Source organism: Chlorocebus sabaeus, chromosome 25 (assembly GCF_047675955.1).
Source record: "Chlorocebus sabaeus isolate Y175 chromosome 25, mChlSab1.0.hap1, whole genome shotgun sequence".
Taxonomy (NCBI): Eukaryota; Metazoa; Chordata; class Mammalia; order Primates; family Cercopithecidae; genus Chlorocebus; species Chlorocebus sabaeus.
The window spans coordinates 61,324,073-61,458,282 of record NC_132928.1 but is presented as its reverse complement, the minus strand read 5'-3'; the positions used below and the strand labels follow the sequence as shown (position 1 = coordinate 61,458,282).

At 42.0% G+C, this 134,210-nt stretch overlaps 3 protein-coding genes, 1 long non-coding RNA gene and 2 pseudogenes across 7 annotated transcripts; 3 read left to right on the top strand and 3 right to left on the bottom strand.

Moving 5' to 3' along the window:
- Positions 1–6,977: 6,977 nt before the first annotated feature.
- LOC103230643 (large ribosomal subunit protein eL34-like) lies at positions 6,978–7,286 on the top strand. The gene has a single exon (XM_037986243.2). It carries the CDS (start codon positions 6,978–6,980, stop codon positions 7,284–7,286), a length of 309 nt encoding a protein of 102 aa, XP_037842171.1.
- Positions 7,287–22,082: 14,796 nt separating this feature from the next.
- On the top strand, positions 22,083–49,394 carry SFT2D2 (SFT2 domain containing 2). Of its 2 annotated transcripts, XM_007989611.3 has the most exons (8): positions 22,242–22,455; positions 27,726–27,812; positions 28,047–28,132; positions 31,315–31,396; positions 32,812–32,847; positions 32,935–32,993; positions 35,284–35,313; positions 38,780–49,394. In XM_007989611.3, the coding sequence occupies exons 1-8, from the start codon at positions 22,393–22,395 to the stop codon at positions 38,817–38,819; spliced, it is 483 nt and encodes a 160-aa protein (XP_007987802.2). In that variant the 5' UTR covers positions 22,242–22,392; the 3' UTR covers positions 38,820–49,394. The 2 variants fall into 2 exon arrangements, with proteins under 2 accessions (XP_007987803.2, XP_007987802.2); XM_007989612.3 differs by lacking the exon at positions 32,812–32,847 and having other exon boundaries at positions 22,083–22,455.
- On the top strand, positions 38,847–110,734 carry TBX19 (T-box transcription factor 19). Of its 3 annotated transcripts, none has more exons than XM_007989615.3 (8): positions 38,847–39,350; positions 88,268–88,532; positions 89,935–90,069; positions 94,648–94,709; positions 97,242–97,303; positions 101,439–101,627; positions 105,208–105,343; positions 109,192–110,734. In XM_007989615.3, exons 2-8 carry the CDS (start codon positions 88,272–88,274, stop codon positions 109,484–109,486), a joined length of 1,140 nt encoding a protein of 379 aa, XP_007987806.2. In that variant the 5' UTR covers positions 38,847–39,350; positions 88,268–88,271; the 3' UTR covers positions 109,487–110,734. The 3 variants fall into 3 exon arrangements, with proteins under 3 accessions (XP_007987806.2, XP_007987805.2, XP_007987807.2); XM_007989614.3 differs by lacking the exon at positions 38,847–39,350 and adding an exon at positions 77,894–78,378; XM_007989616.3 differs by lacking the exon at positions 38,847–39,350 and adding an exon at positions 78,716–78,893.
- LOC103230641 (ankyrin repeat domain-containing protein 36B-like) lies at positions 42,155–43,338 on the bottom strand (annotated as a pseudogene).
- LOC119619809 (U6 spliceosomal RNA) lies at positions 59,965–60,065 on the bottom strand (annotated as a pseudogene).
- Positions 110,735–117,413: 6,679 nt separating the features above from the next.
- On the bottom strand, positions 117,414–120,740 carry LOC140710290 (uncharacterized). The gene is made up of 2 exons (XR_012091298.1): positions 119,461–120,740; positions 117,414–119,148 (listed from the first exon to the last, which is right to left on the bottom strand). It is a non-coding gene; the product is annotated as an uncharacterized lncRNA (long non-coding RNA).
- Positions 120,741–134,210: the final 13,470 nt, after the last annotated feature.

Genomic DNA, 134,210 nt, shown 5'->3' with positions numbered 1-134,210 from the left:
TTTTTAATGTATTTTCTGTATGTTGGGTTAATGTTTTTCGTTTTTGAAAATATGAATACCTGTCATATGTATTAGTTTTGAGTACTGTATGTACAATTACGGTGCTAGGTATAATGGATTACAACAATAAAGCAATGTAGTATAGTTTCTGTGGGGTTAAAGTCTAATGGAAGAGACAAAGTAAAAAAATCACTAGTTTTAATATGTGCAGTGATGGAAATGATACTGACTTAACAGAGTAACAGAAAATCAACTAACTTTAATAGAGGTAGTCAGAGCTCTGCTTCTGAAGAAGATGTGGAAAACCTCAAGAGACTGTCATTCCCATTTTAACAAGGAGAAAAGCCTGGGTCATCTGTAAAATTAAAACTTTTTTTCTTGAGCATATCAAAGAACTGAAATTACAAGGCAAACAAACCAAATCCCAAAGAGTGATTAAGTCCTACAAGGAGAGATGGGACATACTGACTGTTTAACCTTAGGAAGAACCCACGAGAAAGAGATGGCCTTTATATAAACAGGTAAGAAAACATTAGCAAAAATTTTAACAAATTCCTAAAGTGTACGTGTGGGCTAGCATACTAGTTTGGAATAGCCAAGAATCTGAAATAAGGGAACTTCATACACACTAACAAGTTCTTTCCCAAGGGCCTACACCAGGACTCAAGAAAGACTGGAAGCAGGGTGGGGAACCAGAAAGTCTCAGTAGGTGGTTTAAGCAAACAGAAGGTAGTTAGCTGCCTTGAAACCCTGCCTACTTTGAAGCTCTTCTCTTGAATGATGCAAAAGCCTTAGGCTGCTGTAGGGAGGAGCAACAATCCATATCATTCCTGGGGCCCAGGGAGAAATTCATTGGTCTGGGGTAGGAATGTAGACAAAATGCACCTGCTTTTGGGAGAGAGGTAGGAAATGTTCTGCCTTCAGGACACAGGAAAACAATATTACTTCTAGAGGAGTAGAAGCAAAAATTGACCTTGGAGGAGGGGCGGAAAATCTAGGCCCAAGATGCCACATGGATAACATAAAGAGGTCTGCTCCCAGTGGGGAATGGACATGAAATTGTTGCACAAGACCAACAATAGATTTGAAACAGATTTGACTACTATTGAGAAATGGTGCAGGAATGTTGAGAAAGCCACATCCCTGTAGGCCAGGCCCACAAAGCCTCCCTAAGACTGAGACTAGCCAAAGACAAAAAAACCCGTCTCTGCTACAAGCCTAGCACTAAGTAACAAGGAATGCCAGTCTGTTGTTGAGGAAGCAGCAAGGGTGTAAATATAGATCCTCTCTGTGGTGTAGGCATACAGGGATCCCTGAAAATTGAGGGTGGGACTCAGAAAAAAGTCCTCCTGTACTCCAGGTGCGCTATAAGCATAAGGTAATAGCAGTCAAGCACTGGAAGAATTTGAAACCTGTAGTATACTGAAGATAGTGACAGCATTAATCCAACTCAAACCCCTAAAACTGGTGTTTACACTGACACAATTTCCAAACTAGTGGTCCCTGTGTTAATGCATTTTGCATTGCTATAAAGGAATACCTGAGGCTGGATAATTTATAGGCAAGAGGTTTATTTTGGCTCATGGTTCTACAGATTATACAAGAAACGTGCCAGCATTTGCTTCTGGTTAGGCCTCAGGAAGCTTTTACTTGTGGCAGAAGGAAAGGGGAGCTGATGTGTCACATGACAAGAGCAGGAGCAAGAGAGATGCGAAGTTCTTTTTATTTATTTATTTTTTGAGATAGTGTCTCAGTCTGTCACCCAGGCTGGAGTTCCATGGCACTATCTCAGCTCACTGCAGCCTCCGCCTCCTGGGTTCAAGGGATTCTTATGCCTCAACCTCCTGAGTAGCTGGGATTACAGGCATGCGCCACCAAGCCTGGCTAATTTTTGTTTTTAGTGGAGATGGGGTTTCACCATGTTGGCCAGGCTGGTCTCGAACTCCTGACCTCAAGTGATCCACCCACCTTGGCCTCCCAAAGTGCTGGGATTATAGGCATGAGCCACCACGCCTGGCCCAAGCTCTTTTTAAAAAACCAGCTTTCACGTGAACTAATGGAGAACTCATTACCCCAAAGAGGGCACCAAGCCGCTCATGAGGGATCCCTCGCATGACCCAAACACCTCTTACCAGGCCCTACTTCCAACATCGAGAATCACATTTCAACATGAGATTTGGAAGGAACAAACATCCAAACTATATCCGTCTGACAGTGTGTGCATTTCCAGGTATAACACAATCTACCTTATTCCTTCTGTTATACACGAGTCTGGCATTCAATCAAAAACCAAAAGAATCCAATTCAGAAATGAAACAGAGGTTGGGACTAGCAGACCTTAAGACAATCAATTAATATATTAACATATCTGGTGGAAAAGGTGGGAAATAATGAACAGATAGTGAATTTCAGCAGAGAAGTGGGTAAAAAAGGGTGAAATGGAAACATCAGATATATATACATAAAAAGGTTGGCCAGGGACTGTGGCTTATACCTGTAATCCTAGCACTTTGGGAGGCCGAGGCAGATAGATCACTTGAGACCAGGAGTTCGAGACCAGCCTGTCTACCATGGGGAAACCCCAGCTCTACTAGAAATACAAAAAATTAGCCAGGCGTGGTAGCACACACCTATAATCCCAGCTACTTGGGAGGCTGAGGCATGAGAATTGCTTGAACCCAGGAGGTGGAGGTTGCAGTGAGCTGAGATCGTGCCACTGTACTCCTGCCTGGGCAACAGAGCGAGACTCTGTGTCAAAAAAAAGGCCACAATATCGGAGATAGAGAATTTCTTCAAACTTGATACAGCTGAAGAATTCATGAACTTGAAGAGGTCAATAGCAAGTATCTAAACAGACAAAGCAAAAGAGAGTAGTGGTGGGGAAACAGGACAGAGCATCCAAGAACTGTGGGGTAAGATCAAATAGCCTAATGTACAGGCAAACCTTGAAAATATTACAGTTTGGCTCCAGACCACTGCCATAAAACATATAATAAAGCAAGTCACATGAATTTTTTTGTTAATGAGTTCATATAAAAGTTATGTTTACACTATACCATAGTCTATTAAGTGTGCAATAGCATTATGTCTAAAGAAAAACAACATACCTACCTTAATTTAAAAATGCTTTATTAAAACAAAGTGCTAATAATCATCTGACCCTTCAGCAAGTAGCAGTAGAGGATCTTGCTTTGAGTTGATGGCTGCTGACTGATGATGGCTGTGGCAATTTCTTAAAATAAGACATTGACGGCCAGGTGTGGTGGCTCATGGCTGCAATCTCAGCATTTTGGGAGGCCGAGGCAGGTGGATCACCTGAGGTTGGGGGTTCAAGACCAGCCTGACTAACAAGGAGAAACCCTGTCTCTACTAAAAATACAAAATTGGCTGGGTATGGTGGCACATGCCTGTAATCCCAGCTACTCAGAAGGCTGAAACTTGAACATGGGAGGTGGAGGTTGCGGTGAGCCGAGATCACATCATTGCACTCTAGTCTGGGCAACAGGAGCGAAACTCCTTCTCAAAAAAAAAGAGACATTCAACCTTCTTAGATCCTGCCACTACTTTATCAACTAAGTAACTAAGAATATGTCATATTCTAATCCTTTGTTGCCATTTCAACAATGCTTACAGTATCTTCAATGGTAGATTCCATCTCAAGAAACCATTTTCATTGTTTATCCATAAGAAGCAACTCCTCATCTGTTAAAGTTTTGTCATGAATTTGCAATAATTCTGTCACACCTTTAGGTTCTGCTTCTAATTGTAGTTCTCTTGCTATTTCCACCACATATGCAGTGACTTCCTCCACGGAAGTCCTGAACCTCTGAAAGTCATCCACAAGGGTTGGAATCAACTTCTTCCCAACTCCTATTAAAATGTTGACATTTTGACCTCCTTCCATGAATCACAAATTGGCATCTGGAATGGTGAATCCTTTCCAGAAAGTTTTTAATTGACTTTGCCTGGATCCATGAGAGGAATCACTATCTATGGCAGCTATAGCCTTATGAAATGTAGTTCTTAAGAAATAAGACTTGCAAGTTGAAATGACTCTTTGATCTGTGGGCTGCAGATTGTATATTGTGTTACAAGGCATGAAAACACAGCATTCATCTCCTGTACATCTCTATCACAGCTCTTGGTTGACCAGGTACATTGTCAATAAGCAGTAATATTTTGAAAGGAATCTTTTTTTCTGAACAATAGGTCTCAATACTGGGCTTAAAATATTTGGTGAACGAGGCTGTAAAGAGATGTGCTGTTATCCAGGCTTTGTTGTTCCATTTATAGAGCACAGGTGATGGCAATTGATCATAATTCTCAGCTCTAGGATTTTCAGAATGGTAAATGAACATTGAACATTGGCTTCTACTTATAGTTACCACTGCATTAGCCCCTAACAAGAGAGCCAGACTGTCCTTTGAAGCTCTGAAGCCAGGCATTGGCTTCTCTCTAGCTATGAAAGTTCTAGATGGCATCTGCTTCTAATAGAAGGCTGTTTCATCTACCTTGAAAACCTATTGTTTAGCCACTTTCATCAATGATCTTAGCTAGATCTTCTGGATAACTTGCTGCAGTTTCTACCCCATCAACACTTTGTGCTTCTCCTTGCCCTTTTATGCTGTAGAGACAGCTTTTTTCCTTAAACCTTATGAACCAACCTCTGTTAGCTTCAAACTTTTATTCTGCAGCTTCCTCACCTCTCTCAGCCTTGTAGAATTGAAGAGAGCTAGGACCTTGCTCTGGGTTTGTCTTTGGCTTAAAGGAATGTTGTGGCTAGTTTGATCTTTCATCTAGATCACTAAAACTTTCTCAGTATCAGTGGTAAGGCTGTTTTGCTTTCTTATCATTTAGGTATTCACTGGAGTAGCACTTTTCATTTCCTTCAAGAGTTTTTTCTTTGCATTCACAACTTGGCTAACTCATACAAGATGTCTGGTTGTCATCCTATCATGCCTTCCTCACTAAGCTTAATCATTTCTAGCCTTTGATTTAAAGTGAAAGACATGTGACTCTTCCTTTCACTTAAACACTTAGAGGTCATTGTAGGGTTATTAACTGAACTAATTTCAATATTGTTGTGTCTCAGGGAATAGAGAGGCCTGAGGAGAGGGAGAGAGATGGGACAATGTCAGCTCAATGGACCAGTCACAGCACACACAACATTTATCAATTAAGTTCATTGTCTTACATAGGCAGAATTGTTGATATCCCCAAACAATTACAATAGTAACATCAAGGATCACTCATCACAGATCACCATGCAATCAATGCAATATCTGTGAGGCACAATAAACCAAAGTACAAAAAAATGAGATACACCTGTATGTAATTAAAGTCCAAGAGAAAACAGAAACGGCCTGCGGGATAAGAAATATCAGTAGAGGCTGGGCGCGGTGGCTAACGCCTGTAATCCCAGCACTTTGGGAGGCCGAGGCGGGCGGATCACGAGGTCAAGGGATCAAGACCATCCTGGCCAACATGGTGATACCCCGTCTCTACTAAAACTACAAAAATTAGCTGGGTGTGGTGGCGCACATCTGTAGTCCCACCTACTCGGGAGTCTGAGGCAGGAGGATTGCTTGAATTCGGGAGGCGGAGGTTGCAGTGAGCCGAGATCACACCACTGCACTCCAGCCTGGCGATAGAGCGAGACACAATGTCTCAAAAAAAAAAAAAGAGAGAGAGAAATATCAGTAGAGATAATGGCCAAGAATTTTCCAAAGTTAATGAAGAACAGTAACTCACAGGTTCCTGAATTCCAGAAATTCCACATTGTAAGTCAAACTGCTGAAACCAAAGATAAGAGTTAATCTCTCAAAGACAGTTGGAGGAAAAAGAAACATTATATACAGAGAAAGGAACACGTAAGAATTATAGCCAACTTCTGGTCAGAGAGTAAATGAGCAAGAAAATAATGGAGCAAAGGTCCACGCAAGGAGCTTGCAAGTCATCATTCCATCCCGACAATAATGAAGATGCTGGACAAAGTGAAGACACAACTCTTCTTGGATCCCTCAGAAAAGTGAGGTTACACGGCAAAATACTACTCCCAAAATTGAAGAGATAGGAAAATACAGAGAATTGCAACTTGATGGAGCAGGAACTCAGAAGCAAAAACCTCCATGGGCACTAGTGTCAGGGTAGGAAAATCTAAATTGTACTTGACAAATAGCTGGAGGCTCAGTGTGGACAAGTCTAAGATTAAAAACTGCAGGGGGACCAGGTGTGGTGGCTCACATCTGTAATCCCAGCACTTTGGAGCCCAAGACAGGCAGATCACCTGAATTCAGGAGTTCGAGACCAGCCTGGCCAACATGGCAAAACCCCATCTTTACTAAAAATACAAAAATGGCATGCGCCTGTAATTTCAGTTACTTGGGAGGCTGAGGCAGGAGAATCACTTGAACCCAGGAGGCAGAGGTTGCAGTGAGTCGAGATCACACCATTGCACTCCAGCCTGAGCAACAGAGTGAGACTCCATCTCAAAAAATAAAATAAAACAAATAAATAAAAATAAATAAAAACTCCAGGGGGACCCAGTCATAGAGCAATTTCCACACTTCTCTGAGTTTTACCTCCAGGCACTCAATCAGGTTCTCACAGTAAAAACTGGCCAAAATCCCTTTGGGATTTCATCAGGGGAAGGGGACAAGGAACCATTTTGAAATATGCTAGAGCTTTCTGTTCTTAACAAGGCCTGCCCTTGAGAGAAACTGTTTTACCAGAGCCTAATCTAGTAAAGTTTTTTCAGAGTCTTACTGATTTGGGGGAAGAGAAATATCCAACTCCAGCCAGCTCTAGTTATCCTGTTCCACCTAATGGTGGCAAGGGAGGTACTGAGAAGCACTTGTGAAGTTCACAGTCCAGAGGCACGGGCTCATTAAAGGACTGAGACTGAATCCTATTTGACCTTTGAACTCACAAAGACTTTCTTCTTCCTCTTTCGCTGATGTTGTTTACAGGCACTCAGAATGGTCCAGTGTTTGATATACCATCGTAGGCTTTCCTACAATATAGCCTCTAACAAAACTAGGCTGTCCCGAATCCCAGGTAATAGAATTGTTTACTTTTATACCAAGAAGGTTGGGAAAGCACCAAAATCTGCATGTGGCATGTGCCCAGGCAGACTTCGAGGGGTTCGTGCTGTGAGACCTAAAGTTCTTATGAAATTGTCCAAAACAAACAAAAATGTCAGAGAATATGGTGGTTCCATTTGTGCTAAATGTGTTCATGACAGGATCAAGCATGCTTTCCTTATCGAGGAACAGAAATTGTTGTGAAAGTGTTGAAGGCACAAGCACAGAGTCAAAAAGCTAAATAAAAAATGAAACTTTTACTGGGCGTGGTGGCTCACACCTGTAATCCCAGCACTTTGGGAGCTGAGGCAGGCAGATCACAAGGTCAGGAGTTCGAGACCAGCCTGACCAACATGGTGAAACCCTGTCTCTACTAAAAATACAAAAATTAGCTGGGCACACTGGCATGCACCTGTAATCTCTGCTACTCGGGAGGCTGAGACAGGAGAATTGCTTGAACATGGGAGGTGGAGGTTGCAATGAGCCCTGCACTCCAGCCTAGGTGATAGAGCGAGACTCCTTCTCAAAAAAAAAAGGAAGAAACTTTTTTGAATAATAAAAATGAAAAGACTTAAAAAAAAAAAAAAGACTGAGACTTAATCATAGGACTATAAAATACTTTTCCTTCCCACACATCTTCCCACACATTACTAAAGGCCTTTTTACTATAGCCCCTTTTACGTACTACATCATGTTCAGGTATCAAGAAACAAAAACTACAAGGCAGACTAAAAGGCAAAACAGAACAAAAACTCCACAGTTTTAAGAGACAGGGCAATCCTCAGAACCAGATTCATATATGACAGGGATATTGAAATGGTGAGACCATGAACTTAAAACAACTATGATTCATATGCTAAAGACTCTAGTGAATAAAGTAGACAGCCTTCTAGAACAGATGGGCAATGGGTAAGCAGAGAAATGGAAATTCTAAGCATAAACGTAATGCCAGAAATAAAAACACTGCAGCAGAAATGAAGAATACTTTTGATGGGTCTATTAATAGATTGGACATGGCTGAGAAAATAATCTCTGAACTTGAGCGATCTCAATAGAAACTTCCAAAATGGAAGAGCAAAAAGAAAAAAAAGATTGAAAAAAAAAATCCCAACAGAAAATCCAAGAATGGTGGGGCAACTACAAAAGGTATTACATAAGTGGAATGAAAATACCACAAGGGCTAGGCACAGTGGCTCACACTTGTAATTCCAGCACTTTGGGAGGCCGAGGTGGGTGGATCACCTGAGGTCAGGAGTTCAAGACCATCCTGGCCAACATGGTGAAACCCTGTCTCTAATAAAAATACAAAAATTAGCCAAGCATGGTGGCAGGTGCCTGTAATCTCAGCTACTTGGGAGGCTGAGGCGGGAGAATTGCTTGAGCCTGGGAGGTGGAGGTTGCAGTGACCGAGACCGTGCCACTGCACTCCAGCCTGGGCAACAGAGCGAGACTCCATATCATAATAAAAATAAAAAAGAAAATACCAGAAGGAGGCCAGGCACGGTAGCTCACATCTGTAGGCAGAGGTTGCAATGAGCCGAGATTACACCGCTGCACTCCAGTCTGGGCAACAGAGCAAGACTTCATCTCAAAAAAGAAATGAAAAAAAGAAAATACCAGAAGGAGAAGACATAAATAAAAGAACAGAAGAAATACTTGAAGCAATAATGACTGAGAATTTCTGCAAATTAATGTCAGATATCAAATTACAGATTCAGGAAGCTCAGAGAACACCACATAGGATAAATGCCAAGACAATAATAACCACAATCATCACCACAAAAAAACACAACACCTAGGAATACCATATTTTAAAAGTCTTTAAAAAGTCAGAGGAAAAAGATACCTTACCTACAGGGTGAAAAAGATAAAAATTATACCCAACTTCTCCTCAGAAGCATGCAAGCAAGGAGGTCAGTGAAATTTAGTGTTGAGAGAAAAAAACTACCAATCTAGAATTCTGTGTCCTGTGAAATGATTCTTCAGAGGTGAAGGAGAAGTATGGACTTTCTCAGATAAACAAAAACTGAAGAAGTTTGTTGCCAGTAGATCTGCCTTACAATAAATGTTAAAAGTTCTTAAGAGAAAAGAAAAATGATAAAGGTCAGAAACTTGGAGCTACATAAAGAAAGAGCATATCTATCTATCTATCTATCTATCTATCTATCTATCTATCTATCTGTCTATCTATGCATCCATCTATCTATCTATCTATCTATCATGTATCTATCTATCCATCTACCTACCTATCACCTATTCTCTCTCTCTCTCTCTCTCTCTCTCTCTCTCTCTCTCTCTCTCTCTCTCTGTCTGCCTGCCTGCCTATATAACTACTTACCTACCTTCCTACCTATCTATCCAACCACCTATCCAGCTATCTAAATAGATTTATTGTAAAGAGTTAGATCATGTAATTATGGATGCTGAGAAGTTCCCAGATGTGCAGCCAGCAAGCTGGAGATTTAGGAGAACCTATGGTATAGTTCCAGTACAAGTCTGAAGGCCTGAGAATCAGGAGAGCCAGTGGTGTCAGTTCCAGTTCAAAAGCCAGCAGGCTTGAGACCCAAGAAGAGCCCTTGTTTCAGTTCAAGTTCAAAGAAAGTGAGAGACTGATGTCCTTGCTCAGGGCAGTCAGGCAGGAGATGTTCCCTTTACTTGGCCTTTCTGATCTATTCAGGCATTCAGTGGATTGGACAAGACCCACCCACATCAGGGAGGGCAGTCTAATTTGTAGTCTTTACTCAGTTTACCAATGCAAATGTTACTCTCATTCAGAAACCCCCTAACAGATATACCCAGAATAGTGTTTGACCAAATGTCTGGGCACCCTGTGGCCTAGTCAAGTTCACACATAAAATTCACCATCACAATGACACTCTGGAAAGGCAAAACCATTGGCAGAAATCAGATCAATTGTTGCAAGAGGGGGAAGTATTGAATATGAAAGGATATGAGTGAAATTTTAGGTGTGATGGAATATGCTAAATTTTTATTGTGGTGATCCATGACCATATAGGTTTGTCAGAGCTCATTGAATTGTATACCTAAAAAAGGCAAGTTTCTTTATATGTAAGTATACTTTAATAAACATGAATTTAAGAACAAAAAAGAATTTGAAGAACAATTGAAAGAAGAAGAAGAAAGCTGGGCACCATGGCTCCTGCCCATAATCCCAGCACTTTGGGAGGCTGAGATGGGAGGATCGCTTGAGCCCAGGAGTTTGAAACCAGCCTGGGAAACACAGGGAGACCTCATCTCTACAAAAAATAAAATGCAGTAGCCAGGAATGGTGGCACATGTCTGTCGTCCTGGATACTTGGGAGGCTGAGGTGGGAGGATTGTTTGAGCGGGAGAGGTTGAGGCTTCAGTGAGCAGTGATCATGCCACTGCACTCGAGCCTGGGCAACAGAGTGAATTCCCATCCCAAAATAATAATAATAATAATATGAAGAAGAAGAAGGAGGAGGAGGAGGAGGAGGAAGAAGAAGAAAAAAGAGGTAGTCTGGGCAGTATACTGAGGGCATGTTATTTAAGCTGAATCCTGAAGATAAAAATAATTTAGCGATGGGATATATTTGGGGTGGGAAGAGTTTGTAAGAGAGGAAATAATGGAGAAAAGTCAATGAAAAGATTGGCATACTTATGGAAGTGGAGAGAGGTGTGTTGCTTGAGCACAAGATGAGACTGAAGAGATTGGCTAAGGTTAGATTATGCAGCATTTTGTACTCCATGTTTAAGAAGGATAGATTTTATTTTGATGCAATAAGAAATAATGAAATGTTAAGCATAGGGGGCAAGAGATCTGACATTTTCAATTCATGTTAGCCGCTAGGTGGGGAACGGATTGAAGGTATTTAGAGGAGTAGCAGTCAACTTACGAGGCTGTTTCAGTAGGCAACAGGAGTGATGATGCTGTGTGATCTAGAGCTGTGGTAGTGGATATGAGGAAAAGTGGTCTCAAAGTATATTTTGAAGATTGAATTTATTGGATTTCCTTATGAATTCAACATTAGGAATGAAGGAAATGGACGGATGAAGGAGGATATTTAAGTTTTGGTCTTGACCATTTAGGAGGCTATTGGTGCTATGTAATGTGATGAGAACAGAAAGGAGGGAAAAGTTTAGAGGAATTAAAATTTCTCTTCAACATGTTAGGTTTGGAATGCCTAAGACATCCAAATGAAAATGTTTAATGTGTAGTTTCTTTCCTTTTTTTTTTTTTTTTTTTTTGAGACAGAGTCTCACTCTGTTGCCCAGGTTGGAGTGCAGTGGCACAATCTTGGCTCACTGCAACCTCTGTCTCCCGGGTTCAAGCGATTCTCCTGCTTCAGCCTCCTAAGTAGCTGGGACTACAGGTACACACCACCGTGCCCAGCTAGTTTTTGTATTTTCAGTAGAGGCAACGTTTCACCATGTTGGCCAGGCTGGTCTTGAACTTCTGGCTTCACATGATCTGCCCACCTCGTTCTCCCAAAGTGCAGGGATTACAGGCATGAGCCACCGCACCCGGCCTAATGTGTAGTTCAATGGGTAACTGAATCTGTAGCTCAGATACTAAAAAAAGAAATTGAGGATTATGATCGATACAGGTAACTTTTAAAGTCATATAAATGAATGAAATCACTTAAAGAATGTTGACAAAGAAATGAAGAGTTTCTCTGCTTTCAAACGCTGCAAACATGCTCCACGAGATTCTTAGTCAGGCCAAGAAGCATCTGAGCTTGATCCCCTCTTTGTGTTTATTGGAGCTGAAGGTACTGGAGCAGCACTGTGTATCTTGTGTCTGGTATTGTTCAATCCAGATTTTAGTTCATGGAAAGAATAACCCAGAACCCTGAAACAAACTGGGTCCCAATGATCCATACAGGTTCTACTCAGTGAATGTGGATTACAGCATACTGAAGAAAGAAGGTCCAGATTTCTAAATGTTTCTCTATAAAGCCGCTTTAGAATGAAGGTCTTCCAGATGTCATCGGCACAATTTTCCACTTAATCAGGAAATATTTCTCCTCTAAATGCACGAAATCATGTTGATATATTGGACTGAAGATTATACAGATCAATCAGTATCTGAAACTTGGGAAAAACTAAAAAGAAAAAGAAATAAAAAAGGCCTTGGAAGGATCCCTGAACAACACTTGGAGATCAAGAGAGGAGAAGGAATAGCCAATGTAGAAACCAGGAGAGTACAGTAACATAGAAGCTAAGGGAAGGGAAGAATGTTTCTAGGAAGGAGTTGGCATCTGAACTGAATGCTGTTAAGGGAACTATTAATAGTAAGATGACAGGAGTTTTTATTGGCAACATAGAGATATTGCTGTTTTTTTTTTTTTTTCTTGTTATTGAGACATGGTCTTGCTCTGTTGCTCAGGCTGGAGTATAGTGGCATGATCACAGCTCACAGCAGCCTCAACCTCCCCAGGCTCAGGTGATCCTTCTACCTCAGCCTCCTTGGTAGCTGGGACTACAGGTGCACACCACCACATCCAGTTAATTTTTTTGTATTTTTTGCAGCAACAGGTTTTTGCCATGTTGTCTAGGCTGGTTTTGAACTCCTGGGCTCAAACGATCTGCCCGCGTCAGCTTCCCAAAGTGCTGGGATTATGAGCCACCACTCCTAGCCTGATATTGCTAATTTTATACAGTTTTAGGGGAGTGATGACAGCAGAAGCCAGACTGGACTTTGAAAATGAAATACGAAGACAGATCTCTCAACAAAATTGCTTTAAAAGAAACAGGCTGGTAGCTAGGGATTTGTGGGGATAGTCATGTCTATGGGAATAGCTCAGTAATCAGACTGGTGATTCAGGAGAGGGGATAACCAATGGAGCAATCAGTGTTATGCAAATAAGGCAAATTAAAGCCTCATTTAAAATAATTGTTTATTAGTCATTTCTCACATTTACATTTAAAGGATTGTTATTAAGACCATCAAAAAAAGCTTACAGATAATGCTGCTTCCAGAAAATAGAAATAGTCTAGTTTTTTTCCTTATGTACTTAACCACATAGCTTCCCTCAGTGATTCACAAAATACCAAAATCTTTCCCTAATCTTTCGTATGATCACAAATTTAGTTGTTTGGAGGACTTGATACTCTTTATAAATGTGAGGCATGAGGCCTGTTGTCTTAGGGCCTTCTTTCTTTTTTTTTTGAGATGGAGTCTCAGGCTGGAGTACATTAGTGTGATCTCAGCTCAATGCAACCTCTATTTCCTGGGTTCAAGTGATTCTCCTGCCTCAGCCTCCTGAGTAGCTGGGATTACAGGCATGCACCACCATGCCTGACTAATTTTTGTATTTTTAGTACAGACAGGGTTTCACTGTGTTGGCCAGGCTTGTCTCGGACTCTTGACCTCAGGCAGTCCGCCTACCTCAGCCTCCTAAAGTGCTGGAATTATAGGTTGCCGTGCCCAGTCTTTTTTTTTTTTTTTTTTTTTTTGTTTGTTTGAGACAGGTCTTACTCTGTTGCCCAGACTGGAGTGCAGTGGCATGATCTCAGCTCACTGCAGCCCCTACCTCCTGGGTTCAAGTGATCCTTCTCCTGCCTCAGCCTCCCGCGTAGCTGAGACTGCAGGCCCGTGCCACCATGTCTGGCTATTTTAATTTTTGTAGAGACAGTGTCTCCCCGTATTTCCCAGGCTGGTCTCAAACACCTGGGCTCAAGCAATCTGCCTGCGTCAGCCTCCTACAGTGCTGGGATTACAGGCATGAGCCACTGTGCCAGGCCAGGGCCTTCCTGAGTTGCATTATAAATAAAGGGTCAGGTAGTGCTTGTGGAAAACCTGCCTACAGGTGTCCTCTTATGAAAATAAGTAATTCAAAGTCTAAGCTGTTGGAATGCTAAATTATTTTGAGCCTTAAAGGAATGTGAATTTCAGGGCCTGAGTCATTGACAGGCTGTAAGCTGGGCAGCTATAAGCTATAAGCTTTTGTCTGTCTAATTAACAGATTAAACCTTTTCCCTTACATGCATTGTTTCATAAAATGTAAATGGCTGAAGGGTGTCAGGGAGGACCCCCTTCCCTCTAACCATAGACTTTCATTATAGATTGACCCCCCTCTTACCTTTCTCACACAAAGATTTCTAGGCTATCATATGGCTTAAGATGCAAAGTTAAATACACTCTTTAAAATTGGAAAGGAAATGAAAAACCAGTTATAAGAAAAAGAAAACAAGCTGCATGGAAACAAACTGTAACTAACTAATTTGTTATAATTCATAAATCAGTCTTATATAGAAAATGTTGTAATCTTGTTAAAGTTGTCTTTATCCTATGTAAGAAAAAATTTAGCTTTTGACTTTGAAGCACTAACCCCATTTCTCTGAAGGGGTGCATCCAGGAATGGCTTCAGCTTCTCTTGAATAAGCTCTTTAAAACTGGATCCTGATCCTTTTGATTATTTCAGATTGATACTCTTCAGTAAAAAGTCTTTAGATATAGCTGGGTACAATGGCTTATACCTGTAATCCCCACCACTTGGGAAGTTGAGGTGAAAGGGTTGCTTGAGGCCAGGAGTTTGAGACTTGGCTGAGCAACATAGCAAGACCCTGTCTTTAAATAATAATAATAAAATCTTTAGATATGTGTGTTTTCCTACCTATGTTGTATTTATGGAATGTCATAGTCTGTTTTGTGCTCCTATAACAGAATACCACAGACTGGGTAATTCGAAATGAACAGAAATTTATTGACTCACTGTTCTGGAACTGGGAAGTCTAAGATAATGGACCAGTGTCTGTCAAGGGCCTTCTAGCTGCATTATTCCATGACAAAAGGCAGAGAGCAAGAGAGAGAAAGGAGGCTGAACTGGTCTTGCTATAAGGAATCCACTCCTGTGATAATAGCATTAATACATTCATGAGGGCAACGCCCTCATGGCCTAATAATCTGTTAAAGATCCCATCTCTTAATACTGTTGTATGGGGATTGAGTTTCTAACACGTGATTTTTGGGGGATATGACATATTCAAACTATAGCAGGGCACTGGCAGAGAAAGTGCCCATGTGGATTTTAAGTCTGGACTAGTGTTAGAATGTATGAACCCACAAAAGTATCTGAGACATGTCTCAATCAATTTAGAAAGTTTATTTTGCCAAGATTAAGGATGCATCTGTGACACAGCCTCAGGAGGTCATGATGGCATGTGCCCAAGGTGCCTGGGGCATGGCTTGCTTTTATACATTTTAGGGAAACATAGTACATCAGTCAACACATGTAACATTTACACTGGTTTGATCTGGAAGGGCAAGACAACTCAAATCACAGGAACATTTACAAATTTTCTGATTGGCAATTGGTTGAAAGAGTTATATCAATAGAAATAAGTGTCTGATTTCCCTAAAGGGGTTATAGAGACCATGGCTTTATATTGCAGATGAAGCCTCTTAGTAGAAGGCTTCAGAGAGAATACATTTCAGATGTCTCTTATCAGACTTAAGGTCTGTATTGATGTTCATGCTGGTCAGCTTTTCCTGAATTCCAAAAGACAGGAGGGCATACTGAGGCATGTTCGACCCCACCATCCTGTTGTGGCCTGAACTAGATTTTCAGGTTAACTTTGGAATGCTCTGGGCTAAGAGGAGTGGCTCATTCAGACGGTTGGAGGGCCTTAGAATTTTATTTTTGGTTTACAAGTGCCAGTTTTTCTATGAGACCTGAATTTGTCTAAGATAGAAATAAAAGCCCATTACAGCAAATAGTACCCCTGTCTTGGTTTGGGTTTCCTTCAAAATGTACCCTGAGACAAGCATCAGGAGGCAGGCAGGCAGTTTGACAGGCAATCTCAGGAGGAAGAGGTGAGAAATTGGGAAAGGGAGACAGGGAGAAAAGGCAAAGAAGGTGTGGTAATGAATGTGGGGATTGCAGCTGTGGTCAAAAGGGGCTTAATCTTGCTGGGGACTTCTGCAGGACCTTGCGGAACGTGCCCCAGATTGTCCCATTTATAGTCTCATCTCGTTGATTGGGGTTTGGCTCTGGGTCGATGGCTGGATCCCCCTTCCTAGTACTGAGACGGCTCCGATGACTGGAGTGTTCGAACACCAGCGTCCTTAGTCTCACACCAATTTTGATAAAACAACATGGACACACGTGGAGTAGTTTTAAGGAGCAAAAAGTTCAATAGTCAAGAAAGATGGAAGGAAGGAGAAAACAGCTCGCCTGTACAGAGGCAGAGGGAGGGGGGATTTCTCTCTGTAAACCACTTTCTGCTATCCTCCCCTTGCCCCCACACCCCCGCCCCTACACACACACACACACACACACACACACACACACACACAGACACAGACACACAGCAGGGGGTGAGGAGAGAAACAACTGTCTGTTTTCACACCGCTAGAAACAACCTCCTGAGACTGGGTAATTTTTGAAGAAAAAAGGTTGAATTGTGATTGACTCACAGTTCTGCATAGCTGGGGAGGCCTCAGGAAATTTACAATCATCATGGAAAGTGAATGGGAACCAAGGACCTTCTTCGCATGGTGGCAGGAGAGAAAGAGTGAAGGAGAAACTGCTACACACTTTTAAATCATCAGATCTCATGAGAACTCACTGTCGTGAGAACAGCGTAAGGGAAACCACCCACCTGACACAATCACCTCCTCCTAGGCCCCTCCCCTGACACGTGGGGATTATAATTCCAGATGAGATTTGGGTGGGGACACAGAGCCAAGGCATATCAAACTGCATGTCTATTGCTGGTGCACGTGGATTCAGGTGGCAAACAGGTATGAGGTGGGGCATCAGAGCCCTCCTTACAATATTCATGTATTGCAAAGTTACTTCCCCGCAGTGATGACTGGGAGAGTCTTATTATCCCCAATTCTGAACACTCCTGGATTTAAATGGTTTCTTTCATCCCTGTCTATATAACTGTTCCTTTATCAGCCAGCTATATTGTAATTGATAAAGAAGCCATGGGGCCATGAGAATACTGACATCAAACAGTTACTTTTCAGCTTCCTTTCCTACCTTTAAATGGTCATGCCTTTCCCTCAAAGGGACTTTGGAAAAATCATTTAAACTCTTACTCCACCACTAAAATCAGGTGAATGCACAAAGCAATCTAGGGCTTGGAGCGATACATAATGCTGGTGGTGTGTATCTGAATGTTTTTCTCTAAACCTGGGGTTTTCAACCAAGGCCCCATAGTTATGGCGGAATGCCTGGCATATATGACACCCCTGGTAGTATCGGCCACTTTTCTCCCCAGGGGCAGGTGGAGAGAGGTTCCATTACAATCATACTCTCAAAAGGATCTGTGATGCCAAAATAGAACAAGAGGCACTGTCCTGATTGGTTCAGCTAAGGTTTCTACTTCAGTTACTTACTTCATGTGGAAGACTGAAGAAAAGGCAAGAATACCCACTGGAAGTAGAGGGGAGGCCTGGCTGTCCCTACAAATATCCACAGAATAGCACAACCCTAAGGGTCCTTCAGAGATTTGTCTCTTGGCTTCACGGCTTCAAGGTCTGAATTGCGACCATTCAGAAGACTGACATCTTCCTGGGAGCAGCAGATTTTATAATGGAGAAGCCTTCTTGGTATGTAAGAAATCAAAATAAAAGAAGAGACCGGATGCGGTGGCTCACACCTGTAATCCCAACACTTTGGGAGGCTGAGGCGGGCGGATCACCTGAGGTCAGGAGTTCAAGACCAGCCTGGTCAACATATAGTGAAACCCCGTCTCTATTTAAAAATTACAAAAAATAGCTGGGTGTCGTGGTGCACGCCTGTAGTCCCAGCTACTTGGGAAGCTGAGACAGGAGAATCGCTTGAAGCTGGGAGGTGGAGGTTGGAGTGAGCCAAGATCGTGCCACTGCACTCCAGCTTGGGTGACAGAATGAGACTCCATCTCAAAGAAAAAAAAAAAAATGGGAAGAAAGTTCAGAATTTGCATGGTGGCCTAGGCTTTTACAATTGTGATAAGGATATATCTGCTTCATGTGGGACTCAGACACTAGAACTATGTCTTACCTGTGCTGTGCTTAAACCGGCTTTGCCAACACTACCTTAGGAGTCTCCTTTTCCTGGCCCCTAGGATTAACCAGTTTGAGGAATGGCCTTCCCTCCCTTCTCCTTTTCCTATTCTAGATACATTAAGGCATTCACTCATGATTTTTAAAGGGCTTTTTCTTAATAACCAAGTAGGAATATGTCCACCTTGATGATTTCTGTGTTAATTTCATGCATTAATAATGCTCAGAGGACTGCCTTATTTCCTGTTCCTTGGAAACTAACTCCTTAGAGCTTCCTTGCACACACACTTCTAAGAGACTTCGTAAGAACTTTTTTTGTGTTTAGCTTTTGCTGAGACGAGGGTGAAATTTAACAGAGCACACATAAAATTTCATCTAAAGCTGCCTGTCTGTTCACCCTGGCAAAACAGAGGTACAGAAAGGCTGTGAGGGAGTACATCATTCAGCCTTGAGGACTTGTTTGCATCTGCATTGCACAGTGGGGAATGAGAATGCCTACCAGTGAGCCATCTGACCAGTGACTAGAGTAGGTTATTTATTTATTTATTTATTTCAGACAGAGTTTCACTCTTGTTGCCCAGGCTGGAGTACAATGGGGCGATCTCGGCTCACTGCAACTCCACCTCCTAGGTTCAAGCGATTCTTCTGCCTCAGCCTCTGGAGTAGCTGGGATTATAGGCACCTGCCACCATGCCCAGCTAATTTTTTTGTATTTTTAGTAGAGACAGGGTTTCACATGTTGGACAGGCTGATCTCGAACTCCTGACCTTCTGATCGACCTGCCTCGGCCTCCCAAATTGCTGGGATTACAGGCATGAGTCACCTCACCTGGCCAATGTCTAGAGTAGGTTATTATTTATTTAGCACCTACTATATGTTCCAGGCACTGTGTTGGGGATGGAAAGACAAATAAGATCTATGCCCCATAGGGACCGTAATGTGAACAAATGGAGCATATTGTGCTAAGTGTTATGGTGGAGGTAAGATTAAGATGACTTGGGAGGACTGTGTGTTGGGGGAAGGGAAAGAGACAAGGATGGAAAAGAGTAGGTGTTTTCCAGGACAAGGTAGGGAACACAATGAGTTCAGGAACTACAGTCTCCTATGCCTGGAGCCTGGAGTGTGTGAGAGAAAGGAGCGAGATGAACCCAAAGAGGAAGGTATGTGTTGCTGAGAAGTCAGTAGTAATTTATCTGTAGGTGGTAGGGAACATGGGCATTAGTTTCCTGCAGCTGCTGTTACATATCACAAATTTGGTGGCAACAAAAATGGATTCTCCCGCAGTTCTGGAGGCCAGAAATGCTGACAACAAGCTATTGACAGGACTCTGCTCCCTCTGGAGGCCCTAGGGGAGAATACTTTCCTTGCCTCTTCCAGCTTCTAGTGGCTACTGGCATTCCTTGGCTTGTGGCTGCGTCACTCCCATCTCTGCCTCTGTGGTCACAGTGCCTTCTCCTCTTCTGCCTGTGTCAAATCTCCCTCTGCCTCCCTCTTATAAGGATATACATGATTGCATTTATGGCTCACCTGGATAAATGTGCATAATCGATTTTACGATCCTTAATTACCTGCACAAAATACCACCCCCACTCCACTTTTTGCAATCTAAGGTAACATGTACACGTTCCAGAGATTAGGACATGGATATCTTTTTTTTTTTTTTTTTGAGACAGAGTCTTGCTCTGTCACCCAGGCTGGAGTACAGTGGCATGATCTCGGCTCACTGCAAGCTCTGCCTCCGGGGTTCACGCCATTCTCCTGTTTCAGCCTCCCAAGTAGCTGGGACTACAGGTGCCTGCCACCATGCCTGGCTAATATTTTTGTATTTTTAGTAGAGATGGGGTTTCACTGTGTTAGCCAGGATGGTCTCGATCTCCTGACCTCGTGATCTGCCCGCCTTGGCCTCCCAAAGTGCTGGGATTACAAGTGTGAGCCACAGCGCCCGGCTAGGACATGGATATCTTTTGGGGAACATTTTTCAGTTTATCACACTGTGTGAGATGTTAAGCAGGGCAACAAATGAGTCAGACTTATGTTTACAAAGATCCTTCAAAGGATGGTGTGGCACAGTCAGAAAAAACCTTCTGATGACATTTATTAAACCTTCCTCATTCTTCTGTGTTTAATGACTACTTAGTATTCTTGTGAATGAATGTACCATAATTTATTCAAGCACATCCCTCATTCATGAACTTTCAAGTTGTTTCCAAGTTTTTTTTTTTTTTTTTTTTTTTTTTTTTTACAAACAATGCTACAATGAATCCCCTTGTAATGGGCCAATTGCACAATGTGCAAATATACCTGAAGGTAAATCAGGAGCCCATATTCCGGGTTCAGACTCAGATACATTGGGGAAAGATAAGAGTGGATGCCTGTTACATTTTACAATAGATAATATTAATGGATTGTGAAATATATACTGAGCACTGTTCTAAGCATTTGTGAAATGGCTTTATTGCAACAGAATTCATATGCCATACAATTAACTCAAAGCATGCAATTCAATGGTTTTTAGTATGTTCAGAGTTGTGTATGCAACCATTACCACTGTCTAATTCCAGAACATTTAAATCACCCCATTAGTCTCTTATTACCATTTCCCCTCCTCCATCCCTAGGCAACCATTAGTCTACTTTCTGTTTCTATGGGTTTGCCTATTCTGGATATTTCCTATAAATGAAATCATACAGTATATGGTCTATTGTGTCTCGCTTCTGTGAAAGGGAAATATCTTGGGCTCCCCCAAATTACTAAAGGGAAAATTCAAGCTCGGAACTGCTTAGAACAAACCTGCCTCTCATTCTATTCAAAGTTATCCCTGTGTTCATGGAGATAAATGCATATCTGATTGCCTCCTTTGGAAAGGCTAATCAAAAACTCAAAAGAGTGCAACCATTTGTCTCTCACCTATCTGTGACCTGGAAGCTCCCTCCCCGCTTGAGTCTTCCTGCCTTTGCTTCGAGTTGTCCCGCCTTTCCAGACAAAACCAATGTACTTCTTACATATATTGATTGGTGCCTCATGTCTCCCTAAAATGTATAAAACCAAGCTGTGCCCCAACCACCTTGGGCACATGTCATCAGGACTTCCTGAGGCTATGTCACAGGTGCTGGTCCTCAACTTTGGCAAAATAAACTTCCTAGTTAACTGAGACCTGTCTCAAATTTTGGGGGTCCACACTTCTTTCACTTAATACAATGTTTTCGAGGTGCATCCACGTTGTAGCATGTGTCAGTACTCCATTCCTTTTTATTGCATGGGTATGTCACATTTTATTTACCATTAATAAGTTGATGGTCATTTGGATTGTTTCCACGCTGTTGCCCAGGCTAGAGTGCAGTAGCTTACTGCACTGACATCGTGGCATACTGCAGCCTTGACCTCCTGAGAACAAGCCATTCTTCCTCCTCAGCCTGGCAAGTAGCTTGGCTTACAGGTGCCCGCCAGCATGCCTGGCTAAGTTTTAAAAATGTTTTTGCAGAGACGAGGTATCCCTATGTTGCCCAGGCTGGTCTGGAACTCCTGCGCTCAAGCCATCTTCCCAAAGTGCTGGGAATACAGACATAAGCCACCATGCCCAGTCTATTTTTAGTTTTTTTGAGGTCAGTAAAACAAACTATTGTACAAACACAAAACAAAACAATTTAACAATCTATTGTTCCTTTCCACATTCCTTCAGTCACTTTTTTTTTTTTTTTTTTAATGAGACAGAGTCTCGCTCTGTTGCCCAGGCTGGAGTGCAGTATCCTGGTCACAGTTCACTATAGCCTGGAACTCCTTGGCTCAAGTGAGCCTCCTGCCTCAGCCTCCGGAGTAGTTGGGCTTACAGGCATGCCCCACCACACCAGGTTAAGGCCTTGAGTAATTAAAAAAAAAAATCTTTCCCTGTGTAGGCACGATCGCGATATGGATGAAACACAGCCTTTGTTCCCCTCTGCACAAGGCTTCTTCCCCGTCTTTGTTTCTCCAAAGCCTTGCACGTGGTAGGTGCTCAGCATTTGTTGACTGGATCAAGTAGGGCGAGGCAGCGCAGCCCGTTCGGGTTTGAAACTGCTCCGGATGCCCCATTAATGTTTGGCAGCGCCTGGTGACTTCAATCCCAGCCCCTCCGGCCCGACCCGCCTCCCGGGACAAAAACACGAGGGCGAAGGCCGGCGCGGGCGCGCGGGGCATGCCGGGCGCCCCCAGGTGGGCAGGTGCCTGGGCGGGGCGCGCCGCGGTTGGCGCCTGGGTGGCGGGGCGGCTGCCTAGTACCCGGAAGAGCCGTCAACTTCGCGAGGCGCAACAGGCTGCTGCAGAGGGGCTGGAGCCGGTGGGTACTGGGCCGCAATGGACAAGCTGAAGAAGGTGCTGAGCGGGCAGGACACGGAAGACCGGAGCGGCCTGTCCGAGGTGAGTGAGCCCGGGGCCCTCGGCCCCCTCTCGCCGCGCTCCCGCGCTGCGTCCCCGGCCCGGGCCTGGTAAGCCTGCGGGGACTCCCTGGAGTTTCTGGACTGTAGCTCTGCCCCTTCTCCTCCTCTTCTGTAGGGCTCTGCGAGGAGCCCTGGCACTGCACGGGGCAGTCGGCCGCGGCGTTCTTTTCTGCCCCGCGCCCCTTCAGCCCATTCTCCCTGACAGGGGGCGGCGCAGGAGGAAATCCCTGGACCGAGCTGCGAGTGGGAGGGCGGGCGACTGGGCTGTCGGCCCCGGCCGGGAAATGCGCTTTAGGGCCGGGTAGGGCTGGGGGCCCCGAAGTCCTGGCGGAAGGAGCCCTCGCTGGCTGGGTCGGGGCGCCAGACCCGGGCTGGCATGTTGGGGTGGCGGTCCCCACCTCGCGACGGGGCTGGTGGCCGCGCCGCGAGCTCTGTCTTGGTTTTCTGTCCGGTTTAGGTTATAGGGTGTGACACTCCCTATACACTCCCTGTACACATTGCCTTGTGATTGAGGGGGAGAAGCTGCCCCCCATCCCATGAGGACAGGGACCACATCCTGTGTCTCTGTGTCCACAGTGCCCACACCTAGACTCTAGACACCCAGCGCCTCAGGAGACTGCCTGCGTGTTGGTTTGTTTTATTAGAAAAGCTTTTTTTTTTTTTTTTTTCCCCTGAGACAGAGTCTCTCTCTCTCGTCCAGGCTGGAGTGCAGTGGTGCTATCTCGGCTCACTGCAGCCTCCGCCTCCTGGGTTCAATCGATTCTTCCACCTCAGCCTCCCAAGTAACTGGGATTACAGACACCCGCCACCAAACCCGGCTTATTTTTGTGTTTTTATTAGATACGTGGTTTCACCATCTGCGCCAGGCTGTTCTCGAACTCCTGACCTCAAGTGATCCGTCCACCTCTGCCTCCCAAAGTGCTGGAATTACAGGCGTGAGCCACCGCGCCCGGCCTATTAGAAAAGTTTTAATCGTGCTGAAACCTGGCTACTAATGTCCTATGTTGTAGAACCACACAGAATGCTGCATTTCTATTTGGGGTGCTTTTAGCTTTTGTTTTCCTTTTTGGATGACAAAATAACGTTTCTCTTCACTTTTTGGTGTATTCTTTAGCCTCTGTTCCTCATCTGTGAAATGAGGATGTTAAGATGATATGGCTAACTGGAAACTAATCGGTGTTTCTTCTGGTTTCTCAGCAAGGTCTTCTTTCTCAGCAGGCTGCTTTCATCCACGTTTGTGGTTGCTGATTTTATTTGGTTTTGTTTTGTGTGATACTGGGACTCACACTTTCTGCATGACATCTCAGAATGCAAAACTTGCCCTCTTAATCTTCACCTTGAGGGAGTAACTCTATGGGATCGAATGTTTGAGGCATTGAAATTTAACTTTTTGACATTTCAAAACTAGTTGGTGGGTTCTTTTTAATTTGTTGCCTTTATTAATTGGTCAAGGCTCAGGAGTAATTTCACGGGTTCTTTTTTTTTTTTTATTTCTAGCTTCTATTATGAATCTCAAGTGGAATCTCAGACCAGGCCTAAGAAAGGTCTGACTCGTAGGTAGCTGACCCTCGTTATTTAAAGCTTTATTTCCATTGACTGTCAACAAGCCTTTATGAACAGTTGGTGCTTAAGAGGGAGACACTTTATCTCCCTGCAAACTCTTGGGGGGTGGAGTGTTGACAGTGGGATGATGCAGATATTATTGTCTCGAAAATCATCACGAAGCAGTGGGCTGACCCTCAACAGTGGACGTCTAGTAAAGTTTGCAAACATAAATGCTGAGCTTATTTTTAACCTAAAACGGTGAATGTCTGTATTGGATACTGTGAGAAGGGCTTTAATGTGTTACGCTGAGGCATCTGTTGGATCTAATTTCAAAAGAATAGGTGCTTCATTCTTTGATCAGTTTCCTCTTTCTGAGTGAGATTCTGTTTATAACATCATTGTATGGCACTTCCCGAGTCTTGAATTCCTGGGAAATGTTTTGTTGCCAACTGACTTCATCTTCCAGGCTGTTTCAGCTTAGTATTTACTGATTAGGTCGAGCTTCCTTTAAAATATTAGTACTGATTTAATTGTCTCATATTTTTCATGGTTTGGGGGCTGGTAGAACTGGAGGATTCCGTGGGGAAATTGCTGTTTTGTGTGGTAAGTTGAATTAGGCATTCTTAAAATCTCTTTAAGAGGTCACTAGAAGAGAGTGCTTTTTAAAACTTTTATTCCTTTAATGGAAACCATAAAGGTATGACTAGTTCTATTTCTCCTACCTCTCTTAGGTAGTTATAAAATTTGCATGGCAGTATCTAATTATAGCCCATGATGAATTTTGTGATGGATACCTCATCTTCATAAGTACACCTTAAGTCTGTAGTTTCAATGGACTTCTTTCTGAAAGTATAGGTTTTATGTTTTTTTAATAAACGATTCTGGGGACAAGAAAGGTATGAGTAGTATCTGATTTTAAAGTGTGGAAATGAAGCAGTATTCCTTTCTCACCTTCTGGCTACCAATCCTGTTTTTCTGAAAAATTCTTAGTATTACTTCTTCTTGGCAAGAGCCTCTCTTCTCTCCACATCGCAGAGTGAAAGGGACCTTTGTGAATAGCTGCCAGTCAGTCAGACTGCCCGGGAGCGCATTCCCTACACGTTCTATCCAGGTACCATTTTAGCTACTCTAATTTCCAAAAACAATATGCTAGCACAGCTTCCAGCAGTCATGAATTTACAGACATTTTATGAGTTTGTTTTCATAATTTGGCCGAAAGAAGTGTTTTGCTTTCACTGAGTCCAGTTAGAAGAAGTGGAACAACAGCTTCCTCCTTCCCTGACCGAGTGTGCATGTAAAAGAACTTGCAAGCACATGTAATGGAAAAATACAGTGGTGAAATATGCCCCCCACCCTTCCATTTTGGCAAACAGTAACATTTGGATGGATTCAGCTTGAGAGACTTGAATATGGAGTGTCACTTTCCTTTCTGAAGGTAGAAACCAGAAACACATTCTTGGCTGAACTGCTTCCTATTGTCAGTTATTTTGATTTTTATGAGGGCTGGAATCTCACTGTTCTGTTGAGGTTATTTAGCAATCTAGATGTCAAAGCCAATTCAGATTTCATTCTTAACCTTATGGTTTATCCTCTTAAAATAGAAAGGTTGAATCTTTTAAAATATCCCTGTTGATGACATGTAGTGCTCAGGGAACCATCCAGTTCAATCTTTCTACCACTCTTCTTGCTGCAGACAAGCCAGTCCAATCCTACTACCATGCTTCTTCCTATGAACAAGCCAGGACAATCCTACTACCGCTCTTCTTCCTACAGACAAGCCAGGCCAATCCCACTGTGCTTTTCTTTCTGTGAACAAGCCAGGCCAATCCCACTACCACTCTTCTTCCTATGAACAAGCCAGGCCAATTTTTCTTCCCACCTGCAGCTAGTTCTTTTCTCGCCTTGGCAAGGTAAGTTCTTTGGTTCTTGCATGAGTAGGAAGAGTGGTACCTTCTCATTTTAGGTACCACTCAAATGAGACTGGTGGGAGGTTAAATGCTTTAGTCAGAAGTAGCCTGACTAGCTTGTCTGGGGCCTTGTAAAGCCTGCTACCAGAGCATCATCACATGGCTCATTTTGGAGTCCCAGGGGGTTTGGGAAATCAGACTCCTCCAGGAGAGGTTTACCTCAGCGTAAAACCAGGTGGCTCATCTGACAGGTCATAACACTGGGCCCCTGCTACCTGTTATCATCCCTAATTTGTGCCTTCTGTGCAGAGTCATGGGCTCAGTTGCAATATGTATGAATGTATAACCTGACCTAAATACCTTTCTCCTGAGTGGAGATTAAGGTAGTCTTTGGCAATACGTGCCACACCTGAGGGGAGCCTCTCATCGTTCTTTTCAAGCTTCTGGTTTGACAGGAACTCTGGAGACATGGTTGAAAACAGATCCCTGAGCTGGGGGTAGTCAAGGCTGAGGGAGTTGCCAGTCTAATGACTCTTGACTGTCTGCCACTATCTACCTTCTTCCATCAGCCCGGTGGAAATATGGTAGGGAACTTTGACCACATTGCTAGATGGAGACCATGCTGGCCATACAAGGTGAGCCCTGTGTGAATATACATGGCCTAGCTGCCCTGTGTGGTGGTGGTCCCTCACTGGCAGCTGTCTTTGTCCAGCTTGGAACAACTGTTCCCACTTGCATCAGGTGGACAGACGAGCAGGGTCACCAGTGCAGAGACTTTGTTGTCATCTTTTTTCAAGACAACAAGAGTTATATTCTTGTTGCCCAGGCTGGAGTACAATGTACAACCTCGGCTCACTGCAACCTCCACCTCCCAGGTTCAAGCAATTCTTCTGCCTCAGCCTCCCAAGTAGCTGGGATTACAGGCAGGTACCACCACACCTGGCTAATTGTTTGTATTTTTAGTAGAGACAAGGTTTCACCATGTTGGTCAGGCTGGTCTCAAACTCCTGACCTCAGGTGATGCGCCCACCTTGGCCTCCCAAAGTGCTGGGATTACAGGCATGAGCCACTGTGCCCAGCTGTTGTCATTTTTGACATGGGAAAAGAACCGTTGGGAGCTACTCACAGGCTCTCCTATTTCAATAGTGTTTTTGGAACTCCTGGCTTCTCCTGAACTTTGCTCCAGGGAGGGATTAATCATGATGGCAAAGAATCAGGATGAGCAGGACAGTCATTAATTAACCAGGATCTGTTTCGCACTTGGATGAGTTGACTGATGCCGGCACCCTGTAAGTACAACATCTGAACCAAGAGTAAATAATGCGGGTGAGAGTTGATGTAGGAGAGGATGACCAGTGGAGCAGCTGCTTGAGTGCCATCCCCTCATCTTTTCCTTATTTCCTGGGACCCTGCCTGGTGGAGGGTCCCAGGTGGACTCATGCCTTTCCAGGTGTGGTCCTCATCCTGCGTGGGTTGTGGGAAGGCTCTGGGCTACTCTAGGATTGGCTGTCTTGCCTTCCTGTTCATGAAATGGGTTGTGCTCGAGGCAAAGAGTTTCTGCCTCTGAAGATGTTCAGCGGGAGGCACAGCTGTCAGCTGCTGGAGAGGAGATTCATATCTGCGTCGTAACTTTACAGCTCTAATAAAGTCTAGATTCGATGACTCCCATCGCCTGAGTGTGTAGGATTCTGTGCTCCTTGCCTTCCCTAGTACAATTTAACACTTTCTAGATTTAATTATGTGCTTGCTTTGTTTTTAGTAAATGTGTGTGTATATGTATTTTTTTTTTCAATTTTAGGTTGTTGAGGCATCTTCATTAAGCTGGGGGACCAGGATAAAAGGCTTCATTGCGTGTTTTGCTATAGGAATTCTCTGCTCACTGCTGGTAAGATTTCCCTCCCTCCTCTGTCTTTTCCTCCTAGCCGTCTTTGCTATATATTCCCCCTTTTGTCCACCTCCTTTCCCCTTTTGCCCTTCACTAAAATGCATGGATGAGAGGAGAGGGGAATAAGGGAGGTGGGGAGGGAAACGGCCTCCTCAGGGCTTCCTCTGTGAGCTCTGCTTGTGTGGCCAGGTGGGAGGGGTTGCTCATGTGCAAACGCTGTGCTTTAAATTCTAGGGTACTCTTCTGCTGTGGGTGCCCAGGAAGGGATTACACCTCTTCGCAGTGTTTTATACCTTTGGTAATATCGCATCAATTGGGAGGTAACTTTTTTTAAAATCCAATCTTAGCTAATCATTAGATGGGAAAATGGATTTTGGTTGCCCTTGAGCGAGGTGAAAGAAGAGGCTCTAGTAGTTGTAAGGGATTTGGAGAGAAATAGTTAGATTATCTCACATTCATATCTTATTATTTGAAAGCATTTTATATCTTAGTTTGAAACACCTGGAAGAAAGCAGCAACTGTGTTGCCATTGTGATTTTACATGTTCAGGAACTGCAGCACAGAGCAGTTCAGTGATTTCTCCAGGGTTTACAACCCAGTCCTCCTGCTTGCTGTATTCTTATTGCTGTCAGAGATTGAGTTGATGGTTTTCAAAGGGCTCATCACTCCAGTGGCCATAAGGGAAACTCGTTTTTATTAAGTGTCAGACCTTCCCAGACCTGAGTAGCAGCTCATGTGGGCAGGGCATCTGAGTGCTTCCTGGAGGTGGGCAGCCCATTCTGCATGTTGTGAATGCACAGACTTTCCAGGTCAAGCTTTCACACTGATGCTTCAATCACACTGGTGCTAACAACTCCACCTTCCCCAACTGGGAGCACTGGCCTGGCCTCTACCTGAATGACCTGCAGGAACCTGAACTCAGGCATCTTTTTTTCCCCTTTTCCCTGCCCTTGTGTCTCTGTAAATGGCTTCAGAGTCCTGGGGGTCCAAGTCTCCCCTCCATGATTGCTCACCAGGGCTTGATGTATCCCTGTCTTACTGGCTCCTTCCTCTGTGTCCCCATGGCTGTTTGTGCTTCACTGACTGACTTGTATGCTCAGTGGGTAAGCATTGATCACACTCTGTCCTGGGCTCAAAGGATACAAAGACAAGTCCAGTTTGGTCCCTGCCAGGCAGACATATAACTGATGATATAACAAGATATGGAAAGAGATGCTCAAGGAGGGGCAGCTGACATGACCTGAGTCACGGAGGGCTTCCTAGAGAAGGTGATATCTGAGCTCGTCTTAGCTTTGTCCTGTATCACCCTTACCTGAACAAGATGCCTCTGCTGGGTCTGTCTGTCTCCTCCATTGCCCCTCTCCAGGCCATTTTCCACTGAGCTGTAGAGCCATTCATTTATAACCCTACTTAGCCCCCTCAAGTGGCTCCCTGTTTTGTCTCTACAGATGAAGTCCAAATTCCTCAACATGCATACAGTTAAGCCTCTTTGAGATCTGGCTTCGCCGTTGTCCCATTCCCTACCCAGTGTGCTTCCCAGCCAGGCTGAACTCGCATTTCCCAAAATGTCGTTGTGCCCTTGTTAGGTTGTTTTCTCCTTCTGGAATGCTGCCCTATCTTAGCTGCCCTGGTTTGGTAGATACTTGCTCATTTGTTAAGACCTGGCTCAAAAGCCACCTCTTCTATGAAGCTTTTCCTGATTACCTCCTCCTCTCCAGAATTGATGACCTCTTCCTTTGGGCTCTCAGTATTCCATCTATATTTATGTGCCAGTGCAGGTAGCATTTTACTACCCTGACTTGTTAGGTCTGTAAGTCACTTGATAAGGGCTGCACATGTATCTTATTTGTCCCCAATTGTACCCAAACTTAGCTCTGAGTCTGGCTGGAAATGGGGGATGTTAATTAAATGATTGAGTGCATGATTCTGGCCACCTGCTTACAGCTTAATTTATTAGTGCTTATGACAGTAAAATGCTGACCCTTAGAGATGTCTTTTGTTGCCTCTAAAGCTTTCTCCAATACTAACTTTTGGTGGGGGGTTGTTTTGGGCAGACAGTGTAAGTTGCAATATATAGTCTAGACTGAGCATAAATATATGGGTGTGTTGCTTAGTCCAGAAGAGCTCTTTAGCAAATCCCTATGGGCTGGATTCTTCATAGTACTGTGTAGGCAAATAATAAAGGGAGCAAATTGTTATTTTCAGGGTATTTGGGAGTTTGTGTCTTTGCCTATAGTCTGTTACAGTTTTGTGTATATGCTGTGTTTAATTTTTAGGACCAGCCTTGACTGTTGCTTCTTATTCAGTGTAGGTTAAAGAAGTGTTCTTTTAGTTGGAGCACTTGAGAGTGAAGCCTTGCAACTTAATGGCACTTCAAAGAGAGGAAGACTTATTGGCCGAGTGTGGTGGCTCACGCCAAGTTGATGTGTTAGACATGACAGTCTGCTTCATTTGTGATTACTCTTGCTAGCAATCTCTCATTCATACAGAAAGCATGCTGGGGACCAGGCGCAGTGGCTCACGCCTATAATCCCAACACTTTGGGAGGCCGAGGTGGGCGGATCAGGAGGTCAGGAGTTTGAGACCATCCTGGCCAACATGGTGAAACCCTGTCTCTACTAAAAATACAAAAATTAGCTGGATGTGGTGGCGTGTGCCTGTAGTCCCAGCTACTCTGGAGGCTGAGGCAGGAGAATCACTTGAACCCGGGAGGCGGAGGTTGCAGTGAGCCGAGATCACATCACTGCACTCCAGCCTGGCGACAGAGCGAGACTCCATCTCAAAACAAACAAACAAACAAAAAACCCAAGCATGCTGGGAATGTCTTTTTAGAGCTTTGGAATCCAATAGCTATAGAGTCAAATACCAGCTCTTTGGTAGCTGTATGATTTTCTCATCTCTAAAATAAGTGTAATACATAACTTACAAAATTGTTGAGAAGAAATGAGGTAATATATGTAATATCTGGCATTTAGCAAACATTCAACAAATAACCCATGATGATATCATCATCATTAGAATTATTCACTGAAGATTATGAAAGAAAATGAAATGCTCTACTTTTTAACATAACCTACCTAAGCCTGTAAGGTATGGTTTTTCGTTAAACTTCCTGAGCCTTGTTTGTTTCCATGAGTAGGTATCGTCAGGGAGGCAAGGTAGCACCTCTCAAGGAGAAGGCTTATCTAACCTAGTGGTATGATATGGTTCTACAGTCACACCCGCATGCATTTACAGCCTGGGTCTATCATTCCCTAGTTGGGTGGCCTTGGATAAAGTAACTCTGTGGGCTCTGTGTGGTAATTGTTTCCACTTTATGGGTTGGTTGTTGATGAATTAAATGAGAATAATGTACAAAAGGCCCTTCAGCACAGTGCCTTCCACAGAATAAGAGCTTTTCAAATGTTAGCTACTGTTGCCACAGGAAATCTTGGGGAGGCGACTCGGTGTGCCCAGTGCAGTTCTGTTCTGAAAGGCTTGTGTGGGTGTGTTTGCCTTTTAGTACCATCTTCCTCATGGGACCAGTGAAACAGCTGAAGCGAATGTTTGAGCCTACACGTTTGATTGCAACTATCATGGTGCTGGTAAGGTCTGCTTTTTAGCTGGACTTTTCAAATGGGAGTTTTTATTTCTGTTGTATAAGATTTTTTTCCTTTTAAACCTAAGGACCTCTTCTCTTTTTCCGTTCAGCTTGACTTATTACCTTATTCCTATAACCATGTGGCTGAAGGGAACACTCTACCTAATGCCACGATCCCCTCCTCCCCTACTTTGTGTTTCAGTGGGTGTCAAGGTGCTACCAGTTCTGAAAAGCACCTCTAGAGGGCATTGCTTGTCAGATTAGCCAGAGTGGTATGGTGGTAGTAAGGGAGCTCAGACACCTTCCCGGTGACTGTTGAAGCCACACACAGACAGGGCTTAGAGGGAATAACTCAGAAACACGGGACTCATTCTCTAGGGTGGGTGTCCTGCCTTATAGGATGGCCTCTTTATTCCTCATTGTCTGACTTGCGGACTTACTACTGTTTTTCGTCAGTCTCCCCAAAGTGGGAATGGCCTCCATATGGCCTGTCATCCTTGTACCCTGCTCTGACAACATTGTCTTCAGCTTTGTTATAGCTTCCTGTCCCATTGACCCCAAATGCCTCTCATTTTTGGCCTATTTTCTTCCCTGTGGTTGTCAAACTCATCCCATACCTGCACTCTCTTTACTTTTATAACTATTACAACATTTGGAACTTGATGAACGTACTTTTATTTTTAGTTTCATTTGTGTAATCTCATTTGTTCAAATAGGTGAGTTCTCGAAAGCTGTGACCACATTTACTATTTATTTTGTGTCCTTTTAGAGTATTGGGCACGATGCTGGGCACACAGAGAATGTTTAGGACATATTTGAGTAGTTACTGTTATAGAAGGATGGCGAGGAAAGGCATGGCTAACTGCTCTAGCACCAGTTGTCCTTGGCCAGCCTCTGATGTCCACGGCCTGGACAAGTCTCCTGTAGGAAAAGCTTTCTAAGAATGGCCTTAGGGAAAGTGTTAGGTGATAGGTAAACAAATAACTGGCATGCTGACTGTGAGATTGATATCTCATGTTAACCTTTGTCCTTGCATGTGCTTTCTGCTGCAGAGACTTGCATTCAGTAGGAGTTAAAATAGATTTGTGTTAAGCTTTCTTTAGTGCATTCGAATGAAAAGATGGATGGACAGATGAATGGGTGGGCCCGAAATGTGATTTGTTTGCTGGGCAGAGGTTCTGGGAAAACTTGAAAGTAAAAGAACGTCTTTCTCTTTTTAAGCTATGTGAATCTTTATTGGCTAGTTTGATTTCATGGAGATTTTTAACTGTTCTGCCAAACATGGGTACTCAGGTGGGTTAACTGCTTTGAGATGAAGGATGCATAAGTATTGTGCGTTTGTCAAGAATAACAAGTTTTGAGTTTTTTTTTTTTCTGCCATGTTATTGTCATTAATTAATGTTTCCTTTCTCCCTTTAGTTGTGTTTTGCACTTACCCTGTGTTCTGCCTTTTGGGTAAATGTATATTTTAATTTTTCTTAACCATTTTGGCTTTTGCCCCTTGTCTCACACTCTCCTATAACCATATTATTATTTTTCCAGTGGCATAACAAGGGACTTGCACTTATCTTCTGCATTTTGCAGTCTTTGGCACTGACGTGGTAAGTAACCTTTTAAACAGTCCCCTCCCACATAGCCCACTGACTAATGTAGCCGAAGGAGATAAAACTCACATATTGTGGGTGGGAGAATTAAGAAAACACAGAAGCTCTTTAATTTAAGGATTCTCATTGATGAAAGTGAAGTCAGGCTCCAGAGCAAATGCCCATCAACCCAGCCCACTGCCAATAGATGGCATTAGTGGTCTTGAGTGGTCACAGGAGGCTGCTTGCCTGCTGTGGCATTTTTGCTGAACTAATGGTTGATTTTTGAGATGTTACAAATACTATTAAACCACTCATGTCCGGTAAGTGCAAGGACAATAAAAGTATTATAAGGGATGTTAAAAAGGCTTGTGAGTCCAATAGAGGTTAACAAAAAAGGAAAGTGGTAAGAAAAATAATGAGTGTTACATTTGTGATAGAATGAATCATTTAACAGAAGGACAAAGAGTGAATTGTCAGCAGGAGATGAGGAACAGTCACTGACGAAATGGAAAAACGTGTGTCTGTGGGCTGTAAGATCTGCGTATGTGCTTAGAGGCCTGTTGACTTTTGGTAATTCAGCTGAAGAGCAGGAAATTGTAACTCCAGAGCCAAGCATAGTAAAAGGGACGCTGGAGACATTTTATGAAACCATGAATGGGGCTGTAGGTTCTTGGTCCTTTCAAGCCTATACGACATCAGAGTGAGGGGGTGGTGGCACATGTGGAATCTATAGGTTCCAAGACATTCCTGTAGTTCTTTCAAAGTGTATCAAGGGTGGTATCTGCCAGTTTGAATATAGATGTGACTCACCTATTTTTGAAAAAAATGTTTGCTACAATGCAAAGAAAACAGGATTCTGGACATTTTAAAGTTCCCAACAATTGGTTTAACTCCTGTTTGGTAGAAATGAATCTTGAGACTATAAGCGTAACTCCCATCCCTCCCTTTAGCAATTTTGGACTTTTGAATAAATATAGTTTCAAATTGCCTTTTGGAATTTACTGTGTTGACAAGTAATTGAGCTTCTGTACATGGTAAGTATAAGATATGGAGAAGGATGGTGGTGTTTGTATGTGTGTGTGTGTGTGTGTTTAAATGCACATTTGAGTGGTAGACTGTTTATATTTTGATTTTCTTCTAGGGCAGAAATTGGTACCCATATACACACACCTTGCTTTGCTTATAGACTGATTTTGAATCCAGTTTCAGAGGTTCAGCATTCATATGGGTTCAGCTGAATGGTGATATTCCCTTCAACACTGACATGTTCTGACTGTGTTTGCTTTTCTAAGGGCTGACCAGCTTACAACCTGCCTGACACACAGTGCCTGGTTCTTTAGAGTTCTGGAGCCTCTTCCTTATATACGGTTCCCTTCTAAGCAACAGGGTTGAGCTAACTGGGATTTACCAAGATACCTTTGGACATACTACATTTTCACCCATAGAGTAGTTGGTAGCATTTTTTTTTCTTCTTTTATTCTCTTTTCTCTTCTTTTAAAATTAATAGGAGCGGAGCAGAAAATTTATCCCAGTTGGGTAGAAGTTAAATTCTGTTTAGAATTTATAAAATGTTAGGAGTTCAACTGTGCCAGGTATGGGTGGCTCACACTGTAATGCCAAGACTTTGGGAGGCTGAGGTGGGAGGATTGCTTGAAGCCAGGAGTTTGAGACTAGCCTGGACAGCATAGCAAGACCTGGTCTCTGCAAAAAAAAAAAAAAAAAAAAAAAAATTAGCTGGGCATGGTGGCACATACTTGTAGTCCCAGCAATTCTGGAGACTGAGGCAGGGGGATTGCTTGAGCCTCCTAAGCTTGAGCCTAGGAATTCAAGGCTGCAGTGAGGTGTGATTGAGCCACTATATTCCAGCAGCCTAGGTGACAGAGCACGACTCTGTCTCAAAAAAAAGGGGGCAGTTCAACTATTCTGGGTTTTATTTGATACTTTTTCAGAATAGAGTTTCTGTGTCATCCGGGTATCTGAAATCTGACTGTTGTAGGTGATTGCTGCTAGCTCAGGGTTATAGCAGTACTGCAGTGAGGCTGAGGTCATAGGGGTTATCGCCACATGAACCTTTTGCCCTTCTTCTGTGGCTGCCTGTCTGTACATGGCCATAGTGTGTGTGTTTGGGTACACATACATGCACATATGTGGGCCTTTGTGTGCACATGCTCACCCCCTAGGCTGAGGATGGGAGAGGGTCTGGATCAATCAATGCAGGTACTCTTAAAGCTCAGAAGCCCATTCTGCTGGATAATCTGCTACTTCCTTCATCTCATTTGACCCTTTGTTTTGTTTTTCATTATAGGTATAGCCTTTCCTTCATACCATTTGCAAGGTAAGACTGTGTATTTGGAAATATGATTTCTGTCATTCATTTTAATTTAGAGTCTGCTTTCAGAGAGTACATCCTATTTTATTTATCTTTACTGAAGTCTTTTGAGCCAAGTAGACAAATAGTGTACATCTCATTTAAGTAAGTTAAAGGTCACTCCACCACCCACTCTAATTATACAACTAATGATGGATATTTACCCAGGTACATCAATTTCTGATGCTGTGAACATTCTACTCATATATGGTGCATATATGCACATTGTTACTCTTTTAACCTGTAGCTTTGAGTAGGGTTTTTTTTTTTTTAAATAAAGGTGAATGTCATTTAATATCACTGAGTAAGATATGGAGGGATCTCAATTCGTGCTTCTTGCAGTATCCCACTGCTGGAAAAGTTTCACAAGAGTTTATAAATGGAGAGTAAGCAGTACCAGGGCTTCCTAACTAGCAGTGTGACCTCGAGCAGCTCTCTTGACCCCTCTGGCCTCAAAGCATTGATAAGTAGACTGAGTTGGTCTAGATCATCTCCAGAGGCCTCTTTTTGCTCTGAAATTCTAATACTCCAAACCTCTTTAAGCACTTTCAGTGATGAACCTCTCAAAATTAGCCGCATGATCTTTGCCTCTAACTTTGTTCTAATGCAACTATTTAACTTCTATTCTTTTTTTTATCGTTACCTGTTAATTAAAAACAAGCTTTTTAAAAAAACTGTACTGGGCCGGGTGCAGTGGCTCACGCCTATAATCCCAGCACTTTGGGAGGCCAAGGCAGGCAGATCACGCGGTCAGGAGATGAAGATCATGCTGGCTAACATGGTGAAACCCCGTCTGTACTGAAAATACAAAAAATTAGCCGGGCGTGGAGGCGGGCGCCTGTAGTCCCAGCTACTCAGGAGGCTGAGGCAGGAGAATGGCGTGAACCCGGGAAGCGGAGCTTGCAGTGAGCCGAGGTTGCGCCGCAGAACTCCAGCGTGGATGACAGAGCGAGACTCCGTCTTAAAAAAAAAAAAAAAAAAAAAAAATTAGCCGGGTGTGGTGGTGGGCGCCTGTAGTCCCAGCTACTCGGGAGGCTGAGGCTGGAGAATGGTGTGAACCTGGGAGGTGGAGCTTGCAGTGAGCTGAGATCACGCCACTGCACTCCAGCCTGGGTGACAGAGCGAGACTCTGTCTCAAAAACAAACAAACAAACAAACTATACTGAGGAAATGAAAAATTATGCATGACTTGGGAAGGAGGAAGAGCAATCTTATGTCTTAACAAATTCCAAGACTATTGCTGACAGTGATTTGAAAGTGCTGAGGAGTGATTGATTGGATGTGAAGTTAAGCCTTTCAAATGAAAGGTAGCTGAGTGGCTTCACTGATAAATTCCAGGAGGGTAACAGTTATGAAATACTCCATGCAGACCTGGCTGGTTTTGGGGCCTGGTGGCTTTTCTGAGAAGAATATGGGCAGGGATGTCCTGGGAAGCTAGATTTTTATGTGAAGTAAGCCAGAGTCCATCATAACTGAGGAGCCAATGAGATACTGATTAGCCTGCCAACATAATTGTGCCAACATAATTTTCAGGGTCTAGTGCAAAATAAAAATGTGAGCTTCTTGTTCAAAAATCATAGACCGGGCGCGGTGTCTCATGCCTATAATCCCAGCACTTTTGGAGGCCAAGGTGGGTGAATCACCTGAGGTCAGGAGTTCAAGACCAGCTTGACCAACGTGGTGAAATCCTGTCTCTACTAAAAATACCAAAATTAGCCGGGCATGGTGGCCCGCATCTGTAATCCCAGCTACTCAGGAGGCTGAGGCAGGAGAATCTCTTGAACCTGGGGGGCGGAGGTTACAGTGAGCTGAGATCGCACCATTGCACTCCAGCCTGGGCAACAGAGTGAGCCTCTGTCTCAAAAAAAAAAAGATTATGAATTTCAAGATGGCAACATCATCAAATCAAGGCATTAAACCCAATGTGAACCCTTCTAAGTATGGGGCCAGTGCAGTTGCACAGGTCTCATTCGTGAAACTTGCTTGGAGTCATTCATCAGAGCTTCAGGCTTGATCTGGATTGGCATGTATAAAATTTGTGTACAAGTGATTGATAGAATGATGGAATTTTATTTGAGATAGTGAGTTTCATGTGCTAAGCAAGTGAATTACTCCTCTAGTAGGGAGGGAATCACAGAGCTAGATCCCACCCTTCTATTTTTTTTTTTGAAATGGAGTCTTACTCTATGACCCAGGTTGGAGTGCAGTGACCCAATCTCAGCTCACCTCAGTCTCAACCTCCCGGGTTCAAGCTATTCTCCTGCCTCAGCCTCCATGCGTACGCCACCACTCTAGGCTCATTTTTTGTGTTTTTAGTAGAGACGGGGTTTCACCATGTTGACCAGGCTGGTCTCGAACTCCTGACCTCAAGTCATCAGCCCGCCTCGGCCTCCCAAAGTGCTGGGTTTACAGGCGTGAACCACCATGCCTGGCCCCACCCTTCTATTTGTAAGTTCCCCTAGAATAGCTTTTCCCATGGTGTTCCACAGAAGTAGTGTTTCTGTGGAAGAAAAGAGTTCTATGATCAAGTAATCTGAGAAACAGGTTAAGCAAAATTAGGTAAGTTCCTCTTTGCCTGGCTTGCTAGATCCTTCCATATGCTATGTGTATTGTGAGCTGCCATGAGGGGGACTTATGGGGCCATAAAACCCTTCTTGTGCAGAGACTCTTCTGGGACTACAGTGCAGAGTGTATCTCAAGAAATGCTGCCCTGGAATCATCTTGATATTAAAGTGCAGTGCCTACTCATGGAAATGCATCCATTCCCCTCTCCCTCCCTTATGTGACTCCCAGTGTCCTTAGTGCAGCACAGTTGAGAACGTGGAACAGAACTGGGGTATGAGAAGCCTAGTGCCACATTGCACAGTGTGGTGTGGTGGTGGAAATGGAGTTGCTTGCTTGGGTAGAATAGTAATTTCTTGAAGACCAACTCTTTCTTGCACCCTCTACACTGAATTCTAAGCAGAATATATCTGTGATAAGGCTAATATAGCATATTAATAAGTACTCAGAACCCATAGTGAGCTCCCTTCTGCTGCCTGCTTAGAATGAAGAAAGGTTTCAGTTAATATTTAACGCTCTCAGTGCATTCTGTGATTTTGACTGATATTGAAGTGCAGCAGTCCTGACTGATTTCTTAGTTTCTGATAGTCTATATTATCTTTTTCTCTGATTATGATGACTATTCCCATAATCAGACTGTGGGGTAAGTGGGGACATCCCCTCTTACAGATGAGGAATTTGGAACTCAAACAGGACAAGGAACTTTCCCAGGATAGTACTACTAATAAATGTTGAAGCTGCGGTTTGATGCTGTGTAGGTCTGATCTTTCAGTCTAGGTGCTTTCTACTCTGCAGCTTCCACTTTGGGTGCCCTCTAAAGTGCCTTTGGGGTGACGACGTTCCACTCATCTTTGTGTCTTTTCTTTCCTAGGGATGCTGTGAAGAAGTGTTTTGCAGTGTGTCTTGCATAATTCATGGCCAGTTTTGCGAAGCTTTGGAAGGCGCTATGGACAGAAGCTGGTGGACAGTTTTGTAACTATCTTTGAAATCTCTGTCTTACAGACATGTGCCTTTTATCTTGCAGCAATGTGTTGCTTGTGATTCGAACATTTGAGTGTTACTTTTGGAAGCAACAATACATTCTCGAACCTGAATGTCAGTAGCACAGGATGAGAAGTGGATTCTATATCTTGTGGAATGGAATCTTCCTCACGTACCTGTTTCCTCTCTGGATGTTGTCCCACTGAATTCCCATGAATACAAACCTGTTCAGCAGCAGCAGATAACCCTTGGGTGCAAGTGATTCCCAGGTGGCAAAGGGCAGCCCCATCAGAGATCACAGGGGAGCAACAGTAAGGGACAGAGATTTGGGGTCCAGTTGTCCCTCAGCATGGAAGCCATCACCACTGTCCTGCATAGAGTGAGTCTGCTTCTCCTCTGGCATCTAAGAACAAGTGACTCTGCTTTACACAAGCCCCTGAAGAGCCTGGCCATGGAGTGAGGTAGAAAAGAAGCACTTTTTGGTGGTATATGCTGTTTCGGAATTTGAATCTAAGCATTCTTGGTGTTCTGATTCTACGCCTCACTGTGGAATGTATTTTCTGACATTAGGTGAAGGCTCTTTTTCTCTTGGGTTTTATTTCCCATCCCTCCCTCCCTCTCCCTACATATCTTTCTTTATGACCTCCTGGCACTAGATGGAGAAAGAACAGAGCAGCATCAGAAAACACTGCTATTTCTTTTTGGACAAGAGCCCATAAGAGGTGAAAAATCCTGCTGTTCTCAGCTATATATTTTTTCTTCATTATTTATAAATGTTTGCTTTTAAACTGATTTTATTTTCCGTTCTCCCCTGGCGTTGGGCCAGGGGAGAGTGGGGTGGGAAGACAGATCCCTGCTGTGCGGCCAACAGGAAGTAGGCATGCCTGCCCAGTGACCTTTAAATAGTCCCGGTGTTTGCACTCAGCCTGTGCTGGGGACACTGGGGAGGATCCCATAAACTGCAGGTGGTCTCTTATCAGCCTGATGCCTAACCTACAAAGTGCTTTTGTGTCCATGATCTTACCTGGTTCTTATGGACAGCCTTGTAAGGAAGCAGGGATTGTTATCCCACTGTTCAGTCAAGGGAATCAAGGCCCACATTGGTTTTTGGGTCCTCCCAAACCCACAGCTTCAGCCTCCTTCATGACCCAGAGTTTTCTGGCCTGTTTCTGGTTGTGCCTCCTGTAACTGCCTATGACTGTTTTCCCCATTTTCATCAGCCAAGCCATCTCCTACCTGGCTGTCCCTGCCCATCTCTTTTGGAAGCTTCTTCCTGGATCTGTAGGATGTTCACTGTCCCTTGTGTTCCCTGTCAGCTCCTCCTTATTGCCTGACCACCATTAGCACCCTGTCTTGTCAGCCAGTGTTCTTGGCCCTCCAGGACCTCCAGAGTCATCCTACAAATTACATTTATCTGGATTGCCTTTCTGCTCTTTGCACAGGGCCAACTGGTCCACTGGGGCTCCTCCTTTGCCACCACTAAACCAAAGGAAGTGACCTGATGGTTGTCTCCTTGCTTGTGGCTACTTGCTGAACCTTTCTTTGTCCTACTGTGGCTGAGAACTCAGACTGACTGGTCTTTTATCTTTTCTTTTTGAGATGGAGTCTCACTCTCTCACCCAGGCTGGAGTGCAGTGGCGTGATCTCGGCTCACTGCAACCTCTGCCTCCTGGGTTCAAGCAACTCTCCTGCCTCAGCCTCCCAAGTTGCTGGGATTACACGTGCCCGCCACCATGCCTGTGCTAATTTTTGTGTTTTTAGTGGAGACAGGGTTTCACCATGTTGGCCAAGCTGGTCTGAAACGCCTGACCTCAGGTGATCCACCCGCCTCGACCTCCCAAAGTGCTGGGATTACAGGTGTGAGCCACTGTGCCCTGCCGGTCTTGTCTTCTGAGGCTGGGGAGCTGTGAATAAGCCTGACAGGGCCAGAGAGAGGAGCTAGTCTTCCCAGGTTCTTTCTAGGCTATTGACAGCATCCAGTCATCTGCTCAGATCCCTAAACTGTCCTCAGCCAGGAAGGGAAATTTTATGCTACCCCTTTGGCTTCTGTGGGATTCTTTCACATCCCAGGTGCCTCTTGGAGACAGATCTCAGAAGGGCTGTGGTGTCAGAAGGGGCATGGAGGAGGTCAGGAGTGCTCATGGTTCCTTTTCTTTAGAACTGATACGAGGCTTGGCTAATCACTGTGAGCTCCAGCAGCTCCAGCAACCTGGAATAAGACACCTAGAAGGCTCACCCCTCCATGTCCATGTCCTTTTTTTTTTTTTTTTTTTTTTTGAGATTGAACAACTATTCTTTATTTAAAAAATAATCTCAGCAAACTAGGGATACAAGAGAATTTCCTCAACCTATTGAAGGGCATCTTTAAAATATCTTCTGCTAACATCCTTTGTAATGATGAAAGGCTGAATGTTTTCCCCTAAGATTGAGAATAAGACAGAGAGGTCAACTCTTACCACTTATATTCAACATTGTACTGGAAATTCTAGCCGCTGCAATCATGTTTTAATTGGGAGTTGGGGGAAAGAGGGAGGGAAGGAGAAAAATAAAAGGCCTTTAGATTGAAAATAAATAAGTAAAACGGTCTATTCACAGATATAATCATCTATGTAGAAAACCAAATAAAATCCATTACCAGGTTACTGAAACCAGCAAGTGAGTTTTGCAACACTGCAGGATATATAATCGATACACAGAAATCAATTATGTTTCTCTGTTAGAAGAATTAGGAATTGAAAATTTAAAAATAATACTATTTACAATAGCATTAAAATATAAAATTCTTGGGAATAAACCTGACAAACTGTGTGGAATATCTGTACACTGATAACTAAAAAGCATTGCTAAGAAAAATTAAAGAAGACTTAAGTAAGTATCTTGTTCATAGGTTGAGAGACTCAACATTGTTGATGTTAATTCTTTCCCATATTAATCTATAGATATAGTGCAGTCCCCATCCAAAGCCAAGCAGGCGTTTTTGTTTGTTTGTTTGTTTTGTTTTTTGTAGAAATTAAAAACTGGTTATAAGAGTCACGTGCATGCAGATAATCTAGAAGATCCACAGTAACTCTCCTGCTGTGTAGCTGGTTCCTGACAGGTCATGGACCTGTCCGTGGCCTGCAGGTTGGGGACCTCTGCTGTAGAGGATCCAGATTTAAATTCAGAAGAAGCTTCATCTGTTTCTGTAGTTTCATTTTCTTTCAACAACTGCTGCATTGAGCTTCGCAGGATTTTCTGAAGCTGCTCAATTTGGCCATCTTGCTTTTTAACTATTTCTTAACATGGAATTTTCTGTTTTGAGCTTTTGTATGTGGCCTTGCGTCTCCTTAGTACATCTTATAGTTGCTGTAAGTTGATACTGTTTTTCTTGAAATTGAATTCTCGTCTGGCCTAATTTCTTCCTTGAATCTTGCATCTCACTTTCTCAACGGATGCAGTGACGCAATGAAGCATCCAGCAAAGCTTTTGTTGTTGATTGTTTAGGACATCACCCTGTTTTTGTTGAAGTTGTCTCACAGCTACTTCTCTTTCTGCTTTCTGTCTTTCATATTGACATTGTTTTTCTTTCAAATGATTAACTTTATTGATCATCCTCTTATTCTTCTAGCAAAAGACGATACTTTATGCACTCAGCCTGAAGATTTTGTACTGTAGCATTACAGTTGGCTTGAATATCAATTACTGTTTTTTCTTGATTGTCAGCTTTGTTGTGAACATCATCCAGTTGCTGTTGAAGCAACATAGTTTGTCTTTGTAGTTGACATAATCTTACTTGCTTTTCTTTGCATTTTTCTACTTTATCTTGGCCATTTGTGTACATTTTTTCAGTGTCCTTCATTTGACACTGTTTGGTTTAGCTCTCTTTGTATGTGTTCAAAAACCAAAGCCTTTTCTTTCAGAGCCTCTCGTGTAACGGAGCTCAGTTTTGAGGCCCCTGAACTTACTCTTAGCTTTAGAAAGTTGTTGAGAAAGAATCAGAACATGAGAATTCAAATTTTCCTGTAAATGACACAATTTCTCTACCGTGCCCTGGAAATCAAGCTCTTGGTCTCTTCTGTTGAGTGACTTTGATTATGATCACGTAGAGCAGCATTCAGTCTACATTGGTATGATTCCATTTCGTCAGTCTTTTCTTGCTTTGTTTTTCCTTCTCCAGTTTGGAACAGAGCGTTGTGTTCTCATCTGTCAGAGCAGTAAGCTGTCCACTATAATGGGCTATAGCTTTTGTTGATGTTTCCCCATTCTGTTTTAGAGCCTTTTGAGGTCTTCATGCTTTCTTTTTATAATTTCAATGTCTTTTAGGTATTTCTTTTCCAGGATTTGATTTTTTATTGTGTCTATTTCCAGCCTGAGCCTGGCAATTTCATTTTACATCAAGTGGTTTTTATGCAACAGGTCTTCTTTTTCATGACTATCAGAAATCTCAAACTGCAGAGTTCTTGCTCCCATTCAAGTTTTTGATACTCTGTGATATTATTTCTTCTTTTTCAGATAGTCTTGTAGTACACTAGTCTTTTTCATTTTTTGAATTTTTACTGTAAGTCACTCAGTGATTATCTTTAAGTTCTGTTGATCTTTTACATAAACTGCATTTTAAATTTTAGTCTTTTTTTATACGAGATTCTGGAAATTATTTTTTATTATACTTTAAGTTCTGGGGTACATGTGCAGAACATGCGGGTTTGTTACATAGGTATACATGTAATGCTATCCCTCCCCTAGCCCCCTATCCCCCAACAGGCCCCGGTGTGTGATGTTCCCCTCCTTTTTCCATGTGTTCTCGTTGTTCAACTCCCACTTATGAGTGAGAACATGTGGTGTTTGGTTTTCTGTTCTTGCGATAGTTTGCTGAGAATGATGGTTTCCAGCTTCATCCATGTCCCTACAAAGGACATGAACTCGTCCTTTTTTATGGCTGCATACTATTCCATGGTGTATATATGCCACATTTTCTTTATCCAGTCTATCATTGATGGACATTTGGGTTGGTTCCAAGTCTTTGCTGTTGTGAACAGTGCTGCAGTTTGCATGTGTCATAGTAGAATGATTTATAACCCTTTGGGTAAATACCCAGTAATGGGATCTCTGGGTCAAATGGTATTTCTAGTTCTAGATCCTTGAGGAATCACCACATTGTCTTCCGCAATGGTTGAACTAATTTACACTCCCACCAACAGTGTAAAAGCATTCCTATTTCTTCACATCCTCTCCAGCATCTGTTGTTTCCTGACTTTTTAATGATTGCCTTTCTAACTGGCATGAGATGGTATCTCATTGTGGTTTTGATTTGCATTTCCCTAATGACCAGTGATGATCATTTTTTCATATGTTTGTTGGTTGCATAAATGTCTTCTTTTGAGAAGTGTCTTTCATATCCTTTGCCCACTTTTTGATGGGGTTTTTTTTTTTTTTTTTCTTATAAATTTGTTTAAGTTCTATGTAGATTCTAGAGATTAGCCCTTTGTCAGATGGATAGATTGCAAAAATTTTCTCCCATTCTGTAGGTTGCCTGTTCACTCTGATGATAGTTTCATTTGTTGTACAGAAGCTCTTTAGTTTAATGAGATCCCATTTGTCTATTTTGACTTTTGTTGCCATTGCTTTTGGTGTTTTAGTCATGAAGTCTTTGCTCATGCCTATGTCCTGAATGGTATTGCCTAGGTTTTCTTCTAGGGTTTTTATGGTTTTGGGTCTTACATTTAAGATTTCCTCTTTTCCTAATTGAATACCCTTTATTTCTTTCTCTTGCCTGATTGCCCTGGCCAGAACTTACAATACTATGTTGAATAGGAGTGGTGAGAGAGGGCATCCTTGACTTGTGCCGGTTTTCAAAGGGAATGATTCCAGTTTTTGCCCATTCAGTATGACATTGGCTGTGGGTTTGTCATAAACAGCTCTTATTATTTTGAGATGTGTTCCATCAATACCTAGTTTATTAAGAGTTTTTAGCATGAAGGACTGTTGAATTTTGTTGAATGCTTTTCTGCATCTATTGAGTTAGGGAGGATTCCCCGTTTTTCTATTGTTTGGAATAGTTTCAGAAGGAATGCTACTAGCTCCTCTTTGTACCTCTGGTAGAATTCGGCTGTGAATCCATGTGGTCCTGCACTTTTTTTTGTTTGGTAGGCTATTACTGCCTCAATTTCAGAACTTGTTATTGGCCTATTCAGGGATTTGACTTCTTCCTGATTTAGTGTTGGGAGGGTGTATGTGTCCAGGAATTTATCCATTTCTTCTAGATTTTCTAGTTTATTTGCGTAGAGGTGTTTATAGTATTCTCTGATGGTGGTTTGTATTTCTGTGGGATAGGTGGTGATATTCCCTTTACCATTTTTTATTGTGCCTATTTTCTTCTTCTCTCTTTTCTTCTTTATTAGTCTGGCTAGCAGTCTATCTATTTTGTTGATCTTTTAAAAAAACCAGCTCCTGGGTTCATTGGTTTTTTGAATGAGTTTTCGTGGTCTCTATCTCCTTCAGTTTTGCTATGATCTTAGTTATTTCTTGTCTTCTGCTAGCTTTTGAATTTGTTTGCTCTTGCTTCTCTAGTTCTTTTAATTGTGATGTTAGGGTGTCAATTTTCGATCTTTCCTGCTTTCTCTTGTGGGCATTTAGTGCTATAAATTTCCCTCTACACACTGCTTTAATTTTGAAACGGAGTCTCCCTCAGTTTTCCAGGCTGGAGTGCAGTGGCATGATCTCAGCTCACTGCAACCTCTGCCTTCCGGGTTCAAGCGATTCTTGTGCCTCAGCCTCCCAAGTAGCTGGGACTACAGGCATGTGCCACCACACCCAGCTAATTTTTGTATTTTTAGTAGAAATGGGGTTTCACCATGTTGTCCAGACTGGTCTCGAACTCCTGATCACAAGTGATCCGCCTGCCTTGGCTTCCCAAAGTGCTGGGATTACAGGCGTGAGCCACCGTGCCCAGCCCTATATCCTTTTTAATCCCTGGATTGACTTTGTGGGACATGAGGCCAGGGTACTAAGTTGTCACCAGGGCTTTATAGGCTTTATAGCATAATAGTAGTAAATGTAGTCTTTGAAGTCAGTTGCATCTGGGTGTGAGCTGGGACTAGTCATATACTAGCTGTGTCATATTGAACAAGTTACCTAACCTCTGGTTCCTCAGTTTGTTCATCTGTTTAAAAATTGTGGGAATAACAATTCCTACTGGGTCATTGCAAGATGTCAGTGAGACATGTCAAGTGCTTAGAATAGGGCTTGGCATAAGTAGAGCCTCGGTAGGGTAGGTGTTATTTAATCCCAGAAATAACTGGCAACTTTGGAAGGTGAGAGTGAATGTCTCTAATCATTAATTTATCTAACAAATCTTACCTAGTACGATGTGCCTGGCCCTGTGGACACTGCCATGTTTTTTCTCATTCAGTATTCACAGTGACTGCCCAGTGAATGGTATTGCCTCCATCCTCTGAGAGGGTAGAGAGCCTATCCCAGACCCCACCAGAGGAGGCATCAGGGAGGGGTTCTTGGCAGGAGATGGGTCTTGTAGAAAGGCTTCTGCTTTGCTTTCACTCACTGCCTGTGGCCAGTTTGCTCAGACAGCTCCCGTCAGGACACCATAAGCAGCTTTTGCATGACCCTGCCTCCCAGGGTTTTCCTTAAGTTGCCTTATTCTTTAGTTGCTTCCCTACTTGTTTTTGTTAGACTGTGGGAGGAAGAAATCCATTTCAAATCTGCTGAAACCTGTTACCAAGCAACAGCAGTGGTTAAAAGCAACCTGATGAGTGAGTAAAGAATTAGGGTTTCAGACCTGTGGTTAATAATGGTCTCTGTCTCCCTGCTGACCTGCATTCCCTTCTCTTCTGTTCACTGCTGGGTGAAGGAGGGCTTGCTGCACTTTGGAAGTTAAGGGAACCAATAAGGTGACTCTTTTGCAGATGGGAATGTGGTACTCAGTCAGCCATGTGGAAACACTGTCCTGGCATGATCTGCCCTGGGCTGTTGGCTCTCTGAATGCTGTCTTGGGAGGAGTACTGCCCTTCACACCAGAAGAGATGGCTTCCAGTCCCCTCTCCCTCTTGTCCCAGTCTCTCTGAGGCTACTTGTTGGGTATTGGACATGCTGTGTACTAACTCAATCCCATCTCTTGTCTCATTATCTGAAATGCATCCCCGTTTGCAGAATGGGCTCAAAGGGAACCTTCAGTTCTGCTCCTCTAATAGCCGTAGCTCAGACCCCAGCTCAAGATATCTTGTCTCTGGAAAGGGCAAAACATTGTCCCCAGTGTAGCATTTTCACTGGGTTGATTATCTCAGTGTTGGATCATCTGTCTATCACCCTTGTGTGGTGACTTTGTGAATTATCTGCCTGAGTGCCACCTCCCATCCAGCCTAATCACTGCATACTCAGGGAGCAAGAAATAAAATCATGAAATGCATTCCAAATAAAATCACTTTTTGGCTGGGTGTAGTGGCTCACACTCCCAAAGTAATCCGAGCACTTTGGGAGGCTGAGGTGGGTGGATCGCTTGAGGGCAGGAGTTCAAGAGCAGCCTGGCCAACATGGCGAAACCCCATTTCTACAAAAAATACAACAGCAAAAAAATCAGCCAGGGTAACTGGTGTGTGCCTATAATCCCACCTACTTGGGAGGGAGGCTGAGGCACAAGAATTGCTTGAACCCAGGAGGTGGAAGTTCAGTGAGCCGAGATCATGCCCCTGCACTGCAGCCTGAGCAACAGAGCGAGACTCTGTCTCAAAAATAAATAAATAAATAAAAATAGCTTTTTGATACTTCTGTTAAAATAGATAATAAGGGACCATATCTTAAAGTGTGGAGGATCTGGCTTGGCTTCTGTTTTCCCTATGAAAGTGACAGATGTTGCATCATGAGACTTAGTGGAATGAATTGGGAAATTGAAGGGCAGCCCCATGGCTATGGATTCTATTTTCTATGGGACTGTTTACGCCAGGCTTTGTTTATTTTCTCTTTGCTCAGATAACTTCTGACTAGAATTGACTGTAGGATTATAAATAGTTTAAAATACCTATTCTCAAACCTCATTTTCAGCATATAAATTTTTAAGAATCAGTGTTTAAAGATACATGAAGCTATTTGCTAGATTTTTGTTCTAGTGTTTTTTTTTTAATTTAAAAATCTTAAGTTTTTTTTTTAGTAAGCTTAAGATGTCCAGTAGTTTATTTGCAGACAGCGTTTTTAAAAAGTGAATAGATGTTTAGCTGAAGTTAAATATAGATTTACGACTGTGTAACTCTTGGTAAGATATAACAAAACCTAGGCATCTAAAGTTTTTGGAAATTTTTATTTTAAAAGTTTGTTGGGAGGTAAAATTGTGTGACTTTACCTTGGGTTAGTAGTTTAATAGTTAAGAAGAAAGTCTGGTGAAGTTTACTTGATCTCAGTTCATTCAAGAATAGGGTATTTAGTTCCACTTTGGTTATTTTCACTTCTACTCTAAATTCATAGTCCCTGTTACTTAAGCTTTACCTGACTTACCAGTTTTTGTAGCAGCGAGATAAATGGGGAGTAGCAGTGCCTTTGTTAATGTAAATTGACAAAAAATTATGTCATTTTATAGCAGGAGTAGATAAACTGATAATGGGCTTAGAAATGTACAAAATGATTTTCTGTAGACAGGATGATCTGTAACCATGAGTCCACTAGACAGGAGAAACTTTGCTGTTTAAAATGAAAGGTTATTCAGGATTTGGAATAATTTGCTAAAAAAAGTAAAATTAAAGGTCAGTTCATAGCATTGTAGCAAATGATGGTACATATTCACAACAAAGTAATGTGACTACATTTAATAAATAGCCACAAACAACAAAAGGACAGCTGGTCCCTGATATGTACCAGCTACCTGGACATAATATCCTTGTGAGGCATCCTTAAAGGACAAATTGCAGCTGGTATTTGGGTGAATGTTGCTCTGTGCCTGTTGAATGTCCATGCTACAAGAAGTTATGAGCCTTGTTCTAAGTACAAATGAACCTTGTATTTGTTTAATCTCCTAAGGGAGAGCTATAGTTTACATTCAATTTTTTGGTCTTTCTGCTATGAAAGGTGTTTATTTTGCCTTTGTCAATGTGTTTGCAACCTTAAATAAGGAAAGGGAAAAAAATAGCCCTCTGAACTCTGATCTTTTGCTGCTTCTGTAAATTTTGATTATGAAGTTGGGAGTGAGGACATTCAAAAGCCCATGGTGAATTTATATGTCTTTAGAATATTGTGCCTGTTTTAAAATGTTTGAGCTTTTACAACACTTTGTTGAAACATGAATCCTTTTTTGTAATTGTATAAATACTCATAACTAATTTTGAATGCTACTGATTGTGTAACTGAATTTTTGTATCCAAAAGTACATTCTTTTCCTACCTTGAAAATCTATTTCATTTAATAAATATTGTTTTCTTTATGCTAACTTAACTTTAAAAGGAATGTTGCCAAGCTGTCTCTCCTCCCCCATCACAATTTTGTTTTTGCTTTTTTCTTCAATAAATGATAGCATTATGATCTTTAATAAATCTAGTTTATTTTTTAATAACTTCATGAAGCCACATGAAACCACATGAAGATTGTACAACTGTAAGAAAAAACCGTATCTTTAATTTGAATTCTCAGTGTGTAGCACACATTATAGGCACTTAAAGATGTTTTTGGGGGCCTAACTTGACATGTAGTCCTCTCTTTTAATGACTTAGGGTTTCACATGAGTCTAGGAACAGTTTGGAAGGTTTTTAAAAGGTAAGAAATTTCCTTAAGTATTTATTTTGGGGGAAAAAATATATATATACATACATACATACAAATACTTATTATTTTTTCTGTTTTTTAGATGAAGTCTCACTCTGTTGCCCAGGCTGGAATGCACTGGTGTGATCTTGGCTCACTGCAACCTCAGCCTCCCAAGTTCAAGTGATTCTCATGCCTCAGACTCTGAAGTAGCTGGGATTACAGTCGTGCACGACCACACTCAGCTACTTTTTGTATTTTTGGTAGAGACAGGGTTTTACTATGTTGACCAGGCTAGTCTTGAACTCCCGACCTCAGGTGATCCACCCGCCTCAGCCTCCCAAAGTGCTGGGATTACAGGTGTGAGCCACTGTGCCTGGCCTATTTTGGCATATTCCTATACACCTAGCTGGTTTAGTTATTTTGTGTAAAGTAGGTTGTCTAATTGACATAAAGTTGTTCATGATGTTTTCCTATTTTAATATCTGTAAGATTTCTACTTATGTCCTTTCTTTTATTGCTAATGTTGGTAATTTGAGCCTTCTCTTGCCTTGCTTAGCATAGGTAGAAGGTTGTCAGCTTTTTTTGCTCATCTTTTCAAAGGCAGCTTGGTTAAGATTTAAACACACAAAGGCAGATATGTGAATGGCCAACAAACATATCTAGTACATATTGAATTATATGAAGTTTAAAAAAATAGGTAAAATAACTCTGGACTTTCAAGTTCTTAGGTGCCTTCATTGGTGGTAATGAAAAGCAAGGAAGTTATTTGCATGAGTTAGGATAGTCATTACTTCGGGAAAGACAGAATTGGGAGGGGACATGATGGTAGGATGCCTCTGGGTGCTGGTCATGGTCTTTCTTCAAAGACCATGTGGTAGTTTCATGGCATTTGATAAATCGTTGTGCTGTATATGTATTTTTTTGTTTGTGTACTTTTCTATTGTGTTATGTTTTACAATAAAATAACCAGTATTTGGTTTCACTGATTTTCAATTTTATTGTCTGTTATTTGATTTTTTTCCTCTTTATTATTTTCTTTCTTTTCTTTTCTTTTTTTTTTTTTTGAGATGGAGTTTCACACTTGTTGCCCAGGCTGGAGTGCAGTGGCATGATCTCGGCTCAACCACAACCTCTGCCTCCGATGTTCAAGCGATTCTTCTGCTTCAGCCTCCTGAGTAGCTGGGATTACAGGCATGTGCCACCACGCCCAGCTAATTTTGTATTTTTTTAGTAGATATGGGGTTTCTCCATGTTGGTCGGGCTGGTCTTGAACTCCTGCCCTCAGGTGATCGGTCTGCCTCTGCCTCCCAAAGTGCTGGGATTACAGGTGTGAGCCCCGATACCCAGCCTATTTTCTTTCTTATACATACTTTGGGTTTAATTTGTTCTGTAGCTATTTACAGTAGAAGCCCAAACCACTGATTTTGATACCTTTTTTCTAATACAATTTAAGCTATAAATTTCCTTTTCAGCACTGCAGTAGCTCCATCTTACAAATTTTGATATACTGTGTTTTCATTTTAATTCAGTTCAAAATATTTTCTTGTCTTTCTGTGATTTCTTTTTTGACTCATTGATTACTTACAAGCATGTTTACTTACAAGCATGTTTAACTTCTAAACATTTGGGGATTTTGCAGATCTCTTGATTTCTAATTTAATTTCATTATAGTCAGAATTTGTCTCAATCATTTTAATCCTTTTCAATCTATTGTGACTTATTTTATGGCCTACCATCTTAGTCTAAATAAATAAATAAACAAACTTGATGTGGTGGTGTGCTCCTGTAGTCCAGCTACTCAGGAGGCTGAGGTGGGAGACTCCCTTGAGCACAGGAGTTTGAGGCTGTGGTGAGCTATGGTCATGCCATTACACTTCAGCCTAGACGACAGAGCGAGACCTGTCTCTAGACAAGACAAATCCCTAGATCATCTAGGTTTTCTCCTATGTTATTATCCTATAGGAGTTTTATAGTTTTTTACTTTACATTTAGCCCCTGTGATTCTTTTTTTTTTTTTTTCATGTCCAGGTCTAGCCTTGTTTGTTAAAAAGATGATCTTTGTTCTGTTGTATTTCCTTTGCTTCTTTGTCAAAGATCAGTTGATTATGTTTATGTGGGTCTGTTTCTGGGTTCTGAATTCTGTTCCTTTGATATGTTGGTCTATTCTTTCATCAGTACCACATTGCCTTAATTATTGTAGCTTCGTAGTCTTCATTGAAGTAAGGTAGTGTCAGTTCTCCAACTTAGTTTTTTTCCTTTAATATTGTGTTGCCTATTCTAGGCCTTTTTGCCTCTCCATATAAACTTTAGAATTAGTTTTTAAAAATATTTATGCAAAATAACTTGCCAGGCTTTTGACTGGGATTGCAATGAATCTATAACTCATGTTGGGAAGAATTGACATGAAAATATTGAGGGTTTTTGTTTTGTTTTTTTCTGAGACAGGGTTTTACTCTGTTTCCCAGGCTGGAGTGCAGTGGTGTGATCATGGCTCACTGCAGCCTTGATCCTGGACTCAAGTGATTCTCTGCCCCAGCTTGCTGAGTAGCTGGGACAACAGGAGTATACCACTATGCCTGGTGAATTTTTAAAATTTTTGGAGAGACAGAGTCTCACTATGTTTCCCAGGCTGGTCTTGAGCTCTCGAGCTTAAGTGATTCTCCTGCCTAGGCCTCCTAATGTGCTGGGATTACAGGTGTGAGCCACCATGACTGGCCAAATATTAACTCTTCCTATTCATGAACATGGTATATCTCTCCATTTAGTTCTTTAATTTCTGTCATCAGAGTTTTTAAGGTTTCCTCATACAGATTTTGTACATATTTTGTTTGATTTATACTTAAGTATTTTATGTTTTGGGAGGCTAATATAAGTGGTATTGTGTTTTTAAATTCAAATTCTACTTGCTCATTGCTGGTATATAGGAAAGCAATTGATTTTGTATATTAACCTTGTGTCCTGTAACCTTACTATAATTGCTTACTGGTTCCAGGATTTTTTTGTTGATTCTTTTGGATTTTTGACATAGACTACCCTGTCATTTATGAACAGAGTTTTATTTCTTCCTTCCCAGTCTGTATCCCTTTTATTTCCTTTTCCTGTCTTAGTGCATTAGCTAGGACTTCCAGTATGATGACAAAAAGGAGTGGTGAGAGGGGACATCCTTGCCATTATGGTCTTAACCTTAAGTTTCTTAACCTTAAGTTTCTCACCATGAAGTATAATGTTAGCTATAGGTTTTTAATGGATATTCTTGATCAAATTGAGCAAGTTCCCCTCTATTCCTAGTTTCCTGAGAGTTTTTTTTTATGGGTGGGTATTGGACTTTGTCAAAGGCATTTTCTGCATCTATTGATAGGCTGGGTGCAGTGGCTCACATCTGTAATCTCAGCATTTTGGGAGGCCAAGGTGGGTGGATCACATGAGGCCAGGAGTTCAAGGCCAGCCTGGTCAACATGGCAAAACCCTGTCTCTACTAAAAATACAAAAAAAGTTAACTGGGTGTGGTGGCCCACACCTGTAATTCCAGCAGTCTGGGAGGCTGAGGCACAATAATCACTTGAAACCGGGAGGCAGATTTTGCAGTGAGCCAAGATTGTTTCAGTACACTCCTGCCTGGTACAGAGTGAGACTCTGTCTAAAAAAACAAACAACAAACAACAACAACAAAAAAGATATAGTATTATTTTTCTTCTTTAACCTGTTCATGTGATAGATTATGTTAATTGATTTCTGAATGTTGAACCAGCCTTGCATACTTGGGATAAATCTTGTGGTTGTGATATATAATTCTTTTTTACATTCTTGGACTTAATATGTTAATATTTTGCAGAGGATTTTTGCATCTATGTTCATGAGAGATATTGGTCTGTAGTTTTCTTTTCTTGCAATGTCTTTGTTTGGTTTTGGTATTAGGTAATGCTGGCCTCATCAGATAAATCAGGGCTCATAAGATAAATCCTGATTTTTTTGTTTTTACTTCTATCTTCTGAAAGAGATTTTAGAGAATTGGTATAATTTCTTCCTTAAATGGCTCACAGAATTCAACAGTGAACCCATTTAGGCCTGGAATTTTCTGTATTTTTAAGTTTATTAATTATTGTTTCAACTTCTTTAATAAATAAAGATCTATTTAGATTGTCATTTCTTGTGTGAGTTTTGGCAGATTTTATCTTTCAAGGAATTGATCAATTTCATCTAGGTGATCAGATTTGTGATCATAGAGTTGTTCATAGAATTCTTTTATTATCCTTTTAATGTCTGTGACATCTGTAGTGATGTCTCCTCTGCCATTTCTGATATTAGTAATTTGCCCTTCCCACCACCACCCTGGCTTTTTAGTTAGCCTGGCTAGAGGCTCATTGATTTTATGGATTTTTTTCAAAGAACCAGCTTTGGGTTTTGTTGATTATCTTCATTGACTTCCTGTTTTCAGTTTCATTGATTTCTACTCTAATTGTTATTTCTTGTCTTCTGCTCACGTCAGGTTTAATTGCTTTTCTTTTTCTTGTTTTCCAAGGTGGAAGATTATTGATTTTGGAGCTTTCCTCTTTACTAATATGTGCATACAATGCTCTAAATTTCCCCAGGCACTACTTTTGCTGCATCCCACAAAATTTGATGAGCTGTATTTTCATTTTCATTTAATTCAAAATATTTTTAAATTTCTCTTGATTTTTTTGACCCATGTGTAATTTAGAAGTGTGTTGATTAATCTCCAAGTAATTTGAGATTTTCCAGCTTTCTTTCTGTTATTGTTCAGGCCAAAATAATGGAGCTTTCCCCTTGTGTTTTCTTCTTTCAGTTGTACATTTCAGGTTTTATATTTAAATCCTTAATCCATTCTGAGTTGATTTTTATATGTGGTATAAGATAAGGATCCAATTTCATGAGTTCTATTTTTAAAAAATTTGTTAAGGTGTTTTAAGAGCCCAGAATATGGTCTATGTTGGTGAGTATTTCACATGAACTTGAGAATAATGTGTATCCTGCTGTTGTTGGATGAATTAGTCTATAAATATCCATTATATTTAGTTGATTGATGGTGTTGTTGAATTCAAGTGTGTTCTTACTGAATTTCTGCGTGCTGGATCTGTCAATTTCTGATAGAAGGGCTTTGAAGTGTCCACTATAATAGTGGATTCTTCTATTTCTCTTTGCATTTGTATTGGTTTTTGTCTCACACATTTTGATATTCTTTTGTTAGGCACATATACATTAAAGATTGTTACACCTTTTTGGAGATTGACCCCCTTAGCATTATGCAGTGTCCCATCTTTATCTGTGATTCCTTTCCTTTCCCTAAGCTTGCTCTGCCTGAAATTAATATAGCTTCTCTTGCTATCTTTTGATTAACAGTGGCATGGTATATCCTTCTTCAACTATTTTTTGTTTAAGTTTTATTTTTAGGCCGAGCGCAGTGTCTCACACCTGTAATCCCAGCACTTTGGGAAGCTGAGGTGGGTGGATCACATGAGGTCAGGAGTTTGAGACCAGCCTGGCCAACGTGGTGAAACCCTGTTTTTACTAAAAAATTAGGTGGGCACAGTGGCACACACCTGTAGTCCCAGCTATTCTGGAGGCTGAGGTGGGAGGATCGCTTGAACCTGGGAGGCAGAGGTTGCGGTGAGTTGAGATTGCACCACCACACTTCAGCCTGGGTGACAGAGTGAGACCCTGTCTCAAAAAAAAAAAATTTTACTTTTAATTGACAATTATATATGTTAATGGAGTATGGGGCACAGTGTACTGTTTTGATATGTGTATTCACTGTGGAATGATTAGATCAAGCTAATTAACATATGTATCACATACTTTATGTTTTTTATACTGAGAACATTTAAAATCTATTCTTTTAGCAGTTTTGAAATATATAATACATTATTATTAACTATGGTCACCGTACTGTGCAATAGATCTCAAAAATTTATTCTCCTATCTAACTGCAACTTTGTATTCTTTGGTTAGCATCTCTCATCCACTCTCTACTCCTGGTAACTATCTTTCTATTTTTTACTTCTGTAAGTTTGAGTATTTTAAATTGCACATATAAGTGAGATTGTGTAGTATTTGTCTTTCTGTGCATAGATTATTTCACACAGTCCAATATTTCACAATATTGACCCAGTGACAGAATTTCCTTCTTTTTAAAGGCTGACTAGTATTCCATTGTATATATATACCACATTTTCTCTATTAATGGACACCTAGCATGATACCATATCTTGGCTATGTGAACAATGCTGCAGTGAACATGGGAGTACAGATATCTCTTCAGTGTACTGATTTCAATTCTTTCTAATATATACCCAGAAGTGGGGTTACTGGATCATATGGTATTCTAATTTAATTTTTTTGAGGAACCTCCATACTGTTTTCCATAATGGCTGTACTAATTTACATTACAACAGTATACAAGTGGTCCTTTTTCTCCACATTCTTGCCAACACTTGTTATCTTTTGTCTTTTTGCTGGCAGTCATTCTAACACGGGTAAGATAATCTCTCATTGTGATTTTAATTTGCATTTCCTTGATTATTAGTGATGTTGAGCATTTTTAAATAAATCTCTTGGCTATTTGTATGTCTTCTTTTAAAAAATATCTATTCAAGTCCTTTGTCCATTTTAAAAATCAGGTTATTTGTTTTCTTGCTATTAAGTTGAGTTTCTTATATATTTGGGATATTAACCCCTTATCAGATGTGTGGTATACAGATATTTTCTCCTACTCTGTGAATTCTCTTCACTCTGTAAATGGTTTTCTTTGTTATGCAGAAGCTTGAGCTCTCCACATTTGTTCTTTTCCCACGTTTGTTCCTTCTCATCATTATTAGAGACTACATTGGGGATTTAGAGTGACATCTCATATACACTAGAAAATCAGTGCAGAATCATTTTGGGGTATTGTTTCTGGTTAAAAAATCAGATATTTGGGGGTCTGGCAAATAGTAGGCTGCCAGTGGCTTCCAAAAACCTAACCTTTCAGTCATGGAAAGGGATGAACTCTTGGCATGGAAGGGCATCTTAAAGGGCTCTCATGTCAGTGTATTGGAACTGACCCTGGAAACTAATGAAAGAGTAATCCTCCCTAAATCAACCCAAAGCTGGTAATCCCCAAGGCTGCATGTTGGTGATTAAAAAAGAAAGGTAGGAGCAGCTGTCTTTTTGTTCAGTTTAATTATGACCCAGTACCTGGGTGAGTGCTAATTTCCTGGTGGCACTGGAAGTGGGTGGGAAAAGGTGTTAGGTTTCTGCAGGCTGCAGGGACTAAATGTACAGACGTGGATTCTGCCTGGTGTATGTCTAGGGATCCAGCCACAGTTCAGGGGAGCTCAAGCTTGTGAGGTCAGGTTGCATGGCTTTTAATTTCTGCCCTTTAAATTGGAGACATGGGCTGCTGTGTGCCAGAGGACACAGCAGTACTATCAGGTGTCGGCTAGACTGCACACCTTAATTAATAGCTGTCTTGCCCCCCTCAACAACTAGCTACAGGGCAGCTGCTGAGCCTGTGAGATAGAACTTACGTTATTAAGCAGAAGAGAAACATTTAGCCCTCCTAATCATTTCAGCAGGGTTCCAGTCCAGAGGTCACAGCACTGGGCATCTCCTTTCCCCGGGTCCCCGTTCCCAGTATTCAAGTTGGTGTCCACGGGTGTGTTTATAGCCAGCCTGTGAACTACAGACTGTTGGTTGAAATTAATGCCCCTGCTCGTGGTGAATATGCAACATCATTCCTCCCTACTCTTCTTGTGTTCTCTGTCCTGGAGAATGGTCCTGCCATTTGCCCTGTTGTCCAACTGGATAGTTGAACAATCATCCTGGATACCTTCTCCCTTAATAGCCATATCCAGTAATGGCCAATTCCTATGGATTCTACCTTCTAAATAGCTCTCACATCTGCTATGCCCTTTCCTGCATTGCACCTGCCTGTTCCTCGCATGGTGCTGAGGTTTGAGGTATGATTGATCCGTCACCCAGGTATTGAGCATAGTAATTGATAGTTTTTCAACCTCTGCCCCCCACCTTCCTTTCCTCCCTCCCCCTTTCATCTTCCACCTTTTGTTGTTTTCAAGTTTTACCACCACTATTGCTTTACAGGCATTTCACACTACTCTCTGTTTAGTTTTACTCTTGTTCTAAGCAACATTCTCCTTAAAGGCATACGTTTCAAATTCTAGTTGCATTTCTCTGCTCTAACTATTATAGTAACAAATGTTAGTTCATATGCCAACTAAAATTATTTCCTTGTGGAAATATGGAACATTCCAAGCCCTTAATCATTTCCTCTCTAGTCTGATATTCCAGTGGCTGAACTTGCTGCTATTTGAATACTCAATGTGTTAATGCCTCCTGAGCTTGTCATAGAATAGTCTGTTTTCCTGGAATGTAGTTCCTCCCTGGCCTAAGGCAAATGCCTACTTCAAAACTGAGCTTATATGTTCCCTCCTTTGTGAAGGTGTCCCTGGTTCCTGCAGAGAATGGCAGGCTTTCTCTGTTCTACGCTTTCTTCCAAACTTCCACTGCAGGAAACTTGTTGGTCTCCTCACTGTAAGCTCCCTGAGGTCCAATATGCCTGGCACAAAGTAAACACTCAGTGGGTGAATGAATGGGTGAAGTGATGCCAGGAAAGTCACTCCTATCCTTGTTATCATGAGTCCCGTCTCTAAAATCAGAGGATGTTTGGGAGATCTCAAAGATTTCTTTTCAGCTGTTTCTAGTATGTGAAGAAAAAGGTACAGCAAAATTAATTGCCTGCAGACACAGGATTATTTGTAGCAGAATCTAGAACCCTCATTCTTTTACTGTTTCCTGTGGACTTCAACATTTCAGACTCCTTCTGATAAGGTGGCCCACATGGGGAAGGTGGGCACCTGTAGGCCCCAGGCTGAGGAGAAAGTCTCAGGTGAGTGGGGTTCCTGCCTGGGCTCCCGCGTGACCCTTCCACTTGCAAGCTGGAGCTCTCTGCGTAAGCAACTGAAAACGCATCTCAGACATTTGCATAAATAGCTAGACTTCTATAGGAATAAAACTAGCCGTCTAATGTGAGACTCAGACATGCTTGTGCTGGGAGAAAAGCAGTTCTAGACCTCCTTGTGCCTGGCTATTTGATTCACTCATGTAGATCATTCTTGAGGCCTTCCCAAGTGAAGACTTCCCTCTACTTCTCCTTCTCCTGCAATGCTTCATTCGAGCCACAATTTTAAGGTGCTCAGAGTTTTGCATGACATCTCAGTTCTTCCATCTCCATCCTAATATGAAATCACCAGGGCATAGCTTCTTCATAGTCTTCACAGACGGAATGTCAGTATTTTTTTTAATTGCATTGATTTTTTGAGGGGAGATGTCTGTATGTCTTGGGTTTATTTGGTTGGACACTTTGTTGAAAGTGCAACACTCCCAGAATCTGAGAAGAAGCGTGTAACATTTGACTGAAAACATAGTTTTATTATTTGTTATTGAAAAATTTTTTCTGATTTCTGAATGGGAAGTTATCTTTTAATGTTTTCACATTTGGACTATCTCAAATACAGCAAAGATGCATACATTGTTTTTCAGAGATAGAATTTTGCTTCATTGCTCAGGCTGGAGTATAGCGGTACAATCATGGCTCACTCTAACCTCCAACTACTGAGCGCAAGGGATCCTTTCCACTCAGCCTCTCACGTAGCTGGGACTACAGATATGCACCACTATAAATAGCTAATTTTTCTTTAATTTTTTATAGAGACAAGGTCTCACTGTGTTGCCCACACTGGTCTTGAATTCCTCAAGTGATCCTCCCGCCTTGGCCTTTCAAAGTGTTTAGATTACAGGGGTGAGCCACTGTGCCTGGCCCCAAAATATTTAAACATAAAAATGTTCTTGAAAAAAACTTTATGAAATATCAGTTTTCTCTTAAAAATGCCTCAATAAATATGATGCTTCCAAATGTTATTAATTTTTTTCTTTTTTTTTTTTTTTTGAGACGGAGTCTTGCTCTGTCGCCCAGGCTGGAGTGCAGTGGCCGGACCTCAGCTCACTGCAAGCTCCGCCTCCCGGGTTTACGCCATTCTCCTGCCTCAGCCTCCGGAGTAGCTGGGACTACAGGCGCCCGCCACCTCGCCCGGCTAGTTTTTTGTATTTTTTAGTAGAGACGGGTTTTCACCGTGTTGGCCAGGATGGTCTCGATCTCCTGACCTCGTGATCCGCCCATGTTGGCCTCCCAAAGTTCTGGGATTACAGGCTTGAGCCACCGCACCCGGCCAATTTTTTTCTTAATGTCAAGTTTTGCCTCATTACACCTTGATAGATTAATAATAAACCAAGCAGTAATAATAAAGGACCTACTTCGTGCCAGCTACTAGATCTTTTTTTTTTTTTTTTAATATTGAACACTTCATGAATTTGTATGTCATCCTTGTACAGGGACCACGCTAATCTTCTCTATCATTCCAGTTTTAGTAAATGTGCTGCCAAAGCATGCATAGCTGTTGGGTCTTACGGTTAAAAGTAATATGGGCTTATTATATTGTAGGCAAAACAATTTAGTGATTTAATCCTAAGATGCAGATATGAGTCTCTATTTTCAAATATTGAAGATAGATTGTATAGCACATTGTCTAAGATTTAACTTTGTATTTCACAGAAGTACTGTGCTGCAAAGACACCTGAAGAGAGAAAAAAATGAGTGACTTGTTCCCTAAGAAGCTTGGCCAGGACCTACTTACAAAATATGCCAGGAACACAAATGTGAAGCTCTTAGAAAATAATTCAGAAAGCCAGTAACCCACTATAATAGAAAGCCAGAATATCATATCTGAGGAAGATGAGGCTTCCATGAAATGTTATAAGCTTTTGTTTGTTGAGACTTTGAGACAGGGTCTTGGTCTTTTGCCCAGGCTAGAGTGCAGTTGTGTGATCATAGTTCACTATAGCCTCAAACTCCTGGGCTCAAGTGGTCCTCCTGCCTCAAGCTCCCAAGAAGCTAGAACTACAGGCACATGCCACTATGCCCAGTTAATTTTTAATTTTTCTGTAGTGATGGGATCTTGCTGTGTTGCCCAGGCTGATCTTGAACTCCAGGGCTCACAGCCTCCCAAAGTGATGAGATTATAGGTGTGACCCACCATGCCTTGCCCACTTAAAAAAATATACACACACAATAATTAGCCCCTCACTAATAAGTGAAATGGCAACAGTCATGTAGTACCATCTGTCAGGTTCCAACCTGAGCTGGGGTCTGAAGGGAATTTGTGGACAGGTGGAGGGTAATGGAAAGAACACTTGAGGGATCATATGCAGTTGGGACATGGCTTTATTCTCTCCCCTCCTACAGAGTCAGCAGTGCAGTTATATTACGGACGATAATGGCTTAAAGCCTCATATGAGCTCACACAAGCAGGTTACATCAAATGGCTACATAAATGTGATTACATATTGCATGGGGTTGTGCGCCTATGCTCCAAACCTGCTGTGTCAGACTGTACCAGATGTCTACCTCAGCATACTCCTGATTGCAGCACAGCAATCCACCCTCTAGGCCGAAGGAGTCCTTGTAGTGGGGAGACGTGCCCACAGGGTGGAACTTTGGACTCATAGGCCACAGCAGCAATATAGGGAGCAACAACTCACTACTAATATTCCTGCTATGCTGCCCATAATTATTAGGGTCCAGCATAGGCCAGAGCCTAAAGATGCTCACCATGTCTGTAGGGGGTCATCAGTAAGGCTGTCAACTGCCTTGATTTCCTGGGAAACTCTTGCAAAACTGCTGTTATGTTTTGTTCATTGTCAGGGATGAAGGCACAACATTGCGTTCCCAAAAGAGCACAGGTGCCACCTTGGGCAGCAGTTAATATGTTGAGGGCCACCCAGTTCTGCAGTACTACCTTCCTGGTTTGATCAACCTCATCTGTCAACAGAAGGAGGGCAACTTGGGTGTAATTCAAGGCTCAAGCAGTGTGCTCTGCAAGGGCAGTAACTTGCATTTCTACAGGTGACACCTGTTCCAGGGATGGTTAATGCTAAGGGGTAGAGGCACCAGGGGGTTCGTCGCACTCACAAAAACTGGGAATGTAGTGCCTCCCAGTTATTTGGGCATCTAGGTAATGTGGGAATAACAGCGGCAGGCACGTAAGGTCCCCCCTAGGTACAGCAGCCAGTCCATTTCACTGGCAAAGATGACCATCCTGTGTCTTCATAGGTCTATAAATTTCCAGGGGGAGCACTAAGTCCACTGGGGCCCAGCATTGATGAGGCTACCTATTCCACTGCACCTTTGGTGTGGTGACATATGTTATATTTGTGCAGGCTATGGCAGGTAGCCACCCCATGGTGGCCTTGCCCCAGTACTGCTCTGTACATTGTGGTACCTGTGGTGGGGGCACCACATGTTCTCCCGCTAACCAGCCCCATCCATCATAGTTGCTATGGGTCAGCCAGGGAGCAGGCATGCTATGGGTTTTGTGGGATCCTCTATCCAAAGCTTGTCATGTTGCATTCCAAATGTTGGCCATGGGACCCCAAATGTCTAACCATGTCCAGTTTTCCATAGAAGCTAGATGTGTGTGCCAGGGCAAGCCATCCACAGCTGCTGCTGGAAGAGCAGGGCAGATTCAGCAGTTGGAAACACTGGTCACCTCAGTGTAGGTGTGGGCCCAGTCCACAATACTGTTGGAGCATATCAACCTATGGTCAAAACGATAAAGCAGGCACAGTTACTAACCAGGGTAAATCACACCCCTCGGGCAAAATACAGGCCAACCTTTCATTCCTGGATAACAATGCAGCCACCAAGGGCTTCTGCCCTAGGCAATGGCACCACACCTCAGCTCCCCATGGTTCCTTTGGGTCCCGTATCTGTGCCAAAGTCACTGGGGAGCTCATAATAGGTCACACAGATAATACATATGGACCCCAGAGGAGGATTCCTTCCCTGGCCATTCCTCTATGAACGGTCAATCACAGAGGACATATATTAAATACCTAAGGAGTGACATGTAAATCATACTGTAGGCCCTCCTCCCAGGGGCTACAATAGCTAACCATTGGCAATGTGGGGCTTGGAGGGTCCATGGCCAAAGCCAGATTCTTTGTTCCCCTGACTTTAGGGGTGCTGGGGCAGGCAACAACAGGTTACTGTTCGCCCCCATACCTGGTCAGAGGAGGTCATCCCTGGTGTGTATCTGTAACTGGATGGGGGCAGTGGCCCAGTGTAGCAGTGCCTCCACCAGGGCCAGGCCACCTTTCCGTGGCCGTTCATTCAAGGTTTGGAGCACCAGGTCCAATGATGAACTCCAGCCCCACAAAGATGGGGGAGTAACATGCATGCGTAACCCATTTTTCAGGAGTCCATTATATCATTCAGTCATACCAGCAGCTTGTGGAATATGGGACCTCTACTTTATGTCCATCTGTTGTGCCCACTGTTGTACCTGCTGTCCAGTAAAATGTGTTCCCCTATCACTTTCAATGATCAGGGGACAACCATATAGGGCACCAAAGTGTTGCAGGGCCTGAATGGTGTGGTGTTGGTCAGCTGTCCTGCAAGGGTAGGCAAGTAACAGACTGGTGGCCATGTCTACAGCCGTCAGAACATGTGTATGCCCCTGTGACCTTGGAAGTGGCCCAGTGTAGTCTATTTGCCATCTAGCCAAGGGCAGCCACCCTACCGTCACTTGTTGTGTAACCCTGGGCAGCTGCCTCTGTCTGGTGTATGTCTGTGCGCATGCTGGGCGCTTCTGGTGGGCCTCTCAGATATCCTATGTGGGCAAGGATAGACCCCAGCGCTTACTGACCTGTTGCATTAGTTTACCCTCCGCATGGCCCAATTTTCAGTGCAGCCATAGGGTTATATCTTGTGTAAGTACTGACTCCAACCACTGGATCTTGGCCAAGGTATCTGCCTCATCATTGCTGGGGTCAGCAAAAAGCACGCGTCCTGACACATGATAAACAGTTACATCCTTTTGGTGGCCCATTTCCCATAGGTTTTGCCACATGGCCTGGTCCCAAATGGGCAGGTGGCCAACTAGCCAATTCTGTAACTTCTGGGTAGTTAACCACAAGGTCAGGCCTCGATATGCTGCCCAGCTATCAGTGCAGATTACCACAGGTGTCTCCTCCTTGGTGATCACCATCCACACTGCCCTTAGTTCAGTCCATTGACTACTTTGCACCCAGCATCAAACCATGTGGTTTCAGTACTAGGCTGGACCACGACAGTGGTCCAGGCAGCAGTAGCACCCCAGCTGGACCCAACCATATACCATGCCCCATCAGGAATGGGGGGGGGGTGCCCTTCTTTAAACAGTGATGGCTTAGGGTTTAAGAGTGCCTCAGGCTGACCCATAGCCGTATCTTACATCGGAACTGCAGGTCCCAAGAGTTCTTGTAATTCTGCTGCTAAGGGGCTTGTACTCGGTGTGCTCTGCCATTCTAGGTAGGCACCCCACTTTGCTAAGGTGGATGTCTGTGCTGTCCCAGTCTGGGGGGTGGTTACCCATGAATGTACCCACCCTGCTATTGGGTAAGTCGGCCACGGACGACTGTAGCCTGGCCCATCACACTCTCACAAGCCTGAAGGGCAGCATATGCAGCTGCTAATTGCTTCTCTATTGAGAGATACCAGAGATCAGCTCCCTTCCAAAGTTGGGACCAAAAGCCTACCGGTGTTCTAAAGTGCTCCACGTGCTGCCATAGGCCCCAGCCAAAACCATCTGCAGTCACATGCACATCGAGTTCAAATGAGCACCCTGGGTTAATTACTCGTGGGGCCTGTGCTTGCTGTATGGCCCACTTGGCTGCCAGAAAAACCATTTCAGCATCATTGTCCCAATACCAGGTAGTGCTAAATAGGGCGGGAATACCCGCCAATATCCTAAGAGGCCCACAAAAGTCTGTAGCTGCTTCATCATTGCGGGGCGGGGATATGCTTGAATTTTATCAGTGGCCTCTGGGGTATCCTCCTTCTTACCTCACCAGATAACTCCCAATAATTTGGTAGACCCTTGAACCTTGGAATCCAGGCCCTTGGACCTTGGATTGGTTAATGGCCCAACTGCATGCTGCCAAATGTTATTGCAAGAGGGGTGCCGCTGCTTCTAAATCTGCAAGAGAATCAGAGGTTAACATAATATCATCAATATCATGGAATAGGTGGACCTCCTTTGGACATTTCTAGGTGGTTAAATCTGTGGCCACGAGACAATGACATAGGCTGGGACTAGGCACAAAGTCCTGCCTCAACACTGTGAAAGTCCCTCTTGCCCTTCCCATGTGAAAGCAAACTGTTCCTGGCTCTCTGGAGCAATGTCAATTGAGAAGAATGCACTGGCAAGTCTACCACATAGGGGTACTGTCCCAATTCCGTCGTCAAGCGGCCCATCAAATCAGTGATAGACAGTACAGCCAGATGTAAAGGGAGTGTTACTAGCAGCCCATCAAATCAGTGATAGACAGTACAGTTGGATGTAAAGGGAGTGTTACTAGCGGCCCATCAAATCAGTGATAGACAGTACAGCTGGATGTAAAGGGAGTGTTACTAGCGGCCCATCAAATCAGTGATAGACAGTACAGCTGGATGTAAAGGGAGTGTTACTAGCGGCCCATCAAATCAGTGATAGACAGTACAGCTGGATGTAAAGGGAGTGTTACTAGCGGCCCATCAAATCAGTGATAGACAGTACAGCTGGATGTAAAGGGAGTGTTACTAGCGGCCCATCAAATCAGTGATAGACAGTACAGCCGGATGTAAAGGGACTGTTACTTTATTTAGTTCTCAATAATCCACCATCATCAGCCAGGTTCCATCAGGCTTTCTGACTGGTCATACCAGTGCATCAAAGGGGCTGTGGCTGCCATGCACTATCTGCACCTCCTCTAACTTCTTAATGGTCTCTGTTATCTCCATATGCTCACCTGGAAAGCGGTATTGACGGGTGGAAGTAACTTGTCAGGGTTATGGCAGGACCTGGGGCTGGTGATGCGTATGTCCGCACAGTACCAGCTTAACCACATGTACTCGGAGTCTGAATTCTCTGACTGCGGTTTGTAAAGCCAAGCCATGTAAAATATCCACCCCCAGAATGTATTCAGGTGTGGGAGAGACATACGCAATTATGAGTGGGGAGCTAAGCGGCCGATGCCAGGGTGCAAAGATACAGGTTTCACTTTCACTGACCGGCCTCCATAGCCATCTGTATATGCAACCTTGCCCGGAAATGTATTCGGGTTCCCATAGACGAGGCTACAATCTGCACTGGTGTCTACCAGCACCATCACCCACCGTACATTGGTGGGGGACCAGTGGATTGCCTGTTTCACATGGTGGTTGTCTGGTGTCCCCCCAAGCCGGGCACCTCGGCCAGTTTCCTAATCAAACACAAAAGGCTCTATACCTCCGCCGGTCTGCAAGTAGTCCTTGAGCGGGAGTGTTGGGTGGGACTGGGTCCAGCAGCATCATTCTTCTCCCTCTTGGGCATTCTCTGGAATTGCTGCTCTGGGGACAGTTGCCTCCACAAAGTTAACAGCACTTCATTGGGTTGCCTATCAATTTTCTCTCGGTCAACCCCAACCAAATCAAATCAATTCACATCTGCATGTGGGTCACGCATTGGGGCCCCATTTTGTCCCATGAGGTGGCCCCCTGTGGAATGGGTACCTTCTCCTTTTTTGTGGCACAGACTCCCTGGTCCCACTGATGGCCCTCTGCTTCCCTATGGACCACCATAGTGGTAGTCACCTCGTGTGTGTGGTGCCCCACATACGGAGTGAGGACAACGGCCTGGAAGCCGAAGGCACTTGGGGGTGCAGAGCCTAACGCAGGATCCCTCTTGGGGGAGGTAGAGTGTTCATCGTCTGGCCCTCGGGTATTCAGATTGAACATAGCCTGCCGCATACCCATCTCCTGAATTACTTGCACCAAATCTGTGTACAACTGCTATTTACTCATAGTTTCTGATGTTTCTCTGGCATTGTTCCATACCATTCGTAGGGCTACCATCAGCTATTTAATTAGAGTGTGGTCGCCTTGCCCTGTGCTAACTGCCTGCTCACCTGCAATCACCGACAGAGGGAGAGATGGGTCATAACGGAGGTCTACTTTTCCATTTCAGAGGCGGAGCAGACGATACTGTTGGCTACCTCATCCCAAAGGTGAAGCGTCTAGGAGGGTAGGGGTTCCCCAAGCGCTGCCAAAGCTGTTTACCTAATTCCTGCAACTCATTTGGGATATAAGCACTGCATGATGTGTGCTCTGTCATGGTACGGGGTCCCTGTGCCCGTCCCTGGGGCTCCAACAGCTGTTCATGTTCTATTTTCTGATAGACAACTAGGCAAGCCCGAAACAGGGGTTCTTCCTCCTAGGTATCAGAATGATTGAGCGTCTCTGGTTGGGATGGTGGGCCCAGGCCCACACTAATGGCAGCTCCTAATTCTCATTCCAAGCTGTGTATCCGGGCCTCCTGGCACTCTGTTTGTGCCTGGAGGTCCCTTACCTGTGCTGCATCCCGCAGGGACTGAGCGTGCACTTCCCATAGCACAGTCAAAACGCCCATCCAACTCTGCTGGCTAAAGCATGCTCCTTCTGGGTGCTCTGTCCTTCCAGGTGCTTCAGCCCCTTCTCCATGCTCAGGGGGGACCTGTCCACCACCGTTCCACTGGGGCCCATCCTAGCAGCACAGCTGCCACCGGGTGCCATAACCCATGCTGGGGCCACATGGGCCACCCGGGATCATCAGGGCCAAGGGCTCACTCACCTTGGGATCCTGCTGACTACGCCAATTGTCAGGTTCCAACCCTAGCTGAGGTCCAAGGGGAGCTGGTGGACTGGTGGCGGGTATCTGAAAGAACACTCAAGGAACCATAGGCAATTGGGACATGGCTTTATTCTCTGCTCTCCTGCAGAGTCAGCAGTGTAGTTATACTACTCACAGACAATCATGGCTCAAAGCCAGGTATGATCTCACACAAACTAGTTACATCAAACGGCTACATACATGTGATTATGTAATGCACAGGATTGTGTGCCTGCACTCCAAACCCACTGTGTTATGCTGTGCTGGATGTCTACCTCAGCCTACTCCTGACTGAAGCACAGCCCTTTTCCTTACACCGTCAATACATATCAGAGGGAATGCTAGATTGTTAGAGTTGGGAAATACCTTAGACATTATTTAGTCCAGAGATTTGGAAACATTTTAAAAAACTTTTATATCTAATTTAAAAAATATGAAAATACTTTCTTGCTTATTTTTTCTTTGTAACAAAACCTTCATGGCAGCCCAATGTATAACAGGTAGAAAAGAATTTTTAAGGTTAAAGGAAGTAGAGTGGGGTGGAGGAGCTCCACCTGCTAGTTTTCTGTTAACCCAGCCTGACAAGGGAATTGAGACCACTTGTGAGAAAGTCTTTCTTGCTAATTCCCTAAAAGTGACATGATTTGTACACCTTGGTACTCTGCGCTCAGATGGAGATTAATTGGGGATGGGAGTCATTCCTTTTGTGTTTTTTTTTTGAGATGGAGTCTTGCTCTGCCACCCAGAATGGAGTGCAGTGGCATGATCTTGGCTCACTGCAACCTTTGCCTCCTGGGTTCAAGCTATTCTCCTCCCTCAACCTCCCGAGTAGCTGGGATTATAGGTGCCTGCCACGACGCCAGGCTAATTTTTTTTTTTTTTTTTGTATTTTTAGTAGAGACGGGGTTTTACCATGTTGGCTAGGCTGGTTTTGAACTCCTAACCTCGAGTGATTCACCCACCTTGGCCTCCCAAAGTGCTAGGATTACAGGCGTGAGCCACTGTGCATGGCTGAGTCATTCCTTTTCTAACTCTTCTCCTGGTTCATTGAATATTGGACAAGTCCTTTTTTCCTTTCTTACCTGTTTTTTTCATCTTTATTATGGAGACAATTAGAATCTCCTGATTTTCTCATTTTGTCACTGAATGAATGAATTCCTGGAAATAGAAGGGTTAAAATGAAATCTGTTTGGACTCCCTGGGCTTAAATACTTGCCTTAGTAGTCATTGCCTATATACTTGTGGTCAAGTTACTTAACCACTGTGACCTTCAAGTTTCTCACCTACAAAATGGGTATAATTATACCACTTACCTTGTAAGATTGTTAAAAATGAGATGTGAATATGATTAGCATGTTTTATTATTGTCAACACTACTTCTAAAAATACAGTGTAAGAAAACAATCATGGATGTTCCTAAATATTTATTATATGGAATTTTAATTGTTTAAAACTATAAAAAAAAAGAAAAATAGTAAATACATATGAATATTAGATTGGTTAAAAAAATGGCTCATTTATAAGATGGGATAATTTGCAAATGTCAAAATAGTGTAGAAAATTATTTGGTGACATGGGAAAATATTCTTTGTATATTGTTAAATTTAAAAAATTAGATTATAAAATCTTGTTAGTGTTTTATTCACTGATAGGGTTAAAAGGCAGTCATTTCCTTCACTTTAAAAACTTGTTTAAAAATATTTTATTTTTAGGCTGGGTGCAGTGGCTTACGCCTGTAATCCCAGCACTTTGGGAGGCCGAGGCAGGTGGATCACTTGAGGAGAGGATTTGGAGACCAGCCTGGCCAACATGGTGAAACCCTATTTCCACGAAAAATACAAAAATTAGCCAGGCATTGTGATGAGCACCTGTAATCCCAGCTACTTGAGAGGCTGAGGCAGGAGAATCGCTTGAACCTGGGAAGTAGAGGTTGCTATGAGCCAAGATCATGCCACTGCACTGCAGCCTGGGTGACAGAGTAAGACTCTGTCTCAAAAAAAAAATAATAAAATTAAAAAAAATTAATGTTATGGGTACCTAGTAGGTATATATATTTATGTGGCACATGAGATATTTTGATATGGGCATATAATGCATAAAAATCAAAGCAGGATAAATGGGATATCCATCACCTCAATCAAGCATTTGTCATTTCTCTGTGGTTATAAACATTTCAATTATACTCCTTTAGTTATTTAAAAATCTACAATAAATTATTATTGACTGTAGTCAACAATACAACTAGATTGTATTCATTCTGTCTAAATATATTTTTGTAACTGTTAACCATCTCTACTTCCTACTACTCTCCCACTACGCTTCCCAGCCGTTGGTAACCAGCATTCTACTCTCTAAGTTCAATTGTTTTAATTTTTAGCTCTCATACATTAATGAGAACATGCAAAATTTCTCTTTCTGTGCCTGGCTTAGTTCACTTAACATAATGACCTCCAGTTCCATTCATGTTGTTGCAGATGACAGGGTTTTATTATTTTGTGTGTGTGACTGAATAGTACTCCATTGTGTGTATGTACCAGATTTTCTTTATCCATTTGTCTATTAATGGACACTTAGGTTGCTTCCAAATCTTGGCTATTGTGAAGAGTGCTGCAGTAAACATCGGAGTGCAGGTATGATTTAAAAAAACTGATTTCTTTTCTTTGGGGGTACATACCTAGAAGTGGGATTGCTGGATCATATGGTAATATGTTCTCCACAGTGGTTACACTAATTTATATTCACACCAACAGCGTATACAGGTTCCCTTTTTTCCGCATCCTCTCCAGCATTTGCTGTTGCCTGTATTTTGGATAAAAGCCATTTTAACTGCGGTGAGATGATATCTCATGTAGTTTTCATTTTCATTTCTCTGATCATCAGTGGTGTGCTTAACACTTTTCATTTGCCATTTATATGTCTTCTTTTGAGAAATGTCTATTCAGATCTTTTGCCTATTTTAAAATCAGATAATTAGTTTTTTTTTTCCAATTGAGTTTTTTGAGCTCCTGATATATTCTGGCTATTCATCCCTTAATAATTCTGGTTTGCAGATATTTTCTCCTATTCTGTGGGTTGTCACTTCACTTTGTGGATTATTTCCTTTGCTCTGCAGAAGGTTTTTATTAATAACTTGATGTGATCTCATTTGTCTATTTTTGCTTTGGTTGTCTGTGGTTTTGTGGTATTACTTAAGAAATCAAGAAATCTTTGCTTTCCTTTTTTTTTTTTTTTGAGATGGAGTCTCGCTCTGCCACCCAGAATGGAGTTGCAGTGGCATGATCTCGACTCACTGCAACCTCTGACTCCTGGGTTCAAGCTATTCTCCTCCCTTAACCTCCCGAGTAGCTGGGATTACAGGTGCCTGCCATGATGCCAGGCTAAATTTTTTTTGTATTTTTAGTAGAGACAGGGTTTTAACATGTTGGCCAGGCTGGTTTTGAACTCCTGACCTCAAGTGATCCACCCACCTTGGCCTCCCAAAGTGCTAGGATTACAGGCGTGAGCCACCACGTATGGCTGAGTCCTTCCTTTTCTAACTCAATGTCCTGGAGAGTTTCCCCCATGTTTTCTGTTAGTATTAATAGTTTCATAGTTTGAGGTCTTAGATTTAAGTCTTTAATCCCTTTTGATTTGATTTTTGTATATGGTGAGAGATAGGGATTTAGTTTCATTCTTCTGCATAAGGATATTCAGTTTTCTTAGCATTATTTATTTATTTATCATAACGTTCTTTTCTGTTGATCCCAAATTTTTATTTTATTTTTTAATTTTTTTTCCTTCCAACTTTTAGGCTCAAGGGGTACATGTGCAGGTTTGTTATGTGGGTAAATTGCATGTTTCAGGATTTGGTGTACAGCTAATTTTGTCACCTAGATAATTAGCATAATACCTGATCGTAGTTTTCAGCCCTCACCCTCTTCCCACCCTCCAGCCTCAAGTAGGCCCCAGTATATATTGATCTCTTCTTTGCATCTGTGTGTACTCAGTGTTTAGCTCCCTCTTATAAGTGAGAACATGCAGAATCTGATTTTCTGTTCTGTGTTAATTGACTTAGGATAATGACCATCTATGTTGCTGCAAAAGACATGATCTCATTGTTTCTTATGGCTGTATAGTATTCCAAGGTGTCTATGTACCACATTTTCTTTATTCAGTCCCCACTGGTGGGAACCCGGGTTGATTCCATGTCTTTGCTATTGTGAATAGTGCTGTGATGAACATTCATGTGCATGTGTCTTTATGGAGAATGATTTATATTTCTTTTGGTATACACACAGTAGTGAAATTGCTAGGTCTAATGGTAGTTCTATTTTAAGTTCTTTGAGAAATCTCTAGACTGCTTTCCACAGTGGCTACACTAATTTACAAAATTCCCACCAGCAGTGTATAAGCATTCTCTTTGGTCTACAAACTCACTAGCATCTGTTACTTTTTGACTTTTTAGTAATAGCCATTCAGACTGGTGTGAGATTGTATCTAATTGTGGTTTTGATTTGCATTTCTCTAATGATTAGTGATATTGAGCATTTTTTCATATGCTTGTTGGCTGCTTGTATATCTTCTTTTGAGAAGTGTCTGTTCATGTCCTTTGCCCATTTTTTAATAAAGTATTTTTTTTGCTTGTTGATTTATTTAAGTTCTTTGTAGATGCTGGATATTAGACCTTTGTCAGAAGCATAGTTTGCAAATTATTTTCTCCCATTCTGTAGGTTGCCTGTTTACTCTATTGATAGTTTCTTTGCTGTGCAGAAGCTCTTAAGTTTAATTAGGTCCCACTTTTAATCTTTTTTTTTTGTTGTTGTTCTTTTTTTGAGACAGGGTCATGCTATGTCACCCACGCTGGAGTGCAGTGTCATGACCTTGACTCACTACAACCTCCACCTCCCAGGCTCAAGCAGTCCTCTCACCTGAGCCTCCTGAGCAGCTGGGACTACAGACATGTACCACCATGCCCAGCTGATTTTTGTGTTTTTGTAGAGATAGGGTTTTACCATGTTGGCCAGGCTGGTCTCAAATTCCTGGGCTCGAATGATCCACCTGCCTTGGCCTCTTAAAGTTGTGGGATTACAGGTGTGAGCCACTGCACCTGGTCAAGTTTTGTTTTTGTTGCAATTGCTTTTGAAATCTTCATCATGAAGTCTTTGACAGGGCCAATGTCCAGAATGATATTTCCTAGGTTTTCTTCTAGGGTTTTTATAGTTTTAGGTTTTACATTTAAGTCTTTAATCCAACTTGAGTTGAATTTTATATTTGTTGATAAATAGTGGTCCAGTTTCAATCTTCTGCATATTGAGAAGATTGAGATAACTAGCCAGTGATCTCAGTACCATTTATTGAAGAGGGAGTCCTTTCTTCACTGCTTGCTGTTGTCAGCTGTGTTGAAGATCAGATAGTTGTAGGTGTATGGTTTATTTTTTTGGGTTCTCTAACCTGTACCAGTGATCTCTGTGTTGACTTTTGTACCAACACCATGCTGTTGTAGTTACTGTTGTAGTCTTGTAGTATAGTTTGAAGTTAAGTGGTGTGATGCCTAAAGCTTAGTTCTTTTTGCTTAGGATTACTTTGGCTATTTGGGCTCCTTTTTGGTCCCAGATGAATTTTAAAATGATATTTTCAAAATCTGTGAAAAATGAGGGTAGTTTTATAGGAATAGCATTGAATCTGTAAATTGCTTTGGGCAGTATGGCCATTTTAACAATACTGATTCTTCTTATTCGTGAGCATAGACTGTTTTTCCATTTGCTTGGATCATCTTTGATTTTTTTTTTTTTTTTAGCAATGTTTTGTAATTCTTGTTGTGATCATTCACATCCCTGGTTAGCCATATTCCTAGATGTTTTAGTCTTTTTTTTGTGGCTATCGTGAATGGTATTGCATTCATAATTTGGCTGTCAACTTGGATGTTGTGTATAGAAATGCTAATGACTTTTGTATATCAATTTTGTGTCCTGAAACTTTGCTGAATTTGTTTATCATATCTAGGAGCCTTTGGGCAGAGACTGTGGAGTTTTGTAGGTATAGAATCATATTGTCTGCAAAGAAGGATTGTTTGACTTCCTCTCTTCCTATTTGGATACCTTTTATTTTTCTTTCGCCTGATTACCCCAGCTAGAACTTCCAGTACTGTGTTGAATAGGAGTGGTGAGAGTGGGCATCCTTGTCTTGTTCTGGTTCTCAAGGGAAATGCTTTCAGCTTTTGCCCAACAGTATGATGTTGGCTGTGGGTTTGTCATAGATGGCTATTATTTTGAGATGTGTTCCTTTTTGATACCTAGTTTGTTAAGGATTTTTAACATGAAGGGAGGTCGAATTTAATCAAGAGCCTTTTCTGCATCTGTTGAGATGATCATGCGGTTTTTGTTTTTAGTTCTGTTTATTTGATGAATCACATTTATTGATTTATGTATGTTGAACCAACCTTGCATCCCAGGAATAAAGCTTTCTTGATTGTGGTGAATTGGATTTGGTTTGCTAGTATTTTGTTAAGGATTTTTGCATGTATGTTCATCAGGGATATTGGCCTGAAGATTCTTTTTTCTGCCAAGTTTTGGTATCAGAATGATGCTGGCCTCATAGAATGAGTTAGGGAGGAGTTCCTCCTCCTCTATTTTTTGAAATAGTTTCAGTAGGATTGGTACCAGCTCTTTATATGTCTGGTAGAAATCAGCTGTAAATCCATGTGGCCCAGGGCTTTTTCTGGTTGGTAAATTTTTTTATTAATTCAACTTTGAAATTTGTTGTTGATCTATTCAGGCTTTCAATTTCTTCCTGGTTCAATCTTGGTAGGTTGTATGTTTTCAGGAATTCATTTATTTCTTTTAGGTTTTCCAGTTTGTGTCAGCACCATCTATTGAAGAGACTGTCCTTTCTCCAATGTACGTTCTTGGCACCTCTGTCGAAAATGAATTAACTGTAGGATTTATTTCTGGGTTCTCTATTCTGTTCCATTGGTCTATGTGTCTGTTTTTATGCCAGTGCCATGCTGTTTTGGTTACTATATCACTTTAGTATAATTTGAAGTCAGGTAATATGATTCCTTCAGTTTTTTTCTTTCTGCTCAGGATGGCTTTGGCTATTCTGCATTTTTCGTGGTTCCATATAAATTTTTAGGTTTTTTAAAATTTCTGTGAAGAATGTCATTGATATTTTGATTGGGCTTGCATTGAATCTGTAGATCACTTTGGGCAGTATGGACATTTTAACAATATTGATTCTTCCAATCCATGAACGTGGACTGTCTTCCTACTTTTTAATGTACTTTTCTTTATCTTACATCAATGTTTTATAGTTTTCAGGATCTTTCACCTCTTTGGTTAAGTTTATTCCTAGATATTTTATTTGCAGCTATTGTCAATGGGATTACTTTTTTAACATCTTTTTCAGATTGTTCACTGTTGGCCTATAGAAGTGCTATATTGATTTTTGTATGTTGATTTTGTATCCTGCAACCTTATTGAATTTGTTTACAAATTCTAATAGTTTTTTGGTAGAGTCTTTAGTTTTTTCCAAATATAAGATCAGATCATCTGCAAACAAGGATAATTTGACCTCCTCCTTTCCAATTTGGATGTCTTTTACTTCTTTCTCTTGTCTGATTGCTGCAGCTAGAACTTCTAGTATTATATTGAATAACAGTAGTGTAAGTGGTCATCCTTGTCATATTCCAGTCTTAGTTCTGTTTTTTATTCATTTCTCCCCTACTGGTGCTTCAGAACACTTCACATTTCTATATTGGAATTCCTCAAGCATGTCTTTCTGTCCCTTCTAGATTGTAAAACTATTTGAAGGAAGGATTTTTATCTTACTGGTAGACTGGGGAGACATTGTTCACTGTATCTCACAGTGTTTTCCTTATAAAGACCTATGGGGGAAATTTCTCACAGGTCAAGGCTTGCTTTTATTTTAGGGACACAGTTTAATGTATGCCAGATTATATCCCCCCCCTTTGCATTGGCTGCTGGGAAGCTCAGAGCCACAATTGTATCACAGTTCTAAGCAGTGCCTTCTCAAAATCTCCACTTATATACCTAATAGTCTTTGCATTAGTTTCCTATTGCTGCTGTACCAAATTACCACAAACTTAGTGGCTTAAAACAATGTAAACCTATTATCTTACAGTTTGGGGAATCAGAAACCCAAAGTTAGTTTCACTGGGCTAAAACCAAGGTGTTGGCAGGACTATGTTCCTTCTGGAGCTCTAGAGGATAATCTATTTCCTTATCTTTTCCAGCTTCTAGAGACTTCTTACATTCCATGTCTTCTGGCCCCTTCTTCCATCTTCAAAGCCAGGAGTGTAGCATCTACTCTCCCCTCTGACTTCTGCATCTGTCCTTACATCTTCTTGCTCTGACTTTGATCCTCCTGCCTCCCTCTTATTTTTGTGGTTGCACTGGGCTCACCAGATAACCCAGGATAATCTCCCCATCTCAAGATCCTTAACTGAATCACATCTGAAAAGTCTATTTTTCCCATGTGAGGTAATACACTCACAGGTTCTGGGGATTCGGAAATGGACCTTTTTTACTGGGGGTCCTTATTCAGCCTACCACATTATTTTCAATGTTAACTGTATGAAATGGAAATTTTTGAGTCTCCTAACCAAATTGTACCTTTGCCTACCCTTCCACCTCCCTCACCTTCCGTACCTCAGTAAATGGCCCTGCCACCTAATAATTGTTCCCATCAGACATTTGGTTCTCTGCTCTCCCTCACCCCCACATCCAGTCCCTCATGTTCTGTCATATCGACTTCTAAGGTGTATCTAGAACCTATACACTTCATTTTTTGGCTACTGCCACTACCCTAGCCTAAGCCATCACCAGCTCTTGCCTGAACTGCTATCATAGCCTCTAATTTTTCCTTTACTTCAGCTCTTGCCCTTTCCTAGTCTATTCTCCACGAATCAATTAGATTTTTTGCAAACACAAAGCAAATCATGCTGTTTTCCTACTTAATACTTTCCAATTGTTTCCTATCTCATGTTGAAGAGAATCCAAAATCTTCATCATGACTTCTAAGGCCCCGTGATCTGACCTGGCCCTCTCTTAAAGAACATCTCATTCTACTCTCTTTACCACCACATTCTGGTCACACTGGCCTCCCTGGAGACATCTACCTGGCTCAAGCCATGCTTCTCACATGCAATTCTTCAGCTTGGCACTCTGCCAACTCTTCCCCAACTACATCCTTGCTGAGCTTTTGGTCTCATCTGAAATGTCTCCTTCTCAGAGAAGCTGTTCTACACAACTCCACCTAACTGGAGTTCCCTACCCTGCTGGGCACACATTTTTCTTGACCACTTCACCCTTTTATGTAGTCTTCATAGACTTATCACTGCTGATAATTACTTAGTTGTTGTTTACTTTATATCATTTATTTTCTCCATCAGATGGTTAATTCTGTAAAGGCGTAGGCCGTTTCCGTTTGTTCCCTGCTGTATGTGATGCTTCATAGGTATATAGCACTAGGAGGCCCTGAATACATTTTCTGTCATCCTTACTCTGACTTTATCTTACCTTTTTGGGTTCGTTTTCCTTTTGTTCTTGTTTTCTTACTTTGTATTGAAATGAGAAAAACTCGCAATCCCCAGGCTCTACTCAAGGCTGGGGGCTAGAGGAGGTAGAGCTTCCTCTGCTCTTGTCCCTTCCACCCACTGTCCACTCACTCACCATTAGTACTGTGTGTTGAGGGCAAAAGAAAAGCTTTCTACTACTGTTTCTTCCCAGGGAATGTGGGATTCATCCTGGAATGCCAAAATAAGGATGAATTGTCAAAAGAGAAAACAATAATGCCTTTTTGGACCAAAGATAGAAATTGCTCTGCATAATCATGTAAAAAGCTTATTTTCACTGACTGGGGGCAGAGTGTTCCTTAGAGAGATTAATATGATACTAGCTGCTTTTTTTCTCTCCCTCTGGCAAAGGCTAGAGATAAACAAAAACTGGGGTTCTAGACTCTAGGGAGAAGGGACAGCATTCAGAGCTCCATTTGTAGGAGGTGAGCAGGGCCCTTGAGATGAGTGGCGTGTGAGCAACTCTGGGACATTCAGGAGAGAGATGATGAGTAGGGGACACCCTGGGAGAAAGAGGTCCTGAGCTCTTTTCTTTTCTCCCCAGCCCTGACCCTTGAGCAGTGGCACACAGAGTGTCTTCCTTTATTCTCTGGTGCAGTAGTCATGTTTCTTGGCACAGTGCCTTGGACCTTCCATATATGCTTCTCTCCAGAGCCTTCGTCTAAGATGCTGGAGAGTAGCTTATAGCCTGGGTTGACATCAAGTTTGTCGATTCTCCCCAGGACCCTTTTCTTTATAGGTGCCACATGTCATGATTTATGCACAAACATGATTTGCCTGACAGTGCAGTCTGGGCCTGGAATAATTTTAATTAATGGGAAAATGGTCCTCAATACACCGATTAGACCTCTTCAGGTACAACAAGATAAAAGCCTGATAATTTGGATGGAGTACTCTTCTTAAATGTCTACTCTGTGCACGGCAGCCAATGGGAAAGCCAGGCTCTCTCCCACCTGATCCAATGAGTAATTAAGAGAGGGCTTTTTCTTCCCTACCTCTCCCCTCCCTCCACCCCGCTCCCCAACTAAAGCTTAACAGGTTGGTGGTATAATGTGGAGACTTTTAAGGGGTGCCATCCTAGGAGCTTAGGCAAGAGGCAGGGTGTCTTCTCTGCACTCCTCCAAGCCCTGTTCAAGTGGGTTTGAAAAGCAGGCAAGTGAGGGAAGGAAGAAGCTAGAAGCAGGCAAGGTAGGTAACGGCTCTCGGTAAAGTTCGAGAAGTGCCTATGGCCATGAGTGAGCTGGGCACTCGGAAGCCCAGCGATGGCACTGTTTCTCATCTGCTCAATGTGGTGGAGAGCGAGCTTCAGGCAGGGAGGGAAAAAGGCGACCCTACGGAGAAGCAACTTCAGATCATCCTGGAGGATGCACCTCTCTGGCAGAGATTCAAGGAAGTCACTAATGAGATGATTGTGACCAAGAATGGCAGGTGAGTTTATCTGCCGCCCTGCGTGGGCTGGCAGGGCTTGGCAGGAGAGATGAGACCCCTTGAATATTGAAGAGGTTGCCGCTCTTCACTCAGAGGCGGCGGGATCTGATTAAACATGCTTACAGGAACTACTGTCTCCAGTGGCTTTCCTCCAGCCAACTTAATTAATTTGTCTGAGATCATCAGAGGATGAAGCCACCTGTCTTATGTGCATTTTAAATGGAGAAATTCTGGGGAATTACCATAAAGTGGGGGGCATGCCCCATTGGGATGGGAAAATGGACTCAAATGTCAGAAAATAATATTAATTTGTGACTAGCTGCAAACCCTATCACAGACCTGAGCCCCAACTCTGCCCAGATGAGGTGAAAGACAACTTTGTTTGGAAGCTGGATGATCTCCTCCTAAGTACAGCAAACTTGCCAGAAATGTTTGGCTAGTTGAAGAGTGGAAGCAAACGGGCAAATGTAAACTCATTGCCTATCACTTCACCTGCTTCCCCGCGTGTGTTCGTGGTGAGTGTTCATTTGAGATTGCGTGTGTTTGTGATGATGTGAAAGCTGTTGCAGTAATAGTGAATGAAAACATATTATACTGCTTTAGAGAAGTGAAGATGCCTTCTTTCCTCTAAGTGCAACAAATTGAGGGATTAACTGAAACTGATCTCTGCTGGCATTTCTCAGATTCTATTAAACCTAGTCTGCTAAGGGGCTGTCAAGGTAATATTAGAAGATTTCACGTCGTAGAGGAGATGCAAATATTTTGAAACAAAATCTCACTGCTTGCAGCTTGGCCAAACTAGCTCCAACATTCAGCTGATGTTCACATATATTTTCATACACATGGTCACAAAGGTACAAAATGCTGAAAGGCATTTTCAGTAGGCTTAGTTTTGGCTGAACTCTAATTATGACACCCTCGAAAGAATTCTGATAATAGAGAAGAGCCAAGGCCATCTGAACTTCTTTCTGTCGGGCTTTTGTCCTTGTGCAAAATGCTTCCATTCCTGATATCTTGGTTTTCTATATTTTAATAAAGCACAGTATAGAAAATGAACTATTTCTTGTCAATCTTGGAGAGTTGTGAACTCAGGAACTGTTACATGGCATTAAAATGTGTTCTAAAATGAAAGCCATACCTGAATTAGGACATTTCAAGAAATTGCGATTATACCAGTAGCAGGAATATCAACCTTGCTTGATTTTTATATTTTCTTTCTCAAAATGGGTTCCATACTTATTTCATATAGATTTATTGCTTTTAATATTTGTTACTGTAATTATAGTTGTTCCTTCTCTTGACCTGTATTTACACATTGTTTTTAGCTGCTTTCATAGAAGAAAACATAAAACGTATTTTTACTTTCACAGAATTACCCCAAATTCTTAATTGGATTTAATCTTTTGCCCTTTAAAGATGGGCAAAGATGCAACTGTAAAAAGTTTATTTTATCTGACAATAGGTAGAACATTCTGCTTATTATTCTTTGTATTATTGGATACTAATTACACTAATACCTAGCCTCATGCTATTGATTTGGCTGTCAAATTGGCCATATATTAAGGTAAAAGTAAGTACAATCACTAAGTAAATATATGGTTCATCTATTTCAATAAGGAATAAATAATAAAAGTTTCTGAAACCATTATAAATTCCAATTTAATATGTTACATTGGAATGCACTTTTACCATTTAAGAAAAATTTTATCTTGCCTTTTATTGCCTATATAATTTTCCACTATATTTAAAATGTAATACTTCACATTAACCCAGCGTGGTGGTCTGCTCCTGTTGTCCCAGCTATGCAGGAGGCTGAGGCAAGGGATCCTTGAGCCCAGGAGCAGTCTGGGCAACATGGTGAGACCTTGTCTTTAAAAAGCAAAACAAAATCCTTCATCTTTAAAGTCATTTAATATTAGCTACATGAACAATATTCTTTGTAGAAGAAGTCTAATTGCGGTGAACTTGGTTATTCTTATCTGTGGTTGTCCTGCTGTGTTCCCCCTCTTCCTGTAAATGAAATCTTTTTCTTAAATTCTCCTAAGTTCTCTGAGCCCTTTAGGGTCAAGATTTTGCCAGGAGATAGAAAGTTCCCTTTACACTTTGATTAAAGAAGGGAAGACAAGTCCATAAGAAATTGATGTCCTTAATAATGAATGAACTTGGTCTGAAATTACTCCCAACTTCTTAGTTTCTCAGATTAAACCATTAGTCACACTTAACCTTTGTGAATATACACATCTTTCTTGCTTCATCTTCTTTACTCCCTTTTTCCTTCTTTCTTTTCTCCCTAACCATTTATTCCTCAATGCCTCCTTTCTACTCATTCTCCTATATCTATAGACTCTGTGTGTCTCCTTCAGATCCTTGCCCTACACATCGACTCCCATGCCTGGTGCAGGTAGATTTGTGGCCCTTCCCTGTGGAGAAGAATGTTCCTGGTATGATTACCCAGTCCTAGCCTTTTTCATTCACATTGTGACCTGGGCCCTTTTTCATTGACATTGTCACCTTGAATTTTTAAAAAAGCATCATTTGGGGTGATAACTCCTGTATACTTGAGGTGTCATTGTTCTGCATTAAAATAGCAAATCTTGCAATAGCATAAGATGGGCTGATGAAAGAGTGAAAAGACTCATTGTCAAGTGGAGATCTACTTTCATATATATAAATAGGAAGCTTGCCTCTGACATTGATCAGAAGCTGTAAAGAGAAAAGCTTTTCCCTGAAAAACATGGAATTATCTCCAGAAACTGGGATCCTGATGTTGGCCTCCTTTCTTTCCTTCCTTTCTCTCTCTCCCTTCCTCCTTTTCTTTCTCTCTCTCCCCTCCCCCATTCTACTACTTCTTTTCCCTTTCCTCCTTTTCTTCCTCCCTCTCTTTTTAAAATGGAAAACTTTTAGTTATTCGTAGTTAATAGTCCTTTAGATATAACAATAATAAGTATAAGACCTCCTTAGAGCTCATTTGAGTCATCTCCAGTGTATCCAGCCAGTATTTCCTTTCATGTCCATCCTTTAAGCTGGAAACTTATACTTTAGCTTGCAGAAAGAATTCATTTCAGACTTCAGAGGTAAATAAATTAAATTGCTTGCTAGCATGGCAGCTCATGTCTGTAATCCCAGCACTTTGGGAGGCTGAAGTGGGAGGATTGCTTGAACCCAGGCGTTTGAGACCAGACTGGGCAATGTAGGGAGAACTCTTCTCTACAGAAAATTTAAACAATTAGCCAGGAGACCCAGGTAAGTGGATCACTTGAGCTCAGAAGTTTTAGAACAGCCTGGGCAACATGAAGAAACCCTGTCTCTCCAAAACATACAAAAAATTAGCTGGGCATGGTGACACCTACCTGTAGTCCCAGCTACTTGGGAGGCTGAGATGGGAGATCACCTGACCCTGGGGAAGTCAAGGTTGCAGTGATCACACCACTGCACTCGAGCCTGGGCAACAGAGTGAGACTGTGTCTCAAAAAAAAAAAAAATCAAATCTCTTGCTTTTGTTTTCTTTACTTGTAACATTTTCATGTAAGGCAAAAATGCCATATTTCTTGTTATCATAAAATAAGAGGTGGGAATTACTAAGTTTAAATTTGTCAGTGATTAAGGGGTATTGGTGCAGTGCCACCAAGTTGATGGTCATAGTCTCCAGTAAGGGCAGTACAAGAGAGGAGGAAAGTAAGGTTGCACATCAGGCCAATACATTTCCATGTCCCTATAGCCCATGAGCATTTTTCTCTGAACTTTAAAATTACAACTCAAGAAGATCATATGCATTTATGTAATCTGCCGCTAACCGGGCCACCTTGCTTCCCTAATGCTGTTCTTTTTTTCCCTTTGTTTATTTATCTTTAATTGACACCTGTTGCTATTTTTATGCCTGCTCACCTTCATATAAATGTCAGCATCCATGCACCATGTGTGTCTCTCTCACACACATACACACACATATACCCCTCTAAAAGTTCTGATGAGTATTTGATAAATAGTAGAGTTTTGTGGAGAGATGGAGGAAAGTGTTTACAAGTTTAACTTTTTGAATTTGCTTTTAACCATCTCTGCTGTTCCCCCACCTGTAAAATCTGCCTCATCTCTGCCCCCCTTTCTTCCTGCAAACCTCACTTCTCATAGCCTGCTCCAGCAGCACTGGCTTCTGGAGATTCCCTGTCAGTGAAATAAAACTGGAAAGCTGGTCTCATAATAAAAGCCAAACAGTTTATGGGCAAAGCCCAACCACCTGTGGTTCTTCAGGTGTCGTTTTCTTGAGGAGTGCTTATTTACCCTGCCACATTTTCCTCTCTTTATCTCCAAGGAGGCTTTCTCTCCAGGGTGGATTAAGTGAAGTTATGCTGTTACTTAGGGACTGTTTTACATATTTCTTATCCCTCAGACTCTGGGTTTCTCTATGTTAGCTACATCTAGGAAAAAAAAATGGGGAAAAAATCACCTTGATTGGAAGTGCAGTTCATTCCTGAAAATAGAGCCTGATCATGAGTGGTAATCACAGATCAGTTAGTTACTGGATCCCTAGATAACGCATCCCTGTCATTGTGAGACAAAAGAGGGGAAAGTGGGGTGGGAGGAGGGGAACTTGGCTTGGAGGCAGGGTTAGTTCCAGTCCCAGTTACAAGACCTTAGGCAAGTTGACTGACTTTTATTTATTCCTCATTGCCATAATAGGGAATGTATTAAAAAATGTATTAAAATAGGGAATGGATTAAAAATACATGTCTTTTCTCAGTTTATTTATGTAGTGATAAAAACAAAAAAAAATTATAAAGTTCTTGGCAAATGGAATACTAAAGAAAATAGAGCAATTAATCATTCTACCATTTCCCAGATATGTCCTCCTTCTAAGAGACAAGACACTGTGACTTCTTTGTTTTTATTAACAACTTTATGATGATATAATTCACATGCCATACAGCTCATCCATTTGAAGTGTATAGTTTAGTGGTTCTCAGTAATTCACAAAGTTGTGCATCTGTCTCCACAATTAATTTTAGAACATTTTTATTACTTCAAAAGAAAGCGCTGCGCCCTTAGCCGTCACTTCCTCAGCCCCTGGCAGTCACTAATCTACTTTCTGTTTCTATAGAGTTACCTATTTCATATCATGGACATTTGATATCCTGGGAATCATACAATACGTGGTCCTTTGTGAACAACTTCTGTTACTTAGTGTAATGTTGTCAAGGTTCATCAGTGTTGTAGCATGTATCAGCACTTCATCTTTTTTATTGACAAATACTGCATTATATGGATATAACACATTTTATTTATCCTTCATCACTCCATGGACATTTGGGTTTTTGTACATTTTGGCTATTATGCATAATGCTGCTATGTACCTCTGTGTACAAATGTTTGCGTGGAACGATGTTTTCATTTTTTCTTGTGTATATACCTAGGAGTGGAATTGCTGGATTATTGAGAAACTGTATATTTAACCAGGTGAGGAACTGCCAGACTATTTTCCAAAGTGGCGGCATCATTTTATATTCCTGTCAGCAATGTATGAGGATTCCAATTTCTCTACATCTTCACCAATGCTTTTTATTGTCTGCCTTTCGTACTGCAGTCATCCTAGTGGCCATGAAGTGGCATCTCACTGTAGTTTGGGTTTTGCATTTCTCTGATGGCTAATGATGTTAACCATCTTTTCATTGATCATGGCTTCTTTGAACTATCGGGTACAGCTCTGACCATAGCACGAAAGATGGAAAGCCATTACACATTTTCTTATTCTGGAATGAAAAGTCATGCTACACTCTTTATGAGACCTCACATAATATAGTTGAGAGAGTTAAGAAGAGGGCACTCTAACCTATTAGCAGTGAGGCTAATAGTTGGAATTTTCCCTTCACTTTGCCTCAGCCACTTTGGTCTTCTCTTTTAGTTTCTGAATAGAGTGGGGCTATTTAAATCTAAGGGCCACTGTACTTGCTATTTCTTTTGCCTCTAAGTGCACCTCCTCTAACATTTTGCATGAGTCATTCCTTCTCATTATTTAGGTCTTAGCTCAAATGTCACTTCCTGTTCAGATCTGGCTAAAGTAGCTTCTCATCCTTTAGTCTCCTTCTGTAACATAATGCATTTTAGTTCCTTCGTGGCACTCTTGCAATTTAAAATGATCTTTTTTAAAAAAAAAATAGAGATAGGGATCTTGCTAAATTGACTGGACTGGTCTTGAACTCTGGGCCTCAAATGAGCCTCCCATCTTGGCCTCTCAAAGTGCTGGGATTATTGGCATGAGCCACCACACCCAGCCCCAAATGATCTTATACGTTAAAGAAACAACAAAAGTTTATTGACATTTTTGTTGCCTGACTTCTTTGTTAGAATGTAAGCTTCATGAGCAAGAGGATACTGGGTCTGCAATTTTTTCATTGAATCCCCACCTAGAACAGTTCCTGGCATAGAGCAGGTACTAAAAAACCATTTGTCAAATGGGCAGATAAATCTCTAAGTAGGTATTAAGATTTGGAAAAACATTGAGGGGGACTTTTCCTTTCACTGTGGCTCAACCATGTTAGCCTTTGAGAAGCTAATAAGAAAGGAAAACAGAGTTAAAAAAAAAAAAAAAAGAGTGGTGAATGTAACATAATGTGTGCTTTCTAAGTCCCAGTTTCCTCGTCTATAAAATTGGCATAATAACCTCCTTGTGGGTGAAGTAAGACTTAAGTTATATTTCACTTAAGTGAAATATTCACCTACGCAAAGTCCTAGGTGCAGAGTAAAACTCAGTACAGCCATCCCTTGGCATCCACAGAGGATTGGTTCCAGGCCCCTACAAAAATCAAAATCTGAGGATGCTGAAGTTCCTTACATAAAATGAACTAGAATATTTTGCATATAACCTATGCATATCCTCCCATATGCTTAAGTTATTTCTGGATTATTTATAATACCTAATACAATGTTAATGCTATGTAAATAGTTATGCTGTATCGTTTTTATTTGTATTATGTTTTATTGTTGTATTATTTCTTTTCAAAGTTTTCAATTTGCATTTGGTTGAATCTACAGACGCAGACCGTGGGAATGCGGAGGCCTGACTGTACATGATAGCTATTATCGCTAGAAAAACAATCTTGCAGTTAGGCACTGTGGCTTACACCTGTAGTCCCAGCACTTTGGGAGGCTGAGGTAGGAGTTGAGCCCAGGAATTTGAAAGCAGCCTGGGCAACACAGTCAGACACTTTTTAAATAAAAATAAAACAAATGAAAGTATCTTGCATTAAGTAATTTCTTAAATCATAAGTCAGAACTTTATGAAACGTCCTGACATTTCTTATCATGAAGACACCAGCCATGCTCTCATGCTTGAACAATTGCATCATTATTCTGGCAGTTTAGTGCATGAGTAATATATTATATGTTTTATGAGGTTTTTTCTCTTACTTTTATGTGTACTATATAGTCTTATTAAGAAAAGTTTTGGTACCGTTTTTTTTTGTTTTTTTTTTTGAGACACTGTCTCACTCTGTCACCCAGGCTGGAGTACAGTGGTGCGATAATAGCTCACTGCAGCCTTGACCTCCCATGCTCAAGTGATCCTCCTGCTTCAGCCTCCCCAATAGCTGGAACTACAGATGTGCACCACCATGCCTGGCTAAATTTTGTATTTTTTATAGAGATGGGGTTTTGCCATGTTGCCCAGGCTGGTCTTAAACTCCTTTGGTACTTTTTAACTTTAGTATGCAAAATGACAATTATACATGTGCCACTTTTGTGTTTTCTTTAAAATAAAATAAAAAGTAAACTTTAGTACTTCAGAAGCAGCACTGGACCAGAATACAGAGACCATGTCTCCATATACCTCATATAAACACCTGTTTATAAACACCTGACTGCTGGCTGTCAGAATAACCCTATATAATCCCTAGCATCATTTCTGATGCCCACTTTTATGATTCTTTGCAAATGGCATTTATGTTCTCAGGATCCTTCTGTTTTCTACACTTGGCCAATATTATGAAGATAACTGAAAACATTAAAATATATCGTAAAAGGGAATTGTTTAATCTGATAGTAGTAGAAAATAAGACAATAATCCTTCTATTGAAGAAAGAACAAAAGAAAATGCAACATAAAGATTTTACATCACACAGGCAGCCACCCTAGAGGAGGCGTATCATTTTAGTTAATGTAAAAGTGCAATCATCTCATTAAGGGATGAGGAGTGTTGAGGTGGATAATGAAGTTCTCAGCGAAGACCTGGATTTGGAATGCATCATCTGATGCATTTTTCTCCCTAGAAATTTTACTTAATTTATATACTTGTCCTAGCGTCCCATTTAAATTAATTTTCTCTCCTTGAACACACCAACACAGCCTCATAAAGTTGTTGTGAGGAACTCACTGAGTTAGTTCATGTAAAGTGCTTATTCCCACTGGCACCTAGTGAGTGCTCTGTAACTGTTGGCTGTATCACCATTACACCCAAGCCCTTCGGCTGGCCTGGCTTTGCTTTGGCTCCAGAATCTTACCTTAGGTAGTGACTTGGAAGTGAGTTGGAAGCACAAAGGACGTCAACTCTGCCTCTCTCCTGCCTAGCGGGCAGAAACTACTTCTCTCTGCTTTTTTTTTCTGGTGATATGAAGTCTAAATAGAGGCCGGGGTGGTGGCTCACACCTGTAATCCCAGCACTTTAGGAGTCTGAGGCGGGTGGATTGCCTGAGGTTGAGAGTTTGAGACCAGCCTGGCCAACATGGTGAAACCCTGTCTCTACTAAAAACACGGAAATTAGCCAGGCATGGTGGCGCATGTCTGTAATCCCAGCTACTCTCCTGGAGGCTGAGGCAAGAGAATCACTTGAACCCGGGAAGCAGAGACTCCGTCTGGAAAAAAAAAAAAGAAGTCTAAATAGAATAGGGAGTAACTGCTAATGGCCATGGGGTTTCTTTTTGGGATGATGAAAATGTTCTAGACTTATAAACCAGCTACTTGGATAGTTTCTTCAAATATTTGTGAGAGTAAACTTGTTGTATTGTTCTTGTATGAAACTATTAAACTTGTATTATTCTAGCATGTAGAAGAAGGATCGATGAATCTAGATCTGCATGTCTCAAAGTGTGTTCTTTGGACACAAATTCTCATAAAATGCTTAGCTAAATGATAATCCCACTGTCACATACGTTTAGGGTATGCACATTCCCACACTTTCTTCAAAGTCCCATGGTGTACAAGGGGATGTTAAAGGCCCTGAGGCATCCTGGAGGAAAGAACTGGTCTCACTTTGTACAGTTAAGAGTTCCTCTCAGTTACTTTACCATGTAACCCTGTTTTTGTTTTTTTGAGACAGGATCTCACTCTGTCACCCAGGCTGGAGTGCAGTGGCACCATCACAGCTCACTGCAGCCTCCAACTCCTGTGCTCAAGCAATCCTCCCACCTCAGCCTCCCGAATAACTGGGACTACCATGACCAGCTAATTTTTTTTTTTTTTTGAGATGGGGGTGTCTCACTATGTTGCCCAGGCTGGCATGTTTTGCTTTAAATGCGATTACTATTATTTAGGAATAGTGTTCTTTATGAGGTTGGGAAGGGCTGGTCAGTGGCATCAGTGTGCCAGTGGGAAATCTTTGAAGAAAGTTTTATGTGGGGATGTGGCCTTTGATACATCTTGGGCTTCAGGTTCCTGTTGTGTCAAGTGACTCCATCAGTGGTTTTCAGACTTTAAAATGGAGCATGTTTTAAAGTGAAATCTTGGTATTAAATTCATTTATAAAAAGAAGCTCCAGTAGCATTGGGATTGTGGACTTGGGCCCTGTTTGTTTGGCCTCCTCACAGGGCATTCCATGGAAGGCCTCAGTATTGAGAGGCCCCAAGACAAGGTGAGAGTTCCTCTAATATCCCTCCTGTGGCTAAGTTTCTCCCTTTCCTTTTAGACGGATGTTTCCAGTCCTAAAGATTAGTGTCACAGGGTTGGACCCCAATGCCATGTACTCCCTCCTGCTGGACTTTGTCCCTACGGACAGTCACCGCTGGAAGTATGTCAATGGGGAATGGGTGCCCGCTGGCAAGCCAGAGGTCTCCAGCCACAGCTGCGTCTACATTCACCCGGACTCCCCCAACTTTGGGGCCCACTGGATGAAAGCTCCCATCTCCTTCAGCAAAGTGAAGCTGACCAACAAGCTCAATGGAGGCGGGCAGGTATGAATGAGGCGGGCAGGCCTGGCCACCCGCTCCAGCCTCCCCACAACACCAATCAAGAAATATCAAGGGTGCATTTAGGCAATTAGAGGTGTCCTCACCAGCCTCTTCTCCCACAGAAGCCAATTATTCCCTGGAGTCCAAATGTAAACAAGAATAAACAGCTCTTAATTGGTGCTTTCAGTTTTTAATGGACTTCCTGATGTTAAGAGAGTGAGAGAGCAGTGGTTTACTTAATCACTGGGGCCCTTTTCAGAGTTTTGTCTTGTGTGCTGTGCTTTTTACCCAGCTCTGAGAGGGAGATGTTTGTGGGTACTAGGGTTTTGTTAGTCCCTCTCCCCTTTTTTAGTATAAGTGGCATGCTGGCAATAGACAAATACCTTCATAAAAAGCTGCTTCTAAATGAAATAATTACTACCTCCACTTGGGCATTATGATAATTATCAATAGAATATTGAATCAGCTTTGGTTTTTCAGAAAAAAAAAATCAAAACAAACCTTTCTTAAACAAGGAAGGTTTTATTTCAGGTCTCCAATTAGAGTAAACAAGCATCTGGGGCTTTTTCCTCTTGTTTTCTATGTTAGGATTGTGAATACTAGTCTGCTATGGAAGGTTGTTAGTTACTTTCTATAATGTAGGTGGTTTCTGGGGATTGGAGACACGGATGGGAGGAAAGGGTCTGGATTCTTCTCTTCCCCGCCTGCGTGTTTGATTTTCCCTTAGCCTCCCACCCTGTGCCCATGTGCCCCTTCTCTGATCTCTGTGCTTAGATGGCAGGGCCCAAAGGAGTTCATGTGTCCAGAGGTAACACTACCTGAGTCTGTGTGGTACTCAGAAGCTTCCAGTTCCTTATTAAAACGGGAAATTGAACAGTGAATTGTTACTGCCTACCAGATTTCACAGCAGGAGACTGTGATTACACCTTTCATTTGACTCAGAGAGAGTGTAACCATCAGATGTCAGATTTCACTATTCTTTCGTCACTTGGAAAATGCACCCATTGTCAGCATTTTGAGTTATTAGGATTCCTCAAATGAATAAAAAGGCAAACAATATATTTTGATAGATTGAAATCCACATTGTTGTGCTGAAAATAAGGGAAGGAAAAAAGGAAGCCAAGATTTTGGCAGAAAACGGAAAACTCTTAAGAATAACTCCTCTCTGACAACCACCCCTCACCCTTGTAAAGGCTTCAAAGTTATGCTTCCTGGAGCTTCTGGAAAATTCCCTTCATTTGTTTCTTAGAGGTGTGGTGGCAGCTCAGGTGGCCTAGGATTTGAAATGTGTGTCCCTTACTGGGGTGGTGCTGAGCTTGGGACCAACTGGAGATGCTGGCTCGTTTATCACCTGCGATACACGGGGCTTTGCTTTTCTCCTCTTTCTCTTCTCCTGCCTCGACAGATAATGTTGAATTCTCTGCATAAGTATGAACCCCAGGTTCACATAGTGCGTGTTGGAAGTGCCCATCGAATGGTAACGAACTGCTCCTTCCCTGAAACCCAGTTCATAGCCGTGACTGCCTATCAGAATGAGGAGGTAAGAGTGTGTGTGTGTGTGTGTGTGTGTGTGTAACTGTCACCTGGGAGATCGTGGCAGGATGGGAGGTGGGGGAGTCCTTTTAGATGAAAGGTAGGTTTTCCAGGATTTGGATACACTCAGCAGACATGAAGTTAAACAATGGAGTAGCTGCTCTCCCTCCCTCTTGCCTGTTTGCTAAAGGCTCACCAGCATGTGCTCTCCTGATGCCAACAAGGCATAGCTGTGCATTGTCATGAAACTCTTGAGTTCTGTTGAAACTCTGGAGTCTTTGTTGTCAGGCCCCTATGTGCCCTTGGCCTGTGCAGAGTTGAGTGTGTCTTGAGTGGGTACAACTGGGCAGGGGCTGTCGGATCTCCTGCTCTAGAAGCAAGTCTGTAGCAAGTGATCCAAACGTGCACACTCCCTTGGGTTTTGTTATGCTATCAATCCTGCTTGTTAATGTTCAATATCTGAGCACAGTTAAGTCTGCTGCTGCCCAGTGACTTGCGCCGCCTGGCTGTGAGGGCTCAGTGTTAGCCCCTGGCCTGTCTGTGAGCTGCTTTGGGTCCGTTCACATGCTTTGATGATTATCAGAAGAACCCAGAGAGGGTTGAATTCTTTTTGATTAAACTTTAAAAATGTTCTTTAAAGATAATATTTATTTAACAACACATAATAAACTGACAGTACAGAAGTATATAAAGTAAACATGAACACCATAAGGTAAAGCTGTACTGTTTTCTTCTGGTTTTGGAATCTCACTCCCCATGGACATGACGAAGAATAACTTAGAGTGTGTTTTTTTGACAAATTTTCTATGTATTTGTAAATATATATGTGAATGTAGATTTCCTCACATAAATTGGCTCATGTTGTATATATTATTAATTTGCAAATGTCTTTTTCTCCAGTTTAACAGTGTATTATGATTACCTTTCTATGTAATTATACCTATATATATCTCCTTTTCTATAATGCCTGCAGAATATTTTGTTGTATGAATACACTATTTCACGTAATCAGCCCCCCACCAATGGACATTTAAGTTGTTTCCAACTGTTTTCTTTTCTTTTTTTCTTTTTCTTTTTGTTGAGACAGAGTTTCACTCTTGTTGTGCGGTGTGATCTCGGCTCACTGCAACCTCTGCCTTCTGGGTTCAAGCGATTCTCCTGCCTCAGCCTCCTGAGTAGCTAGGATTACAGGCACCTGTCACCACGCCTGCTAATTTTTTTTTTTTTTTTGAGTCAGAGTCTTGCTCTGTCACCTAGGCTGGAGTGCAGTGGTGTGATCTTGGCTCACTGCAACCTCCGCTTCCCAGGTTCAAGCGATTCTCCTGCCTTAGCCTCCCAAGTAGCTGGGACTACAGGCATGCACCACCACGCCTGGTTAATTTTTGTACTTTTAGTAGAGATGGGGTTTCACTATGTTGGCCAGGCAGGTCTCGAGCTCCTGACCTCAGGTGATCCATCTGCCTCAGCTTCCCAAAGTGTTGGGATTACAGGTGTGAACCACCACACCCAGCCCTTTATTTTCTATTATAAATAATGCTGCAATGAATATCCTGGTGCATCTGTCATTTGCTTGCATGGGTGAATACCTAGAAATGGATAGATATGGCCAAATTACTTCCCTCAAAACGGCATCTCTATTTATAGCCCCCACACCATGATCAACACTGTTATCAATCTTTGTCATCTTTGACACTCTGATAGGTTAAAAAAAAATAAGATCTTGGCCGAGCACGGTGGCTCATGGTCTGTAATCCCAGCACTTTTGGAGTTCAAGGCAGGCAGATCATGAGGTCAGGAGTTCCAGACCAGCCTGGCCAACCTGGTGAAACCCCGTCTCCACTAAAAATACAAAAATTAGCTGGGCGCAGTGGCGGGCACCTGTAATCCCAGCTACTCGGGAGGCTGAGGCAGGAGAATTGCTTGAACCTGGGAGGTGGAGGTTGCGGTGAGCTGAGATTGTGCCACTGCACTCCAGGCTGGGTGACAGAGCAAGACTCGGTCTCAGAAAAAAAAAAAAAAAAAAAGAAGATCTTGTTGTTGCTTCCATCTGTATTTATTTGGAAGCTTTAAAGACAGATTTTGGGCTGACACCCACCCAGCCAACTGAGTCAGAATCTCCAAGGATGATGCTCAGAATCTGTAGATTTTAAAGTCTCCCCAGAGGATTCTATTGATCATCCAGGTTTGGAAACTACTGTTTTAGTGCCTACAGGTGAAATGAAGTTGCAGATTTAACTCACATCACAGATGTGCAGAGAAAATGTCATTTGTATAAGTAAACTGGCCTCTTGGCAGAGCCCCTGCAGCTGGCCAATGGGAACAGAAATGAACTAGCTAATAACGTAAACAGTCCCTCAACTGGTGACCAGTCTTTTGATGATAAAGTAAATCCATTTTGCAGATAGCCCTCTCTCCCAGCTTTTCTCCCTGGGCTGGAGTCTGGGTCTATGAGGGAAGGTATGGCCTTTGTAACTCTGGGAAGTGGGTGGTCGGGGGTGCACGTGGAATTGGAGACTATGTCCTAACCTCCTCCGGTCTCCAGGCAAGGCCCCTGCCCACTTGTGTGCTGTTGGCTTAGTTGGTGGTGTGCGGAACTTGTCATTTGGCTGCTGACTTGGTAAACCCTCAGAAGCTTTCCCTGGCTGCAGGTGTGGGACAGTTCTCTCTGAACCACCTGACTGGTCGTTTTTGACCCATCCAGCCATCTCCCAGCCTGACTTGCTACTTCTGGGTCTTGAACATGCCCCATGGCAATCAAGCTCTGGAAAGCCTAGCCCCAGCACCTCCCTCTGTCAACAAATCTTCCCTGCCAAGTCCATGCAGATGCATCCCGGGTGGCGAGTGGGCGTGGGGGTGGGTGAAGGAGGCCGGTGTCTCCTCTGCAGCCCCTGCTAACTTCATGTATGCTTTTCTACCTCTCCAGGTTTAAGCCAAGAGAAAGACTAGGTTGTACCTATCTGACCCCATACCTCCTTTTCTTCTTTCTCCTGATTTCTTCTCACAAGTTCTGGGCCAAAAGGAGTTGGGCGCTGTATTAGTTCATTTTCCCGCTGCTAATAAAGACATACCTGAGACTGGGTAATTTATAAAGAAAAAGAGGTTTAATGGACTCACAGTTCCACATGGCTGGGGAGGCCTCACAATCATGGTAGAAGGCAAAAGACACATCTTATATGGCGGCAGGCAAAGAGAATGAGAGCCAAGAGAAAGGGGAAACCCCTTAAAAAACCATCAGATCTTGTGAGACTTATTCACTACCATGAGAACAATATGGGGGAAACTGCCCTCATGATTCAATTATCTCCCACCAGGTCCATCCCACAACATGTGAGAATTATGGGAGCTACAATTCAAGATGAAATTTGGGTGGGAACATAGCCAAACCGTATCTGGGTCGGTCTTTGCTTTCCTTCTTCCATCAAGTCTCAGATCCTTGCTGATATGAATATTCTGTATACTGGGTGTGGTGGCTCATGTCTGTAATCCCAGCACTTTGGGAGGCTGAGGCAGGCGGATCACCTGAGGTCAGGAGTTCAAGACCAACCTGGCCAACATGGCAAAACCCTGTCTCTACTAAAAATATAAAAATCATCTGGGTGTGGTGGCAGGCACCTCTAATCCCAGCTACTTGGGAGGCTGAGGCAGGAGAATCACTTGAACCCAGGTGGCGGAGGTTGAAGTGAGCCAAGATGGAGCTACTGCACTGCAGCCTAAGAACAAGACTCCTGTCTCAAAAAAAAAAAAATATATATATATATATATATATATATATTCTCTAAATATTTATTTACTCAACAAATATTTGCTGGGAATTAATACATGCTGGATATTGTTCTAAATGCTGGAAATACTGCAATGAATAAAACAGATGAATACCCTGTCTTCAAGGCACTTACATCCCAGTGGGGAGAGATGAAAAATAAATATTTCTCTGTTTCTATCTCTTTTATCTCTATCACGATAACTATCTATCTATATGTCAGATGTCTCTAATGAGAAATGAAGCAGGCTCAGGGTAAGGCAGATAAAGAGACTGACAGTGAATGGGAGTGATAGTTTGTTTTTTGCATTGACACGACCCTATGTGTAAGCTGTTATTTATGAATAAGGGACTCGATGCTAGATGGCACTCTCCCAGAGGGGCAGGATCACACCTGTGCTGCTCTCCACTGTGTTCCAAGTGACTAGATAAGTAAATCACATGTAGTAGGGGATCAAGGATTGTTGAAAAAAATACATAAATGAGTAAAAAATGAATGCTAGGCTTCGCACATCAGGGCTTTGCTTATTTCCAGTGCTTTGCCCTTTCTTTTCTCACTTTACATGGCATTAGCATTTTCACCACATGCAATGATAAAATGTCCTTTGCCAGAGACAGCGCAATGGTGATTAAGTGCTGGAGTAAGCAAAGATGCAAAGGGCCTCTGCCTCTCAGAGTGTTGGGATTACAGGCATAAGCCACCATGCCTGGCAGGAAAGGGAAGAAAAAGAGAGGGAATTAACCTGGTTTTACAGAAGACAAAGGGTTCTGTCTGCCTATGTGTATCCTACTCTTACTAACACTTCTTGTCTTTGTAAATGCAAGATAACAGCTCTCAAAATCAAGTACAATCCTTTTGCCAAAGCCTTCTTGGATGCCAAGGAAAGGTAAGTAGAGAAATTTTAGTGAAATCTTCTAATGAATGGTTTATGCAAATACAAATGTGGAATTTATAATTATCTTGAAAGGAACTAGACCAGTAGCACTTGCATTACCTTTGATAGAAATATGCTTCCTTGGCTGGGCGCGGTGGCTCACACCTGTAATCCCAGCACTTTGGGAGGCTGGGGTGGGTGGATAATGAGGTCAGGAGATCGAGACCATCCTGGCTAACATGGTGAAACCCCATCTCTACTCAAAATACAAAAAATTAGCCGGGTGTGGTGGCAGGCACCTGTAGTCCCAGCTACTTGGGAGGCTGAGGCAGGAGAATAGCGTGAACCCAGGAGGCGGAGCTTGCAGTGAGCTGAGATCGTGCCCCTGCATTCCAGCCTGGGCGACAGAGCCAGACTCTGTCTCAAAAAGAAAGAAAAAAAAAAAGAATGTAGAAATATGCTTCCAATATTCAATTCAATATTCAACAACGTCTAGAAAATTCAAATCATAATTATCTATTCTTTATAATAGGGGTCCAGGAGAACTGTTAACTAACAATGTTTTTTTTTTTTTTTTAAAGACCTGTTTTACTACAGATTCTTGAAAGTAGCACAATCATGTTAAAAAAATTAAATGATTTAGATTTATAATAATTCACTCTGCCTTTTTCCTAATTACTTGTGAGTAGCATGGCTTTAATACGTTGCTTTTTAAAAACTACACTTAGCTTAGGAAAAGTGAAAAATGGGGAGAGGTTCACATTTCCTGTGCTGAGAAAAGGAGTCAGAGACTTCTGGGGGTATGAGTGATGATTCTGCTACTTTGGGTCAGCGACCTACCATCTCTATATCTTTTCTTTCTTTCTTCCTTTCTTTCTTTCCTTCCTTCCTTTCCTTCCTTTCCCTCCTTTCCTTCTTTTCCCTCCCTTCCTTCCTTCCTTCCTTCCTTCCTTCCTTCCTTCCTTCCTTCCTTCCTTCCTTCCTTCCTTCCTTCCTTCCTTCCTTCCTTCCCTCCTTTTTTTTTTTTGGAGACAGAGTCAGGCTGGAGTGCAGTGGCACTATCTCTGCTCACTGCAACTTCTGCTTCCTGGGTTCAAGCGATTCTCATGTCCCAGCCTCCCTAGTAGCTGGGATTACAGGTGCCCGCCACCACGCCCAGCTAATTTTTTATTTTTTGTTTTTAGTGGAGACGGGGTTTCACCATGTTGGCCAGGCTTGTCTTGAATTCCTGACCTCAGGAGATCCACCCACCTCGGCCTCCCAAATTGCTGAGATTATAGGCTTGAGCCACCATGCTCAGCCTCTGTGTGTTTTCCATCCCAGGAAAAAGAAGATTATGGTGCTCATCATTGACTTTTTAATTGACAAAGCCTACAGTATAAATATGATTATCTTTTTAATGTTCAGATTTTATTGCTTGAGTTTCAAATCTTTTAAATAGTTTAAAAACTGTCTAATCTTTCCTGTTCACCTTAAAGGCTCTGATAAGGCTCTACATGAATGGACAGATGTTCATAATGATGCATCACAGGACCCTGTCCTGTCCAATATTTGAATACATTATTATTATTATTTTAGAGATGGGGTCTTGCTCTGTCATGCAGGCTGGAGTACAGTAGTGTGATATAGCTCACTGCAGCCTTATATTCCTGGGCTCAAGCTATCCTCCTGCCTCAGCCTCCCAAGTAGTGGGGACTACAGGCATGTGCCACCATGCCTGGCTATGTGGTTTTGTTTTTTGTTTGTTTGTTTGTTTTTAAGAGACGGGGGTCTCAGTGTGTTGACCAGACAGTCTCAAACTCCCGGCCTCAAGTGATCCTCCTGCCTCAGCCTCTTTAGTTGCTGAGATTACAGGAGTGAGTTACTGTGCCTAGCTCCAATACTGGAATAAATTATGATGATATACAAGACACGCTTATAACATTTTCAGTTAACAAAAGGTCTAAAGGATAAACTGACATGTGACATGACAGAATCTAGATTCAAAGTGACAGTAGCATGGTATAATATAAAAAGAACGTAGGACTTTGAGTAAGAGGTCCTGACTGAATCCTTGCTCTGTAATTTACTGGCTGTTTCTTCTTGCATAAGTCAGTTTACCTCCTCGAGATCCACTTTTCAAATCTACAAAATTAGAAAAATATGTTAATATTTCCCTCACAGAGTCATTGGTGGATCTAGCATATCACATATGTAATTGTGCCCTGGAATTGTGCTGTTATTATTGCTTGAATCTTGTCAATCAGGAACAATATCCCCAAATTATTCAGATAAAAACAAAAACCAAAAAACAAAAAACAGGGATAGCTGTTAATATGGTAAAGAGGGGTAAACAGTAAAACTGGAACTCCAAGAGCAATTGCGCAAGTAGAGACAGCACCCTGAAGGAAGGAGAATGGGGAAGGACAGGAGCGTAGGGAAAAAGGTGTTTGGTTTTCTTATTCTAAGAAATTGATTGCTCATCAAGGAGAATTTTGGGTATGCTTTATGGTGGACACACATAAAAAGTTGGACAACTGTGGTGCATTTTCTTTCCTCTTTCAGAAATCACCTAAGAGACGTACCGGAGGCTCTCTCTGAAAGCCAGCATGTGACCTGTTCTCACTGTGAGTTTGGTGTACATGAGGCGGGAGGTTCTTGTACTTGGGGCTGTACTTGGAGCCAATTCCCTCCACACTCAGACTCTTTGCTTAAGGATTGCTTAAGGTCTCTTCCAAATCAAAACCCAACACACTGTTTATTCTATTAAGGACAAATTTATGCCCTTTCCAGAATTTCCAGAGAGAGGGCCAATGGTCCTAGGCTTAAGGGTCTTAAAAAAGTCTTAGGCATGAGATAAGAATGAAAATGATGAATTTCTTAGACTCTGGTTTTCACGTCAGTGAGGCGCTGAAGCCTCAACAGTGTGTTCTTGGCTGGCCTCCTAACTTTATGCTCGCCACTCTGGTGTTTTGGAGTTCTGCTGTTCTTAGTGTTTGCTAATTTTGGAGTTGGTCCCCATAGCAATGTGTCACGCAGGCTGTAGCCTCCGTGGGGAAGAGTCTTTATTTGTGGGCTGGAAGGCTGTAGGAAGAGGTGAAGTCATATCGCTGGGATTCTGCAGGGAGTGTTGAACGTGCCCATCAGCGTGTTACCTTGTCCATGTCCCAGGATGGCGGAGGGAATCCTCTGCAGCTGCAATGCAACCCACGGTCAGTGACATCACAGTAGGAAAGTTAACCCTGAAACCCTCTTTAATTTGGATTATATTGGCTTTCAAAGAACCCTTATGCAGTTTGCCAGCTGTGGAGTTCTTTACTTCTTCCTTCCCTTCAATCTTAGTGCACCTTCCATACCAGACCTGGGACTATAGCCGCATAAAGAGAAGCAGCTCTCAGAAAAGCACTCTTTTTTTTTTTTTTTTTTTTTTTGAGACAGAGTCTCACTGTTGCCCAGGCTAGAGTGCAATGGCGCAATCTCAGCTCACCACAACCTCTGCCTCCAGGGTTGAAGTGACTCCTCTGCCTCAGCCTACTGAGCAGCTGGGACCACAGGCACGCGCCACCACGCCTGGCTAATTTTTGTATTTTTAGTAGAGACGCGGTTTCACCACATTGGCCAGGCTGGTCTCGAACTACTGACCTTGTGATCCTCCTGCTGCGGCCTCCCAAAGTGCTGGGATTACAGGCGTGAGTCACCGCGCCCGGCCGAAAAGCACTCTTTAAAAGTGACTGTCAACCTAAATGAAAAAACGGAGGCAACATTAATATAAGTAGAAAGTTTATTTGGGCAAAGTTTGAGGACTACAACTTGGGAGCATAGATTCAAGTTCCCCTGAATATATGCTTGGGTTAGCAGCAGTTACAAGTGGGTTTTTAAAGGAAAAAGAAGAGACGATTCATAAACTGTTTACCGTAACATGAGCTATTGATTGGTTATACATTGTTCTTTGTATCACACATTCCAGGAACATGAAGATAATGGGTGAGGCAGCTAGTCAGGAACAAAAATGCCTTTAAAGAATCGCCCCCGGGCATGGGTGCAGGGGGTGCCCTTGACTGAAGGTGCTCCTCACACTCACATCCCTCTGGGCCTGATACATTTTGCATGCCTCACATAACTCAGACTGCTCTGAGCTAGTTTTCATTTATCATTTCCCCCTCAGTTTTTTCCTTTAGGTGGAATGAACTGGAATAAAAACCTTGTTGTGTAGGTTAGGACCATGTGCAGAACCACTGGAGTTCAAAGTTCATGTGTTGCAATCTTCTCAGCAAACTTCTTGACGTGTGTACGTTATATGTGGCAAAGTTAGTGGTTCTGAGGGGCTTGCCCACTGGGTGCCTGCATCTCGATTCTGTTAGTCAGATAGGGATCCGTGGGTCATAAGTTTGTGCAACTCGGGGGGAACGAAGATGACAAAAGGATTTGTTGGGAATGATTGTAATATGAACTCTGTACAATTTGTTTACTTGTATTTAAAAAGTATTAAGCAAAGACAGTGGGTTCTAATTTCAAGCTCCATTTCCTCATTGTTGAAGCCCAGGTGACAATCCTTAGTCAATGTTCTTAAGGAACAGCTCTGGTCCTATCTGAATCGCTATCTGTTGATCCCTCAGCTGAGGCACCGTCAGCGGGAGAACATGCTTCTTGTTTTGGGACCTGCATTACGATGTCTCAGTCTTTGCCCATGAACTCACTCGAAATAGTCTTCTGTTCAGAATCTTTCTACAAAACATTTTGCAGTTGTCCAAAATATTCTGCAAAATGCTTGCTGCCTGTCAGTAAATAAATGGAATGAAAAAGAAGAAAAAAGGGGGAAAACAAACACAACCCAAAATGCTTGCTGTCAAGGTGTGCTAGACCAGCTCCCCCTTTCTGTGCTGCCAGAATTCTGTTTGTGGGGTGGGGTTGGGAGGCATCACGATTCCTCTTGCTTAGAGTAAGAACTGAAAGCACCTTCCCACTTGGCAGAAATAGAGAGGCTTTCACTCTTCCTGGGTAACCACATTAATCATTCCGGAACTACATTTCCTGGTAGCTGTAGGTCCATGAGTTACATATATGTGTAATGTCTCCTAGACTGACTTTTACTTTAATTAAGCCAGAAGCACCTTAAGTTTGCATTTCTATTAACTTCTGCATTCAGATCGTATTTCGTATAGCTATATTCCAGTGTTGCTTTAGAGGTTTTCTATCCTTTGATGGAGTCCTTTGATAGGACTGTAACCACCCGATAGGTTCTTCCTGCTGGTTGCACAAAAAGATGTTACTGGGAAGGGGTCCTGATCCAGACCCCAACAGAGGGTTCTTGGACCTCAGGCAAGAAAGAATTCGGGGCGAGTCCACAGAGTAAAGTGAAAGCAAGTTTATTAAGAAAGTAAAGGAATAAAAGAATGGCTACTTCATAGAGAGAACGGAGGCATGGGCTGCTCAGCTGAATATATTTATAGTTACTTCTTGTTTATATTGCTATACAGGGGGTGGATTATTCGTGAGTTTTTCAGGAAAGGGGTGGGCAATTCCCATAGCTGAGGGTTGGTTCCTCTCCTTTTTAGACCGTATAGGGTAACTTCCTGACACTGCTGTGGCATTTGTAAACTGTCATGGCACTCACAGGAGTGCCTTTTAGCATTCAAATCATTATGATTCGCATATAAAGAGCAGTGAGGATGACCAGAGGTCACTTTCATTGCCATCTTGGTTTTGGTGGGTTTTGGCCGGCTTCTTCACTGCATCCTGTTTTATCAGCAAGGTCTTTGCTGTATGTTGTCCTCACCTCCTATTTTATCCTGTGACTAAGAATTCCTAACCACCTGGGAATGCAGCCCAGTAGGTCTCAGCCTCACTTTACCCAGCCCCTATTCAAGATGGAGTCACTCTGGTTCAAACACCTCTGACACAAAGACCGCAGCATTCAATAAAGAAAGAGTTTAATAGACATGAGTCTGGCCATGCCATGTGGGGGACAGAGCTCTCACTCAAATCAATCTCATCAAAAACTTGTAGGTTAGGTTACCTTTTTCAAAGGTAATTTCAGGGAAGAAGTGGGGGTAGGTAGGCAATAGGTGCTTGCTGCTGACTGGTTGGATCCGAGATGAAATCACAGGGAATTGAAGCTGTCCTCTGGTGCTGAGTCACTTCTGGGTGGGGCCACAGGTGGGGTTGCTGGGTCCAGGTGGAGCCACTGCTGTCAGATATGCCAAAAAGCTGAAAAGATATCTCTGAAGGCCTATCTGAGGTTCTACAATAGTGATGTAATCTGCAGAAGTAATTGGGAAAGTTGCCTATCTTGTGAAGTCTGGAATAATGGCTGGCAATCATGTGTGTCTACACATTAGCAGAATTTAGGCTCCTCTGTGCTCCTAACCTGGTAGTCTTTCATTTGCTTTACAAAGGCAGTTGAGTTTTAGAGAAGGGTTACTATTATTTAAACTATAAGCTAAATGTCTTCCAAAGCTAGTTTGGCAGCTTGAAGGCTAAAGGCAAGAGGGAGATTGGGTAGATCAGATCTCTCTGACTGCCATAATTTTCTCACTGATATAATTTTTGCAAAGGCAGTTTCAGGACTGGTCATGCATTTCCAGAGAAGCCAAGTTACCTGCTCCTGGGCAAGGGCAGTGGCAGCTGGGGGATGGTACCAACACACAGGCTGGCATCAGTGTCATTTACAAGAATTGTAGTTGTATAAAGTAGCTGGTCACCTGATTTTTGGTGTAGGAGTTCACAGACTCAGTCTTGGTGTCTTCCTCTTGTCTATTTTAGTGGGAGGCTGGATCTTTTCCAATCCGGAAGGAGTGTGTACAGCAGGAAACTCCAATTACCAGTATGCCGCTCCTCTGCCTCTGCCTGCTCCCCACACCCACCATGGCTGTGAGCACTATTCGGGCCTCCGAGGACACCGGCAGGCTCCCTACCCTTCTGCGTACATGCATAGAAACCATTCTCCCTCAGGTCTGTGACTCTGCTATTAAACCCTTGGGGTATGAGCTGGGGTCGGGGCAGCCAGGAGAAATGGATAAACAGCTAGGAAAAGGAGTAGCTAAAGATGGAATATACCTTTTCATCTAATATACATCTATGATATTATTGTTTTTATGTTTTTTTATTTTATGTACAAATATTTGATTAACTAGGTATAACAATCTTAGTTTTTTTTGTTTGTTTGTCTGTTTTTTTTTTAGTTATTTCATAAAACCCACAGTCTTCTGGTTTCTAATGGGCATAAAAGGCCAGGACACTGGTGTTCTGAGCAGTTCAGGCAGATCTCTAAAAGCCACATCAAGCTGTGTGGGTCTGAAACACTCAGTTCATCACCTTCACGTGGCTCCTTTCTATGGTTGCATTCATGGCTCAGTTCAGGGAATACTGGGTCTAGTGTTAGGGAGCCACTGGGAAGGTCTCTGGGGAGCTGGATCCCTGTATGTTCAGGCCTTAGATGGATTCAGTTGGAGACATGCAAACCCAACCTTAATATTTTAAAATAATTTTTGCTGTCCGACTGTTTTTTTAAGTTAGCAGTATTGTTTGTGTGCTTTTTTCTCATTGACTACTATCTTTTCCACCTTTGTCTTATGTAGACCCAATCCTTGCCTGGTTATTAGATTTGTAGAAAGAAGGGAGAAATGAAAACAATGGTTATTTTTTTCATTAAATTATTCATGCAACAAATATTTATTGAGGATTGACTATATGCCGGGCTCTGTTTCAAGCACAGGAGTGAAATGGACAAATGCCCTGCCCGTTTGGAGATTCTATACTAATATGAAGAGATTGACACTCAATAAAACAAGCAAAGTTCATGGCATGGGAGATAGTGGAGAGTATTTGGATTCCAGCCTCCTTCCTTCCTCGGTGACACCCTGAGCTCTGCATTTGTAGAGGGTCCTCCTGGTCACCAGCTACCTGTCCCTGTGTCCCTTAGCCTGCTACCCTTGGCAACCTCAACCATTGCCAGAAGGGGGGATTATGTAGCTTACCAGTAGCAGAAACTGATCTGGGGCTTGCTCTACTTTCTTGTTCTTTCCTGCAGTCAGCATCGAATCACATATTTTGAGCACCTACTGCGTACCATGTTCTTCTAGGCAGTGGGATAGAAAAGTGATTAAGACATAGCTTCAGGGCCGGGTGTGGTAGCTCATGCCTGTAATCCTAGCACTTTAGGAGACCGAGGCGGGCAGATCACAAGGTCAGGAGTTCGAGACCAGCCTGGCTAACATGTCGAAACCCCGTCTGTACTAAAAATACAAAAATTAGCCAGGTGTGGTGGTGGGCGCCTGTAATCCCAGCTACTTGGGAGCCTGAGGCAGGAGAATCGCTTGAATCTGGGAGGTGGAGGCTGAAGTGAGCCAAGATCGTGCCATTGCACTCCAGCCTGGGCAACAAGAGCAAGATGCTATCTCAAAAAAAAAAAAAAAAAAAAAAAAAAAAAAAAAAAAAAAAAAAGACATAGCTTCTTCCCTGGAGGAGCTCGGGTTTGCACAAATATGTAAATAACGAATCCTAATATAATGCAGAAGCATCACCTGGGAACTTGTCAGAAATGTAGACTTTCAGGCTCTACTCCTGAATCAGGGTCTGCATTTTAACAAGATCTCCAGGGGATTCATAAGTGCTCTAGAGTTTGAGAAACAGCCTACAAAACACACAAGTCAGGGTGCCATGGGAATGAAGGAAAAAGAGCAGCTGGATATGCCTGGTGGGGCAGCAAAGGCTGCCCAGAGGGGTTAACATTTAAATTGAGCCTTGAAAGATGAATAGAAAAGGACAGAGTGAGAGTGGGCAGGGGCAGAAGGTGGAGGATGGTATGTGCCACAGGCACAGGCGCAGGACATTCCAGGTAGAGAGAGTGGGCTGAGCAAAGACACAGAAGGGGGAAAGACCCTAGGTTGTCTGGGAATAGCTTTGGAGCAGAATGTAGGGGGAGTGCGGACAGATGGAAAATGCAAGAGTTAGGGCTGGAGAGCTTGCAAGTGCCAGATCGTAAAAAGAAGAGACATGGGCAGGTGTCCTAGTCCCCTTTGTGGTGCTATAAGAAAACACTTGAGATAGGGTAATTTATAAGCAATGGAAATTTATTTTCTCGTAGTCCTGGAGGCTGGGGAGTTGAAGATTAAGGTGCCAGCATATGGTAAGGGTCTTCTGGCTGTATTATAATGTTGCAGAAGGCATCACACGGATAGTCAGGGAAAGAGAGGGGGAGAGGGCAGGAGGCTAAACCCATCCTTTTATCAGAAACCCACTCCTGCAATATTGGCATTAACCCATTCACGAGGGTAGAGCCCCCACGGCCTAATCACCTCTTAAAGGCCCCACCTCTCAACACTGTTGCATTGGGAGTTAAGTTCCCAACACATGAACGTTGGGGGACACATTCAAACCATAGCACCAGAGATAGACGTTGGAATCTTCCTCCTCTCTCTCTTTTCTCCCCCTTTCCTTTCCTTCCTCCCTCCCTCTGCCTTCTTCCTCTCTCTTATATATACACTATTTATGCAAATAGGGATTCAAAGAAATGGAAGACATTCTTCTTTTTCCCCTCTATAAAAACTGTGTATATTTAAGTTGTACAACATGATGTTTTGATATAATATGCATAGTGAAGTGATTACTGCTGTCAGACAAATTAACATGTCCATCTCCTCACATAGTTACTGTTTTTCATGATGAAAGCACCTGAAATCTACTCTCTTAGCAAATTTCCAGTACACAGTACAGTATTACTAACTATAGTCTTCAGATTGTAAGTTAGATCTCTAGACTTACTCATCTTACATAAATGCAATTTTACATCCTTTGACCAATATCTCATTTCCCCAGCTTCCCACCCCTGGTAACCACTGCTGTACTCTCTGCTTTTATGTATTCAACTTTAATCTTAGAGTCCACATATAAGTGAGATCATACAATCTACTTCTTTTTATAAAAAGGTATGATTTTTTTTTCTTTTTTTTAATTGTAGAGATGGTGTCTCTCTGTGTTGCCCAGAAAGTTCTCAAATTCCTGGCTCAAGGGATCCCCCTGCCTTGGACTCCCAAAGTGCCAGGATTACAGGTGTGAGCACCACACCTGGTCAAAAGGCACTGTGCTTGAGATATTTAAACCTTCTAGGGGATGGTTGAGAAGGATAAGTTCCTGGACCTCAGAAATCTCATCTGGGGCACTGGTGGCCCTTAGGCTTAGCTTGAGGGGAGGCTGGTATGGTCCCTTCTTGAAAGAGAGTGACTGTGGTGAAATGAGTTAGACAGATCGGTGATACCCAGGGCAAAAAATCCTACCACCCTGAGGCTTATCTATAAGATGGAGTTAAGGAGTCACCGGTGTGAAGATTAAACTATGAATGACACCTGGCATATGGTCGATATTCAAGAAACCTGTTTCTTTTTAGTTTCTATTTCCCTGAGAAAGACCTAACAAACTGTTGGTGCCTGTGGTGCAAGCCATGGTTATATTTTGCCTTAGGATAATGTCACTGGTCACCATATTTATGTTTTCTACATTTGCTATCAATTCAACTGTTGTTATTTCCCCAAAGTGAATTTGATAGAAAGCTCAAGCAATAATCTGCAAGTTTTCTCGGGACCTGACAGCTGGACATCCTTATCCTCCACACCCCATGCCAGCATCCTGTCTGTACCCCACACCAATGGACCAATCAATCCAGGTCCCAGGTAAGAGCAACACCATCAGCTCGCTCATTGGTGGTCTTAGGGGTTTACTTTAGCACTGGGGACTCAAGTTCATTCTATTTCCTAGGGTGGCTTGGTCTAACCTATTGTCCTGACTTCTAAACCACTAAGAAGTCAAAGTGGCAACAGGATGGAGTTCTTTCATAACTGGAGAAACAGCTCAGTCATATCCTGTTTCTTATATTTAAAAGGATAGCCAGGGCATGGTGGCTCATGCCTGTAATCCCAGCACTTTGGGAGGCCAAGGCAGGTGGATCACCTGAGGTCAGCAATTCGAGACCAGCCTGGCCAACATAGTGAAACCCCGTCTCTACTAAAAATACAACAATTAGTTGGGCATGGTGGCGTGTGCTTGTAATCCTAGCTACTCGGAAGGCTGAGGCAGGAGAATCGCTTGAACCTGGGAGGCAGAGGTTGCAGTGAGCTGAGATCACGCCATTGCACTCCAGCTTGTGCAACAAGAGTGAAACTCTGTCTCAAAAAGAAAAAAAAAAAAAGGGATAGACATTATGGCCTGGGATCATTTGTCTTAAACCAGTCAGAAACACTTTAAACTCTGGTGGTAGCAAATAGATACTGACTGTAGAGGAATTGAAGAGGAAAAGTATAAACATACACTGAGAAGTCAAGACCCACTATTGTCCACTTTCCCGTGAGTCACCCATCCTAAAGTGGGGACATATTGTGGATGCCTGGTCTCACAACCCTGGTAAGAGGGCTAAGTGTAGCATGGAGGACCCCATGGTTTAGTCCTCACACCAGCGACCTGCATTAAGTTCGGACTTCTAGAAATCCGAATGGCTAAGTGGGAAGAGAAGGCCCCTTTGAGTCTGACAGGCAGGGGTTTGAGTCCCAATTCTACCTCAGTAGTGACTTTGTGGCTTTGGGCAATTTTCTTAACCTACTGAGCTTCAGCTTTCTTATCTTTTTCATGGAAATAATATGACCTACTTTGTAGAGTTACCGTGAGCATCAAATGCAGAAATTAGAAAATGCATTAACATGCTTTGTAAGCAGTAACATTCTGTGTAAATGTCAGCTATTATGTTCAATATGGTTATGCAGAATTTTGAGAAGGCCCAAAGTGGATTCAAAATTAAAAGATGAGACTTGACTCAGTGCAGTGGCTCACACCTGTAATCCCAGCACTTTGGGAGGCCAAGGCAGGTGGATCCCTGATTTGAGACCAGCCTGACCAACATGGTAAAATCTCGTCTCTACTAAAAATACAAAAATTAGCCAGTGTGATGGTGCATGCCTATAATCCCAGCTACTTGGGAGGCTAAGGCAGGAGAATCACTTGAACCCAGGAGGCAGAGGTTGCAGAGGCACTGCACTCCAGCTTGGGCAACAAGAGTGAAACTCTGTCTCAAAAAAAAAAAAAAAAAAAGGATTGGATTTGGGAAGACGTCAGATGACTTATGATTTGTAAGTCTAGAAAAAGGAGAATGTGATGGCTTAGAATCACCTGGGGTTGTTGTTAAAATGCAGAATCTGATTGGTAGGTCTGGGTGGGGGCCTGAGATTCTACATTTCTACCAAGTTCCTGGGTGTTGCTGATAGAGTTCCTGGGTGTTGCTGTCCAGTGCAGTAGCCACCTGTGGTTGTCAAACACTTGAAATGCAGCTAGTCCAAGTTGAGATACATTGTGAGTGTAATACCCACAGGATTTTGAAGATTTAGTGTGAAACAAAGAATAAATATCCCAATTTTTAATATATATATAATATATACTACTATATTATATATTTTTATATATTTCCATATTTTAAATATATAGTATGTATATTTAATATATGTTGAATATATTCAAATATATAGTATATGTTTTATATATTATATATAAAAAAACACCATTTATATTTTATATATGTCATATATAAAATATATACTATATATTTTAATATATATTTATAATTTATATATAAATATATAATATATATTTTAATATATAACATATTTAAAATAGAAAAATATAAAAATATATAAAAATATAATAGTATATGTAAATATAGATGTTATTATGTAAATATTGTGATATATATGTGTATTATATATATTTACATCAAATGCATGTTGAAATGATAATATTTGGAATATTTTGGTTAAATAAAATATTAATAAATGTATTAATTTTTTTCTAAATGTGGCTACTAGAGAATTTAAACTTACATATGCAGCTGGCATTTATGGTTTGCATTTTGACACTGATCTAGAGCATCATTTGCATTTGACACTGTTCTAGAGGATCTGAGGGAAAAGCATTGATTTGGGCTGTGGTAGAAAGTGAAAAAGAAAATGAAGATGAGGGTTCCTGAAGATATTAAATAATCATATGCCAAGTTGTATACTGGATACTTACATATATATAAGTCATCCATATGTAAGTCATCTGTAGTACTCAAAGACAACTATAAGGCAGGTATTAAAATACCTGTTTTGCTGATGAAGAAACTGAAGCTCAGAGGCCTTAAAAACTTGCTAAAGTTTCTGCAGTAAGCAGTACAGCTCAGAGCCCATGGTTCTCCCACTGGCCCAGGCGGCATCAGAAAGGGTCTGTAAGAGATAATGTAGAAGAGCATCTTCTGAAGATTAGGGCCAGAATCCCCATAAGCTGAGCTAGCTCAGAGAGAGCTCAGAGGATGGGCTACTGCAGGCTCCATATGGTCCAAGGAGGCCTGTAGCACTGAAAAATGGCACCAGGTGAATGATGGCATTGCCAACTCTGGCTTCCCTGTTGGTGTGTTTAACTAATTCCTGACTCCATAAATATTTTGTTAGAAACAAAACAAAACAAATGTATTCAATATTGCCTTTGGATAATAAGCCCATTCTCAAGCAATATTATTGGGCAATGCAGAAACTCTGAAATGTAAGAAATGTAGTGATGACTAAAGGCTGAAAACATTGGGATCATTGCACCTGTTCCAACTGCATCTAGATTAAGGTGCAAGCTTGGCTGAACATTACAATCACCTGGGAAACTTAAAAAAATCCTCATACTCAGGCTGCATGCCAGATCAGTTCAATCAGAATCTCTGGGGCAGGGGAGTGGGGTGAGAGTGGGACCCAGGCAGCAATATTACTTTTAAAAACTCCCTGAGTGATTCCAATGTGCCGAATGTGCAACCAAGTGTGTGAACCAGTGCTATAGAACTAGAGAAGGCAAAGAAAGTGTTCTAGCTCTCAGCCTTTCTGCCAGGCACCAGAGATCACAGGTGGAGGCCAGGAATGGAAGAAATAATGATAACAACCACCATTTACTGAGTACTACATGCTAAGGACCATATTCTTCTCCTATTTAATCCTTGTAGCAATCTCTGTAAGGTAGGTAAAATTATGACTCCACATCTTGAAGATGAGAAAACTGACACTCAGAGATGTTAAATAATTTAGCCAAGGCCACAGAGCTAATAAGTGGTAGAGCTGGGATTTAAACTCAAGTCTTCTGACAGTGATGTTTCCTGGTTATTATGGCACATTGGCCAGGGAGAGATCAGATGCAGAAATCATACAGTTTTTTACCTTTTTTCTATTGCCCTGCCAATTTTACATAGGCTGCAAGGGAGCCCAGATAAATGAAATTCTGTGTCTAAAACCAAATAACTCACTGGTAACAGAATACTTAATGTTATCATCATTCCACCATACTTTGCTGTTTCTCTTAGCTTTTCTGCAGAAACAGGACTAATCTGTGTCACAGCTACAAATAAAGCCATGGCCAGAAGCCCTCTTGTAACTTCTCAGTGCTATATGCATGCTTGTCAGGCGGCACTCCTTCCTTGGAGTGCCATTGAACGTTCCCTTCCCCTCTTTCTCTGTCTCTGCAGCCCCTATCCGTGCCTGTGGACCATCAGCAATAGTGCCGGAGGCCCCACTGGGCCAGGCCCGGAGGTGCATGCCAGCGCCCCAGGAGCATTTCTCCTCGGAAACCCAGCTGTGACTTCACCCCCCTCTGTGCTCTCCACCCAAGCACCCACTTCGGCTGGTGTGGAGGTTCTGGGGGAGCCCTCGCTAACCAGCATTGCTGTGTCCACCTGGACAGCAGTGGCCTCGCATCCCTTTGCAGGCTGGGGTGGCCCAGGAGCGGGTGGGCACCATTCTCCTTCCTCATTGGATGGTTAAGCAGGATCCTAGGAGCCTCTATCCACAGAGATCCTTCTATGTGTAGAGCGCTTAGAAACCCCATCTATTGATCTAGTGAGTCAGACTGTGGAATCTCCCTTCCCACTAGCTGGAGGCAGAGGTGAGTTATTACAGAAGTCATACCGGGAAAGGGTTCAGTTTGGATGATGCTAGTTATGTCAATTGCGTCTCTCCACCATTTTCTTCTGCACTCCCATTTTCTCTGCAGCTTATTCTTGCCGTGCTTAGGTGACAGAAGTTTGTGAAGTACTGTCCTTGTGCTCTGCCCTTTACTCTCAAATCGTTCGGGAAAGCCTCACTTCCTTTTCTGTGGAGAAGGTGCAAAGCTGTTAAATGAGCCCAAAGTTTACCTAGCTAAGGCCACTGCTTCCTGCTTTGTGCAGCCTGGAAAGTATGTGTGGTTAGGGGGCTCAGGTTTGCACTTCTGCTTTGAGACCAGGCATGGGTGTAAGCCATAGAGTAAGGTTAACAAAAAGAATAAAGTGAATCATGTATTACTCACAGCAGTGTGCCCAGACTTGTGGAAATGAAGTCATGTCACTCCTCTGCTCACAAACCTTCAATGGTTCACCATTACCAGTGGAATGAAGTCAGATCTCCTCACTATAGCTGGGTGTGGTAGCTTAAGCCTATAATCTCAGCCCTTTTGGAGGCCAAGGTAGGAGGATCGTGTGAGGTCAGGAGTCTGAGACCAGCCTGTGCAACAAAGTGAGAGCCTGTCTCTACAAAAAACACACATACACACAAAATTAGCTGGGTGTGGTGGCATGTGCCTGTAGTCCCAGCTACTTGGAGGAGGATCGCTTGATCTCAGGAGGCTGAGGCTCTAGTGAACTATGATTGTGGCATTGCACTCCAGCCTGGGCGGTAGATCAAGACTTTGTCTCATAAAAAAAAAAAAAAAAAGAGGCCGGGCACGGTGGCTCACGCCTGTAGTCCCAGAACTTTGGGAGGCCAAGGCGGGCAGATCACGAGGTCAGGAGATCAAGACCATCCTGGCTAACATGGTGAAACCCCGTCTCTACTAAAAATACAAAAAAATTAGCTGGGCATGGTGGCTGGCGCCTGTAGTCCCAGCTACTTGGGAGGCTGAGGCAGGAGAGTGGCGTGAACCCGGGAGACAGAGCTTGCAGTGAGCCGAGATCGTGCCACTGCACTCCAGCCTGGGCGACATAGCGAGACTCCATCTCAAAAAAAAAAAAAAAAAAAAAAAAAAAAAGAACAAAATCCTGCTATGAGCGATCCCACTATCTGGCCTGAAACCGCTTCTCCAGCTTAGGTCCTCTGTTATCCTGTTGGCCTCCTGTGTTTTGGTCAAGGCAGGCATCTCTGTTCTCTGAGCATTTCATTGCACTTTCCCACCTCTATATGTTGCCTGTGCCTGAGTGTGCTTCTTTCTCCAGTTCACCTGTGTGAACCCGACCCACCTCCCGGGGCCTGGGAAACGCCACTCCCTGCATCCAACATCTGATCGGCTGAGATATGTCTGATCTATCCCTGCTCGCTGTTCTCCCGTTGTTTTTGGCCTCTGCCATAGAGCTCACCTCATTTTGCCTTGTATTTTTGTTACTGTGAGTGTATCTCTCCCTATTAGACTGTAAGCCTCTCGAGGGTGAGGCCTAGCCTTCTTGTCTTTGTAGCCCACAGCAGCTGGTACTGTGCCTTGCCTATTGTAGGTACCCAATAAACATTTGCTGAACTGAATTGGTGTAATGTGCATGTGTGCTACAAGGATGGTATGAAGTGGCTGGGAGGCAGATCTCAGAGACGCATGCCCCATGACACATAGGTGCGTCTGTGCGGGAGTGTAGGAGCATGCTGGCTGTTTGTTACACTGGCTCCTCATCTGAGGCACCACCAATTCTCAGTGAATGACAGTAATATATGGAGATGGGGTGTGTTAGAGTGGTTATTCCCAAATGCCGGTCCTTGGATCCCCTAAGTCAGGATCACCTGGAACAGGGCCCTTGATACACATACAGATTCCTGGGTATACCCCACCCCTTTTGGATCAGAATCTTTGGGGCTGGTGTTCAGGAATCTGCATTTCAAACAAGAGCTCCAGGCATTGGCCCTGGGCTAGGTTTGGAAACTCCTTGCCTAGAAGAGAGAAATAGAATGATAAATACTCCAGGAACCTTATTTCAGATGAGTTTTTACCTCTGCCCAAGCCAAGGTCATTGCTGTAACCAGTGAGCAGAATCAAGTTTCATGAGTCTTCCTCTTCTTTTTCTACCTACTACTGGATGTGCTAATAACCCTGGGAGTGAGGTTTCCAGACCTGGGTGATGAGCAGTTCTCCAAACATCGACTTTAGACTGCACTGACTGAGCAGCCCTTCTCAGGGCCGCCACTTGAGGAGTCTAAGGTTCCACTTGGAGCCTAGCATTGGCTCAGCTGCTTCCACCACTGTTCCACCAGCTCACCCTGTGCAAACCCAGCACACTCCAAGGCTTAGTCTGAGGGGTCCAAACGTGGCACTGTTGAGTTGTTGGCTCTTTCGACAGCAAAAGGCCCTTTAACATGCTATGGTGTCACAGCTGGTGTCACTGCCCAATATTTCTGTGCTGTTCTGTTTTTTTGCATCTCAGGAAACAATACTACTCCAGCTACGTGGTGTCCAGGGAAGACACATTACCTGACTTCAGGTTGCCAGAGCTCTGGGCCACTAGTTGGCGTGTGAGTGGCCAAGGCACAATGCATCCAGGCATTTGGAAAGCTGTCTGGTCAGCATGCCCCCAAGGCAGCATTGTTCCTGTGTCCCAGTCCCTTTACAATACCATTAGAGCTCACTGAGGTGTGAATATATTCGTATCTCTGCAAGACAGTATTTTGGTAAGTTATAACAGGTGGTTATTTCTCAATTTGCTAGAACTTTAGGCTGTTGTGACCTGTAATTGCCCCAGCAGGTCTGTCCAAGGCCTCTTCACCAGTCACTGCAGCAAGTCCTGGCACCAAGTCCTTCACATGTCCTGTACCAAGAGCTCAGCAAGTGTAATCAGGGAATAAAAACCCACCTGGAGTCTCACCCTTCCTGCACCTCCCCTAGCCTGGAGCAGACAGAGGACCTGGGGCCCAGGGGCCCAGAACAGAAAGAAGCTCGTCACCTCCATTATATTTTCAATTATATTGCTCAGGTGAATGGGGTCCTCTGCAGTGTGATAACATGAGCATTAGCTGAATTTGGGGTGATCCTGTCTCTCAGTCTTGTAGGATGCTCTGCTTGGAACCTGCTGTGATTCTTAAACACACACCCACTCACCAGCCCTCCCTTCCCTGGATGAACCAGCGTCATTACCAACCACCTCTGCCCACCATGCTGAGCCAGATGCTTATGGGAAACTGCTGATTCCCTTCGTGTCACTTGGTGGACACTCCCCAGAACTGAAAGGTGGTCAAATCAGGGAAGGAATGTTTTCATCACCTAAGTTATTAAGAAAAAAGCTCAGTAAAGGATATTCGAAGCTTGGTAGGTCTTCGCCACTTTCTCTAAGACTAGAATAGATTTGAGTGAATATCAGCAACTTAAAATATCACATTTGTGAAGAATATGAATTCTGTTTTGTGGAAATTGTGGGTCAAAGTAGGGGATGGCAACTGGGGCACTTCAAGTGGCACTTCTTTCAACTCCTTCCTTTTTATTTTCTCCACCCATTCCCACTTTACTGAGCCAATTGTTGGCTACTGGCCAGGTTGGTGAACAGAGAGAATATGGGCATCCTGGAACAGAGGTTAAGGTAGGGATATGTGGTACCAAAAAAGATATAAAGGAATAGCCTTTGTGGTCTGAAGACATCAAAACTTTTCCATCATCATCATTATAGACTCATCTATGGTGTTGTCTGTCCAACCCCCCACCCTTCTAGGATTAGAACCCCCAAACTCTTGGTGAAATTGCGTTTTCGGAATAAGTAATGAGAGAAGTCTAATGTGACTGACTCCATCTTGCTTCTAACCTCACAGGCTAAGTTACTTTTTTGCTTTTTCTAGCATGGAAGCCAAGATAAGTATGAGAGAAATTTAGTTCATAGTTAAACTTTGAGGCAAGGAAAATTGCCCCCCACTCCTTTTTTGTGGACTGAAGCTGCATTCCTAAGACAAGGCTAAAATTGTGGTAGGGCCTTGACCTTCGCTATAGAATAGGCATAGTTAAACAATGACCTACCATTGCTTAGTTTGTTTTTCTATAAGTTGTTTACCGCCCCAGAATCACAAAACTGGGGTCACAAGATTTATAACTCTCCCATCTACTCCTGTAGATAACATCGCTATTGTGAAACCTAAAGAACTGGTCTTTGAGATATTTTTCAGATTCAGCGTTTTAACAGAACAAGAGATGCCACCTGGTCCTGAGCCCCCCTTCTAGGAACTGACTCAGCCACATGAAGACAGTTTTAGGTGTCCCTGTGATTTCATCTCCAGCCAATCAATTGTTTCAGTTCTCCAGCCCCCTCCCTGCCAAAGTACGCAGGCTACTCAAATAAAACTGGAGTCTGGGAAACCTGGAGGCCAGAGCAACTGGTCAGGCCCATGTGACGACTTAGAACTCAACTGGTTGGGAGTGAGAAGTTGATCAAACTCTTATTCTCAACATGGAAACATTGGAATTTCACATTTTCTGATCATGACCACTCTGATTTAGAGCACCTTGTAGGAGTCACTGTGTGTGTGTTCATGCATGTGTGTGTGTATGCACAAGTATGTCTATTTAGTGATGAGTTTCCTGTTCCTAGAGAATAAGTAAATAAACCTTTGGGACAGACTCACTTTGTTCTGAAAGAGTACTTTTTAGGGAGTGGAGTTTGGAGAAGAGTGTAACAAGGAGTTTTGGGTTAACCAGGGCTGGTTCTGGACAACGGAGCTGTGGTATCCCTCCTACATACCTGTTAGATGGGGAGGGCTTGGAGCTTGGAGGTTACTGAGGAGGAATCAGACATATTTAGGTGGGAACACAGTAACCTCTTAGAAGGAAAGACCTTTTCTATTTGTGGTTAAAATGTAGTGAAATATATTGGATGGCTTGGGTTAGCCAATATGACCAAGGTTGGGCAGCAGGAAAAGTATATTTCCTCTAAGACAAAATTATATTATCACAGTGGGAGGAGTAGTTTGAATGGATCACTGGTTTCCACACAACAGCAACTGGAGGTAAGAGATGCTTCTGGACCCAGTGTCGACTCATGCAGTCACCTGGACACTGGTATGCCTTGAGAAAATGGCTGGTGTGTGAGTTAAAAAAGTTGATCCTTGGCTTTAACACTTGAGGCCTGGGCTAAAGTTGCTAAGTGGGATATGTTGGGGGCAAGTGTCCAGGGTTGTAACAACAGGAAGTCATGAGAGAGTGAGGATACTCCCTGGATTTCTATTAACTTGAGCAGGTAGGTGTGTTGATGGTCACTAGAGTTAGAAATTTAAATTAGAGGAACTGGCTAATCATGCTGTTACAGGGTGGATGACTGTCTTGGTTATACTTGAGGACAAAAACTGTCTTCCATTGCTGTACCTCCAACACCTTGCACTTGTGCCTGGTAGGTACATGGTAGGCACCCCACAGGTATTAATCCAGAATTTTTAGAAATAATCCTTACCAGTGCTTGGAAATTTTAGATGGGGAAACGTGTTTGGTTTGACAAAAAGTTCTTTGTATATTTTTTGTCAAAGTTACGTCTTTGTAAGATCGTATCTCTTTGGAAAAGTTTTTTTTTTTTTTTCTGCTTTTTTATTTTGTTTTGTTTTTTGAGACAGAGTCTCACTCTGTTGCCCAGGCTGCAGTGGCATGATCTCGGATCGCTGCAACCTCTGCCTCCCAGGTTCAAGCGATTCTCCTGCCTCAGCCTCCCAGGAGAGTAGCTGGGATTACAGATGCCCACCATCATGCCTGGGCAAATTTTTTTTGTGTGTTTTTGTAGAGAGAGGTTTCACTATGTTGGTCAGGCTGGTCTCAAACTCCTGACCTCAGGTGACCCACACACCTTGGACTCCCAGTGTGCTGGGATTACAGGCGTGAGCCACCGTGCCCAGCCGGATTATTATTTTTAATAGCTTCATTGATATATAATTTACACAGCCTATTTAAAATATATAATTCATTGGATTTTTCTAGTGTATTTAGTGTTCTGTGCCCATCACCATAATCTAATTTTAGAACATTTTGTCATCCTACAAAGAAAGCTTATGCCCATTAATAGTCACTGCCCATTTCCTTCCTACTCACCTCCACCCCCTGCCCTAGGCCGTCACTGATCTCCTTTATTTCTCTATAGATTTCCCATTCTGGACACTGCATTTGGCTGGAGTCGTATGATGTATGGTCTTTTGTGACTGGCTTCTTTCACTTACGGGTTCCTTGATGCTGTACCGTATATCAGTACTTCATTCCTTTTTCTGCCAAATAATATTCCATTGATAAATACAACCACATTTTGTTTATCCATTCATCAGCCAATGGGCATTTGGGATGTTTCAACTTTTTCAACATTCATGTATGAGTTTTCGTGTGGGATAGATACTATTTATCGTTTTCTTCATCTTATAGATGGAAGGAGCCAGCTCAGAGAACGTAGATGGGGTTTTCAGCATAACATAACTACTAGGGCAGAACTGAGGCCTACCTGACGGTGAAGTTCTTGCTCCCATTCACCCTGTACTGAGAATTGTCCCAGGCAGGAGCAGTTAACGTTACTCAGCTGGCACTTCCCCTTGGTGTCCTGTTACATTTACATCAGGTTCCCAGGGCTGCAGTGGCGATTAGGGAAAAGAGTCTGTGTTCACTCTTGGGAGGAGGCTGGGCGTAGGGAGTGGGAAAGCGGGAGACAGGGAGATTGTGGAATGAGCAGGGCTTCATGGGCCAGAGACCATCTGGGGCCTGGTGGCAGACTGCTGGTCTTCCAAGGACTGGCTAGCAGGGAAGCATCTCTAGGGCATTTCCGGAAACGCTTTGGGGCAGATTCTGGTGAAAGACTGAATTTCCTGGAGCAGAAGAATGTGGGTATGAGTACATTATAATTCGATTAAGAGCAATGTGATCTCAAAATCTAATGAAGCCTGGCAAATATTGATTGGTATTGAGGTGATTGATTTCAGGATAGACATTTTAAAAAGTGCACTTATTGACACCAAAAGAAAAGTGTGCTGTAGCCAAGGCATTCAGAAATCCAAGACTCAACTTTGCAGTTTTAAAGTTCACAAAGGTGATGAAAGGGAGAAGGACTTTGTGATCCTTAGGATGATTAGACTTTGAATTGGGTACCCATATGTGTAAGTTATACTACTGTTTGGTCAGCCTGCTGCCAAGTCAGTTACCAGCAAGATGATGCCATAAATTTCTTGCTCTGCAGAGAGGATAAGATACAGGGACCATTGATACTTTCTTGTCAGTGCCTTAGACTGAGGGGCTTCCTGGGATATGGGCATTTCAATTTAAAATTTCAATTTAAATGGATAAATTTTCCATTAATTTCCATTTATTTCCAATAAAATTTCCATTTCGATTTAAAATGGAGACAGCCTGGATTTGCTCAGGATGAGTTGGTCAACCTATAACATTGGACACAAACTTGTGGGATGACAAGCAAGGGTCCAGAATCCTGCTGTGTTGACCACATGGGGAATGAATATTTTTCTGAAAAGAGATAGGGCAGAGATGAGCAGAGAGAGTAGAACAGCTAACAGATGGCCTTAAATTCCTATGGTTGCACTTTTCTTAGCATCCTGTAGGTGGGTCTATTGTTTAGCACAATTATTTACAGGAGGCAAACTGTTATGTAGAGCAGTTAGAAGCATTGGATGTAGTAAAGCAGCTGTTTTATTTCACCATAGACAATCTTGTTTATCTCTCTTAGCCCTATGAAATGTACCCCCAAATACTTGGCTATGATCTGAGACCTAGAAAATAGCATGTGATCTCTCTCTCATTTTTTTTTTTTTTTTTTGGCATGTGATTTTAAGATTTTCTTTTCTTTCTTTTTTTTTTTTTTTGGAGACGGAGTCTCGCTCTGTCGCCCAGACTGGAGTATAGTGGCGCGATCTCGGCTCACTACAAGCTCCCCCTCCCGGGTTCACGCCATTATCCTGCCTCAGCCTCCAGAGTAGCTGGGACTACAGGCGCCCGCCACCACGCCCGGCTAATTTTTTGTATTTTTAGTAGAGACGGGGTTTCACCGTGTTAGCCAGGATGGTCTGTATCTCCTGACCTCGTGATCCACCCTCCTTGGCCTCCCAAAGTGCTGGGATTACAGGCATAAGCCACCATGCCCGGCCTAAGATTTTCATCTTTAAAGTTATTGTAAAATTCCAGACCCAGAGCATGGCCCAGAACTGGTGGGAGTTCACAAAACAGATCAAGAATCAGAGTTGGTGAGTCATGCAGGCTCGCAGCACTCTGAAACACAGGCATAGGGCTTTTCATCAGTTCAGACATTAGGTGTTCCAAAGGAGGTCGTGGGAGTGTGGTAATGACATTGCCCAGGATCAATTATTTGACTGTTGAGAGGTAGGAACCTCATCAATGGGTTTACATAGGGAGGAGATAGAAAGCAGAGAAAGCAAAGCATTCTTCCAGTCCTGATCTCTTGCCATGTGGGCTAGTGCCTCATAAGTCAGATAAGTTGTACTATAGGTGGGATAAGGGTAGGGTAAGGGCTTGGGGAGCACTTCCTTTCTTTCTTTCTTTTTCTTTTTTTGGGACAACCTGGGCTCACCCAGGCAGGAGTGCAGTGGTGTGATCTCAGCTCACTGCAACCTCTGCCTCCGGGATTCAAGTGATTTTCCTGCCTCAGCCTCCCAGGGACCTGGGATCACAGGTGTGCACCACCGGGCCTGGCTAATTTTTTGTATTTTTAGTAGAGACAGGGTTTCACTGCATTGGTCAGGCTGGTCTTGAACTCCTGACCTCGGGTGATCTCCTTGCCTTGGCATCCCAAAATGCTGGGATTACAGGCGTGAGCCAGGGAGCACTTTCTTGAATGTTCTCACAGTTGTACATAAACCTGGGACATCAGCAACTTCATAAGTAAGGTCTTTGGTATAGACAGAATTTTATGTGCACATAGGATGATTTCTGGGAGATGAAGAGACAAAGTGAGGGGAAGGGATCCATAGCTTTTATTAGATTTCCAATGGGATCCATCACGCCCCCCAAAATTAAAATCTACTGCTCTATATGCTCATCAAATGATGCCCATACTTGAAACCCATAACTTCAAGTTTCTATGTAAGTGCTAACAGCTTATATATATTCTTCAGCTAGACCTCTTCTCTTGATTCTGGATTCCATGTATGCTATACTACCACCTACAGAACATTTCCACTCCATTCCTATGGCTGCCTCAATGTCAACACACCTAAGACTCAATAATGGCTTCTTTTTCTATATTACCCATTTAGATGAATGACATCACCATTTGCCCAGGTACTAAAGTCTCTTTCTTTCATTTGCCACATCTGATTAGCCACTAAGCCTGGTCTCTGCTACCTCAGAAATACTTTTCAATTTAACCCTACCACTTCCTTCTCTCAGTCTCCACTGCTACTTCCCCCATTTACCCAGAAATGAAAATCACAGTAATAAGCCTTGCACCCCAACTGAGAAAATACTTTAGGTCACAATAGCCTAAAGTTCTAGCAGATTGAAAAACGACCACCTCTTTTTTTTTTTTTTTTTTTGAGACGGAGTCTCGCTTTGTGGCCCAGGCTGGAGTGCAGTGGCCAGATCTCAGCTCACTGCAAGCTCCGCCTCCTGGGTTTACGCCATTCTCCTGCCTCAGCCTCCCGAGTACCTGGGACTACAGGTGCCCGCCACCTCGCCCGGCTAGTTTTTTGTATTTTTTAGTAGAGACGGGGTTTCACCGTGTTAGCCAGGATGGTCTCGATCTCCTGACCTCGTGATCCGCCCGTCTCGGCCTCCCAAAGTGCTGGGATTACAGGCTTGAGCCACCGCGCCCGGCCACGACCACCTCTTATAACTTACCAAAGTACTGTCTTGCAGAGATACTAATATATAATATCTTAAAATACCTTAGACAGCTGTTCACTTATTTCTAACAAAATAAGTTAGAGTTTATTTTGAAATACAGGTGAATCTTTTGTGCATCCAAAGACCAACTTTAGGCTCCTTTGTGAGTTTTGGAGCCAAAAAGAGGAAGCCTGGAATGGAGGCTCCATTGGCAAAAGGAAATAAGGTTCTGGAAATGCCAATGTGTAAGGGCCTGGGTGAGTAGAGATTTATTTATTTTTTAATTTTATTTTCTACATGATGAATAATAATTGTACATATGTATGGGATACACAGTGATGCTTTGATACATACAATGTAAAATGATGAAATCAGAATAATTAGCATATTCATCATCTCAGACATTTATCATTCCTTTGTGTTGGGAATGTTCAATATCCTCCTTTTAGCTATTTGAAACTATATAATACTGTTCACTATAGTCATCGGACAGTGCTCTAGTGCTCTAGAACTTATTCCTCCTCTCTAACATAACAGTGCTGCAATGAACATCCTTGTACATTTCTCTGGTGAACATATATGAGAGTGTCTGCAGGGTAGATACCTCAAAGTAGAATCCCAGACTTAGAATATGTGTGGCTCAACTTTTGCAGGTATTGTTCAATTGTTCTCCAAACTGGTTGCATCAATTTGCAATGTAAACAGTAATAAGTAAGTTTCCAATCTTGCTATCACCCTGTGTTACAAAGCTATTAATATTTTTTAATTGGAATGGCTATTTTGATTTTCATCTTAGGTGAGGTTGAATGTCTTTTCATAGTTTTATGGCCATTTGTGTTCTCTCTTTTATGAAAAGTGTTTTCATTTCTTATGCCCATAATTGTTATCACTAATTTGTCTTTTATTTTTATTTTTATTTTTATTTTTACAGGTTCTGGATGGTAGCTCTTTTTAGCAGAGGTGAATCTACTGTAATGCTAAAGAAACTTAGCTTTAGGGCCCCTTGCTTGGACAGGCTTCTTTCAGTGCCCTGGGAAGGGATATCGCAATATGTTTACACAATCATATGTATGTATTTAATTTGCAAAAATAAACTATGTTAACACTGTTTGGGTAAGACCAATTTTCTTTCCACTCCTACTTCCCTTCTATAACACCTCTCTTTGTGCAGGGTGATGCTGGGCATTTTGGAATCAAACTGAAGGAAAACCCAGTTGGGAATACATTTAGTTTGGATTTAATAAAATATATTTATGGGATTCTGAGTAATTTTTCATGTTATTCCTGGCTCTCCCACTGAAGAAATGTCTTCCAGGGATACCCCTGCTGCTCATGATGTGAAAATAAAGTACCAGAGGTTGCATTGTCATATAAACATGTCCTGTGGCACATGGCATCAGAAGAGTCCAGGTAATGGTAGAGAAGCAAGATTGGAGTGTGTAGAACCAGAAGCTGCTCTGTGAAATTTTATTTGATGCGGTCGTCAGACATGTAGATCTGTAAGTGGAGAACTTAGTAATCAGTGACGTCTAGTCAAAATGGAAATTATCTCCTGCCAGGAATAAACAGATACAACCATAAATGCATCATGCCTTTTTAAAAATTTTATTTATTTTTCAAATGAGACAGGGCCCTACTCTGTCATCCAGGGTGGAGTGCAGTGGCATGATCTCGGCTTACTGCGGCCTTGACCTCCAGGGCTTAAGCGATTCTCCTGCCCCATCCTCCCTAGTAGTTAAGAACACAGATGTGTCCCACCACGCCCAACAAATCTTTTTTATTTTTGTAGAGACAAGGGTCTCGTGATATTGACCAGGCTGGTCTCAAACTCCTGGGCTTAAGTGTTTCTTTCACCTCGGCCTCCCAAAGTAATCCAAAGGGATTACAGGTGTGAGCCACCATGTCCGGCAATATACCATACTTTATTTCTCTTTTTGATTGGGGTTCTAAAAATGTATGTATTAGAAGTCCTGTGTTTGTAAGGCAGAAACCCTTAGCAACACCATAAGCAGCAAACACACTTGTAATGTCTCAGATATAAAAGAAATTTAATACAAGTTTCCCTAAATTTGACAATTTTAGAAATATACATGAAATTAGCAACAACTGTTTGTGAAGTGGAAAGAAATTGTTCTAAGATATTAATACCCCCCAAATCCCACCACACTAAATCTTGATTAGTCATGTTAGAGATAGACTAAATTAGTTTTCTAGTTTCTCTATGGAAAATAATATTACAAAAATCATTGTATGATGAGGCAATCAGAATATATAGCTAACAAACATTGGTACTAAATGAATGTAATTGTTATGTCATTTCTGGCAGCATAGAATCAAGGCACCTCCCAATCTCTCCTACAGATGTGTGTGCCCATGTAATTAAATTCTGGCCAGTAGGGGATATATTAGTTTCCTAGGGCTGTGACAAACTGTGTGTTTTAAAACAACAGAAATTCATTATTTCACAGTTCTGGAGGCCAGAAGTCCCAAATCGAGGTGTTGGCAGGGCCATGCTTGTGAGATTCTAGGGGAGGGCTACTTCCATGCCTTTTCCTACCTTATGATGACGGCTGCTGGCAATTTTGGCATTCCATGGCTTGTAGATACCATACTCCAATCTCTGCCTCCATTGCCACATGGCATTCTCCCTGTGTGTCTGTCTGTCTGTTTCCTCTTTTTATAAAGACACTAGTCACTGGATTAGGGCCCATCTTAATCCAGTATGATCTCATTTTAACTAATTATACCTGCAAATATGTTATTTCCAGAAAGGTCAAATTCTGAGTTTCTGGGTGGATATGAATTTTGGGGGCCACTATTCAACCCAGTACAGAGTTTAAGCAAACTGTCCATGTAAATAATTGAGTGTAATGCACTTAAAATGTACCAGGATAGAAAAGCATCTTCCCAGTTCTGTGCCTCCATGGGGTGATATTTACATTCTTGTTTTTATGCAGAGACAAAAGAGCATACAAATTCTATCCTTCCTCCGTCCCTCACATTTATCCTCTATAGGCATTGAAAGTCCTGTGAAAAGGCTGAAGCCACAAATAATGCGCTCCAATACGGTGTGACTTCCAGGAAGTGTTCTTAAAGGCAGGGATGAGAACTTCTTAGCCCGGATTCCCTTTTCTTGTTGGCTGGAATGCAGATGTAATAATTAGAGCTTGAGTAGTTATATTGAACCATGAGGTAGAAGCCATAATTTGAGAACCAAATTATCGTTAACTATGAGGTAGAAGTCACAAGATAGAAGGACTATGAGTTCACCATACTCTTTGAGCTATCATATCAGTGCTAGACTTCTTACTTCTGGGTTTGTTTGCGTAAGACAAAATAACCTTCTATCTTAAGTAAATTATTTTGGGTTTTGTGTTATTCGCACCAGTGAAACTATTCCTAAGTTTTACAATGGCTTTTGCTTTTTAAAAATGTACATGATTTTAAATATACTTATTTTATATGCTTGTCTGATTATCATACTATTATTCCAAGTTCTTGGGATCTAATTCTGCAGCTTATTGTGTCTATTGACTCACACTCATGAGTGATTTCTTTTTGTACATTTGTATTTTTGATGGGTAGCTCATCTTCTTTGGAGGCTTTCTCTCTCTGTCTTTGTCTCTCCCATTGTCTGTGATTTGAGTCATGAGTGTTTTTTCAAAAAGGCTTATATTTGCTTTCATGCTGTACCTCTGACATATCACCATTTGTTCTAGTTGCTGTTGCTGCAAAACTAACCCCTCAAGTGTAGTGACACAAAACAACTACTACCATTTAATTAGCTCATGGAGTCTATTGGACAAAACTTCAAAAAGGGCACAGTGGGGATGTCTGGTCTCTGCTCCATGGTACCTGGGACCTTAGCTGAGAAGAATCAAAGGCTGGGGGCTGAGTCATATAAAGCCTCTTTCATTCACATGTCTGGTGGTTAATGCTGAATGTTATCTGGGACCTCAGCTGGAACTGTTGGCTGGATTGCCTACAGCCTACATGTGTCCTCTTGAAGTGACTGGGCTCATGGCATGGGGCTGGATTCTAACAGTGAGCATCCAGAAGACAGCCAGAAAAAAAGCTGTCTTGCCTTTTATTACCTAACCTTGGAAAGCATAGGGTATCACTTCTGACATGGTTGTGGCTCACTCAGATTCAAGGGGGAGGGAAAGTGGACTCCACCTTTTGATAGCCGGTATGTCAAAGGGATTTTGTAAGAAGAGCACGTGGCATGGGAAATGTTCTTATGGACATTTTTGGAAAAAACAACACAAAACAATCTACCAGATCAGTTCAGGAGCAATTTTAATGTTAATTTCTTACTTTGGGGTTTTCTTGTCTCCACATGTTGAACCAACCTTAAATCCAGAGTCTCAAGTTCAAGATTTTAAACTATCCACCCCTAAATTCGAGATCTCAGTGTGAGATTTTAAACTATCAAGGAAAAATTTTTCTTCCTCCTAAAGTCTAGGCAAAAATGGAGAACCTTCCACGTAATTCTTCTTGTATCAGTTGGTGGACTTTGCCAAGTCCAATCTTTTACTGACAATGTAGACATCTGAAGGTCTTGATTTTTATAATGGCCTCAGTTTTATATTTTTAGGCCTCTTTCTCCTTCACTGGCTGAAGCTCCCCAAGGACGGGCCCTGTGTCCTTCATCTTTGTATTTCTGGCAACTTACACAAACGCCCATTATATCGTAGGGGCTCAGTGAGCGGTTCTGAACTGAACGAAACTCTCTTTCCTCGTTTCTGACCTTTAACGAGTATCCATTTATTCCTGCTGACCTCATTATTTTATCTTTTTTATTTTTATTTTTTTTTAAAGAATTGTTTGTTGTTTGAAGACTTCCTGTGATTACTGGAGGTACAGGACCATAGATGTCCAATAAATTAATAATGTTATGAGTTTAGCATTTATTGGATTCCTTTTATTTGCAATGCAACAAGCATAAATATTTCAGTGTAATGCACTTAAAAGGTACCAGGGTAGAAGAGCATCTCCCCTATACTGGTCCCCACGGAGTGATGCTTACATTCTTGTTTCTATCCAAATACACAAGCAAGTACTAATTTCATCTTCCCTCCCATCAATGTATGCTCTATTGACATTGCAAGTCCTGTGAAAAGGCTGAAACCTCCAATAATGTGCTATGCTTAGTCTCAATCCTGGCTGAGTGCTATCAGTTATCACTTCAGCAAAGCTGGTGTGACTTGTGGATACAAAAAATGAAGAGTGGAAGAAATAAGCAACACAGAAATGCATTTTAAATAAAAATTTTATGATCACTAAAGAGAAACTTACCATTATTCATGGAAGAATCTTCTTCTTAACAATTCCCAGCATAATCTTTCTGTGTCTCTCTCCTATCCCTCATCAGATGTTTCCCACTGGTTCTGATATGATTGACTCTGAAGTTTCCACATTAATGGGGAGAATGAGAGAATTTTAAAAACTGACAATTACAAATAATTCCCAAAACCCACTTTAACCATTAGTTTAATCTGTCGTCTCCCACCTCCAACTTTATTGAGGATTGCTTGTTTAAGCAGCAAACATTGGCTCAAAATTTCATCCCCTTCCTTTTTCTTTAATAATGTTAATGGTAATAAAAATAATAATTGATATTTATATTGTGCTTTAGAGATTACAATACATTTTGACATTATTTGGACAACTAAGCTGTGAGAGGCCCATAAAGAACTGTCTCACAACACTGCTCTCATTCAGGTTCTTATTCTCATATTTTTGGATTATGGCTGTGGTTTCCCCTCTCTGTCTTTAGGCCATCTTACAATTGCTATGAGCACTATCTTCCTAAAGTTCCATTTGGGTTGTGTCACCACTCTGCTCAAGAATCTTCAATGACTCACTACCGGAAATATAAGTATAAAAGCCAATTTCCTTAGCTTGCCATGGAAAACCTTCCAAAATTGACCTCAACATGCCATTCCAGTTTAATTGCCCATTATTCTTTTACGTAAAACTTATGTTCTAGCCAATCTACTATTATCCTTTCCACATCTTAGTTTTGGCTCTTACTGTTTCTCCATGTGGAACTGCTTTCTTTAATATTTTGCTATTAAACCGCATTTAACTTTGAAGGTCTAATACACAATCCATCTACCCTATGGAGCTCTCATGGCTGACAAAACAGATCTTTCTCTCTTTAAGTTTCTTTACCACATTGTTCATGTGATACTTATTTTTGATTTAAGAAAATGGCTAATTTGGGCTAGGTGTGGTGACTCACATCTGTAATCCCAGCACTTTGGGAGGCCAAGGTGGACAGATCAAAAGGTCAGGAGTTCAAGGCCATCCTGACCAATATGGTGAGACCCCGTCTCTACTAAAAATACAAAAATTAGCTGGGCATAGTGGTGTGCACCTGTAATCCCAGCTACTTGGGAGGCTGAAGCAGGAGAATCGCTTGATCCCGGGAGGTAGAGGTTGCAGTGAGCTGAGATCGTGCCATCGCACTCCAGCCTGGGCGGCAAAGAAAGACTCCATCTCAAAAAAAAAAACCAAAAACAAAAATACCCCCCCAAAACCAAACACAAACAATTATATAGGTATGTTTCTTTGTACAGGATCCTAGCTTCTGCAATAGATTAGAACCCTGAATCTCAGTGAATTCACACAGTAAGACTTCAGTTTTCACTTATGTGACATTCTGACACGGCTTCTGGATGGAAGAAGCCATTTCATGGCTCTTCTATTTTTAACACAGGCTCTCAAGTTTCCCTTGGTGGTAGTGGTGGTGGATGTCTTCTCTCTTTTACCTCACCCAGCAGGAGAAAGTACATGGACAAACTGTATATGGATGATTCTTATCAGCCAAAGCTGGAAACAGTGCCTGTTGCTTCCTTTCGTATTCCATTAGAAATCTGCCACAGGCCACGAGAGAGGGTGGGAAATGTCTAGGCCTGTGCCCATGAAGAAGAGGAAATGAGTTTGGTGACCAGCTGGTTGGTTTCTTTACATGTGACAATTTGCCTCTTTTCCCATTGTTCCATTATCAACCCTTAAAGAAAGACACTCTAGGCACAATATAACTTTCTCTTTAGGAGATTCTCTCCCCTAGAAGAAGTTTTGGGGACAAAAAATTCTGCCACCTCTCCATTTCTCTTGCTTTCTTCCATGGTAGAAGAAATAACATATAGGGAATTCAGTGACAATCCGATGCCCACTAGACCACGTTAAGCAGAGATTGAGGGAGGGACCGAGGTCATGTCATACTTAAATTGAACAAGTTTGGAAACGCAAAAATTATGACTATTGATTTGATAGTGTCCCCCTAATGTCTTGGACAGATCTTTGCAAGTAATAGCTCTGATAACTTAAACCTCCTTAGCTTAGTAATAATCCTATCTCTGGTGCTACCACACTGGTAAAGCCACCGAATCCCCTGTTTATACTCTGCCATCCTCCGGTGTGCAAGGAGGCTGACACCCTTTTCTGTTGTTCTCTAGGTCAGATCCATTGCCACAGGCCTGCCCTAAGGTCTGAGTTGAGACAAGAGCCTCATTTTGACTTCAGGTCTTAGCTGCATTCTCTGATTCAATGTAGTAGCTTTGTCATGTATGAATTTTGCTAGGCTGAACTATATTTCCCAGAATCTCTTTCTTATATATTGCCACTTAGGGGATCCCCCAGAGACAGTCTTATGGGAAGTGAAGCAGCATCCACTTTTCAGCTCATACAAGTTCTTGCTTATCCATTGGAGCAAGGCAGTGGCTGGGCCTGCAATTACTCTAGCCTATCTGACTCCTCCTTCAGCTTCTCTGACTCCTGGGCCAGGTGCGTCTGTTTAGTTCCAATGATGATGGACCTGGTTTCTGTAGGATGCTCATACTATCCATGTTGAGGCAACAAGAACTGACATTACTTATTTATCTGTGTGGGTTTTGGCTCATGTGTATGGGTTCTAGCTTATTCTTGTTCTCCACTGTACACTCACCTTCCCTTCCCAACTGCTTGCCCTGAGGACTTCAAGTTCCAGCATCAGACATGAAGACAACAATTTTACAGAAACTGCTTAGCCAACTCCCCCAGTTGCATAAGGTCATATACCTGTAATAATCTATCTATCTATCTATCTATCTATCTATCTATCTATCTATCAATCAGTCATCTATCCATCAATCATCTATGTATTACTCATGTGTTTGTGGTGATGCTGGCATAAACAGACCTATGGGTACTGCCAGCACATAAAATTATAGCAGATACAATCATGTATAGTACATAATACTTGATAATAAATGACTATGGTTACTGGTTTATGTATTTACTATACTATTTATCATTATTTTAAAGTGTACTCCTTATACTTAATTTTTCTGAAGTTTTTTTTTTTTTTTTTTTTTTTTTTTGAGACGGAGTCTCGCTCTGTCGCCCAGGCTGAAGTGCGGTGGCCGGATCTCAGCTCACTGCAAGCTCCGCCTCCTGGGTTCAAGCAGTTCTCCTGCCTCAGCCTCCCGAGTAGCTGCGATTACAGGCCCCGGCTAATGTTTTGTATTTTTAGTAGAGACGAGGTTTCACCATTTTGGGTAGGCTGGTCTTGAACTCCTGACCTCAGGTGATCCACCTGTCTCAGCCTCCCAAAGTGCTGGGATTACAGGCATGAGCCACTGTGCCCAGTACTCCTTATACGTAATAAGAAGTTAATTGTAAGACAGCCTCAGGCAGGTCCATTGGGAGGTATTCCAGAAGAAGGCATTGTTATCATAGGAGATGACAGCTTCATGTGTGTTAATCCCCCTGAAGACCTTCCAGTGGGATAAGATGTGCAGATGGAAGACAGTGATATTGATGATCCTGACCCTGTGTAGGCCTAGGTAACGTGTATGTTTGTTTTAGGTTTTAACAAAAATGTGTAAAAAGTAAAAAATAAAATAAAAATTTTAAAATAGGAAAACTTGTAGAATATGGAGAGAAAGAAAATAATTTTGTGTAAATATACGATGTGTTTGTGTCTTAAGTTGTTCTTACAAAAGTCAAAAAATTTGAAAACATTACAAAGTTTATAAAGTAAAAAAGTTACAGTAAACTAAGATTAATTTATTATCAAAGAAAGAAAAATACTTTTAAAAATGAATTTAGTGTAGGTTAAGTGTACAGTGTTGATTAAGTCTACAGGAGTGTACAGTAATGTCCTAGGCCTTCACGTTCACTCACACTCACTCATTGACTCATCCAGAGCAACTTCCAGTCCTGCAAGCTCTATTCACGGTAAATGTCGTAAACAGGTGTACCATTTTTTATTTTTTACATGGTATTTTTACTACGTTTTCTATGGTTATATCTAACCATACACAGATACCATCGTGTTATAATTGCATACAGTATTCGGTACAGTAACATGTTGTAGGTTTGTAGCCTAGAAGCCATAGGCTGTACCATATTGCTTAGGTGTGTAGTAGGCTATAGCCTCTAGGTTTGTGTAAGTATACTCTACGATGTTCACACAACCAAGGCTCCTAAAAACACATTTCTCAGAATATATTCTTGTTCCCAGTGATGCATGACTGTACTTACATATAGTAAGCACACTTCTAAGCACTTGACATATATTAGCTCATTTACTCCTCACAACAATCTTTGAAGTAAGGATTATTATAATATCCATTTTACAGATGAGAAAATCAAGAAACAGAGAAGTTAAATTATTTACATGGTAGAGCTGCGCTTGAAATCCAGGCAGTCTGGCTCCAGAGTCTATGCTCCTTCCTACTGCGTTATGTTCACCTCTCTGTAACTTACGGGGAACTTAAGATAATTAGCTCTGAGAGTTAGTGTAAGATCTAACATCTGTTGAATATTTATTAATGCGCCAGGCATTAAATGCTGTACATGTATTATCTGTCTAGTTCTTACAACCATTCCATGACATAGGCTCCATTACTTTTTTATAGAGAAGGAAACAGAAGCTTAGAGAGGTCAAGAAACTTGCTTAAGGTCACACAGCTGGTAAGTAGCTGAGCCAAAAAGAGATGTTATACGTGTGTGTGTGTGTGTGTGTATGTGTCTGTTCTAGGCCAACCTCTAACCCATGATAGGAATTATTTCTATGACATCTTACAGTGTTAGACCTTATGAACTCTATGGTGGGCCCACTACTTTCTTGCAATGTAGACTTGAACAACTTTGTTAGAAAGTTCTGTTAAATTTTTTTAAAGTTGGGAGGCTATTACGCTGGAGTGGCTCCAGGGCTTTACGTTCCTACTGAGCAAATCAAAGCCCCATGTAAACAGTAAGACAGAACCAGAGAATTTAACAATCAGAAATTGCCAAAAACAAAAACAAAAAACATATATATTATATATAATATATTTAATATATTTATATTATATATTTATAATATAAAATATATTTAATATTTATTATATTATTTACTATATATTATATATGAATATACAATAATATATATTTAATATATTAAAATATAAATATATTTATATGTTTATATTATATTAAAATGTCAATTTCAATATTTGCAACAATATTTAAATATATTCTATTATTAAATAGAGATGGGGTCTCACTATCTTGCCCAGACTGGTCTCAAACTCTTGGCCTCAAGTAATCCCCCAGTTCTGGCCTCTCAAAGTGCTGAGATTATGTGTGAACCAACATACCTGGCCAAATATATTTTCCTTGTCTTCCTTCTGTATTTAGCCTATAAAAACTTTCTGCCCATGCTGCTGCAGTGGAGCTCTCTGAACTACTGGTTCTGAGTGCTGCCCAATTCATGAATTGTTCTTTGCTTAAATAGACTTTTGAAAATTCATTTTGTCTAAAGTTTTTCTTTTAACAGTTTTGGTGTCAGAACTAGAATCTGAAGGAGTTTACCCCCACCCCCCATGATGACTCCTGGGAGCAATGAGTAAACAGGCATAGGTACCTCACTGAACCCTTTGTGCTCACTGCTTCTTGCTGTGCATTTGGAGATTGCTCTTGTATACAAGCTCTGCTACTGTTGTCAAGTTCTCTGAGTTCATTTGAACATTTTAAATCTGGGCTGGGTCTGGAAGTCATGATAAAAACCAAACTGGTTCCAGAAGAGAGGCCTCTAGTAGGTAAGATATGAGGAGACAGGGAATCATGGGCTCTTCTGGATCCGAGGAGTCTAGAACTCCATCATCTGGAACTCTAGCCAATCTCATGTATGAGGACTATGGACTCAGGCCCTGTGCTTTTCTAGGGAAAATGAATAGACCTTACCAAAGGCAACTTAAGAGTTACAATGGCCACAGTGAAGAATTTTTAACCTAGTTAAAATTATTCACTTGTGAGCTGCATTAGAAAATAAAGGATTCAAAATTCCTCAGAAACAATGGGATGTATTTTTTCATTGGCATATGGAGGCTCCAAAAAGACAAAATGAATCAAAAATTGCCCCTCCAAAAAAATCCTTACTAAAGGCAAATGAAAAGCTTAAGCAACTACTTGATGAAACAGAAAAAATAATATCTTGCCTGACAACTCTCACTACTCTTATTTTCTTTTTATCCTTCTCTCTTACTCTGAAAAATTTTTCACTTAGATACTTTCCTACCCTACAGATGAAAATAAAAGTAGATAAATGCCTTATAAAGTTAGGCGCAGATAAACCAGGTTTGCTTCTTTAACTTCTTTGGTCAAAGTCTTGAGTTCAGATATATAGTCAATGGTTTCCTCTTTTGAAGGAAAAGCCTCAGAAAATTGCTTAGGAATTTAAAATTCTCGTTGAAGGATATAATCTAAGGCTCTTGATCTTTACTATTTATTCACATGATACTTGCACCTGGCAAAGCCCATAAATTAATAACTGAAGCCAAATGGCAAGTACTTGAGAAAGATATCAAAGATGTGTTAAGGAAAAGTGTCCTAATCCAGACCCCAAGAGAGGGTTCTTGGATCTTGTGCAAGAAAGAATTCAGGGTGAATCCATACAATAAAGTGAAAGCCAGTTTATTAGGAAAGTAAAGGAATAAAAGAATGGCTACTCCTTAGACAGAACCGCCCGCAGAGCTGCTGGTTGGCCATTTTTATGGTTAATTCTTGATGAAAAGTTATACAAGGGGTGGATTATTCATGCCTACCTTTTTTAGACCATATGGGATAACTTCCTGATGTTGCCATGGTATTTGCAAACTGTCAATGGTGCTGGTGGGAGTGTAGCAGTGAGGGAGACCAGAGGTCACTCTTGTTGCCATCTTGGTTTTGGTGGGTTAGAGCTGGCTTCTTTACTGCAAACTGCTTTATCAGCAAGGTCATTATGACCTGTATCTTATACCAACCTCCAATCTCACCCTATGATTTAGAATGCCTTAACCATCTGGGAATGCAGCCCAGTTGGTTTCAGCCCCATTTTACCCAACTCCTATTCAAGATGGAGTTGCTCTGGCTCAAACACCTCTGACAGATCCAACCACTCAATCTTTCAGGAGTGGACCAATAGAAGACTACGAAAATAGCAAATAATCTCCTAGAATCCATTCCTAAAATATTCCCTCAAAAAAAGTCCACTATTCTGTCATTCCATCTTGTAACCAAAAAAAGAATAAACCGGTCTCTGATGATAAGGCAAGATCAGAAGTACTATTTGTAAAACATTCTGGTCTCATGCTGAGTCCAGGCATAGGAAATGCCTTGTCTGCCCTATTCATTTTGGGTTCTGCTCTAAACTCAGTAATATAGTTTGAAAAACACAGGCTGGGCTAGGAAGCTGCCTATTCAGCTAAATTAGTCTCCAAAATATGCCTTTTCAGCGTAAGTACTATTTTCAGCTGATTATTTTGGGAAACTTTTGTAAGAAAAATGTACTTCCATAAAGGAAACCTTCATTTGTAAGGCCTCTCTGCATCAGAAAGAGAAGAAGGAGGCATCACTAAAAACTGTTACAATGGAAAAGGAACTGGCTTAAATCTACATAACAAGCCTTACCTTTCTTTAAGGTGGCTTTCCTGGCCTCCTTGTCTTAACTGGTCCTTCACCTATATGCTTTTTTGTTTCCGCAAATGATGGTGTTTAATCATAAAGTCTAAGCTCCATGTCTTTGAAATGTAAATTTTCTACCTTATCTTATCTTAGAGCACTTTGGAAATGCAAATTTAAGGGAAATGATTTATTGGAGGAAAACAAAAAAGGAGCTATATAGAAACTAGCAAATGCAAAATATTTCAAATCTTTTCTACAAATATTGGTAAAACGTTCTAGCCTTCTGTGCAGATAATCTCATTGCATTGGCCAGAAATACAATTCTGATTCAGACATTCTTTTACAAACTGATGAGTTTTATATATTTTACCTGGTATGTGACTAAAACTAAAATGAAAGCTATAGGATCTCATCATATGTCTATGTTTAAGAAAGTCTATTTATGTTATATATGTGTAACATTTTTCTACCTCTGGATGGTATAGACAAAATTATAAAAGAGCTCTAATTGGCTTAGAGAAAAATGAGTGCTTACATAAATTAAGTATTCTTTAAACTCTTGGAAGTATAGAAACTAACCCAAATGCTTTTCAAGTTCACATGACTTAGATACATCTTTGGAAAACACAACAAGACTAATTCAATATTTTTGGTTTAATAAAAATATTTGTGTCTTTTGAGTTACCAGTTTTGAGTACAATATCAGCATAACGTTTTAATTTTACTTGGGTTTACTAGTCAAATAAGTTTATGTTATCTTTACTACATGTTTCAGATTATAGATCTATGAGGTCAACCTAAGAATAAATGTACAAGTGGAAGTACAGTGTCCATTACTTCATGTATATCATATGTAGCAGTAAAATAGCAACAAAAATCATGTATTTAACTTTTTAGGATTCTTGCTTTCATGATGACTGTCTGACATGCACATACTGTAAAAATAGCTAACAGAGAATTACTTGATGATGGTTAGCTTTGTTTTGTATTACAATGTGTCCATTTAAAAATAGCTTCGCAAATCTCTTTGGTAACTTACACTCTTGGAATTTCGCTAAATGAAATTAAATGATGAATATTCATTTACATATTTAGAAAATTTCCAAATAAGATAAAATACTGAAACATTAATTTCTTTAAGGTGATGTAATTTTAGCTTCTTATTACAGAAAAATTAAAGATATTTGGTCTGTTAGCAAACATGTCTTGTGCCACATTGAAAAATCATGCTATGAGAAAGTACATGCTTCTAAAAATTAAAGTTAATGAGAGTTAAGAATTCTGGTTAACATCTGGTAATTAAAACTAGAAATAATAAGAGAAACAACTCATATATGAGGTGTGTAGGACATGTTTTTGGTAAGTAAAACTATTAGATATGAGGATTTTTGTTGTTGTTTGTTGCTAAGTGAAAAAGAAAGTAATTTTTGTCTTAAAATTGAATGACTCCTTATTCCACAGTAAGACAGGAGAAAGGTGTAGGACAAAACTGAATGGATATAAAGAAAGTTGTAGAAGGTCTGTGGAAGAAAAATCTTGGAAAAGGAATTTTATGTGTGATCAAGTTGGCTAAGATTTATATGAATTTATTGATGTTATTAAAAATTACAAGCTTCAGTGTCAAAAGTATGTTAGTACAAAGTTTTCTTGGAGTACTGGTCTGTTCTTGTTTTACTAGGGCTTCAATTACTTAAGAAAAGTGAGTTCTCACTATTAAAAGAGCTAAGGTTTTTCTATAACTGTGTAACTTTCTGTATTTGTCTTTGAAGTTTCTTAACTTCATTTAAATATTTAGTTTCTTAATTTAAACATTGAGATTATTTCCAAATAAGA

What these genes read in the sequence shown, in the direction of transcription:
- LOC103230643 (XM_037986243.2), top strand. Translation starts at nt 6,978, where the DNA reads ATGGTCCAGTGTTTGATATACCATCGTAGGCTTTCCTACAATATAGCC.
- SFT2D2 (XM_007989611.3), top strand. Translation starts at nt 22,393, where the DNA reads ATGGACAAGCTGAAGAAGGTGCTGAGCGGGCAGGACACGGAAGACCGG. An exon ending in TTGCAACTATCATGGTGCTG is followed by an intron (nt 31,397 to 32,811) that starts GTAAGGTCTGCT and finishes TTCTCCCTTTAG; the next exon opens with TTGTGTTTTGCACTTACCCT. An exon ending in CAGTCTTTGGCACTGACGTG is followed by an intron (nt 32,994 to 35,283) that starts GTAAGTAACCTT and finishes TTTTCATTATAG; the next exon opens with GTATAGCCTTTCCTTCATAC.
- TBX19 (XM_007989614.3), top strand. Translation starts at nt 78,176, where the DNA reads ATGGCCATGAGTGAGCTGGGCACTCGGAAGCCCAGCGATGGCACTGTT. An exon ending in AGCTCAATGGAGGCGGGCAG is followed by an intron (nt 88,533 to 89,934) that starts GTATGAATGAGG and finishes CTGCCTCGACAG; the next exon opens with ATAATGTTGAATTCTCTGCA. An exon ending in GCATGTGACCTGTTCTCACT is followed by an intron (nt 97,304 to 101,438) that starts GTGAGTTTGGTG and finishes TGTCTATTTTAG; the next exon opens with TGGGAGGCTGGATCTTTTCC.